Source organism: Thamnophis sirtalis, unplaced genomic scaffold (genome assembly GCF_051295495.1).
Source record: "Thamnophis sirtalis isolate CommonGarterSnake01/CBP01778 unplaced genomic scaffold, rThaSir2_p1.2 scaffold_5, whole genome shotgun sequence".
NCBI classification, from domain to species: Eukaryota; Metazoa; Chordata; class Lepidosauria; order Squamata; family Natricidae; genus Thamnophis; species Thamnophis sirtalis.
Window position 1 is genome coordinate 131,879,030 of NW_028261385.1, and position 144,179 is coordinate 132,023,208.

A 144,179-nucleotide genomic window follows, 5' to 3' on the forward strand; every position below is an offset into this window, starting at 1 on the left:
GAGCAGAACCTCCCCGCCGAGGTGGCGCAGTGGTTAGGGTGCAGTACTGCAGGCCACTTCAGCTGACTGTTATCTGCAGTTCAGCGGTTCTAATCTCACCGGCTCAAGGTTGACTCAGCCTTCCATCCTTCCGAGGTGGGTGAAATGAGGACCCGGACTGTGGGGGCGATATGCTGACTCTGTAAACCGCTTAGAGAGGGCTGAAAGCCCTATGAAGCGGTATATAAGTCTAACTGCTATTGCTACTGCTATTGCTATTCACCCCACTGATAAAGTTCTATCACTCACTTTTCCACCTTCAGCCTTAGCCATGTTGTATTAGGGAGAGAAGAAGTGAATATTTGTACTGCCGCAGTAAAATCCACCAATTACTTTCCGCAACACATTTCACCACCACCACTGTCCTGCCTTGTTACTAAAGCAGAGATTTCAGCAGGCTGCTGAAATAGAGCATGTTAGGCAGGCAGAGTGTTGTACCTCCTCACCGATTGAAGAAAAACAACTGGCCAGATATTCTCTCAGAATCCAGTGCTAATCTCCATTGAAGTTTTGACCAAGATTTCAAGTTAAAAACCGTCTGTTTTGCACACAGAAAGTTCTGGGTTGCATTCTTGCCTTTCCGAGTGGGCCTGGGAAAAACTCTAGCCTGAAGACTCCCTGCCCTTCAGCAAAACAATATTGGGCTCAATGAGCCATGAATCTGATTCATTACAAAGCAATGTTCTAGGTCAGGGCTGCCAAACTCCCAGCCTGCAGGAGTTTGGCATCCCACAGATGCGTCATGTGTTGGCCACGCCCATGCCCAGTTTAGCGAAGAGGGGAGAGTCCTAATATGTCACGTGATGCCACCATGACGATGGGAGTTCGACACCCATGTTCTAGTTTCTCATTCTAGAACATTAGGATTCTTTTCTTTACAAGGGATAGGTAATCAGCCATATTAAGAAAAGGTAATATTATGAGAAACATAGCCAATACATTGACAATACATTGGTTCTTCCTGTCTTGGAAAGTAACAATAAGCAGGAAGGCTGAGCTTTCTTTTTTTCTTCTTTTTCGTAACTTTGTTGACTATGTCTAGTATTTCCTCAAATAGAAAAGTGGATATAAATTAAACAAACACATTTTTTTAATCTACACATTCAAAAGATTGCCCTGATATAATCCGGCAGTACATGCTAAGCCCAGAAACATTTTATATTGCAATTTTATCTCTTCTGCACAAAAATTGTCTGCAGATTCTCAAATAACAAGAACCAGTCTTGTGAGAATCTGGGAGCTTCGGACCCTACAGTAGTAAATGGTCAAACACAATCTTTTTGGTATGGTTTGTCATTTCTCACTGGTTTGTATTGTCACCAACATTCGAAGGTCACATCCACAGCACATCGTGGTTCATACTGGTTTATTACAGCTGATGGTTAAATTTCCTGGGATTTTGCCAGCCAGTTTATAGTTAACCTGGAACCAGTGGTGGGTTGCCAATTTTTTTACTACTGGTTCAGGCACACTCCCGCACGCGCTTGTGTGCGTGTGTGATGCTTTTGCGTAGAAGCGTCTGGGCAGGTGGGCGGAGCCTACCGCCGCCGCTACTACCGGTTCGTCCGATCCTGGCCAAACCGGGAGCAACCCAGCTCTGGCTGGAACCATGAAACCTGGTACACCAACCAGCTTGGTGGCTACCACTGCAGCATGTAGCAGCAATGGAGCCATCTATGTTAATGAAGTCTAGAGGCATTGGGGATTTTTTTTCCCCAGAGAGCTGGTTGCTAAATATTTACCAACACACCAATGCCTATAGGCATCTGCAAGATGCCATCATCCCACAGATATTTCAAAGTGGCAGAAAATGCTTGATACACTATCCTAAAGTTCAGGTCGTCCCTGACTTATAACAGTTCATTCAAAGTTACAATGGCATTGAAAAAAGTGAGTTATGACCATTTTTCAAACTTGAGACCATTGCAGCATTCCCGGGGTTTGGAATCTGGATGTTTTGCAAACTGACTCATATTTATGACGGTTGCAGTGTCCTGGGATCATGTGATTCCCCCTTCTGCGACCTTCTAACAAGCAAAGTCAATGAGGAAGCCAGATTCACTTAACAATCATGTTCCTAACTTAACAACTGCCATGATTCACTTAACAAATGTGGCAATAAAGACTGTAAAATGGGGCAAAATCCACTCAATAAATGTCTCATAACATAGATTTTGGGCCCAATTGTGGTCGTAAATTGAGGACTATCTCTACTGATAAGTTTTGATTAATCTCTGCCAAAATGGTAACTTCAATGTTTTTCCTAGGTCTGGCCTTAGAAAGCATCAATACTACAGGCTCATCATACTGGGTTCACTTCATCATCAGGAGAATCCGAGATCTTGCATTTTGTTGACAAACCCCCAGTGCAAGGAGTCAGTTGTATCTTGTGATATTATCGCTGAAGGCTAAGATTATGCAGACGATGCTTTGCTTGAATCTGAGGCAAGTTTATCTCTACCTCTTTCCTTAAACCCATGAACTGTCAAAAATATATATTTACTATGTATAGTTTTTTTTCCGGCAAGAATCTACAAATACTTCTTTTATGCGCAATAAAGCTGACAAGGCAGCTTTGCTAGGAGCTCAGGCAGGCTCTCTACTAACAAGGTCTGTCATAGAAAAAAGGGCACAGAAATGCTTGGGCAACTCCAGCACAGCCCAGAGGACTTCTGTGGTCACACCTGACAGAATGAGCCAGAGCCATGGGGCTCAAAGTGTTAGATTAAAGCAGGGGAACGTTAACACAGCACAGGTGAGCAGAGAGAGTCCTTGGACTTTAGGCGGTTCCTGATCATTCTGGCAAATCCATAGAAGCTTTCAGACCTCAAGCTCTAAATTGATGCCGGAATTGCCAATGCCATTGACTTTAGCAAAAGATTGACATTCTGCCCAGAGCATGCCAGTTCTAACGGCACAAGTTTGACCTATGACAGTGTTTTGCTTGGGCTTCTTTCCATCTTTCATCTATGAAAAGATCCTGTTGAGATCAGCACATGGACTGCTGGTGAGACAGGCCCAGATTGGGGACAAGACTGCTGAGATAACAGAAGGCAATCAGGAGTTGAGCAGCAAAATCCAGATAAGGAGGACCCAAGGACATTTGACACATGCAGCATTAAAATCACAGTAGCCGTAACCATTTTCAGAACGTTTGTCTTGTTCTGTGGACGTCCCTCTGGAACGATCTCCCCACTGAGATCCGGACCCTTACCACACTTCCGGCTTTCCGCAAAGCTACTAAGACCTGGCTGTTCCGGCAGGCCTGGGGCAGTTAAATCTTTCAGCCCAAGCCGAGGTTACGACTGTTGTGTGTTTTTAAACCGTTTGTCTTTTTATTTTTATTTTGTACCCCCTTCCCTTTCTGATTGTTAGCCGCCCTGAGTCTCTCGGGAATAGGGCGGCATACAAACTGAATAAAATCTAAATCTAAAATCTGTGGTTTTTTCTCTCTTGCATGCATTTATCCAGACATTCTCCTTACCCACACTTACCTCAATAGGCCTAATCCTGAACTTGCCAAAATCGCTGCTGGAATGTGTACATTGTCACATTTGGAGCAATCTAACATAGACTTCACCAAGAAAGTTTACCATTCCTAAACTAGTCTAAAGCCGGTTTGGTGCAATAATTAAGGCATTGAGCTAAAAACCAGAAAACAGAATAACGGAACAACAGTTAGAACCTTGGAGATCTTCCAGTCCAACCCCCTGCTCAGGCAGGAAACCCTGTACCATTTCAGACAAATGGTTATCCAATCTCTTCTTAAAAACTTCCAGTGTTGGGAGCATTCACAACTTTTGGAGGCAAATCATCCCACTGATTGTTTTCATTATCAGGAAATTTCTCCTTAGGTTGCTTCTCTCCTTGATTAGTTTCCATCCATTGCTTCTTGTTCTGCTTTCAGGTGCTTTGGAGAATAGGTTGAAATTTGGAGAGGTTTGGAGAAACTATGCATTCTAGTCCCACCCAGGGCACAAAGCCAGCTGGGTGGCCTTAGGCCAGTCACTTTATCTCAGCCCTAGGAAGGAGGCAATGGCAAATCACTTCCAAACTCTTATCAAGAAAACTACAGAGATTTGCCCAGGCTGCTGCCATGCGACTGCACTGACCTGAAGGCTGGAAAAAAGTGGTTTAGTATATTGTATATCGCATATAGTATATATACATCTGAGTATGTTTAGCTTGAGATCCAACTATCTCAAGAAAACCGACATAGTTAGGTATCCCAATGTGGGAAATCCCAATAATTTTGTTACAGTTCTCCTAAATTTGATAAAAATCTTACTAGTGACAAATACTTTCTCACTTACTGACCAAATGTTCGTTTTGAAATAATCAAATGTGTTCCCTTCATAAGGGAGAAAGGAAGCAGATACCAAAAAGAGCTGATCCATTTTTGAAGCCTTCTTCCTCTTCTATCTTACAAGGAATGTCTGTCCTGATAAATTGGGGGTAATGAAACCTGAATCAGGAGGATGAAGTATACTAAAATGTTGAATAATTGTTATAGTCTTAGAGGTTAGAAGTGCTAATGGGATCCATTGCAGAGATGGTATTGTATTTTCTAGCTTGCTTGCACACAGCATGTCTGGGCATGCACAGAATCTTCTATGCATGTGTGGAAGGTCCTTGATGACACCAGGGTGGGTGGGCAAAGCCTCGCATCGCTGCCCCTACCGGTTCACCCAAACAGGCAGCATACCACCTCTGATCCAGTGGATAAAAGGCTTGGCACTTTAATTTATGAGACATAAATCAAAAAGATCCTTCTCAGAAAGACAGCATGTATTTCTGAATTAATCCCAAATTGAGGTGAGAGGAATTCTTTAAACCATATATAGTTTTGCAGGCTCTCTCCAACTAAAGCTGCAATTTCAGCAGCAACTTTTAAAAATCTTGCTAAATATAATTAGCAGCCTAGCCAAAAGATGCAGCACAGTATGGCTTGGCAGCATTTGTGTCAGCATGAAAGCTAGCATAGGTCTGTTTCATGTCAGGTTCCTTTGGTTGCATGTAGATCTCTCCTTATTTAACACTCCCTTCCAGCTGTGCTTGGCTAGGCTCATTAGTACTCTCTAAAGGACATTTTATTATACTGACACTTCAGAACCAACTCCTTTATTTCATGTTTATTCACTCTCTCCCTCCCCCTTTTTGAATAAATCATCAAGAATCAGTCCATTGTGTGCCGTTCAAATGAATGCTGCATCTAGATACTTTCTATAGCTAGGAAAGTTATGCCACAGGAAAAGCTCTTAGGAAAACCCAGAAATTCCAGGAAGCAGGATGAATAAATAAATAGTCAGCCCTTACTTGAGCTATATGTAATAGAATGTCAAATACAAATATGATAGACTAACTGAATATCCGTGTTCCATTATGAAGGGCTTGATAAATCGACACTTACAGCTTGAAAATTAATGAGTAGTTATAATTGGCCTATCCTATCCCCTACTCTCCCTCAGCTTTGCCCCACAGAAATGTCTCCTATCCTATCCCCTTCTCTCTCTCAGCCTTGCCCCACAGAAACCCCCCTTATCCTATTTCCTTCTTTCCCTCAGCCTTGCCCCACAGAATCCTCCCCTATCCTATCACCTTCTCTCCCTCAGCCTTGCCCCACAGAAATGTCTCCTATCCTATCCCTTCTCCCCCTCAGCCTTGCCCCACAGAAATGTCTCCTATCCTATCCCCTTCTCTCCCTCAGCCTTGCCCCACAGAATCCTCCCCTATCCTATCACCTTCTCTCTCTCAGCCTTGCCCCACAGAAACCCCCCTTATCCTATTTCCTTCTTTCCCTCAGCCTTGCCCCACAGAATCCTCCCTTATCCTATCCCCTTCTTTCCCTCAGCCTTGCCCCACAGAATCCTCCCCTATCCTATCACCTTCTCTCCCTCAGCCTTGCCCCACAGAAACCTCCCTTATCCTATCCCTTTCTTTCCCTCAGCCTTGCCCCACAGATTCCTCCCCTATCCTATCCCCTTCTCTCCTATCTTATCCCCTTTGCTCCCTCAGGCTCCTCTCCAAACTCCCAGGCAGCAGGCTGGATGAGTCACGTGCTGGCCTTGCCCACATCCAAGTTTTCAGGTTGTGAGGGGGAGTAGAATGTCTAACTCCTTAGCATCAGAGCATGTTGATAATAATATAAGAAATACTAATGATCTAATGGTCATTTTGAAAAATCCTTTCTAAGCGAGCGCCTAGAAGCCAAGAGGAACATACGTGCCAAATTTCAAGTTTGTAGACTTTACGGTTCTGGAGATTTCGTGATGCAGTATGAGTGTTTTTTGCTTTTATATATATATATAGATATAATATTAGAATGAGCCCAAAGGCTTATCTATTGCTACATTCTATTTCGACAATAATCAAACAAGCATCCATGGGAACCAGTGGTGGGTTTCAAAAAATGTTCGAACCTACTCTGTGGGTGTGGCCTCCTTTGTGGGAGTGGCTTGCCACCCATGTGACCGGATGGGAGTGGCTGGCCGCCCATGTGACCGTATATGAAGATGCCGACGACACTTGTCAGAACCACCTTAAATTACCTCTCACACAGCACTGGCATGCATAAGAATATGAGGTAAACTTGTTTTTTAAAAGGCATCTTTGGTTTGCGTTAAAACAACTTCAACACACGCAATGTTCTGATTGCACCACAAACGCAGTAGTCATCCTTACCTTTCACAGAGGCACTGAGTTTTATAAATATGAGCATGATAGTGTGGAATAATCATATTCAAGGACCAGTGGTGGGTTTCAAAAAATTTTGGAACCTCTTCTGTAGGTGTGGCCTGCTTTCCGGGTCCACTAGTGGAACCTCTTCTAACCAGTTCGGTAGATTTAATGAACCGGTTCTACTGAATAGGTGCAAACTGGTAGGAACCCACCTCATATGGGAACCCCAAAAATACTAGGCTTCCGAAGAGGATCTGTAGTGAGTTAGACATCCCTGAGAGCAGCTCCATGAACAGGGTAACATTGTGGTGAAAACAGTGGCCAGGATACAGATTCTCGCTGTCAAAAGTTGCTCCAAAACAAGGAGAAATAGAGGATGATCTACTTGCAGTCTGTGTGGCTGCTCCTCACGAGGAGACCACAGGAATTGAATTTCTTGTGGTGAATTGTGAGTTGATTCTGCTTTAGAACCAAGGGGTAATCAACCTGCCCAAAACTATTGTGTAGCCTGTTTGGATCCATGGGTGGCAAAAATCTCACTTTTTAAAATACCTTTGTACTGTATATAATTAATTGACAATTGGAAGGAAGAAGAAAAATACTCAGTGTGTTGCCTTCTTTTTGGGATTAACGAGAAAAACAAAATTAACAAGAGAAAAAAAATTAAAGGATTTTAATTTAAAAACAAAAAGCTTAACTTACAGCTTATAATTTTTGTACTAACGTCTTACAAAACATAAAGAAATAACAGGAAGGAAGGAAGGAAGGAAGGAGGGAGGGAAGGGGGGAGGGGGAGGGAGACAAAAGTGAAGAAAGAAAGAACCCAGAAGAAAAAACTAGGAACAGGTTTCCAATCTTTTTGTAGAAAATATAAGTACTGTACATTTTCAAATGCTCTATTTTTCTACTATCCTCTTGTGAATAACTAAGATTCAATGAAGTTTTAAATGAATAAGATGGACTGTAATTTTAGAAAAGAGAAAAAAAATCTGGCAAAAATGCCTCGTGAAAATAGTAACATTAATTAGACAGATTGGACCTTTGTGGGAATGTTGATTGTTTATTATTAAGGAAAATAGATCATAGATGGATTTTATAAAATAAAAAAGATAAGGGTAATATTAGCTAGACTGTGTGATTGTGACTACAGAGACCCATTTGGGACTAAATATAGAGAAAAACAAAACAGAAAAATGGAGAAGTTTGCTTTGTAATTTCATTCGAGTAGTATTTGACATATTTTCACTTTGCCATACTGGTAACCACAAATAAAGGAGCCAAAATAGGAGAAGGAAGAAAAGGTTCATTAAAACAATCTACATGACTTTACGTCAGATTTAGTGCAGAAAAAGGTTTGAGGAATTTGGAAGAAAGATGATGGCAACAGTTGCCAATGGGAAATGGAAGAAATATTTGCAAGGATAAAAAGGATATGAAAAAGTAGTTAAGAAGACTGAAGAAACTATAGGAGAATTGGATGAAGACATAACACAAATTACTGACAAAGTGAGAAGTTTGGAAACAAACTATAAATAGAGAGATGGAAAAAGATCTGGATAACTTGACACTACTGGACTTGAAAGATAAAGAATTTAAAGATTTAGAGCAGGGGTGTCAAACTTGATTTCATTGAAGGCCGCATCAGGGTTGTGTTTGATCTCCGGGGGGGGTGGCTGGGTTGGGGGTGGCCAGCTTGACATCACTCATGTCGGGGGAGGCGCCTCTGGTGGCCCGAGCACTCTGCCAGGGAAAGCAGGCTCCTGAGCTCTGTTTTCAGCTGGAACAGCCTCCTGCAACCCTCTGCCAACGAAAACAAAGCTCAGGAGGCTACATGCAGCCCTCGTGAGCGCCATTTTCTCTGGCAGAGGCACCACGGGGCAGCCCCTCAGGCCAGATCTAACCACCCCATGGGGCGGATCTGGCTTATGGGTCTTGAGTTTGACCCCCCTGATTTAGAGCAATTCCAGAAAACCATGGGGAAGATACCAGAGAAATGAGTTTTAAATCCCTTGGATTGGGATGAACCTGACCCTGAGTCAGAGATTGATAAGGTTTATATAGTATCAATACATGATTTGCAAAATTAAGAAATGTTCCAAGGAATGTGCTTGGGCATTTTGGCAGGAAGAAAACCGGAGACCAATTCTTACAGTAGCAGTTTAATACTAAATTGAGGATTGCTAATACAGATATAAATGTACTTAAAGAAGTCTCTATTAGACTATTATGCAAGAGGGAAAAAATGTTTATATGGAGGAAGTGGAGATTACAGACACATTTAAACTAAAACTATGTTAATAACATCTGGAGCTTCATCTCCTACTTACTAATATTTGTTTCAGATCCTCAGGTTCAGCTTTTGCAAATACCAGCTCAGAGTAAGCTATGCATATCTTACATAGTGTAAAAAATGTAAAAAAATAAATCATTCATCTTCTCTGCAGTTTCTAAAATTTCATTGAGGTCTCAGATCATTGTCACCAGTGCATCCCTTTCTAGCCATTTTCTTGTTTGTAATATGTATATAATATTTCATTATTTGTCATTCTTGTTAATAGCATACTCCTCATTTCTAGCACCCTTTACTACATTCCCTCCTTTCATATTTTTTTCTTAAAGGTGTGTTTCTTTTTCCTTAAAAGTGTGTCCTTTGGTGTTTTCTTTTCATTTGGAAACAATTTCTTCAAGGAAACTTTGTTTTTTCCACCTCTATTAGATTCTTTGACAGTATTTGTTAACAATGGTGGTGACCTCTTGGACTTTTCAGATACACAATATATATTTTAGTTGAGGAGATTTTTTTATCGTAGCTTTAAAAAACATTCTGGAGATGTGATCCTCTTGGCTTTCCAATTTTCCATTTTCTGTTATGCCACTTTTTTTTAAAGAATTTCCTCTCTCTAAATAAAATCTGACTGTTGGCCTTTGTAGGCAATTTTCCTCGTATATATAAATTAAAGCTGATAGCATTATAGTCATTGTTCCTTTCTGATTTAATAACACCTGTCATGCTAGATCTCTTTTTTCACTTGGGATTAATCCAGAATCACATCCCCTGTGGCCACTTACGATATACAGAAATTTAACTCTTCGTCATGATATGCAAATTTAGCTACTGTATAGGAGGCTAATTGAAGCCATCCATTTTTATAATATTTTCTCCCTGATTTGATTCTTCGTCTAAAGATCCAACTAACCCTCTGGGTGGTATATTCACAATAGCTTATTTTCTTTATGCTACCAAATAAAATTTAAAAAACCCAAAACCGTTCATAGGCATAGCTCTTATTCTTAATAGTAGTGGAAGCTGGGAGATGGAACCCCATTTTTAAGCGCTCTATAAAAATTCTGCACTATCTCTAAGGATTTTCTCCCGTTGCAAATGTTGGTCCCTATTCCCCAATATGCCCACACATGCTCAGCAGGTGGCAGCACCTGGTCATCCTTGAGTTTGAAAGTTAAGTAGAATCAGGTCTGTTCCCCAGACTATCAGAAGACATCAGGGTTACAGGATAGACTGAATAGTTTTTTTTTAAAAAAAAAAAAAACTGGAAGAAAATGGCAAAACGCCTTTGTACTGTTTTATGACCTCACCAGGTCTGATCTAAAGATTTTACTTTTTTATTTCTACACATATATCTTCCGAGCAGGGCAATGATGATATACAAATCTGAGGGAGGGGCTTGAAACAGGGTCTCAGGCCCCCAAGCTTCATTGCCCCATTTCTCTGGTACATCTGATATACTAATTTCTCTGCTAACTCTTCAAGTCTTGCTCACCATCTAGGACTCTGCATCATCAGCCTTACATTATCAAAATCCCACTGATTGATCAAATCCAATATTTTCTCCTCAGAGCCATGTTTCAGTCTGAGTAATCCAAAAACCTGGTCCAATCCAGAACTATCATGAAACTGATTAGCAATCTTGGCAACTTCTGGCACCTCAATTGCCAGAATTCTTATCAATAGTCATGTCAGCTATTTAAATCTAGGATTTCAAATTTACACATCTGGAAATCGCAAAGATTGGGAAACAATAGATTATTGGGTTGGGGGGGTGGGTTGTAACTAAAGGTTTACCAGGCATAATGAGAATTTTGTTTTTTCTCATTGCAGAAAAAGGGAAATGTTCTAATAAAACCAAATGGTTTAATAGTAATTATTAGAATACTGGTCTTTTCCGTTTCAGTCTTAGCAAGAAGAATACTTTTCCCCTTCGTTCTATATAATTTAGAGCTTTTATACTTTATAAAAGGAATATTTCTTTCTCTGCAGTCCTATATATTCCTGTACTTATGATGCTTCTGAAAAAAAATATTCTACTATTGCTACTATGGCATTCATGGAATATTTTGATGTGAGAGGTTTTAGCAGGAGTGCTGCATTTGTCCAAAATTAAATTTCTGTTTCTATCAGCAACCATGCCCCCAACATATAAAAAATGCATTTCCTCATCAACCCTGGCAGAACAAGGCAGAATTATATGTGACAGTGATTGAAATTGACATTCGGAGTCAGAATCTTGATCTCTGTCCTCAAAATATCTACAACCATTGCTAGGGGTCAAGCTGAAAGAATTGCACCCTCCCCATGATACTCTAAGATCCTTTAATGATTATTTTCCAAAATATAAGAAAAGTGAATACATGAAGTCTTGTTAGATTTCGGAGGTGAGATTTATAGCCCATTGGGATAATGATGTTATAAACAAAACAATTTGCACTTAAGGATTTACAATCATCCATGGGAAATACCAGTAAAAAAACAACATGTAAATCTCAGTGCCGATGCTAAAGAGGCTTTGTCTGCTTAGGCTGAAATGGGATTAACTGCAGAAGCCAATGGGTTCCCTTGATGTGTTTGAGCTAACTCACTCATACATGTGCCACATATTTATTTCCTACCCAAATGAAAAATGTGAACTAAATATCATCCAGCAGCCTCAACAAATATTCAACAGTCGGTCTCAGCGTGTTTGTGGTGCTTTTGGCACAAATGAAACTTATCAGGCAGCAAGCAGTAGAGAGCATATCCTTCATCTGGTTGATGTTAAATCCTTGAGGGAGGGGAGTAAATCAATCTCTCAATTTCCTCTAGTTTAGGTGTAATAAAACCTCTAAATTGCCTAGCAGAATCTCACAAAGAAATTGCTTTAAGCCAGATTAGTCAGTCTGTTGATAGACCCCAATTCACATGCTGAGATGAAGGCTTGAAGCTCTCTTCTCATGCCTACTTGGTATGCCATAGACATCCAGAACTATTTTACAATAATGTAGCTGTTGCTTTGGCCTTGCTCGGGCTTTCTTGTGCATACAGGTAATCCTCGCTTAGTGACCATTCAAAGTTACAACTGGAAGAAAGTGACATGATTGTTGTTCACACTTATGACCATTGTAGCATCCCCTTGGTCACATGATTTACATTCGGCTGCTTGACAACTGTCTCACATGTATGACAGTTTGCAGTGTCTCAAAGTTGCGTGATCCCCTTTTGCAAACTTCTGGAGAGCAAAATCAATGGGGAAGCCAGATTCATTTAACAACCGGTTTCACTAACTTAACAACTGCAGTGATTCACTTAAACAAACGGTGGCAAGAAAAGTGATAAAATGGGGCAAAACTCACTTAACAAATTTTTCACTTAGCAACATAAATTTTGAGCTCAGTTGTGATCGTTAGTTGGGGACTAGCTGTACTTGAATGTAAGGAGCATGGCACATGATATCTTCATCTATCAGAGAACTAGGAGTTCTTAGTTGCATGTCACCTGCTGATCTCATCCCACTCCATCCCTCTACTATATCACCTTACCCTAACATCTCCCACTAGTTTCACAGCAACTGCTAGTGCTTTCATTCCTGCTTACTACCATCCCTGGACTTCTGTTGCTTTCCTTACCTTAAAATGATGCTCATCCTCCCTTCCACTTTTTATAGGTCAGTGTATATTCTCCCCTTATTTGAGAGATTGCCAGGGAGGGCAGACAATTTTTATGTAGGCTTTCTCCTCCAGCACTCAAACCCAGCTACTACGTGTGCAGTGGCAAAACTCTGTGTTGCTGCAATGTCCACAAGAAAAAAATTGGTTACAGAATTATAGCTATCAACTTGTGCCAATTTTTTGGAGATATCACTAACCATTTTTGGAAAATTATATTTACTCACATACTTATCGGCTCTCCGCTCAGGTAAACTAGGGAGTGACCCTAACAGTTTGAGAACATGCATTTTCTTAACAGGGATGTTATTATCCACTTTTAATGTCAATACTATTTTTTATTATATTGTAAAACAGTGATGTCTATTGCTGGTCTATGACCGTGATAAAGGTATTTTCTATTCTTCACTTCCACTTTTAAGAGAAAATGTCTACGGGGAAACAAGCTAGCTATGTCATTTTACTTTCAGTGCTGGGACAAGAAATAACTCTGGATGGTTGTTATTTAACAAACATCAGGTGAGGAGATGCTCAGTTCATTAATTGCCTAGTCCCAATTGCAGCCTTACAAAATTGCTTTCCATTTTAAAGCTTCACAGACTGAATAGGAATTCCTTAACCTGTAACTACGGTAGTGAGCACAGGGACATTATCATCAACATCAAAGGAAATTGAATCAGTGCAAGAAAACCTAAAGTGGTAGGCACAATGGCCCCTAACTAAATTAATTTCTTAGTTTACAAGGGTGTCAAATGGGCGGCCCATGGGCCAGAAGTGTCACGCACAGGCCACACCCACCTTCGCTCCACAAAGGGAAAAAGCTTCATGAAATTTCACGTGACGCCAACGTGCCGCTGTGAGTTTGACACCCATGTCTTAGTATCTAAAGATGTGCTAGATAAGAATTGTTTGGCAGGCTTACTTGAAGGCTCACCTGAGAAGGGCTGCCTTTCCTTGCTTTCTTTTTAAACTATTAAAAATAGTAGGAGAGCTTGCCATGAGCAGATTGGCCTTATTCCCAAAGTGGACAACTTTCAAATTAGGAATACACACAAGATCACTAGGAACAAAATGGAAGAATTGTTGCAGAATATGTGGTCTCTCTCCTGAGCTCACGTGGGTGTTGGGTGCTATCACTCAGGAAAATATATTACATGAGACAGGGTAATTTAAATGCACAGCGGCACGTGTAGAAATAATGTATAATTTAAATAATGACAGAGGTCACCATACTATAACCAGTCGACCGTCATGCATCATAGGAATTTCAGGAGCCTGGTGTGCCTTCTTCCTCTTTTTAGAGTGCTATGTCTTTAATCAGATTAGAGCATAACAATCCTCCAAACAGAAATGTCCTCTGTAAAATGCAAATGGCCATCCCTTACCTTTTCAAAATGGCAAATCAAACTGAAAACCAAGCAGTGTTGTCCTGTTTCCAATATGTGGATGGACAAGCATACCTCCACCAATGCCATGGATAACTGCAGAGTGAAAAACCTGCCATCAGATGCATTTAAGAACAAATCTAAAAGGGCACCAACCTAAACAATAAAGCCCCCTATCCCCAATTCTATACATCTTCTAGCATTATAAGATCAGGCACAAGTACATTAAGGTAGCAGTTAGACTTATATACCGCTTCATAGGGCTTTCAGCCCTCTCTAAGCGGTTTACAGAGTCAGCATATCGCCCCCACAGTCTGGGTCCTCATTTCACCCACCTCGGAAGGATGGAAGGCTGAGTCAACCTTGAGCCAGTGAGATTAGAACCACTGAACTGCAGATAACAGTCAGCTGAAGTGGCCTGCAGTACTGCACCCTAACCACTGCGCCACCTCGGCTCTTCAGGTGGCCAGATTTTAACATTGGTAAAGCGGGACACCATTGACCGGGGGGGAGGGTGTTTCTTGATTAAAAAATTTTTTTTAAATCGGAACTTTTTTAAAACGCCGCGGGATGCGGGACAAATTGTTAAAAATCGGGACTGTTCCGCCAAAAGTGGGACATCTGGTCACCTTAAAGTACATGCCACTGCCAAACAGAAAGGTAGATGCTTCCCGCATCAAAATTAGGAGTGTCTTTAGAAAGAGACATCTGTGTGAAGTTTCGGGTTCTCCTTTAAAATACAGAAACCTATCTGTCAGGGTTCCAAATAGCACCCAAAAGTAAATCAGAGTCCAAGGCAAAGTATTGCTCAAAGTTCCAATTTATTAAGAGAGCCATATTGGCACATCTGGGAAAACCCGAATCTGAAAGCTTCCCACTTTTCCCCACCCAATTGAAAGTTTACGATCTTGCCCCACACCCACTAGCCCATCACATGGTCCAATCTTCCACTGCCATGCTGGCAGTTCCACCCATCCAGTTCTGGTCAGGTGCCAAGGTGCAGAGACAAAGGATGACCTTGGCTTTTTAGAAAGGAATTTTGTTATGGCTACATAGCATCTAACACCGTACAATCCCCCTTCCCATTTTCCCACAATAGAAAAGCCATAGTAGAATAATAGAAAGTGTGGCAGGCCAAAGATCCAAAAGGAATATAGTTGCAGGCCTGACGCTATCATTCACAAACAGGAATGAAAGGAGAGTAACCAAAAATGAATTTCTGAGGCTGGAATATTCCCAGCTTCTGGAAATAAGGAAAGGAATTTGATCTATAAAGCAATTATTAACAAGATATTTGAACTTCTGATTCTTTGCAGCAACATAGGTCTGCCTCTGGGCTTTCTATTCTATTCTTACCAGGAATATCTACTCTATTGAATTAATAAATATCTATGGCCCTAGAGCCTCTTTAGCTTTCTTGCAACCAACATCCAGCCTTATCCTTAGACAAGGTAAGCAACCATCTCAAATGCCAAGTTCTGAATGTGACACATGGTCTCTGCTCGCATGCTAGGAAAAGTGCATCACTAGCAGTAGACTTATATTAGCCTAGATTGGGGACTCAAAATTCAGAAATGTAGGTTGTGTTCAGTAATTACGGAGATCCCATTACGTTATTGCTCCTCCTTTGTCAACTGGCAGAATGGAATTTTGAACAAAACAACAATATATATCCATTCATATAAATTCAATTATGGATACACATATCCCCTTCATTTGGGTGGGAGGGGAGTGATGATATGTTCTCACTTTTTTGGAAGAGTGTAACCAACCACCCTAGGATTGTCATAAACTCCATCTTTCAAGAAGCTCTTCAAATGAGAAGATCCTAATTTACAGTTCAGTGTTTTGTACCAGCTATTTTGTAGCTAGTAATGCTACCAGCCTCTGTGAGTTTCTTTCACCAAGCCAACTGTTGTGGGTTAGATACTGAAAGCATCCCAAATCCATGATTGCTTTGCCTATATAAAAAGTGATGCGTTGTGTGAATTATTACATTAAAATATGTTTATATATTCTCGTCCTTCCAGCACTCAGAACTGATGAATGAATCATTTTTTCATTACCCTTCATGTTATTCCATTCACCTCTTGCAAGGCTTCGTATCATAATCTGAAAGGTACACACTAGGTTTAGAAAGAGAGCCAGACTTAATCCAAAGCTAGTATCCAATTGTCTAAACCAGATGCCCTCTTTCAACCTCTTTCTATCATTCCCAATCAGACCACCTAAATCAGTGATGGTGAACCTTTTAGACACTGAGTGCCCAAACTGTGCCCGTGCATGCCCAAACTGAAATGTGAGAGCCCCCCCCCCGAATGCACACATGCACGCACAGACATGCACAAACTCAGACATGTGTGCATGTGTGGATATGCGTGAGCATGCACAAACGCAGGCATGCACGGGAGTGCGCATGCACAGACATGGGGTTGTTTGCAGGGAAACAGAAGCTCTTGAAAGAAATGCCATGGAGATCTGACCTGGGGTGACAGTGCGTGTGCCAGCAGAGACGGCTCTGAGTGCCACCTCTGGCACATGCGCCATCGGTTCACTATCATAGTTGTGGGACGAGAAGTTGCAGTCCACCTCTGCAGCCAGCTTGGAGCTGAAGACACTGTATTAGTCTTTTTTTCTTAATGAACATCTGGAAACAGGCTGCCTGCCTAGTTTTGTGCCTCCAAGGCAAACAATACCAGCCTGGGCAATTTTATTTCCCAGTTTCAAGGAGTCTGAGAATGCTGAAAGACTGAAGCTCATGGGCTATTTAAAGTCTGAAAAGTAAGTTATGCCAAGCTGGTGATTCACAGTGGAAAATTATTTTTCCCAGACTGTCTTTCACCTTCATGATTCTGGACTAGGCGGGGCTGGCTGAACCTCTGAAAGAAAGTGAATTCTGAAATGCACAAGCATAGCGAATAATAAAGGCTGAGGTTATCTCACTGTTTGGGGGTCAATGACTCATTCAGAGAAAAAATATACTTCTTCAGCTATATGCCTGCGGAATGGTGGGGGTTGTTGGGGGGATTTTTTTTCTCCCTTAAGGTTATAATAATTTATTATAAGACAGTGCAAATCAGAGGTGAAAGTTAACAACTTTTGTGGTCTCCCCTGGGCCTTTTTTTTGGTTAGCTTGAGAGTGTCTTTTCACCTCTGTTCATTACACTGTTTATTTTAGGATGGACCCATTGAACTACAGTAATCCAGACAGCTCATTAGCTTAATTCATGCATGTTTGGCTGACACATCATTGCAAAATATTAGCCCTCTCCCTTTCCTCCTCAGGACCATGCTGATTTTCAATGAAAATACATAATAATCAGAATATACTAGCCCTCCCAAATGTGATTGTGTTTTATTAGAATGTGTTCCCCATAGCAGCTAGATCTGACCCCAGGCCACGGACTGGTATCATTCCACGGCTCATTGGAAACCAGGTTGTACAAGTAGTGGGTATGTGTGTGAAACTTCATTTGCACATGAGCGGGATTAGGTTGCACACAACAAACCAACCTCTCCCCCCTGCCACCGTTGCCAATCCATAAAGCCAGAAAGGTTTGGGACCACTGGGCTAGAGTTCCAAATTAGCAGTAGCAAAAATGGGTTTCCAAACCTACCCAACTCAAGTCATTGACTCACCTCACACAACACGGTAGCACCTCAATTCTAATTAACAAATCGTAATTACCGTGTTCCCATAACATACAATGTGGATGGATGGGTGGATGGATGGGTGGGTGGGTGGATGAATGGATGGATGGATGGATGGATGGATGGATGGATGGATGGATGGATGGATGGATGGATGGATGGATAGATGGATGGATGGACGGTTAACAAAATAACAGAGTTGGAAGGGGGCTGAGAAGTCTTCTAGACCAACCACCTGGTCAAGCAGGAAACCCTGTGCCATTTCAGACAAAACATTGTCCGATCTCTTATTTAAAAACTCCAATGTTGGAACACCCACAACTTCTGGAAGCAAGTCATTCCTTTGATTAATTGTTCTGTCAAGAAATTTCTCCTTAGTTCTAGGTTACTTCTCTCCTTGACCAGTTTCCATCCATTGCTTCTTGTTCTGCCTTCAGGTGCTTTGGAGAATAGCTTGACCCCCCTCTTCTTTGTGGCAGCCCCTGAGATATTGGGACCCTGCTAGCATGTCTCCCCTAGTCCTTCTTTTCATTAGACTAGATATACTCAATTCCAGCAACTGTTCTTTATGTTTTAACCTCCAGTCTCCTAATCATTTTTGTTACCACAGGTATCGTTATATGGAGGATGGATGGATGGATGGATGGATGGATGGATGGATGGATGGATGGATGGATGGACGGATGGAACAGACAGACTGAATCAGCCTTGCTCAGACAACCTGGGTGGGGGGCACTGTCAAAATTTGTTCTGGATGTGTCATTTTGCCTATGCAATCTCCCAGTGGTGGTTGCTGTATTTGGTTTAAAAAGAGATTGAAATAAATTGTGTTTTTGCTCAATCCAAATGCCAATGAAATCCTCAACTTTATTAATGGGGATGTCATACTCATCTAGGGGACACGGTAGCTCAGTGGTTAAGAAGCTGAGCTTGTTGATCAAAAGGTCGGCAGTTCAGCGGTTCGAATCCCTAGTACTGCATAATGGAGTGAGCTCCCGTTACTTGTCCCAGCTTCTGCCAACCTAGCAGTTCGAAAGCACATTAATGCAAGTAGAAAAATAGGAACCACCTTTGGTGGGAAGGTAACAGCATTCCGTGCGCCTTTGACGTTTAGTCATGCCTGCCACATGATCATAGATTCGTCTTTGGACAGCGCTGGCTCTTCAGCTTTGAAATGGAAATGAGCACTGCCCCCTAAAGTCAAGAATGACTAGTACGCATTTACCTTTACCATACACATGTGTCCATTGTTTTAGGCTGGCCCAGAATCAAAAACTTAGAGGCGAATGTGAGTTCTAGTCCTGCCTTAGGCATGAAAGCCATCTTGTTGACCTTGGACTAGCCTCTTGCTGTCAGCCCAACTCACCTCACAGGGTTGCTAAGGGGAAAAAATAGGAGACAAGAGTGTAATTTACATATGCCATCTTTTATGTATTTAAAAGGTGTGAAAATATATACAGTAAAACCGTATTAAAAGTATATTTTAAAAGTTATATGTTAAAAAAAAGATGGGATAAAAAAAAATGTTTCAGAGCCATTGGCTTTGTCTGCCACCCCACCTCTCCCCTTTGCAAATAATTTCCAACTCCAGCTGGGAGGTTATTCCCCTCCTTTGTCTTCAGGTATCAAAAGCTAATGTGGGCCTGAAACTTGCTGCGGGCACTTAGAGCCAATTATTGCTCTGTCAAAGCTACCCAGTAGCTGTGCTCTGAGAAGGTGAGCCAATAAGCTGTCAGGTTTTCAGTTTCAAACTTGCCAGACCCCCCGAGTTTACTCCCACCTCTTCCAAACTATAAAAGGAAGGAAGGATAGAAGGAAACCTTCAGTTCACCGTGTGCTATTCTAGCAAACGGCGTGGCGTCCTGCCTCAGCAAATCCCAATAGCAAGTCAGTAAAGCTGTGTTTTGACAGGGTTTTTCTCTAAGCCAAGGTGAGCACTGGATAGTCTATCTCAGTGTTTCTCAACTTTGGTCACTTGAAGATGTGGCTGGCTGGGGAATTCTGGGATTTGAAGTCCAGACATCTTCAAGTGGCCAAGGTTGAGAAACGCTGGTCTATCTAATGCAAAACACACACACACACACACACACACACACACACACGAGCCTTCTGGGTAGTTGAAGTGTGAGAAGGAAAAAAATCTTTATCACAGAGTGGCAAGGAAGCTGAATTTCCAGGGCTTTGCAGAGAATTAGAATTACAATTTGGAATTAGGGTTATTTATTGGCCAAGTGTGATTAGACACACAAGCAAGGGTGGATTCGCCTGGGTTCGGGAGAACCTGTAGTTAATTGTTGAGGACTCGGAAAGTCCTCGACATACAACCTGGCAGCTAGCAACAGGCCAGGCAGCGCCCTGATTGGCTAGGGTGCTAGCCGCTAGGGGTGCCCTGATTGGCTAGGGCGCAGCGTCATCGGTTGCTAGACGCCGAAAGCGCACCCATTGGTTATCCCTGCTTGACAGTTTGTTTAAATAGCTGTCAAGCAGGGGATGGTGCTGAATCACCTGTAAATAGTTCTGTAAAATAAACCTCTTGTTCCTGGCAGTCCTGGCTCTCGTCTTGTCTTTCCGCCGATCCTCAAAACTAATGTTATGGCCGATTTGCAGAACCTCCAAATCCCACCTCTCGCTGGCCCGGCCCACCCCTCCCAGGTGTCTCCACACGGCCCATTTTGGAAGTGAGATGCAGGAACTGCATGAATGCTCAAGGAGGGGGTAAAACTGGTCTCTGGAAGTTCCAGAAGGCAGGAAATGGGCCAATTTCTGGCCTCCGGAGAGCCTCCGGAGGCTGGGGGAAGCAGTTTTCGTCCTCCCAGAGGCTTGAGGAAAGCCTCTGAAGCCTGGGGAAGGCTAAAATGGCCCTCCAGCCGTGGTGCAGGACATCAACTAGGCCATGCCTACCTAGCAACCAGGCAGAGAACCCGTTGCTGACATTTTTGAAGCCCAGCCTGCACACAAGGAATTTGTCTCCAGTGCATAAGCTCTCTGTGTACATATAACAATAGCGATAGATCATTATCATAGTCATTGTAAAAATACATTCATCATAAAACATTACATATAACACTTAGTGATAGTCATGAACACTAAATAAGCAATCAACGTAAATCATACTGGGAAACTAAGTAAACAATATAAATCGTAAGATACAAGCAACCAAGTTATAGTCATAAGAAGATACAGAGACAGGGAATAGGAAAGATGAGAAGATCTTTATCGGGGTTTTGCTGTCAAGCACATTTGTACATTAGCAAAGGCACGGTCATTTCAGTCTGTGGTAAGGCTCAATGATTGTATTGCCAGAACAAGCTAAACCACAAACTAGTCTTATTTTTAGCTTAGATGAACGTGTTGTTGTGTGAACCAACGGTAGTCTAATAATTCTGTCTCTTGTTCTACTTCATGGAGTTGTGGGTTGCTCAATGCATGGCTAATTGGAATTTTAATGACACCCACCACCACCTTGCTGGAGGAATTTGCTCTATATTTTTATTGCAGGGTGTCCCCTCTCTTATTTGTGGCTATACAGGTAGTCCTAAACTTATAACAATTCATTAAGTGGCCATTCAAAATTACAACAGCACTGAAAAAAGTGACCTACGACCATTTTTCACACGTACAACAACGGTGGGCTCCGGTTGCCGGTGCAACCAGTACGGTGCAACGTGGCCCAGCGTCCACCACATGAACGCGTGCAGCAGGCGCGCAGCGTGCGCATGCGTCCTTACCTCTGGTGATGCTCCGCGATGCCTCCATGACGCTCCAGCTGCTTGGTGGAGCATTGCGCCAGCACCGTACGCTCCATGCATGTGCGCGGAAGTGCCGAAGAGGTCAAATACCGGTAAGGAGCTCCGGCGGGTTAGTGGGCCCTCCGGAGCACCATACCAGAATGGTACCCAGTGCTCTCGGCAGGCACCGGTACGCCTGTACCGGTGCGTACCGGTCGTAACGTACCACTGACGCATAACTGCTACAAGCATCCCCATAGTGACATGATCAAAGTTTGGCTTCTTGGCAACTGGTTCATATTTATGACGGCCAGAGTGTCCCGGGATCATAAGAGCCACCTTTGTGATCCTTCTGACATGCGAAGTCAATGGGGAAGACAGATTCAGTTTGCAACCGTGTTACTAATTTAACAACTGCAGTGATTCACTTAACAACTATGGCAAGAAAGGTGGCAAAATGGGGCAAAACTCACATGACAAATGTCTCACTTAGCAACATATGTTTGGGCTTCATTATGGTCATAAGTTGAGGACAACCTGTATTTGGAGACTTCTTAGGCTTTGAGATAAAGGTTGAATTGACCCTAAATTCCCTGCATCTGCTGACATTAGAGGCAGAGCACTGTTTAAGTCGGTGGTGGTAAAAAAATCAGGAGACTAGCAGCATCTTTTTCAACTAACAGGTTTTATTAAAAGGCATAAGGTTTTGTGAACTGCCGCTCACTTTGTGTTGTGCAAATCATTTTATGCCTTATGTTTGTGCTTTTTAATAACATTTGTTAATTGGAAAAGGTGCTACCAGATTCCTTCTGATTTTTTGCCAGCACCTGCTGAGTATTCTTCGAAAGCATCTGCACAATAATAATAATAATAAAGTTCCAGGAAAAAGGAAATAAAGGACAGAAATGTATTTCCGTAGCATATTGGATCCATTCTAACATGTCTTGTAAAAGAAAAGGAACTGAAAATCAGGTACCAACCTGCTGCAGCAACTACTGAAAACAAAGTAATTTTGCTAAGAAAAGCCAAAGAGAGGTTTGTGTCCCCTGTGCAGGGGGTTGGACTAAATGACCGCTAAGATGCCCTCCAAGTCTGTATTTCTATCAACATCACCATATGGGACTGTAGGGGTAGATGTAGAAAGGACCCACATGGAAAGGAAATATACGCCAAGGAGCCTTTGTATGCTACACAAAATCCACAAGACATCATAGTAAATCATGAGCTCCAGTGGAAAGGACAGCAAATATGTAATAGGCTATCTCCAAGCACCCCAAAAAACAAAGGTTTGAGATTCATAGCTATACATAATAGAACACTGCTGTTTTAACACATAAAGGGCTCAAAAGGATATGGGATGCAACCAGGGGTGGGCTGCAGAAATTTTATCAAGGGGTTCTCTGCCCGGTTGCTGGGTGGGAGTGGCATGGTGAATGTGGCCTACTCGACCTCCTGCACCATGGTGGAGGGGGGCATTTTTGCCCTCCCAGGGCTCTGCGGGCTTTTTTCGAGCCTTCAGGAGGGCAAAAACGGCCTCCCCAGGCTCCAGAAGCCCTCTGGAGGCCCTCCCGAACTTCCTGAAGGCCCATTTTTTGCCCTCTCTGAGCCTCCATGGACCCTCTGCACTTACCTGCATCCAAAACGAGCCACGTGGGGACTCCTGGGAGGGATGGGCAAAGCCAGCCAGGAGTGGGATTTGGGGTACTCCGAACTGAATCTGAGCTAGAAGTTCTCCCAAACCTCCAGCAGCCAACCCCTGGCAACACTTGAAGAGTTAATTCTGAGGTAAGTAACCCTTAATCTGTGGAGCATTTGCAGATCCCAGTCACTCTCCTGCCGCTGCTCCGGCCCTCTGGAACGAGCTCCCCGTGGAGATTCGAACCCTCACCACCCTCCAGGCCTTCTGCAAAGCCCTTAAAACCTGGCTGTTCTGACAGGCCTGGGGCTAATGAGCTTGTCCCCTCTCGAATGGTATGATTGTTGTGTGCTTTTAAATTGTGGTACTGTTTTGTTTTGTGCTTTTTTCTTTCCCTTATTTGTACCCCCCCTTGACTTGGATTGTAAGCCGCCCTGAGTCCCCTCCGGGGAAAAGGGCGGCATAGAAATATAATCAATCAATCAATCAATCAAACCTCTAGGGTGTCCACAAAATTTACCACAAAAACGCTGTGGCATTTTTAGACCGGGTAAAGGAGGCACACAAAGGCTTCAGTAACAACAGCTCTTTATTGCAAGTCAGGTAAACATCCGGCTGTGTACGGGTCGGACAGCATCCCCTTTTAAAGGGATCTGTCAGACCTCTTGACCAATGAAATTCGACCTCTGTTCCCACCGGAACAGAGGACCTTGGTGGAAACCTCTATCAGTGAGGGGGGGATATCTAACAGGCATAGTCACAGTTCTCGTTCTTTGGAAGATTGTGCACTTCTGAGAAAGCTTTCTAGTCAGTGGAGATATATACAAACAGTGAAAAACAGCAGATGGAGGAAGACATACTTCCTGATCCAGGATATAAAATAACTTTTCACAAAGGAATGGGATAGAAAAGCAAGTGGGGATACTTAACCCTCAGTCACCAATCTCTTTACTTCTTTCCGGCTTTATACCAGACATGGTTAGAAAACACCCTCACAACTCTCTTAGCTTCACATCCCAGAGCAGATGCAAGGAGGTTATGCAAGTAGCTTTATTATGGAAAATTAGGAAACCATTTGTAAAAATGAGATCCGCATATGATAGCACACAGGAAATAAGCCTATCACTTCCAACCAAGATTTAAATTTTGTGCAGGTTTTAACTGGGGAACAGCTGTACTCCACATTTCCAAGCACCGGATGTGTTAAATCAATTGCACCAGTGGAATATGGCTCCCGCCATAATTTTTTGGGTAGGATTTTTTTTCATTATATGATTATCTCTTTGTAAGGAATGGCTGGCCCAGAAAGCAATTGCCTCAACTGCTGAATCACTGTACTTCATGAGATAGAAACACAACTACAACTTCTTGTTCCAATGGGCCTTGTGAATAAGTGGTAATAGTATAGACTGCAGATGACACCTTTGCGCCAGTGAGCAATGTTGTGGATGTACTACTGGGATACAAGCCTAAATATGATGGTTGCCAAGAAGGTGGTCTATGGGAACAGCCGAAAGGTGGAGACCCCATAGCTATGCTAACGTTTCACAAAGTGAAGAAGAAAGAGTCCAAGGAAGAATATATCCCAGACTTGTGGCTCTGTATAAATCAGGAAAATAAAGTCTTACTTGATAATAACCACTGCTTGGCCCAAATACTCTCAATCCTCAATTAATTTTAAAGCTGCTTGCTCTAGCCTGTCGGGGCATCCTTTAACTTTTCCTTAGTGTATTTTCTTATGAAAAGAAATCTTATGATGGGCTTCTTTTTAATGTTTAGACCTGACCAAGTCAGATCTCCATTTTCATCTCTGCTTCAGTGACTTAACGAGCAAAAGTTTGCTGTATTCAGGACTCTAGCTCCATTACTCTGTTTATCCTGTCTATAGTAATGTCAATTGACAGAACAAGGAATCAGATGATTCTTAAAACTATAGAAAACAAAAAACAGAATGAGAGTTTTTGAGCCATGCAAACAACAGATGCATGGTAGGCAAATTAGATCCTTTAGGTATAGATTAGTAGCACATGCTTTAGCTCATACTATTATAGACTAGGTTATATTGGATCAAGATGCTTCTCCATAATTACCTGGGACTGCTAAATTAACTTCTGGGCTTACACAGCACACTGGGGGGAAATTCAGTAGATTACAATATGATTGGCTATGTTGTTGCTCAATATGTCACTGAGTTGTCAGAGGCCTTTGAATAAACTATCAAGACTAAGCCTGGGAAATGAAGATTTTCCCTTTACAGATGGTTTTGCAACTTCTGCTTTTAGCTGACTCCTCCTTGAAGTAACAGTTTCATTCTCAAGCAAGCTGTCATCTTAAGGAATTCTTTTTCCCCATGCTCATCCCGAATCTTTGTGATTTAAAATCAGGTCATTAAATCTGGTAGCAGACATTATCCTCATTCTCTACTATGGACTAACTCTTCCTACAGTTGAAAAGCAGGCCCACTTACCTTCCGTGAGCAAGCAGATGTTCCGAGATATTGGAGGATACAGACTAGGCAGGTTTCATCTGGAATTCAATTATGTCTGTTCAGGTTTGGCAGCTGATCTCCTCTCACTGGGACCTCAAGGTCTTAAAATCTACCTTGAACTCACTCTTTATCAGCCACTTCAGCTATAGTAGGAATAGCTATTTTAAAAAAATACTCCAAGGTGACCTGGAGTGTTCCCTAAAGCATCCATTCACAACATCATGGAAATGATGGCCTACTGATGGAGGAGGAGGCCCAAATGTGCAGGTTGCACAGCTTAGTAAGACATCTAAAGTGTTCCAACTGTAAAGGAAAATAATCCTTCTCTTTCACACATCTATCAGAGTTCTACTCTTTGTCCATCATTTTAAATCAGGGGAAAATGTGGTTCCTGGATGAATAATTTGATTCTTTATAATAAGGTTACTCTCAATCATGCATACCATCCCACCTCAGGCATATCCAATTTATTAAATTCACTATGATGGAGTATTTTCAACCTGACATAATCACCGCTACAACAAAAGCATTGGATTCTGGGTTTCCTTGTCTCACTTCTGTCATCCAACTCATATTGGTAGTAGCTTACTCATAGTTAACCCGATGAATGATTGAGCTTATCATAATGATCAAAGGCTTGGAGACTAAACCATATGAAGAACATCTGCAAATTTGGGGTCTGGCTAGTCTAAAGGAAAGAATTAGGGGTGACATGATAGCAGTATTCCAGTGTTTGAGGGGCTGCCACAAAGAAGAGGGGGTCAAATTATTATCCAAAGCACTAGCGGGCAAGACAAGAAACAATGGTTGGAAACTAATCAAAGGGAGAAGCAATCTGGAATTAAGGAGAAACTTCCTAACAGTGCGGACAATTAACCAATGGAATAGCTTGCCTTCAGAAATCATGGGTGCTCCTTCACTGGAGGCTTTTAAGAAGAGACTAGACAGTCACTTAACTGAAATGGTTTATGTTCTCCAGCTTGAGCAGGGGGCTGGACTAGAAGACCTCCAAGGTCCCTTCCAGATCTATGCTATATTCTATTCTGTGCTATTCTATTCTATTTAATTCTATGCTATGCTATGCTATGCTATGCTATGCTATGCTATGCTATGCTATGCTATGCTATGCTATGCTATGCTATGCTATGCTATGCTATGCTATGCTATGCTATGCTATGCTATGCTATGATACTCTGGATGCCAAAGTCTCTCATTTCACATTACTCCATTCTTACCTTTATTGTTACAGATTTATGAAAAGTAAAGAAGGGATTCAAAAACATGGCTGTTCATAATTCCACAACTCCACTTAAAATCATTAATCCAACATTACTCTATAAGGAACTGCTTCTGATGTTTATTTTTAGGTCACTGCTGTTTGTAATAGCACAGCAGGGTGTTACATTTTTCTTGAATTAGGCAACATCTGATCTGACACTAGAAGCAGAAGTATTGGGACATTTCTGAAATACCCATTAGCAATTTCATCGTGAGATTCTAAGGCAAACCTGGTTTTTGGCAACTGTTTTGCTGAATGCAAATGCTCTTCCTTCCTGTCTCCCATGGAAAGGGGGCGGATGAAATGATATTTGTGGAATTAGAATTCACTTTGTTTGGAATAATAAGGTAGTCCACCTTGAATGATGATGGTTCAGATAGCTGAAGTTCTCTATGCCCTTTCACCTGGACCAGGTGCTTACACAGCATATAGTATTAAATAATAAATTAACCACATACAGGTAGTCCTTGAGTTCAGTTAGTGTTCAAAGTTACAATGGCACTGAAAAAAAATGATCTATGACCATTTTTCACACTGATGACATTCCAGCATCCCAATGGTCACATATCAAAATTTGGGCACTTGGCAACTAGTTCATATTTATGATGGTTGCAGTGTCCCAGGATTGTGTGATCAACTTCTGACATGCAAAGTCAATGGGGAAGCCAGATTCACTTAATAACCATGTTATTAACTTAACAACTGCAGCGATTCACTCAACAACTGGGCAAAGAAAGGTCGTAAAATGGGGCAAAATTCACTTAACGATTGTCTCACTTAGGCACATAATCAATTGTGGTTGGAAGTCAAGAACTACCTGTGGTAATGAAATACATATGGTTAGGGTCCAATCTGGGTCAGTCACCAGGACCAGAGGTTTTGTCTTCCAAGCTGAGCTGGAGACCAGCATGAGTCAGAAATATCAGAAGACAAAACCTCTGGTCCCTGTGATTGACCCAGATTGGATCCTGCAACATTATCCTGGGACACGTGTATTTGCCTTCATTCATACATATGGTTAGTTTTTTTCCACCAGCTTTTATTGATAATTACTTATGTGAACATGTGTACGTAGGGTTTCAGTTACATGAGAAGAATGGAATACAGAACAGAATAACAGAGTCGGGGTGGGGCTCTTCTTAAAGGCTTCTAGTGCAACTCCCACCTTCACACCCCCCCCCACTGCCAGTCCATAAAGCCAGAAAGGTTTGGGACCACTGGGCTAGATTTCCAAATTAGCAGTAGCAAAAATGGGATTCAAAAATCTACCAAACTATGAAAATCATTGACTGAAGTCACACAACATGATAACACCTCAATTCTAATTAACAAATCATAATTACTGTGTTCATATAACATACAATGTGGATGGATGGATGGATGGATGGGTGGGTGGGTGGATAACAAAATAACAGAGTTGGAAGGGGCCTGAGAAGTCTTCTAGTCCACCGGCCCAAGCAGGAAACCCTGTGCCATTTCAGACAAACGGTTGTCCAATCTCTTCTTTAAAAACTCCAGTGTTGAGGCACCGGCAACTTCTGGAGGCAAGTTGTTCCACTGATTAATTGTTCTGTCAGGAAATTTCTCCTTAGTTTTAAGTTGTTTCTCTCCTTGATTAGTTTCCACCCATTGCTTCTTGTCCTGCCCTCAGGTGCTTTGGAGAATAGCTTGACTCCCTCTTCTTTGTGGCAACCCCTGAGATATTGGAACACTGCTATCATGTCTCCCCTAGTCCTTCTTTTCATTAAACTACACATACCCAGTTCCTGCAACCGTTCTTCATGTTTTAGCCTCCAGTCCAATAATCATCTTTGTTGCTCTTCTCTGCACTCTTTCTAGTGTCTCAACATCTTTTCTACATCGTGGCAACCAAAACTGGATGAAATATTCCCGGTGTGGCATTATAAAGTGGTAAAAGTGTTTATGTAGCCTAGAACTGTGTTGGCTTTTTTGGCAGTTGCTGCATGCTGCTGGCTCATATTTAAATGGTTGTCCACTAGGACTCCAAGATCCCTCTCACAGTTACTAGTATTGAGGGAGGTACCAGATATACTGTACCTGTGCATTTTGTTTTTCTTGCCTAAATGTAGAACCTTACTCTTTTCACCATTGAATTTCATTTTATTAGATAATGCCCAATGTTCAAGTCTGTCAAGATCCTTCTGTATCTTAAGCCTGTCTTCCAGAGTGTTGGCTATTCCTGCTAGCTTGGTGTTGTCTGCAAATTTGATGGGTTCCCTACCCATCCCGTCATCCAAATCTTTAATGAATACCTTTCTATCCACAATATGATCCATTATCAGCACTGCATTCACCATTCTGCTGAGTGTATCCAACTCCTCTGGCGTGAGCAAGATGGCAACAGTGCTGTACCTGACACTCTACCACAAAAACAGTTCCAATAAATTCAAAATCCTTTAGCCACGTAATTGAGCCATACAACTGCACTCTAAATAATTTAATGAAAGCTGTTCAAGATTTACTGAGAGATATTGAGAATATGTTACTAATCAAAAATAAAAGTGACCATATTTCTGAATGCAGCTGACACTAAAGATATTAATGGTTTATTGCAAGCTGGAAAGCCAAAGCTATTAAAATCTGTCATCTCTATAACTCCCGTTAAACAATTCTGATTGTGAAGAGATAAATGAACAGTCTACACAATCTTAATAACTTGCTTCTCAGCCAAGTAGAGAGAGCACAGAATGACTTCATTGCTCTTTTGACTCTTGAATGAAACTGGCGCTCAAAATCCCACAGAGGTGAATATAAATCAGCTTGCAAAAGGGAAGCTTCTAGACAGCCAGTTTTTAAAGATCCAAGCATCAAGGTGGGACTCAACCCTATCTGATGAAGCTGCTGGCAATGGTTACATATATACAATACAAATAACTTTTTATTAGAATACTAGTTTAGAATGAAATGCTAGCTGTAGTCTTATTTGGAACTCCTGAACATGGTACATATACCAAGTCACAATCTTTACACGTATCTGCTTTGGAGATTTAACTTCAAAAATCCATCCGGTGAAAAATCATGCGGAAAGTCAGGAAATCTTTAGACTTTACATTGACAATTTATTAACAGATTCATTGACACTACAGATTTGCAAGATGGTGTGAATGCTGACTTTATTATACAGGAAATTTTCAAAGGACTGGTAACCTTAGTCAATGTTGTGAGAGGCCCTTTTCAGTCATACTTTGAGCCCTCCAGGTAGTGTCTGTGGGTAGTGATTGTTTTTGCTAGTTAAGAAGTCATGTCCGACCCATTGCAACCTCATGGACAATGTTCCTCCAGGCCTTCCTATCCTCTACCATCCCCTGGAGTCCATTTAAGCTCACGCCTACTGCTTCAGTGACTCCATCCAGCCACCTCATTCTCTGTCATCCCCTTCTTCTTTTGCCCTCAATCTTTCCCAGCATTAGGCTCTTCTCCAGTGAGTCCTTCCTTGTCATTAGGTGGCCAAAGTATTTGAGTTCCATCTTCAGAATTTGGCCTTCTAAAGAGCAGTCAGGGTTGATCTCCTCTAGGACTGACCAGTTTGATCACTTTGCAGTCCAAAGGACTCGCAGGAGGTAGGTGGGTAGTGGTAGCTCGGCATATAATCCTCTTCATACTCTCTGGTTATTTTGTTTAGTCATACATTTTTTATTTAATTAAGAAATGCATTTAAACAAACGTGCTAGCTGTCAGCAGTCTCATTTTCATTTCCATACAAAATCCACAAATATTACACGATTCCTGTTTAGCTGTATTTTGAACAATGGACAATGAGAGAGAGAAGGGGGGGGGGTATTGTATATATCAGCAAGTTGATTCTATGTGATATGTGTGTTTTGGCTAGAATTGTATGCACAGGCTGTGACATTTGCATTGTGTTTATTTAGACTACATATGTATGTAGATTTCTTTGAACATCATCAGGCTGCCATCCATAAAATTGCAATTCGATTTCTGGGAATTGGCCTTATACCCCTTGTCTTAAAGCAGGGGGGGGGGAGAAACCACATCAATAAAATGTTGAATAATAAACAAGAGCAAATCAAAACCACACAGAGGTGAACGAAAAAAAATGGTTTTGTCAAACAATGTACATCATCAGTCTACATCTTGTGAAATGATTATTGGAAAAGAAAGCTGAAATGAAAAGGATGATTCTGGACTTAAAGTTTGGTCGTGTACTTATGATTTTTTTTAGTTACCTTGTATTTATTAATAAATTATATAGGGGCATCCAACAGTAGGGCTCTGGGCAGTGTGCAGCAGAAAAGGAAAACAATAAACCAATTCCCCAAACTTTGTTACCATTCAATATGAACAATATAAAAGTGCAAAATGTAGAACATCATATAGCAATCAAGCAACAGAGCAGATTAACCACAAGTCTTAATGGCTTTCCTGAAAGTGAGCAGAGTTGGGGCCTGTTGAGTGTCAGGGGGGAGATGGCTGCAGAAAACAGGAGCAACCCCAGAAAAAAGCACATCTCCAAAGCTCCAGAAGATGATTTAAAAGAAAGAACTTGGAGCAGCCTCCATGTGGGGGTGTCTGGGGCAGGCAGATGTTCTTGGGGGAAGGCAGTCCTTCAAGTAACCCAATCCAATGGCATGTAGGGTCTTAAAGGTAATAAGCAACACCTTGAATCACACCTGGAAACTCATTCTGCTAGTCTAAAGAAAAGAAGAATTAGGGGTCACATAATAGCAGTATTCCAGTATTTGATGGCAGGGCAAAAAAATAATGGTTGGAAACTAATCAAAGAGAGAAGCAAGCTGGAATTAAGGAGAACTTCCTAATAGTGCAGACAATTAAACAATGGAACAGCTTGCTGCCAGAAATCATGGGCACCCCAATTCCATCAGTAGAGGTTTTTAAGAAGAGACTGGAATGATATAGGTCAGCGATGGCAAACCTTTTTTGGCTCGCGTGCCAAAAGTGGGTTGTGCGTGGGCATGCCGCACCCATAATGCAATGCATGACCCCCAGCGCACATGTGCGCATGACAAGCGCTCACATTTTTGCGTGCTTTTTTCATCCTCCCTGGGCTCCAGAGGATTTATAGGTGCCTGGGGAGGATGAAAAGAGCCTCCCCACACCCCCAGAGCACCCTCCCTCCCAGAGGCTTCAGGAGCTTCCCCAAAACCTCCGGAGCACAAAAAACCAGCCCTTTGGGCAAACCGGAAATTTGAGAATAGACTTCCGGTTTGCTAGTAGGGTTTCCGGTTTGCTTGTAGGGTCGTTTTTTGTCCTCCAGAGCCTTCAGAGAAGCTGACAGGGCAACGCCTCGCATGCCTTGACAAATGGCTCCGTGTGCTACCTGTGGCACGTGTGCCATAGGTTCGCCATCCCGAATATAGGTTCTCCAGTGCAGCTCATAGAAGAGAGGCTCCTAGGAGCCACTCCTTAAAGTCATTTTCATAGTGAACTGAAAGCTCTAAGCCAGTTTTAAAATGCTTTGGTGCATGGGCAACTGCTGCTCCAGATAAATGCTTGAGGGCAGTCTGCCTGCCGAGAAATGAAACTCCTCGCCACTTGTCAGCACCTCAAAGTAGCCCAGACAAGAAGCACACCCAGGGGGGCCTAGCCCTATCTTTACTGAACAGGTTATATTTTAAAAAATATTGCAAGACTGAAAGTACATCTCTCCCCTTCTTGTGTTTATAATCCAAGAAAATGGGAGGTGGTGTTCCTTCTGACATGCTTTCCCTACCCCCATTCTTTCTGCAGGTTCAGCTGCTTCTTATCTGACCAGGGTGTAGTCTACTGCTCTTTCTTTTGTCTCCCAAGGTCATTCCCACAGATCATTACACCACTGACATGTTTAGGTTAACCTTTACACTCTGAAGTATAACCCACCCGCCAGGGGTGGGTTTCAACCGGTTCGCGGCGGTCCCTGCGAACCGGTTGGTCGCCGAACCCGGAAGTAAGTAACTTCCGGGAACGGCGAAGGGCCCCCCTGCGCCCGCGCGCGCCCCCGCGCGCGCTCCTTACCCAGTTTTGATGAATTCTGCGCTTCCACGCATGCGCAGGATGCATACAGCGCCTGCGCGATCCTCCAGGAGCAGCTGGAGCATCGCACAGACGCTAGTACGCATGCGTGCGAGGACGCTGCACGCATGCGCGAGGACGCCGCCGGCCTCGTTCCAACCGAACCGGTTGGAACGGGGCGAGAAACCCACCCCTGCCACCCACTATTGCTCTCACCACTGTTTGCATATCAGGGATGACAAAAATAGATCCTCAAACCTTTTAGTAATCGGTGCTAGGGCTTAGCTTTTGGCTGAATGAAGGTTGCAGTGGAGCTGCAGTGATGCCAAATGGTTGGAGCCCTTTCACACACATAGGTGGCGTCAGAATTATTGGGAGTGAAGGTGGAGGAAAAGCTTGAAAAAGGAGGCTCTGATGCCACAGACAACAGATATTATAAATGTTGATAGCTGTAATCCAAAGGTGTGGCCTATGTAAAAACCAACAACCTGTGATTACATTATCAAATAATAAGCAAAAATCTACAATTGCAGGTAGTCCTTGACTTACGACAGTTCATTTAGTGACCATTCAAAGTTACAACAGCACTGAAAAAGTGACTTATGACCATTTTTCACACTGACAACCATTGCAGCATCTTCATGGGTCATGCGATCAAAATTCCGACACTTAGCAACGGACTCATATTTATGACAGTTGCAGTACGCTGGGATCACTTTTTGTGACCTTCTGACAAGCAAAGTCAATGGGGAAACCAAATTCACGTAACAACTCAGTTACTAACTTAACAGCCAGTGATTCACTTAACAACCATGGCAAGGAAGGTCATAAAATGGGGCAAAATTACTTAACAAACGTTTCACTTAACAACACAAATGTTGGACTCAATTGAGGTCGTAAGTCGAGGACTACCTGTGTATGTATTTATCCATTGGATTAAAGCTGGCTTGTCTTCATACAGCCTACTATATAATGGACGATGATCTATTACAAAATTTTGGGGTTGCTGTTTTTCTTATTTTTTGCTTCGTTGCCTTGCTTGGTAAGTAATGCCAACAGCAAAACTTACTGGAAAGTGAGATTTATGCCTGTAAAGGTTTGTATTCACCAGTCATCTGTTATATAGTACTGTAAAAGCCTTCAGAGGGGGTGATAGTACACAGGCAGTAAACTGTTAACTGGAACACACACAAAAAAAAGTTAGCTCTAAAAATAATTGGACATCTCAGTGTGATCTTAAAACACAGGCGTCTGATATCAATCTTCCGAATGTAAGACACCGGAGTGCAAACTAAGCAAAGAACGAATTATTAAAAAGGGAGCGGAGGGATTACTTTTCTAATCAAGACACGGAGTCAATTTGGACTTCTTTATTTTCGCCATATCTCTGCCTCATTAAGAATGATCATGCCCGGGAGAGCTTTGTTCACAATTTAATCTCCACTTTGTTGCTTACGGTTTGCTTGTTTATTCCTTTGTTTTGCACCAAGGTTCCCAATTACGCCTTCTTGGTTCTTGAGCAGCAGTCCTAGAAAATTCCAGCGCAGCTATGTTTACGTGTCCGGGGAGCATGAGAAATCAATAATGTATTTATCCTTACCATCTCCCAGGTGTAATATTTATAAAGCCTTGGGGAGAAATTCATTTCGAGAGAGTTAAAGGGTCCAGTCAGTGCAGTCTTACTGGATACGGTGTTAGCTTTTGCCTGAAGATGAGAGATGCAGGATTTACTGGGATTTTTCTGAAACCGCAAAAGAATTTGTTGAAGCAAAGAGAAATTATTGTTAACATTTTCCTTAATATTTGGAGGAAGACATGTAGATTTTATATTTTAATATGGCTGTTTTAAAATCAGAAATGAGGAGGTGATAAGCCACCTGGGAAAGCAAAGGGAAACCATCAAAGCCATTAAAAAGCAAGAGAGAGAAGATTTCGGACATGTGATGCGACACCCAAAAAATATGGCATACTTCACTTAATCCTCCAAGGAAAAACCGAAGGCAAACGAGGTCCAGGCAGAAGAAGAACGTCATGGGTTCAAAACCTAAGGGACTGATTTGGACAAAACTCAGCAGCACTTTTTCATGCGGCTGTTGCCAAAAATAGGATGGCCAACATGATCGTCAATGTCCAATCACGGGATATGGCACAAGAAGAAGAAGTTGAAGTTTCAAAATGACCTGGATGATCATATTTTCTGATTGTGATAATATGGAGAATTGCAAAAAAAAATTCAAGAGAGTTTTCATCTGGATAAGCTAGTACTGTGAAAAATTTTAACACCATATATTTTCTTGGCCTTCTATATACCTCCCCCTTCCTTTTTTCCTCTCTTTTCATTGAAGTTTGGAGCAAATTAAAAGATTGATTTTGCAAAATCATCATCATTAGGTTATAATTACAAAGTGTGAATTTTATTTTTATCTTTAAAAACTTTTCAAGACTCTTTACTACTGTGCTAATTTTTCAGCCAATACCATGGTATTTCTTGCAATTTTAAACACCAATAATTTAATTAATTTAATTTTGCTATAAATCTACCAGCCTAATAAAAAAAACAAATTAATGGGTTACACCAATTTAATTAGTAAAAGCTGTTGGTTCATGTTTTCAATTTCTTCAAGAGCTGACTAACTCAATGGATACTGAAACCAAAGTATACACAAAATTGATTAGAAACCCTTAATGGAATATAGAAAAAGTTATGAATAATATAATGCGATTTAAATAGGCCTCATACAAACTATTAATATTTTTCTGGCCAATTCTTGATTATTTGCCAAAACAGATTGAAAAGGAACTTTATATCAAAAATAGATGCCATGTTCATCCAATTCAAATTCAATAACTCTTCTTGTATTTTTAAACACTTTAAAAAAAAACCAGTTGTACTTATTAACAGAATTTTGTCCAAAACTGAAGTAGTTCTTTTAATTTTAAATCACATGGGTGAACACTATTCTTCAAACATTCTGAATGTGATTGATTGGTAAGATCTTCTTTGCTAAGGAGGCGATTCCACACAATTGGAACAAAATCAATAAACTTGTGAACGATCATTTTACAAATCAACAAAAATAATTTCCTATCAATACAGGTAGTCCTCGACTTACGACCACAATTGAATCCAAAATGTATGTTAAGTGGGAATTTGTTAAGTGAGTTTTGCCCCATTTTGCGACATTTCTTGCCACCGTTGTTAAGTGAATCACTGCAGTTGATAAGTTGGTAACCTGGTTGTTAAGTGAATCTGGCTTCCCCATTGATTTTGCTTGTCAGAAGTTTGTAAAAGATGATCACATGACCTTGAGACATAGCAACCATCATAAATATGAACCAGTTGCCAAGCATCTGAATGTTGATCCCATTATCATGGGGATGCTGCAAACTGTGAAATATTGTCATAAGTCACTTTTTTCAGTGCCGTTGTAACTTTGAATGGTCACTAAATGAACTGTTGTAAGTCGGGGGCTACATGGAATCTAGTCTCTAAACCTATAAAATTCTCGACCCATTCCTTGAATGGATGATGTTTATCAATGCATTTAAAAGATGGGTTATTAAGAAATGGCAAGGAAGAATTAGAAGCCAGAATGTGATGCTATGCTATGTAGAACTCTGGAATACATCCAAAGCTTGGAATGAGACCGCTGGGTTCACTGTGGTGAGATCCAACCTGCAATCTACTGCAGGGATACAGTGCTTCAGTTAAAAAATATAATTCTGTGTTGATTAGTTTTCCTTTCCCTTATAATGTATGAATGCATTCATTAAATATATGCTGTGAATTAGCTTTCCTAACTGTTACTCACATCAGTAGCTGCTTATGGTGGGCTGAGCAAACAAGAGCATAATTATGACATCACAATGGTGATAACATACTTAAACACCTGAAGATTACAGGGCTCAGGGAAGAAAAAACAACAGAACTGTTGATTTTGGTGGCAGGCTGTTGTCATTGTGTAGTCTAAGCAGAGCCTCACTCATATCAACCATGACTGGCAATAAAACTAATCCATTCCAGGAGAGTGAAATGTTAAAAGAATTTCTCAGCATTTCTGAAATGAAGACATCATGCGAGATTTAACTCACTAGAAATATGATCAGTTATGACTCCCATCATCTGAGCATAATAGTCACGCGATGTACCTAGAATGAGAATTATTTTATAGAAAATTATAATGGACATTTCTTAAGTTGCAGAATAGTAATCAGCAGGGTGAATTTTGGACACTATTTTATTTCTTTAAATGATGCTTCTTGCTGAGGCAATCTGTACAGAGAACCAAATAATTTTACATTGTGTGATTACCCAGGAATTACTCTAGGATATTTTTTAAAATAAGAAGTCCACTTTTACACTAAAGTTCTATATTATATACAATGATCTTCTAGTTGATTAAGTGGTATCTTCAAGCTGGGATATTAATCAATGTGCATTGCATAATCACATTTTAGCAGTATATGCATTCAAGCATATGTTCAAATATGTATCCTAGGCACATACTTAACTGAAGCACCTGTTAAAATAAGCACATAGAACATTTACTATAGGAAAGTTAATTGTCATTCATGTAATTGTTAAAAAGATTGGCACCAAAATGCAACCTTGTTTTACCGTGTTTGGATTGGTTTTGGGAAGGAAAGCCATAATAAACACGCATGGCATTGTTCTCGTGAATTATCATTATTAAAGCTATTAAACACTACTTGATAAAGGATGTAGTCAGTTTTTCCCATAAACCATTTTTTAGAATCAACTAAAAATGGCCTTCAAATCTATGAGGGCAGCATGCAGGTTTTCTTTTGGATGGAAAGTATATCTCTTGGCTTGGCACTAGAGAACTAGACAGCAATCTGAAGATGATCTAATTTATCTGAAATTAGCTTGTTCAGGCCCAAAGACGTTGTCTTGTCTCATTCAAGTGCATCAGTTTAATATGGAGTTGTTTAACATGTAAGTATTTATAATGCTCAGCAAACTAATTGGACAAGACTGTTAAAATATTCATGACTGGGAGAGGCATGGGAACAAGGTCAGCCAATAAATAGGCATAGCAACTAAGTCAGCCAATGGGAGCTTTTGAGTCTGTGCAAAGAATTGAAACAGAAACTTAAGCAGTCTGCTGCTCCAAGAAGTAAACAAGCAGTCTGTTTGGGCTTGTCTGCTAAAATGAAACCAACTGCTTGTGTTTGCCTGTAACTCTCCTGCCTTGTACTTGGAAGAACCACCTGTTGGTATTGCACAACAGAATTCATCTATTCTGATGTATATAAAGAAGTGAATGAATCCTGCTGAATCAGTTATCTGTGTGTTTTCTGGATTTGATTTTTCTGCAACAAACTCTGACAGAGACTTTCTTGGATTATTTTATAATTTTTTTAAAATAAAATGAATTATAGACTGGTTTTATCTTTGGTAACCCCATCCACTTCAGTCTGAAGTGGCTTTTTTTAAAATCAAACCTTAACTGCAACTCCCCAACAGTTGTAACTCCCCAAGAGTTCTCCTTCTTGGAGTTTAAATCCCATAATTTCCAATCATGCTGTCTGTCTTATAGGAATTAAGTTTAATAGGTTTGAGGTTCTTCGGGTGCAAAGGTTGTTTTAAATTTACCAAGCATACACAGGCTGGTAAGATGATGCAAGATGCTATGACAATAAAAATACTGAAGGAGATTTTTTAAAAATTTAATCAGAAAATAGTAGCCACAGTATCAACAGTGTCTTTTCCAGCAAATTACAAGGTCATTGGAATTCTATGTGTGGATGAGAGCATCTAGGAAGTAACATGTGCATTGCCTGGGACAGCAAATTAGCCAGTCACATCAGACTGCTGGGAGCTATTGGAAAATCTTATCATACCAACAGCCTCTGAATGTAACACTATTTTTTTCCCCTATCCATGAAGATTTTTATATAAATGCAACTACGGTTGCAGCACCAAGCCGGTGGTACAAGTCACTTCCAGACTGTTTCCCTCTCCTTCATTAACCAATAGGCTTGTTTCAGTGTTGTTTTATGCAGACAGTGAAATCATATTTTCTGTGTCTTTATTAGGTCTCAAAAAACGTCTTAGGGGTCTTGTCTTTTTCTGTATGGAAAATGGGCCTGACTTTAATCAAGAGAAAACAAAAATAATCGTCTTTCAAAGCATCATCATGAAAGGTAGCATTAGCATCAACTAGGTCAAAGTCTTGAAATATCTTGGGGTCTCTTTTTATGCCTCTACATCCTGGAAATAACAGATAAAGACAGTGCTCACAAAGGCTCAATGGCTTTCAAATGCTGTCTTGTGTTTTGTGACTCAGAATGGCAATAAAGACGTTTCGGCAGCTATTAAGATATGTAGGACAAAGGTTCTAAGCTACCTAATCTCTAACACTCTCTTTGAAACTGTTGAAATCAAATTTTCTAAGAAATTTGCAAGATCTATCCTGCTGCTTTTCTATGTTAGAGACCAGAGGGATTTCAATTCAAATATACAGGTTGCCTTGTTACCTAAAATACTGGCTTGAATTTTGAGACATTTTTTATCTCCCTGATTTTCTATGGTACTTTTATGATTAAAGGGAATAAATTTAGATAGAAGACTGTGGCTTTTTTAGGGTCAGTTCCTTGTGTGGAGCTGATACAGCCTTTAAAAAAAAATCCTGAAAGACCTAACACATGAGTTTACCACTTCAGCTTACTAGGTAAAAACTTCTCAGTTGCTCCTTATCTTGCCAATTATCTTATGCCTAAAACATTGAGGAACCTTCATTCTGGCTAGATAATATGCTGCCATTAGCACAATCAGAAGGTAGATTCAGCAGTTGCTCATTGCCAGATTATCTTTATCTACGTCCAATAGTGAAAATTGAATCTGTTGACCATATACTTCTGTTGTATTATTTATTTATCTTGGGCTAGGGACTTAATTAAGCCACTTTTATCTAAATACTGCAGTAATTTAAATGACAAACACTGTTGTCTTCCTGCTCACACTATGAGTTCCAGTTGCAAAAGTTTGCCCAAATTTGAAAGATTGTTTAGATTGGCACAGTAACTCATTGCATTTAACTTGTTTATCTATTTTATGCAGTATAGTAACAAATAATATGCCAGTATATTATTGACTATTTATGAAATGTAGTCCATGCCAATGATTTTTGAGACTTCTGACTGTACTAATAAGTTTCATTCAGTCTACATTTATCTAGCTATTGAGGACACAATTATTATCTAACTACTGTATATTTTTACCTGATCATTTTCAACTATATGGTCGCACCAATTTTCCTTTACTGGTACGTGCTAATTTTTACCGATATTCTAGTGTTATGTCACAGTTTATAATCAGTTTGTGCAATCTTCCTGCACAAGCTGAATATATGATCTACTGTTTCTAATGCTTCTTTGCAGAATTTGCCCTTTGAATCAGTTGATTTTTCCATTCTAGCCTTGTTGCATTAGTTTGGATAGCTTGCTCTTGCGCAGTCAAACTCAACCCTTCAGTTTCTTTTTTTTAATGTTCCAATTGTAAGCCACTGCCAGGTTTTATCTTTATACACTTTCCACTCGACCTTTAGCAGAAATTGACATGTAATATTTTCATGACAGCATTCTGTTCTTGTTTTTATTACATTCTTTTGATATTCATTTTTTGCTTCTTGTACCTTTAGTAAGTTACATTAAAAATACTGAAGGAGATTTTTGAAAAATGGACTCATAAAATAGTAGCCACAATATCAACAATGTCCATTCCAGTGCACTACAAGGTCACTGGAATTCTACATGTGGGTGAGGGCATCTAGGAAGTAATATGTGCATTGCCTGGAACTTCTGAGTCAACAAATTAGCCAGTCACACCAGAGAGGATTACTGGGAGCTGCCGAAAATCTTATCGTACCATCAGCCTCTGAGTGTAGCTCTACTTGTTTTTCCTAGCCATGAGGTGTTTTATATAAATGCAGCTGGGGCATCAGCAGGCATATTGTGTGCCTTCATCCATTATGTAAGACACATATTGTCAGTGGAAAGGTCTTAGGGGACTGCATAGACCTTCCACACACTAAAATAGTGAATTTGACATGAGTTTAGAAGTACAGCAGCCAACTTTAAAATAACTAAACCAGGCATATCCAATCTGCATCCCATGGGGCCACATGCAAACCTAGACAGTTAGTGAAATAGTTCCACAAGATAATAAAAAAAAATTAAAAAGAAAGTTTGTTATATATACTAACTGCATTATATATTTTATATGCAACCCAAGCAAATTCCTCTTCACTCAATGTTTGGCCCAACCAAGCCAAAGGCTGGACATACATGTACTATGTTCATGGATAGGAGGAGAATGCAAGAAGCATAAATTACAGGATGGTAAATAGAAGCTGAACACTATCAAAGTCATGCCGGCCATACCAAACAAATCCAAACATTTTGCCATTAAGACATTCTTGTGAAGTTTCAAGGGGGGAAAAACTGTAAATGCAGTGTTCTCCCAAGGCCATAGTATTACAGAAGCAATAAACAAGATGTGATGGTAAGCCATTGTGAGCTATGGTAGAGTAGGTCTATTAGCAGAAGCACCAGAGTGTCTATACACTGGCAGATGGCTTTTCTTAGCACCTGAGCTCTTTTTTTCTACCTACGGTAATTCCAATTATTTATTCAATTACTTCAATTAAACAATTGAATAATTGTATGGGTGACATGATGCAAATAAAGCATCAACCTCTAGCATTAACTTTGTCTCTACCAAGTGTCAGGCCTGCATTTACATTCCTTTTAGAATTTTGGCCTGCCACACTTTCTCTTATTTCATTATGCTGTTTCTTTAAGTATAGTCAATGGGAGGGGGGATTAGAAGGAGTAGGATTTTGGAATGTATTGTTTTTCATTCTTTGCTAGAAGCCAAGGTCATCCTTTGTCTCCACACCAGTACACCTGACCAGAAGAAGCTGGGCATGGACGCCAGCGTGGAAGAAGGAGATTGGACCATGTGATGGATTGTGGGTGTGGGGACATGATGATGAACTTTTTAACTGGGTGGGATTCTGATGTAACTTCCAGAGTTGGGATCCCACAGCTATGTGCCAACATGCCTGCTTTATTAAATTGGAACTTTAAGCATAGTTTTGCCTTCGATTCTGATTTGAGTCTACATGGTATTTGGAACGCTGACACCAAAGCTTCTAGGGATGATACAGACCACATGTATTTTATATTTTTATTTTACAATATAAAAATGATGGATGGATACAACTCAACACTTTGGAAGTGTATCCACCTGCCCATAAAAATGACAAATAAGTAAAATGTATCCTTAGTTAGTTACTTCTATGTATTATATTTACTAGTAAGAAAAGTTATTGTGAATTTATTGGAAATTTACTGGAAAGGAAACCAACCTTGAATCTCAGGCAATTTCCTTCCCCTTCAAAACTGGAAGGTTAAACAGTAAAAGTGCATCTATCACATTTCCAGCAATTCTAAAATTACCATTTGTCTTAAAGGAAGACTGCAGTGTTGGAGAAAACCCATTCTAGTAAATTCAGAGGCTGCTCTCTTATATGGTAATATATGATATCATCTCTAAAATAGTACTTGATTCTTAAAGATAACATATGGAAGACAATAAGACTTTTTTGTAAACCCATCGTACATCTGGAGATACCAAGTTTCCTGATCTTATACAGGAGTTCCATTAACACTAAAATCATTAACATATTTATATTTATTAAAGTGAATATAGACAGACTTCATATTACGTCCAAAATTCCTGTTGCTAAGCAAGTTAAGTGTTTTGCCCCGTTTTACATTTTTTGCCATGGGTTGTTAAGTGAAACTGCAGTTGTTAAGTGAATCATGCTGTCATTAAGTTTCCCCCATTGACTTTGCTTCTCAGAAGCTGGCTAGGAAGATTACAAATGGTGATCAGATGATCCTGGGACTATGCAACTGTCATAAATACATGCCAGTTACCAAGTACCTAAATTTTGATCACGTGACCATGGGGATACTGCAACAGTTGTTAAGTGTGAAAACCGATCATCGGTCACTTTTTTAGTATCTTGTATCTTTGGTCACTAAATGAATAGTTGTAAATCAAGAACTACCTGTAGTGCTTCCCAGAATGGGATGAAGACTATATACTCAAATTTCTTTAGCATAAGGTAAATACATCCCTACAGTTAGTTGAATAAATCCTTTCAAAATTTGTATTCTATAAAATTTTCTTGGCTAACTTCTTCTAGATCCAGGTGTGGTATAAGGTAATTTCAAGCATCATATTTTGATACTGAGATTATTAAAAAATGTGGCTGGATAGTCCTTTTAATTAGATGTATATCCTTCCTTTCATTCTGTAACTAGTGGAAATGTACTTAACACTCCCTTCAACCAAACCTATGAGTGGCCTAAAGTTAGCTTTAGGTGAGCTGCCATAGGTGAGAGTGTACTAGAACTGGGATATTATCCCACATTTGAACCATATTAGCTGTGCTTTTAGGAAGAAAATATGCAACTCAAGAGTAAAGCCAGCTGCAACGATAGGGCCAAATGATGTTCAGCTGGGAAGTTAATCAACTAATTTGTAGGCATCTTCTGAACCCATCGTTCAAAACTACGTTTTTCAATCTCAACAACTTTTAAGATATGAGAACTTCAACTCCCTGAATTCCTTAGCCAACAAGACCACAGCAACTGGTCTAAACTGTCTTGGCCCAGCAGATAGAGTGAAGCTGCCCATTCCTAGAATCACTTTTATTGCCAGAATTAACACTAGAAATAAGTCCCAAAGGTGCTTTTTTCAAGAGGCAACTGGACTTTTGGTCCAGTTTCTGCCCCACAACTAGAAAGTCCAGCTGCCTCTTGAAAAAAGCACCTTTGGGCTAACCATGACTTGGATGACTGAGAATCTCCATAGACAAATTAGAAAGAAGTCAGAATGGTTTCTTCAAAATCCTCCCCTGCACACTTACAACAATGAGAATATTAAAATCAACCTAATCCAATTAAAACCCCTCCAGAGATGTTCCTGGCTGGTATCACCAACATCTCTTAAGGAAGGAAAAAGGTGGGAGTTGAGATTTGAATATGCCTAAAGAATTTTAGATTGCAAAAAAAAAACTGACTAATACCAGCAAGCATTCATCCAGGTCCATGGGTGCTACCTGAAGAATGCACTGAGTGCCAGAAGGATCTGGAGAGTTTGTTGAAGAGCAGAAAGAACCCATGTTTCGGTCAAAATAAATACAGCTTATCTGACAGTAAAACTGGCTGAGCTGGCATTGTTTTCTGCTCCGCTGGCAATCACGCTTAGCCAGTGCACTCAAGTTGTATTTTATTGTTGATTTTTTTTTTGGCCCAACTTTGTGCTGCCTTAAGTTCTTTCTTTAAAAAGAACAGCGAGGTGTAAGCATTCTCGATAAATAATTTTTATCCAGGGTGTTTCTCGAAAAATAGTCCTGTGCTGTTGTAGCAAAAAAATAAAATAAAATTTAAAAAAAGAGCGAGCTTAAAGGCCAACAAAGTTATTAGGGCATCTCTCTTTGGTAAAGTTTCCCTTCACCAGTTGCGATCCAATGGAGTATTTCTTACCATTCTGCAAAACTCTACTTGACTTGGAGTTGTTTGTTTGTTTGTTTGTTTTACTAAGAGCGCGCTTAAAAATCAACTCTTCCGAAGTCTAGTAGGCTTCCAAGGAAGACTTACTCTTTCCGCAAAATGCCTTTCCCGTAGTCGTGACGTCGCTTGCACCGGATTTCGTGCCGCTTTTTTTCCCCTCCCCACAAAAGAGGTGCAGGCGCTCCCAGTCCGTATATGGAAAAGGAGGCGCACACACACTCTTCCCTCCCCTCATGCCCATAAAAAGGTGTGTTAAAAGTCGGGAATCTTCGGAAGAGGGCTTCCCCTGTGTGGCCGCGGCGAGCGCCAGCTCGGTCTGAAACTCTCACCTGAAACTCTCTCGCCCTGATTCACTCACTTCCTCCACGCCTCCCTCCCTCCCTCCCCTCCCCGTCCGCTCTCGCTCGCTCGCTCCCTCTCTGCCTGTGCCTGCTGCCGTTCCGAGGCGGGGGGTGCTTGGAAGAGCCGTCCGCTGTTGGAAAGAGCCGGGAAGCAACGCGGCCGAGGGCGGTGCTGGGACGAGCCGGCCCAGGAGCAGAGGGTGGTGCCGAGAAGAGCCGGGGCTAAACGGCAGGGGGAGGTGCCCGGAAGAGTCCCGTTTCCTCCTCGCCTCCCGTGCGGACTTTCGGGGCTGAGTTTAGGACGGGGCGCGGCGGAGGCGGCAGCAGCAGCAGCACCACCAACACCAGCCAGGCCCGGGCTCAAGCGAGGCGGCCGCACCTTTAAACCGACCGCTGCGAGAGACAAAGCGCGGGGCCTGTTGGAGGCGGGGGGGGGAGAGAAAAGCCAGCGCTCATCGCCGTCGCCACAGCGGAGGGGGGAAAAAACAACAGCCGCCGCAGGTAAACTTTCGAGGTGGTGGTGGTGGAGGCGGTTGGAGATGCGGCGTTGGCGCGTCGCTTTGTCCGGCTTGGGCCTTCCGAGTTGGAAAGTTTTAGAAGTGGCTGCCCTCAAAACGGCGGGACTGAGGGCGGCCTGGGCTCCCTTCTCTGACTTATCCTCCCTTCCCCATAAAAGCTAGGGAGAGGGTGAAAGAGACCCGGAACTGCCCGGAGGGGAGACTACTCTTGATTCTAGTTCCTTTCACCTCCTGCGCCAACGGCCTCCTTCCCCCCCCCTTCAAACCCTCCCCCCCCCCCCGGGGCGGTGTCCCCATTCCAGTTCTCTCCCGAAGGGAGGAAAGGCAGGCGGAGCAAGGAAGTCGGGTTTTCTTTTCCCCCCCAAGTTTCTTCAGGAGGCTCTGTGACTTGAGAGCCTGCCGTGTAAAGAAAAGTTTCTCGCGGGTTTCATGCTGCCTGTGGGGGGGGGGGGTCGTATCTCTCTCTCTCTCCCCCGCCCCGACTTGGGGTGTTTTTGCTGTGACGTGCAATGGACCTTTATCCCATAAGGCAGTGGTCTCCAACCTTGGCAATCTTAAGCCTGAAGGACTTCAACTCCCAGAATTCCCCAGCCAGCTTAGCTGGCTGGGGAATTCTGGGAGTTGAAGTCCTTCAGGCTTAAGATTGCCAAGGTTGGAGACCACTGCCATAAGGAAACAGGACGCGAGTTTTATAAAAAGGAGAAAAAAAATGGGGAGGAGGGTGGAGAAAGGCTCCCTTTTTCCCGTCATCCGTCGGCGTGAGAAGTTGCTGGCAGCTGAAGATAGGAAGCCCCGCGTTGCCTCGTTCCCCAATGGATGTAAAAGCTCTTTTGTGGGACTTTCGAAAACGGGGGTTAAAAAAGCGACGAAAGTGCTAGCTAAGCAGTGATTAGATTCACAGTCGTCTAAGCCGGTTTTAACTACAGTATGCGATTTTTTTTTTAAAGATTGTCAAAAGAGAAGCAGGTTTCAGAAAACTGCTGTCTTCAATCTTTCTGGCTACATCCCGTGTTGATATATAAAGGCCTGCGGAAGACAGCTTATGAAACAATCGCTGTAAATCTTTAGGGATAAATAGCATTTTTTAAAGCTACTGCTTTAAACTATTAGCCTGCCATATTCTTTTAAATTGGGCTTCTGTTATGTATTATCCAAAAATTCCAAGTTTCATAAATCTGTTCTGATGGGTTTTTTTTAATTCAAATCTGCTTCTTGAATGGCCAGGATAGTTCTGTTATTTTCCTATAAGCTTCCTTTCCTATAAGTAGCATTAATCATAAACAGATGAATATTATGGAAAGTAACTATTATATATGTGTGTGTTGTATTTTTGCTGATAAATACAAAAGGCAACAGTAAAAACTTGGGTTTCTGTCGTGATGGACTCTTGTGATGAGCAGACTTGGTATTAAACTACCTGGAGTTGAGTAGTGACATGAAAAATTCATAGCTTGTATTGTGGTATCAATGTTTATTATGGTTCAAATAGTAAAAATATTTCAATAATTCTGGTGTATTATTGAATATAGTAAGCACATTTTATATGGATGTTATAAAATATTTTACATGGGGCTGTTGGCTCAGTAAATTGAAATTTAAAGAATGCAGGAATAGCCATGTACAGTTTGTGTGATAGGCAATCCTGCCACTTTACAGCTTCTGTATCACTGGAATATTACTTTCAAAAGCAGCAGGATGTGTTTGTATTGGTGATATTGTGAAAGAGGTTTCCACAATGTCCACTCACAAGAACTGTAAGAATGTATCTGAAGACATCAGGAAGTGTGCTTGATTAAAAAATGATTTTACCTTTGAAGCAATTCAGCATAGTTTCTGCAATACCATTAAGATTACTCAGGTGTTAATGAAATAAGGGATTTACTGTGTGTGTGTGTGTGTGTGCTTCTGGGATACATCTGTAACTTGGTATCCAAACATTTTTCACCACCTGTTGCTTTTCCATTTTTAATTATTTTGTAGAATGTAAAATATCATTCATTTCTTCCAGCTGTACGTTTTACACAGACATCTATTAACTAGTAGAGACATTGCTATGAAATGCATCAGATTTTTGTTTATATAACTACTTATTTGTCCTAATGTAATATTTCTTCCCTCCATTGGTCATCTCTGACTCTTTTTCCACATGGTGTATATTTAGTATGCTTTCTTCTTTTAAGAAGCCTCTGTCTCTGTTACTAGCAAAGAGAGAAGCCCAACTTTGAACAGTTGCTTTTGGAATCCATCTTAGATATGAATGTTTGGTTAGACTAGAGCATAATCAAACTGCCCTTTGCTGCATACATCTGAAACATATGCATGGTAAAAGTCCACAATTTGGACCTAAATGCTAAGTTGTGTGAGGCAAGAAACAGAATACAATCCCATATACAAGGCAAAGATGAATTTTGAAAATTAAACAGTCCCAATGAATACATTAATTTAGATTCTTACATTAGATTTTTTTCTCTGTTTGTATTGGTAGTTATAAAGTAATGTTGGAAACTCTTCAATTAAAATGTAATAAAGTTTCTTATCAGTAATCTGTGACATGCAAGTTGTTCGAGATTTTAAAGTGAAAACTATCGGAAATGAAGTATTCTAGATTGTGATTTAATATGACAGATTAGAGGTAGGGAATGCTTTTCCAACCTGTTTACTTTTAGAAGATAATGTGGTGTCAAGAATAAAAATCTTACTAGGTATTCACCTGAACTGAAAATTCATATTCTGATATGACATAGCCAAATATATGGGTATATTGGAACACACACTACATGGTGTTGCACTTGAAGGCCATCGAGAAGTTTTGATTGATCCAGAATGAATGCTTTGATGTGTCCATGTGACTCTGAGCTGCAATGATTATCAAGTTGCTTCTAGATAAAATTCAAAGTGCTGGTTATGACCTACAGTGCCCTACATGATGGTCATTTAAGGGATCACTTATGCCCCTTGTGTTCCCAGCTGTTTTGAGCTGACAGATTCCAGGTTCCTTTGAGTAAGCAATATCTCTCAATGCCTGACTTGTGGAATGAGGTTACCCCATAACACCCAGATGGGTCCCACCCTGTTGTCTTTACGGGGGGGGGCAAACAGATCTTGACATTCTCCCAGGCCTTGGAATGGGGACTGTTGGATATTGGATATTGGTAGGTTGTTGTGGAGTATCTTGAGATTGATTACAATAACAGAATTTTGCAAGTCTGATTGTTTTTCTCCTCCCCCTTATTTGTCAATGAATTCTGGAAGTGGCTGCCTGAACTACTTGTTCTGGACCTAAAATTGTTTCAGCCCCTTTTTTCATAGGCAACACATCTTGAATATCTGAGTCAAGGTCACTTCTTTATTTATAATTGTGGGGCACTCAGAATTGTTTGGAGTTGGGGATACCAAATCATATAAAATTATTGTAAGTAATAATAAATATTCATAAATGGTAAGACTGGCATATTTTTCTAGCACTGGGGCATGTCTTCTTGATTAGCCTTGTGTTTAAAAGCGGGTTGCGTAGAGAGTTTGATAGTATCTCTTCAGTCCATATTTGTGCAATTGCTTTAGAGGGGTTAGTTAAGAAAATAGCAAAAACCTTCTTAACCTATATACTACTTTCATGACTCTAAAGAAAGAGTAACTTTAAACCTCCACTTTAAAATCTCTTTGGGGCTTTGTTTCCATTTGTTAAACAAATTATGAGCTTTGAAATTTGGGAGTATATTGTGGGTGATATAAGTCTTCTGTAAGAAGCTTACGTCTTCACAAAATGGTTGCAATGAAGGTATGAACAGTTACTGAGATCCCAATTAATAAAGGGCAAATAATTATAGTGTTCTGGCATGTTCTTTACCCTTCCCCAATGGTTTTGTGGGGAAATGGGCACATTTAGCATTAAGCCGTAGATGTTCACTGTTTTTATTTTCCAATATTGTTTGTGGGCCACAGAATATTTTTGGGTGAAATAATGACAGCTAAAAGTTGTCACTTTGCTTTGTAACATCCCCGTTTAAAATTAAAAATCTGAAGAGTTTTAAAGTTGTAGAAGCTAGAAGATCCATAGGAAATGTTCATCAATATATCATTTGCCTTGGGCACTGTTTTGAGTTTTGTGTGTGCATAAATTTTTTATATATGTATAAGATTGATTTATGAGCAAACAGCACTTTTTCATACATGTGCCCCTTCTTCTGTGATTGATTCCTTTTGGATATGGAAACAATTTCCCCCTTAAGTTGCAAGATATTCTTTGTCAGAGATATGGACTCATACTGTATTTCCATAGGAGATTTTCTTAAGGGAATGCTTAGGTATTGTAAGATAAAAGACTTGGCACAGAATTCTAGAGATGCTTACTGCAATAATTATACCAGAAGGTGCCATTCTAAATATGTTACAGCAATGTGTGCTTCAAGTAGAAAGTAATATATCACACCAATTTGTCCTGGCTTGCATTGAGGGTAGGTTCTTACTAGCTTTCTCTTCAGCACTGAGAAAAAAGTTCTGAATATACTGTAGCTAGTTTTGATATGTGTCCCTAATATTAAATTGTCACTAAATGCTCTTGAAATTCTTACATATTTCCAAGTTTTCATATGGTATTTAGGATAACTTCCTTTGGACATTAGTAGAGCTATCACTATCTTGATAATTTACCTTCTTTCAAAAGTAGTCTGAGATTTTCAACATTTACATCAGAGCAAATGAAAAAAAAAACCAAGTAATGAAAGTGCTATCATATGATCCAGACAAAAATCATAAGTAAAGTCTTGATTCAGGATGTTCCTACAGATAAGATACACTTTCTTTCAGGCGTAACACATCCTTTTTCCATTGCCTTGTGACTATGGAAATATTCACTAATTGATTCATCCAGTGTTGGTTTAATGTGAGTGCTTAAAATAAAACAGTATTAAAGAACACGGTTCTATTTATTGTGATTGTTTGCCCCATACTAAGTCCCTGTGGAGTAAGTGTTGTGTAATCAAAAGTTCTCTGGATAGGAGGATTAATGGCTATTATATAATCTGCCAGACAAGTATAGTATAGTACTTTCATTAATGATGCAGTCATTTAATTGTCATTTAGGCTGCTTGCCAAAACTACTACGTTATCTCTTGCTGTATCTAGAGTGGAAGTGCCAGGAAAAAAAAACAAGGGTAAAGTTTTTGAATGGACCAATGACATCACCGTATTGCTATTTCTGCTCAACAATTGCATACATTTTAGACAGATGTCACAGACATGTTTCATTGAAATCTATGAAGTACAGATTTGCTGGTATGTTTTCATGTATTTAAATTAAACTACAATTTAAACTAAACTGCCTAATGCAAGGTGGCTGGATGAGAAGATATAGACTGAAAAAAATGAAAGGGAAAGAATGGTGTAGAAGAGGTGAGGGAAACAAAAGAGCAGAACAGCCATTGAGGACAGCAATACAAAAAGAAAATAGGGAACTTTCAAAAGTTTCCAAGGAATGAAATTAACCAGTGTTATTGGAAAGCTCGGTGTGATACAGAATGTGTAACTATAATATGACATTGGCTTGACAAAAAAAGCAGCAACATGTATCTTGAGTAGTTTAAAAACAGTTCATTCATCCTGTTGGGTTGGGGAGTATGGTCAGTTTTCATATTGCAGTTCCTCCACCTACATCCATCTACATGGAAAATTGTCCTGATCCTAAATATATTAAATAGTGCGACAGAAAACTTAGAATTGATTCCTCCACCCCAGTTGAAGGGTTTGGCTTTGCTGCACATTGAGGAAATCTTTACCATTTAGAAACTTTGCTGAAAACAACTAAATGATACTTTGATTATAATTGAAATAAAATTGTTTCAAATTGGTTAGTTTGTCCACAGTATCATTTTGTGGTTCTAAGCTGCAGCTACTTTTGGAAAGGGGGGGGGTATCAATTTTGACTCCTGGTGGCTGCATGCACAAGTTCCTGACATTTTCTTGGCAAGATTTGGGGAAAGGTTTGCCATTGTCTTCTTCCTAGGGCTGAGAGTATGTGACTGGCCCAGCATCACTCAGCTGGCCTGATACTTAAAATGGAACTAAATCTCAGAGTCTCTTGATTTCTAGCCTGGTGCTTAACCACTGCACCAAACTCGCTCTCATTTTTTAATTACATATATTCAAATTATAATTTATTTAAATTGCTCTTTTAAAAAGCATAGTAACTTAAAACCCATGGAGATATAAAGGATAGTTACCTGTCTCCATTTTACGTTTTCAAGATCCTAGGTGGATTTTAGTTATTAAGTTAATGATATTCTACAGTGAAATTGATATGACAGCTATTTTATGATTGTCCTTACACTTGAACACATTGCAGTAATTAAGTTTTGTTTAGAAGTCTCTCTTCTTGTTTTACTTTGCAAGTTTCTAGTTGCAAGGTATCTAATGAGATCTACAGTCAGATCATTATGTGGAAAGCAATACAGATGTGCAAAAATACTAAGTTTCAAAATGCTCCAATTCAAGGATGAATTGCTGCTTTTAGCAAAACACAGTTTTGGTCATTCAGGAAGTGTTTTTGGGTTTCAAAAAGCTGTTTTTCAAGCATGTCTCTTGTTTCACAGACAAAACATTTCTAGAATGCTTGAGAATCCATTCCATATTTACCTAAGCTATTCTGCATCAAAACACAGTGTTTTGTGTTCAAATAGAGTATTTTAAATTTAGAAGATTTTGTACAATTCTATACAGGTAGCCCTTGACTTATGACAATTCATTCAGCAACCATTGAAAATACAGCCCGTTTCCAAAGTTGCAGTTATTGCAACACCTTTATAGTTAAGTGATCACAATTTAGGCCCTTACGAGTGGCCTTGGGGATGTTTCAACTGCCCCACTTGCCTATCTTTCCCTCTTCATCCTGCCTGGCTGGGTTCCTTGGACCCATTTTCCACTTGGTTGGGTCCCCACAGGCCTTGGGGGTGCTTCCCACCCCACTGGATCCCACAACCTTGGGCCTCCTCCCTCGCTCCACTTACCTCTTCCGAAGAGTGCCTTTCCAAAAGAGCATCCATACAATAGGATGCACAGCCTTCCATTGGGGAAGTTGGCAACATTCTTGTGATGTTTATAGTTAAGAATGATGAAAGGTGGCCTTTGCAGGAAGGCCGTGCATTGTATCGTCTGGGTGCTGTTCTGGAAATATGATCTTTGGAAGAGATAAGTGGGCGAAGGCATGTTAGAGTGGGAAGGAAACTCAAGGCTATGGGACCCAGCAGGGTGGGAAGCTGTGCCTTTGGGTGTGGGAGGCCCAGTTCAGGCCATGTATCAGCTAGGATGGTGCAGTGCAGACCTAGACTTGCACCAGGCCTCCCAGGACCTCCCCCACTCCCTCAGGCATCCCATGCTGCACTTAATGACCACAAAAGGAGGTGGATTGTAGTCATTAAGCAAAGTGATCACATGGGTGCCTTGCTTAACAGCAGCAACTTATGACAAATTCTGAGTTCAATTATGGTCAAAGGTTGCAGACTACGTATAGAGCAAAATAATAGGATATATTTAAACAAAGACATTTTCTATAGAATTGCCTCTAGATCCCCCAAAAATCGGTTCTAAATGTACATAGCTAACATGCTTCCATTTTATGAGGAGATAGTTAAAATAAATGTTTAGTAAGAAGACTCAACATTGATAACTTGCTTGCGATACACAAAATACCTTACATTTGAATAAATTTCTAGATCTGTGAATTAGAGAGGGAAATAATCCTTGCAAAAAGCACAGTTGTCTTGCCACACTTCACCATGTACTTCTATTGTAGTTTTGTTAGATGGAAACAATGGTTATTAAAAATGAGTAGTACTATTTTGGCTACAACGACAGTAATTGAACCTTAGCATTTTTATGAAGGTCCAAGGAAATCTTTGGTTAGAACTAAATTAGTATTTGCCTTTGTTTGGTATAACTTAATATGGAGTACACAGTGCTCCCACTTCTTATTTCCCCTACAACAGTAACCCTATAAGGTTGGGTGTGTGTGTAGTAATGCAGTATACTATATATAGCATTATGCCAGCAGAATATAAAGATGCAGCTAGAATAATGCTGTTGTGTTTTTTTATTGCAAACTCATGAAATAGTTGGAATGGACAGTGCATCTAGTTCTTCTACTCTACAGTTAGAATCATTTCTTTTATAAGGCACTTAACTGGCAGAGTATTCTTTTTTTTAAAAAAGTAATTGATTTAAAAGAAAACTATAGGAAGGGAAAGAAGAAGAAAAATATGGGATAAAACTAGGTTCCTTTTTAAAGCTTAATCTAAAGCAAGGGTTCCGGGATGGCATACAAAATCCTAGATATATTAACATCAAAATTAATTTTCTTAACTAACCAAATTTAACCATGTAATCTTGAGCTGTTTTCAGTTAATGTTATGTTTGGTGCATTGTGCAAGATTGCATGATGGCACTCAAAAAGGTTCCTCCCTGGGGTAAAAGGTCAAGAAAGAAAGTCCAACTACTAATCTAAATCTCATTTTGATTTGCTTTTCCAAATAACTCTAATGATACATGTAAATGGCTCTATTTTGGGTCAGAGTTTAGTCTGAATTTAGTTTTGAATAACCTCCATTGATTGCAGTGAGTTTGCTGCATAGACATTTGTGTTCTGCAGAGAATTGAAATGATTTAATACTTTTCTTTTCCAGAAATGACTACCATTAATACAGGAAATGTTAATTTCAAATGGGATCCCAAAAGCCTGGAAATAAGGACACTGGCGGTTGAAAGACTGCTTGAACCTCTTGTTACCCAGGTAACAAAAATTCTATGTGGCATATCCTTTGCTTTTTATTAATGTTCTGGATCTGCAGTTTTACATTGAAGAACCGATAGATTAATTGCACTGTGTTGCTAGTCAGTTGGGGTCTACATTATGGATGCAATTGGAATTTTTTCTGTTCATAGCTCTTTTTTGCCTTTATAAAACCATATCAACGTAGAAAATACCAGAATTTTTTCTTTTAAAAAACTTTAAAGCTGAAATATAACCGCATCTTTTATGAAGTAAACATAGAAAATCCCAAAATGTTGGTCTTAAAGATGGGGAGATGATGTTAACCACCCTACATATTAAAACAAGTTGGGTAGACTGATGAATTTAAAAAAAATCACTCCCACTACTATGTTTTCTTTTAAAAATGAATTTAAGATTAAAATAGCATCCAGAATTAATAGAAACTTTAACAAAAACATTTAAAGCTGAATCACTGGCATATTTTTTAAAAAGGTTAGACCAAACATCATTGCCTTTTTGTCCTTAATCTAATAGGAAATTAACTATGCTTAAATCTCATTTAAATTATTGGAACTTAAATGGCCCAGAGCTAGCCCAAATGATTTCAGTAATATTTAATTGCAATCAAATATGACCTAAAATAATTTTTAAGTTTACGTTGCAAAGTTATATATATATACATATTTCTCCTTTCTGTTCAAAACATCCCTTTTTCTTATGGTATTTTATGGTAGCTATAGTTGTTTTGATATTTCTGCCAAACTGAGTAACTCCTGATAGAATCCAGGTGTCAAAAGATGACCATACCTAACTTTACACCTAATATTAACTCTAAATCAAGTTATAAATTCTGAATCAGAAAATTTTGAAATGGGTAATCATTTAATTTACTTAAAACCAGAAATACCACAGAGGTGGAACAGTGCAAGTGAACCTGAAGTCACAATGTCTGAAATTATATTTAATGGCCATTGTAATTGTAAAAGGCCATGTAATGTGTCATGGATTTAATGCTAAAAGGTAAGTGTTGACATGCCATTAACAATTAAACTGAATAGTAAGACAATCCTTTGAGAATTAAACAATACAAGAATAGGTATGAAGATAGAAAAGTAAAGAAATAAAGTTGTTTCTAAACCACATTTCTGTACTTCCACTTCTCATTTCACCTTTTAGAATGCTATAGGTTCAACTTAATAAGTTAATCCTTGATTGAAGGTTTCACAAGTATTCCCCCCAAAATTTCACACATTTCTGATTTATAGTTATATGAAACTCAACCAGGATGTATAAATGTTTCGAATGTTTCCAGATTTTTAATCTGAGTGCCAAAAAAGCCCCCTTTAGCTGAAGTTTGTTTACTTAAATATAGAGCGTGTTAATTGACTTATCTTGTTCAAGCAATGAAATAATTCAGTTGGAATTGCATTCATGGGGAATTTCTGCCCTATTAAATAATTAAAACTTCTCAGTTGAAAAATGGATCATATTATGCTGTTTTCAGGTTACAACATTGGTCAATACTAGCAACAAAGGTCCTTCCAACAAAAAAAGAGGCCGGTCTAAAAAGGCGCATGTTTTAGCTGCATCAGTCGAGCAAGCAACAGAGAACTTTTTGGAAAAGGGGGACAAAATTGCAAAGGAGAGCCAGTTTCTTAAAGAAGAACTTGTAGCTGCTGTGGAAGATGTTCGCAAACAAGGTATACTTTTGATGAAATTGTAACTCTTCTGATTGTCCACATTTTTAAATTAGTTCCTAGGAATTACCAATTTAAAAAAGAAAGAGTTTGCTGTCACTATGTGCATATATTTAAACACCGGTTTGGGGATAAGCTCAGCTTTTAATGTGTGTCAGCATGTTTTATGTAATTTTACTATTTTTACTTGTGTATATACAGGGCCTCAAAGAAATGTATATAGTTATTCCACTCTCAGCTTAATCTCACAAGATTCCTGTGAGAAGGGCTGGACAGAGAAATATTGAATGACCTTTAGTCAGCCATTAAATTTGTGGAATTAAATGTTGTCTTTATTGACTGATGTGTATGAAAGTACAGCTTCCAACAACATTTTTTTGTAAAATCGAAAATGGTTGCATTATTTCCCCGAGATGGTTTTGTTGTTTTTTGCTTCCACAAAGCTTGGCATAAAATTGGATGATTTTAAATTGTCTTTAACTTAAGTGATTGTATTGATATCTTCTACTACTGAAAAAAAATCCAAAACAATATTTTCTTTTCTCCCGACCCCATTTTTAAAATGTTAATAGAGCCTGCTATCATCTGACAAAAAGCTATCATTTTAATGGGGCTATGAAAACCATTTAAAACAAGAGGCTTGAGAACCCACAGTGGTACACACGGAGCACCTTTTTTGCATAATTAAAAGAGGCACATCATTTTCCAGGCTTGTGCAGCTGCTTCAAAAATCTCCCAGGTGTCTCCACATTAGCATGCATGCAATTTTGCTTCATTTTTCCCAGCAAAGCAAAGTAGTTGTTTATCCACGTGTATGTCAACAAAACCAGGAACAGTTTCCAATTCCATTTCTGAAAAGATAGTGTGTATTAACAGTTCAAAAAGCAGTGCTCTGTAAATGTATTCCAAGTCACCTTGTTCAAGATTTGCCCAGACCAAAATTTGAATATTATTTAGCAATTGCTGTCAATATTTTACATTATTCCCATTTTTGTAACTTGATTAGGCTTCAAGGTGTACATTATTTGAACTTGAAAGGTATTTGAAATCCAGCATAGAGACCAAGGTCAGTGCTTCCATAATGAAGCCATGCCTTTTCCTGGGCTTGCATGATATTGCTGAGTACAATCAGACAACGATGTGGCTTTTTTAAAAAGCCAGTAACACAGTTTACTCTTCTTTCCAGCTTCAGGTTGAATATTTGCACGTTCTATTAAGGCCATTGAATTCTATATAAGCAGCAAACCCTTAATCTTGCAATACTTGCCTAAGTGCCTAAGTGTTTTGGAAGAGAATGTGATTAAAATTATAGTGATAGATGTTTTAATGAGAAGTATCCATGCTGTTTTGGTTTTGGCTGGATTGGGTCTATTTTCCTAATCGTCATAAAAAAATGAAGCCTTACAGCTGCTTTCTGTGTATTTAGGAGATTTGATGAAGAGTGCTTCTGGAGAATTTGCTGATGACCCCTGTTCTTCTGTGAAACGGGGGAATATGGTGAGGGCAGCTCGGGCCCTCTTGTCAGCAGTTACCCGGCTGCTCATTTTGGCTGATATGGCGGATGTCTACAGACTACTTGTACAACTTAAAGTTGTAAGTCTTGAGTATATTGTTCACTATTTTAATGGCATCATAATAAAAGGAATTCAGAATAATTGTTTCTAACTTGCAGGAAGATGGGTTAATAGAGCAAAAGCTTCTCTTTTATACCCTGATTTGGAGTTTTTAAGAAATGTTGGATTATTGTGGAAACAATATTCTGGTCTAAATGGAACATTTCTGTAAAATAAAAGATCCATTCCTATATTGTTACATGTTGGTTGACAGATTTGCCATCAGTTGAACAAATTCTGCTTTACTTCTTTACCCCAGGCAGTTCTTTAATTTAATTTGGATCTGTATGTGTTCATGGCCTTTTAACATAAATTGCTATTGCTAAATTCAATATAAAACATTAATAGCTTATTGAAATCTGATATTCTCAGACATAATAATTTTCTTCTTGTTTTGCTAGCATGTCTGATTTTATTGATTTGCTTGGGGTTGGGGGTTAGACCATATTTCTCTTGCTTAAGTATAGTGAATTATAAATAACTGCTTTTGTAGAATTTATACTAAACTATATATATTGGGAATAATTTAAATTGATTTCATTTCCTAGGTGGAAGAAGGCATTCTAAAACTAAGAAATGCTGGAACTGAACAAGATTTAGGAATACAATATAAAGCTCTTAAAGCAGAAGTGGATAAGCTTAATATAATGGCAGGCAAGAGACAACAGGTATAGTAATTTTAGGATTATATACTTTTATAAAATATGATTGTTATAATACAGAAACGGCTATAATAGAAATGTCAAAAGATAACATTGACCATTGTGTAAAGAGGATGTATAAATTGTGATGTAATTACAGGAGCTTTTGTTTTTAAAGAAAGCCAAAGCTGCCACATGGGAAGAGAAAAGCTATATCTACACCTTGATGGAAACCAGCCATATTAAAGGGGTAAAAGCTAGGAGACAAAATATATTTTTGACAGCTTGTAAGTAATATTGCTGAAAGAGGCATGTCATAATAAGTTGGAAAATGTTGCACGAATCCATCCAATTTTGTGTAACTACTCATGTAAAATCACTTTATTATCAAAGAAGAGTTTCTTTGCAATAGAAATCTGCATTTTATTGGCTCCTGACTGCAACATGAGCCGTGGTGGCGCAGTGGTTAGAGTGCGTACTGCAGGCCACTTCAGCTAACTGCTATCTGCAGTTCAGCGGTTCAAATCTCACCGGCTCAAGGTTGACTCAGCCTTCCATCCTTCCGAGGTGGGTGAAATGAGGATCCAGACTGTGGGGGCAATATGCTGACTCTGTAAACCGCTTAGAGAGGGCTGAAAGCCCTATGAAGCGGTATATAAGTCTAACTGCTATTGCTAACATTGCTGCCTAGCTCTTTCTTTTCTATATTATGCTGTTCATGTAATCTAAGACATGTAAGGTGTCATTATCTTTAGTTTGATCCTTTTTCAGAAGGAAAAATTCAAAGTGGCTCCAATTTACTGCAAACTCAATCAGAAAATATATTTCAGTATCACTGTTTCTAACTCCTGTCCTAACGAACTGGCTGGATGTGGAGAAGATCTTTAGTCACTGCCTCAGATTTGCTGGTCTCCTTAACAGGGTTGTTTATTTATTTATAGATCAAACTTCTTAACCAAATATCTCTCTCATAGAGATTAGTAGAACAGAGTTGTTACTTGATCTGCAATTCCTTCTCTGGAAAAGGTTAAAATCAAGCAGCCCATTTTTCTCAAAAGCTACAGAACAAGAATCCTATCTATGCAACTGTTACTAATTACATAATTAATCCGTTGAATAACTTGTTCCAATTGTTTTTTAACAAAAAGTGAATATGTGGGCAGGTATCTTAGAATGGGAGAGACTGGTGAGTAAACTGGTATAAAGAGATGAGAATGATGTTGTGAGATACTGTTGCCTATTTAGTACACGTTAATAGATAACAGTATTAAGCTTTGGCTTATATTTTTTTTCTGCAATTCAGATGGAAAATTTACAGTAGCTTCAGTTATAAAATGAACATTTGAGGCTTCATTTGCAAGCATTATTGTGCTCCAGAAATATGTAATTTCCTGATGCATCCTGATATGGGCTACCCTACATTTCTTAATTGAAATAGATAAGGCAGAGGTCTCCAATTCCCGGGTTGAGGACTGGCGCCGGGCCATGGCATGCCAGCAACTGGGCCACACAAACAAGCGAAGCCCCATCCATAGGATGATGCAGGCAGCATGCAAAACCATGCCCCCTCTGGTCCACAGAAGAAACTTTCTCCATGGAACCAGACCCTAGTGCCCAAAAGATTTGAGGGCCGCTGAGATAATAAATGGACAATATGTTCCTTTCCAGGTGCTGTGGGATTGCATCAGCCCGTCTCCATTGGCTATTGGGATTTATACTTGGAATATCACATCTAGTCATTGCTGACAGAAAAACTAAATTCCCCCCCAAAATTTTATGCCTAAATAAAATGTTACTGTTTCTGCAGGAACTGAAAGACATTGGTCATCGTGACCAGATGGCTGCAGCCAGAGGAATTCTTCAGAAAAACATCCCTATTCTTTATACCGCTTCTCAAGCTTGCCTCCAGCATCCGGATGTAGCTGCCTACAAAGCCAATAGGGACTTGATCTACAAGCAGTTGCAGCAGGCAGTCACAGGAATCTCTAACGCTGCCCAAGCGACAGCTTCTGAAGATTCTGTCCAGCACCCGAGTGGGGGCGGAGAGTTGGCTGATGCACTTAATAACTTTGATGTAAGTTTTAAGTTTGTACCATAAATAGGTTTTGCACTATATTTCTGGAACGGTATGATTGACAGTTTCTGATTTGCAACCTTGACATAAGGGGGATCATTATTCCATGATTGTAAAAACTAATAAAAGTAGTGTCTTTCAAAATACAGTGGGACCTGACGTATTTGCAGGAATGCAAATTGGGGATTATTAAATTAGGTATAACCAATGCCTAATTTAATAATGCCCAGCTCAAACCAACTCTAGCAATTTAGAAATGAAAATTGCTTGTAACTATTTTATAACAGCACTAAAGTTCTTCTCATTGAAAAACCAGGATTTTGTATCAATTTATTTAAAATTTCAATTTTCCAGTTTTTTCGACAAAGTGATATGGGCTTCCAGTTTAGAGGCTAGGCTTTCAGATTTTCCTGAATTCAGACAGGCTCTCAAATAACCAGAAATAAGGTCGTTTGTGCTTTCTCAACACAGTTTCAGTTTACTCTGTGTTTAAGTTGAACTATTTTTGAATGACACATCGGATAGTCATATCTGGTTGAGAGCCACTTCTCCTAGTCAACCATATGCATCTCTCTGCAGCCTCTGCAAGGTACTTTTCCTAGCTAAATTGATCTTCCATTATCCAGTTTTCCCAGCTTCCCTTTTTTTTTCCCTGAGCAGTTGAGCTCAGACTGACCACTTGGAATGAGATCAAGGCTACTGTATCTTTTGATAGCTATATAGAAGATAGAATCTGAGGAACTACAGCTGATACAACAAATTAATTAGTACAGTCTCTTAAAATTCCCTTTTAATATTTCAAATAGGCCACTTCTAGCTACGTTGTCCAAAGTGCGGACAAAATAAATTCACTCTCAGATATGTAAAATTTTATAGAATATACAAAAAATATTGCCATGAGATGAGGTTTTACTGAGCAGTGTTTCATTCTTGCAGTAAAATGGCATCACTAATGTTGAGCCATTAAAAAGATCAACAGATAAAAGATAATGGCATAATTAGTGTAATTAAAATATTTGGAGCTGCTGATACCAAATTAAAAAAAACCTTAGCCCACAGGAGAATTTTTAAGAAAAATAAAATGCTGCTGATTTTTTAAAATAATAAACCTGGTTAATGAATATTACTTTAGTATTAAAGAATAACAGTATACAGCATCAATTGAAAAACTGGAAAACTGACAAACCATAAAATTGAAGTCAATTATCTAATAATATAAATGAAGTCACTAATACAATCTTAAATTCATAGAAATGTTTTGTTGCATACTTTTTAAAAGAAAATAATACTTGAAGGTAAGAAAACAAGTAAAATCCAACTGTCGACATAGAGGTCTGTAGACTGAACTTTAGCTTTAGCCAGTGTTACACTGGGTTAATTCTGGGTAGTATATTGATCTAAACCTTGCACTTATTAAACAGACATTTTAATAAGTCTTCATCAAAATAGCAGCATGTCACTTTATTAAAACTTATAAACCATTTTTTTTTCTTAACAGAAACAAATTATTGTAGATCCTTTGAAGTTCAGTGAAGAGCGTTTTAGGCCATCCTTAGAAGAGCGTTTGGAGAGCATCATTAGTGGTGCAGCCCTAATGGCTGACTCATCGTGCACACGTGATGACCGACGGGAACGCATAGTGGCCGAGTGTAATGCAGTGCGACAAGCCTTGCAAGATCTGCTTTCAGAATACATGGGAAATGTAAGTAGCAAGTATATTTGCAAACATTTCCTTTTCTTTGGGATTTGGGAGAACAATAATACAATGTGATTTGAATTAGAAAATGTGTACAGATTCTCGCAACAGTAAAATTTGGCCATTAAAATCGCAATTGTCCTGTGATGGTCTTCTGCTATTTTGCATAATTTTATTCAAAGATTTTTTAAAAAAAAAATGAAGTTAAAAACTAATATAAACTAATACAAAGTAAGGGGGAAGAAAAAAAAGAAATAAAAGAGAATGTTATAACTGCTGAAGCTTCTTGGATGAGAATTGAAATGTTTTAGTCTTCTTCCTCAAATTAAAAAACAACCCAGTTGCCTTTTGAAAAGGAAAAAAGCACCTTTGAGACAACTATGACCTGGATTACTGAGAATCTCCATAGATGTTTAAATCAAAGAGAAAGCTAAAAGTACCAAAAGAAAAAAACAAGGAAATACCTCCCAATCTTCTTTCCAACAGTTATAAGTAGAGTTATAGAGTTTCCTTTTACTTTATGGTTACAACATAACTCTCTTCTTTCTATAATCTATCCCGTCTAATCATCAAACCCATAAATCATAAGTTAATTTTTCTGTTTCATGCAAAAAAAAATCTATAAGGAGTTTTCAGGTCAGCTATAAACATAGATAATTGTCTTTTGTCTGATCAAGGAAGTCAATTTGGCCATCTCGGCACAATCCATCATCTTTACCAACCATTCCTCATTGTGAGTAATGCCAATTTTTTCCTTTGTGCATGTAATAATCTCACTGCAGTTATTACGTACAAAAACAAAGTTCCACCACTTTTTTTCAAACCGTTTGTCTATCAATCCCCCCAAAGAAATGCCTCTGGTCTCAATTGTAAATTAATTTTCAAAATCCTCTGAATCAGTGTATTATTTTTTTTTATTAATTTTTGAAATTGACTTGATAAAATTAGAATAGTAGAGAGTTTCAAAGGCTTGGGTTTTTTTCCCCTCATTTAGAATTGATTCTGTATTAAAAGAGTGAGAGAAATAGTTCTTGAATTTTGCAGGATTCTGGCAGAGGAATGTTAAAAATACATAAGATGTGTAAATTGAAATAATGTCTTGCGTATGAAAACCATGTTACAGTTAGTTAAAACAATACACCTACATGTCTACATGTCTATAACTCTGCCAGTAATATTAATTTTTAACAGGATGTTTTTTGTGCTTAAGTAGAAAATGTAAAGATAAAGGTTTCTCTTGTCCAGTTGTGTCCAACTCTAGGGGGCAGTGCTCATCTCCTTTTCTTAGCCCCGTTACAAGTGTACAACTGTATTGAATAGAGCAAGGCTGAACAACCTATGGGAAAGGATGCAGACTCCAAAGACACTTTTGGGGAACTGTGGAAGATTCTGCCATCACATTTTAGCATTAGATTGTTAAAGAATAATGTTATTACTTCCTGCTGATTTTTGTCAAACAATGGAAAAAAAAAAGATATATTAAACTTCAAGTATTCTTAGCATTGCTATCAAATTTTAAAATAACCCAGAAAATGGGTTGTTGGATAAAAATGTTAAATCTACCCCTTTGTAGATTGCACAGTCTCCTTCATCCAATAGTGAAATTCAGTGAAATTAAATGTTTAACTATTTAAATGTTTCACCTATGTAAAAATAGCTAAACAATAACATCTCCCACACTCTGTGGATTAGAGACTACAAGGTGAAATTCCTGAGTTACAATCCAGCCTCCAAAAGTCTTGGGAAAAGCCTTCAGGGATGTTCTTAGCAGCTTGAGTGCTCAAAATAATTTATGATGAGCTTATCAAAATTCTCTAAACGAATTATATCTGGAAATACATTTGGAGTATAATCAGAATTGTAATATCTATTGGCAGGTACTAGGTTAAAAAAAACCTTACTTCAGGTAGACTGAACAACTGCTCTAGATGACTTAGCATGGCTGTGTTTGTAAAGCACAGGATTGATGTGTTATAATTAACTATAATGTGATACAATCAACTAATTTCCAGTCTGTCCTAATAAAGGAACTCTTTCTATTTTAATGGAAGGTAGAAAAGGGAGACAAGCTTTGGAAAAGTAAGAGATAAAGATAGAAAATCTATATTTTTGGCAAAGAAAAAAATAGGCTTTTTTTTAAATTGAGGAAATGTGAAGAGGTTGGTAATACGGAAAAAGCCCAAGAGAAGATTGTAGCAAGTATTATAATGTATTCCTTTGGTTCTTTTGTTACAAAAACATCTAAATTTACTCATAATCACTAAACTAATTCATTCTTTTACAATTCCCCCCTTTTTTCCTAACCTTTCCATTATTTTTCCTTCTCAGATAAAATAATGAGCTTTTAAAACAAATCTTTGAATAAAATCATGGCTTGTTTTTGGCTTCTTTCCTTAATATATTAAGAGAGCAATAAGACAAAGCCCCTGGTTTGGACAACAGATTTGAAACTACAGATGGAGGGTCATATTGCTTGGTCAATTACACCTGCTTGCTGGAGGCACCAGAATGCATACATTAGAGCAGCTGACATCATCAGAGGCTTTATGTATTGGGAGAGTTGAAAAAACATGGCATTTGACCTTTAAAAAAGACTCTGAATCATTTCTTCATAATTGACAAAATAGGTTTTAATGATTAGAATCCATGTTTCCCTCTATAAAAATAAATATACATTTAAAAAGCTGACATCTTAAAACTTTAGCTAAGGTTGTTGAATGTATTCATATCTCTCTTGATATTCTAGATCAGGGCTGTCAAATTTGCGGGCCACGGGCTGGATGCATCACGCACTGGCTATGCCCATGCCCGGTTTAGCGAAGGGGGGGGGGAAGTCACAACATGTCACATGACACCACTGTGATGATGCAAGTTCGACACCCCTGTTCTAGATGCCTCCTGAAAATCCACCTAGGCTTGAGTATCTTCAGAGAGCATTCCTGTAGTGACTTCCAACAGAGTGTGAAAATTATCACCATATTTACAACAGATACTTCAGCTTTGTCCCTAGATTTTGGGAAATACTTAAGGAAAATGAAGCCTATAACATTGAGAAATTGAGTGCAGTTTTCTTGATTTCCTTTGGTAATACCTGCCCTAAATATGAAAGCATCCTTAAAGATAGCCAAGTTTTCAATATATTTCTCTCTTCATTTTAGATTTTAAATACAAAATATTTAGTTTGTATAAACATTTTTTTGGAAACCTACAGTCAGCACATACGTATTTTATAGTAGCCAGGGATCTGAAGAACTCTTAAGTTATGCTTTAAGATTGAGGAGTCCAGTTTGACTTTTCATTTCAACCATATTTTTTCGTATTTCAGTGAAACTATTTTGTGGACTTACTTTAAAAAGTAGCTTACAATAGTAAGGAAAGGATGATTGAGAAAGCGTGTTTAGATCCTGGACAATGAATCTATAGTAATTTATAAAGCCATCCATTTTGTTGTCAGTTGTGCAGTTGTACTTAAAATGCTTAGAAAAAAATAGTTACTTTAATTAAATAGAACTTAAGCATATTTTGGAACATTTGGAAATCCAAATAATTTGATTTAGCTGCCACAAACACTGTACATACGATGATTCAAACCAATTCTACGCTAAAGGGAAAAAATAGCCCTTTAATCCATTTGTACCCACATTTAAGAGGTATATTTGAGTTCTAAGTAGCTTTGCACCATTTTCAAAACTGCATCCAAACTAAAGCCCCAGCCACCCTCATTGTCCTTTGTTGCCCAGAAGATGGTGGGAAGGACTTTACTGTCAATATACTGGTCTATGTATTAAGGCAGTACATACTTTCTGAAACAGAATCTGCTCCATTCAGAAATCAGTGGCTTCAGTTAATCAGTTTCAGTACTGTCGTACTTTACACAGAAAATAGAACATATCTAGAGACTTAAAATTGAAATAAAAACAGTATTGAACAGGATATAATATATAATGTATGTGAGAAAGTTGTTAGGAGACGGGATGCTCTGAGGACTCTTGCCTTGGACAGGGGGCTGGACTAGAAGATCTCCAAGGTCCCTTCCAACTCTATGACTCTATGGAATTTATTTGAAACCCAATACATATTTGATAAGTTACTCTTAGTTATAAGATGTAGAATTATGTGGCAAGATCTCAGTATATGGAACACTGATTACAGTATTGCAACTTTTAACAGGGGTGTAGCTCTATCAAATACGAAAGTTAAGGTTTAGTACCATAGGCATGTTGTGTTTGCCACCTGACAGTACTGTGAGAAGATGTAACACTTTTGGTTTTGGTTTTAATTTAATTAAAAACTTATCTTTATTTAAGAAAACATACCAACATTATTTTAACCTAGCTTATTTAATAACGCATCATTAAGATGAACTATGTGAAAAAAGGAGCAAAAAGTTTCAGTATCTGCAATTCTTTAGATCAGTAGGAATTTTTTCATAGTGGAAAATAATGTTTAGTTTCCAAGTTGGACTACTCTGCTGAGTTTTTCTACCAGTGCATTAAACTTGCACTGCAGACCCCAGGATTCTTCTCTTAACCATAGAGCTTGTGTCATTAACTGGACCAATCTTTTTTTCTCAGACTCTTATTACGAGTTATTATGGGGCACAAATTGTTGGGGAAGGATTTATATACCATTTTGAGCTTTCAGAAAAGGTGAAAGATGAATATGTAATTTTTTTTAAAAATCACATATGTCAGGAACTATTTCTGATTAACAAGGCATCTGTCTCTTCTGCTTTTTTTTCTCTGTTAGAAGAATCAAAAATATGTAGTGGCTGATAAAGTAGGAAATGGTTTCCAGCATTAATAAGAGTTTAATCATTGAGAAGACAGTGAAAGGTCAAAGGCATTTTAAGCTTCAATTGATAATTATCACATAATCACAGGTCTGTGACTAAAAAGCTGTTTGATTATTTTCATCTAATTTCCATGTATTTTGGTGTGCTGAAAACAAATAAAATATTGAAAAAACTCCTAGACGTCATGATTTGCCACACCGTGCAAAATTGTCTTCAAATTTATCAATTTTTTTTTAATTTTTGGTATTTTTTTATATTATGGGTTTTTAACCAAATTTAAAGTCCAAATTACTATTAATTAATTCACATAAGTGCATTTAAGATATAAAATGCCAAAAAAAACCTTTAAGGGTTTGTCCGAGTTACGTAAAAAAATATAGCACTGTAAATCTGATGGTCAGCAATATATACATAAGCTAAGCAAGTTTTAAGTCTGTGCTTCTAATGGTAGAAGGGGTTAATCTTTCCTGAAGAATCCAAGGAGGGAGACACAGGGCAGATAGCAGCATCTCCGGTCAGAGCAGGGGGCATGGCCAGCACTGTGATGTCTCGTGTACAGACACAGAGCTGCTCTCTCCTGCATGCCACACTTGTGCACGAATCATCATCAGGTTCTTGGTTCACATTTTTTCATCGCAATTCATGTTAGCTTATCATTCTTCAATCATTATGTTATGGCTCCGTGAAAGTGTATTAATTCGCCAGACAGTTTCTGTTTCATCTGTGGTGAATGTACAGTGTTGAATCAACAGCAGAATATTACGGACTTTGTAAAAAAAAGTATACTTTGCATACTTTGGACTAAAAATTGGAGATCAAGATAATGTTTGGGTGCCTCATAAAGTGTGCAAATGGTGTATTGAGGACCTCCAAAACTAGTTCAAGGGTAAGAAAAAATCTTCCCGTTATGGGATTCCTATGGTATGGCCAGAGCAAAAGAACCATAGTGATGACTGTTACTTTTGTTCATGCGATGTGAAAGAGTTTAATTCCAAATGGAAGCATTCCATTTCATACCCCAGTCTTCACTCAAAAATTCGTCCCATCCCCCATGGCACAGATATACCAGTACCCAAGCCCCCTGCTACCTTGGAAGAGATACCTGAACCAGATGACGAATCAAGTTCTGACTTTGAAGATGATACAAGACCAAAATTGTTTTCTCAAGAGGAGATGAATGATTTGGTAAGAGACTTGAACCTTCCCAAAGATGCCATTGAGTTACTCGGATCAAGGCTGAAAAGCAGGAATTTATTGTTGCCAGGAGTGTCATCTTCATTGTTCAGACATCGTGAAAAGGAGTTCGTTCCTTACTTCAGGCCCAGGAAGACAAGTTGGTTTATTGCATCGATGTCGAAGTTCTGATGGGTCAATTTAAAATCCAATATAATTCAGAGCAATGGCGTCTTTTTATAGATTCTTCAAAAAGAAGTCTCAAAGCAGTTTTACTCCACAACTGTTTTTACGCTTCCGTACCTGTAGGTCATTCTGTACACTTGAAGGAAACCTACGAGAACTTGATATTGGATCTTCATAAACTTAAATATGAAGACCATGGTTGGCAAGTGTGTGGGGACTTGAAGATCTTGTGCATGTTGTTCAGGCAACAAGCTGGGTATACCAAATACCCTTGTTTTCTGTGTCTATGGGACAGTCGAGACCAACAAAATCACTGGACCAAGAAGAGTTGGCAGCCAAGGGTCCTAACAGTCGGTGAAAAAAAATGTCTTCGGAGAAACTTTGGTACCTTCCCATAAAGTTCTTCTACCACCTCTCCACATAAAATTGCAATTCATAAAATCACTTCCAAGAGATGGAGAATGCTTCAAATACTTGGTCACCAAGTTTCCATGCCTGTCGGACGCAAAATTGAAGGAAGGTGTGTTCGTCGGACCAGACATTAGAAGGCTTATAGTTGATCAAGAGTTTGTCAATACCATGACGGATCCTCAAAAAGAAGGGTAGATTGCATTTAAAGAAGTCATATAACAATTTTTAGGCAATAACAAAGATCCTCACTACAAAAAGATTGTTGGAAGAATGCTGAAAGCATTTCAAGCTTTAGGTTGCCTGATGAGTTTGAAAGTGCATTTCCTTCAGTCCCACCTTGACAACTTTCTTGAAAATTTGGGAGCTGTGAGTGGGGAACAAGGTGAATGATTCCACCAAGACATTAAAGAGATGGAAAGGAGCTACCAGGGAAAATGGAGCATTACAGTGATGGCAGACTACTGTTGGATGCTTCAGAGAGACATTCCAGATGCTACTCACAAGCGTAAATGCACCAAGAGGAGCCTCACAAGGAAGAAGAATCAAGTTTAGTATGTGTAGGTGAGCTCATTTCAGTTCAGTTCAAAAAAGGATTTTCATGAAAATATTGTAATAAAACTTTAATTTTATAAGTCTATTTCCATTTATTTTGAGGTATTGCCTTATTTAACATAGTTATCTAAATTGTCAGGAAATGTGATGTCCTACGACAAAATGGAGGTCATTTTCGGATTCGGTGCACCAAAAAACATAAAAGATTACGTGGAATAACCAAAACAGCTCTCGAAAAAATTTTTTTGCAGACCTATGAATGGGCTTGTCTATCAGGAAATTAGGCCATTCAAATATCATTACATTTCAAAATGTATCTAAAAAACAAATTATTGTCCTCATTTTATGAAAAGAAAATTACACATTGCTTTTGCCTAATTTCTCTTAGCCTAATTCCAGAGAATATAACCAAAATAATTGAAGGACATCTTAGAATAGAAGTTAATATTACTGTTATTTTTCAACCTCTAAGCCAAAAAAAAAAAAGTTAAGATAGCACCTAGAAGTTGCAGTTCTGCCTCTTGTAATCAGACCAGGCTATCTAGTTAATTGGCGGGGGGTGGGGGGAGAAATTGCTTCATTCAAATAATATGGAATAATTCATGTAACATCCTGATCTTATTTAATGTGAGATATAATAGCATTACTACTACAATGTATATGCTGAGCAGCATTAATAATAGCCAAGTATTCAAATGTGTCTTTAATCCAAAAATATTTTTTCTGCCTTGAAAAGAATGAAAAACTGCTCTTCTGAAATATATTGCAGATTTTAGGCTTTTGAAAAGTGAAGAGCAGTACAAGAAAAAGGGAGAATTAAATATTTCCTTTTAAACAAATAGCTATGCTTATTAGAAAACACTGGATAATTTTTGTTGCAAGATTGGTGTTGTGCTTTTATAACAAAAGCCTCTAAGGTCAGGTTGACTGAATTTCAGCAATTATGATAATTAAAAGCCACTTATGCATTGAGATTAAATATTAGAATATATGTCTGTCTCAGACGTTATTCTCAATTTTAGATTGAAAACCCTAGATAAGCATCTCTAATGTATATTAGAGACTCCCCATATATTAACAAAAATAATTTCCTTCTTAATTCAAATGCGGTAATTAGTTCTTATTGCTTATTGTGGACTTGTGTTAAACTGCACATTTCTCTTAGGGACATAGATTCTTGAGTAGGAATGGGCTTAAGAACTACATATATTGCATGTTTTTGTCTCTCTTAAGTCGCTTAAATGAATGAAATAATTTAAAATACAAAAACTTGTTCTTACAAGATAGAATCTGAGACTTCGTGATCTGTTTACCATTCTGATCCCTTTACAAAATGTTTTTTTCTTGAACTTTTTTTATCAGTGCTTTCTGTGTAAGTCTTTGAATGGCCTCCGAGCAATTTGAGACTGATGTTTTTCCTTTCATGGACTGCTAAGTCTCAGAAACTTAGAAACTTAAACATGGAGCAGTTTATACTACATATCCTTATTTAAGCACCTGGACTAGAAATTAAATTTGCTATGAGCCTTACCTTGCTGACTGCACATAAATTGACAGAGGAACTGAAGATTGATTTTGTTGTACAAGTGATCAATTTGACTATGTTGGAAAATCTGGTGTTTGATATAAAAAAGATTTTTCACATGTATTCTGGAAGGTCATCTCTCAGATTCTACTCTGTCAATGTAGTGATTTCAGTAAAATCATGTTGAATAACAGGTAATTAATATGAGAAAATTCATAACATGGGATTATCAAATTAATCTCTTTACATTCCCTTACGTCCAATTCAGAGGTGCCAAAAAGTCTGCTGAAATTTTTTTCTTCATCTTATGAAACAGCCTAGGAAATTGCAGTAATCTTAGCACATAAAACTGAAAGTTATGCCCAACATGGGTTCCTCATAAATAATTTTCAGATAAAAACATGAAGAATATGAAAATTTGTGAAAGTATTTGATTTAATGATGCTGAGCCCATTCAAATTTAATAATATATTCTTGGAAATTTAAAAAAGGGAGTCCTCTACAATTTGTCAACCTTATGAAAAATCTTGAGGGTTGTGATACGGAAGTTTTCTATAACAAAACAAGGTCTATTTGATATTGATATCATGATACTGTGACATTGATAATACCAAAACACGAGGGCATCGTATTTGTATCTTAGAAGCAAAACAATATGCTCATTCCAAAAAGAGATTTTCCTATAACCTGTATTATAAGGAAAGATATAAGCATACTTATAATCAAGAAAGAAAATGAAATTCAGAGTTTCTTATTTTGAAAGGGCACCAAGAAAGAGTCAGCTTCTAGTTTTATAATGTATAGATTTTTTTAATGTTTTTGTACACTGCACTTACTGCATTATGAAGTCCCCACCACCACCATCGAAAATGCACTTGGAATATTGCTAGTAGAAACCATTAGAATTTTCTATTAATATTTCCAACATTTAAAAATTTGAGGGGGAAGCTAGAATGATAACTGAAATAGAAGTATAGTATATATCTCTGAAATCGATGGTGCAGATATGACCATTATTTGCTTTTCATTTAGATGACATGATTTGTATTATATTATATGATGTCTCAATAAGATCCCCCACTAAATATGCCCTGCAATATTAAATTAATATGAATTTATAGTACAATTTATTGTACTAAGCTTTTAGCCAGGTAAAAGCTTATAAAGTTCAATCTTTGTATTGGATCTTGGACTGGAAGGTGATATTGAACATAATTAACCATCACAACTTGTTCTTCCCATAGTAGCAGAGAACATTTAATTCAGGAACTTGCTTGCAGGAACCTTTGCTGTCTGAAATAATGGAAATAATTTATATGTTCAAGGACTGATTGAACAGTGCTAAGATAAGTGATGGCTCCATTATTTATTTTCCTTCTGGGACTATTGTAACCATCACTTGAAATATCAACTATAGAAGCTGAAGTAATTCAAGACGGCATTCTGTTAAGGACTGCTAAAGAAAAATGGCAAAATCTGTATTTCAGCTTTGGTTGAAGCATTTGGGAGAAATACGATGCTTTGGGCTGGGTGTGATCAATAGCCTCATAATTTAACACCAGTTTAGAATTAATTCATACAGGTTTGCATGTCACCTAAAATTTTATTTAATGATTCAGCATTTGGATATTTGCCAAGGATATATCATGCTCATCTTCCCATGAATAAGTAATAATCAAATGGGGGCACTGAAAATTGTGTTTAAATTGCTATCGGGTGACGTTAATATTTTGCCTATGACTTTTGCATATATTTAAACTCTTTATTTGAAGACCCTGTCAGTGTAAAAATACATATTGCGACTGGTCAGAGTCTTAAATAATACTTGCTGCATTACTGAATGTGAAATCAGTAGCGGTTAGTTTTGTCACACTAGAAAAATGTAGAGTAGAGAAATCCAATTAACATAATTAGAACCAAACTGGTCTACACCTGATATATTTTGGTAATTATATAACTGTACCATGCAGCCTACATGACTGATATTATAGAATTAATGCATAATATTGTCCTGCACTTTCTCTTTAGATTAAAATAGTAGGCATGATAATATGAGATACTAGCTAAGGGGCTAAAATTTGTATTCTCAAATCTTGTATGACTATGAAAATTGTATTATACTGTATAGGTGTTTTTCAAGTAGTTCAGAAGGAAAAGAGAACAGATTGACATAGGAGAAAATAAATCTCTTAGCTGCTGGTAATTTCTGCAGCATCTCCTGACTTAGGTGAAGTGCCCTGAAGAGAAGGGATAGTAATAACAAAGGGTTTTGACCAATTAGTAAGCCAGTTATTGCAACTTCATATAGTAGCTAAGTAATGCTGATGAAATAATGTTGGGCTGTATTCTGATGGAGTATCTTATGAGTTACAAATTTCATTAAGATGCTGTGAAAAAATGTTCTTTTAGAATGTAAATATTAACATAATTGTTACTCAGTTGCCTTCTAAATCTTTGCAGTTTATACATCTCATTTCACCTTCAAACCAATTTGCTTACACACAATGGATTCTTGTTAAATTAGTAATGGAAATAGAGACCAAAACATAGGCAGTTCTCAGTTTGATAAGTGGAACATAAATTCTTAATAGATATTATGTTTCAATGCAGATAAAATCTAGTTACCAGATGCATAGAATATGCTGTATATGGCTGAAAGACAATGGCTTATCATGTAGAGGATTTGTAGATTTTATCTACTTTTTACTAATAGTTTGGTTTAATAGAGCTTTAAGTAATACAATCCAATATACTGAGCTAAAGTAATGCCGATTAAAAAACGTGAAAGTACTGGATTTGATGCATTGGCTTTAAAGTCTGAAATTTCCATCCTTTCCACCCTGTTCAAACCTTTACAATATTTATTCAAGGATGTTTATATAGCACAAGCATCAGATAAATGATGATTTGTTTGAAAACCTTGCACCATAGTACAATATACAATATTATATACTGATTTAAAGAATCCAAGCATCAATATTTCTTTTCCCCACTAACAAATGTCATTGTTGAACTTGGCATGATGGTTAGATCTACATATGTACATTTTCTTCAAAATATTATACCTTTGATTATGTGTTCATGATTTGAGAGTTGTACTAAATAATTTCTTAATTGTATTACATTTAAACTACACAAATGTGTAGTAAAGTAAGTTTCATAAACACTAAATCTAGAATTTTTAAGATCCAAGAATTTATTATTTGCTTTCCAGAGAAATTTTGTCCTATTTTAAATGACATTATAATCTTTCTCCACAAAAAATAGCAATCTGAGTTTTAAAAGTTCTTACTCTTTCCACAAGTGTAATTAAATTAATTAATTATATTGTAATCAGTAGAGCCCTCTCCTTGAATATTGGATTGGTGTTTCAATTATCCAGTGTTGGAATTAACAGTGGTAATTGAGAGTTCACTCTGAGAGAATAATTCGATGCCAGAGGAATAGTAATGAATATATAAAATAGTGTTCCGGTATTAAGTAGTCAGTTAGACATGTTGAAGAAAAGAAAGAGGGCTTTTTTGCTTAAAAAAATCCTTAGTGTTCATTTCTTTATATGTTGCTCCTTGGTATGAAATGTATCCCATTAAAGTCAGGACAGATTTCACAAAAGTTGAAGCTCATGTAATATTTGGAAACCACACTAAATGCTACTGAATAGCTGTAGCAGATTAATATTCTGAAGTAATGAATGTGATCTTTATTCAGAAGTGGCAGTAGCTATATTCTGAAATTGCAACACATTTAAAATTCTGAATTCTTACTATGAAGTTAAAATAGTACTAAAATTCCATGCTGTAGTAGACTGGAAAATCTCTTTTCTGCACCTTTGATCACAAGACAGAACAAGGAAATTATCTTTTTGTGTGTGTTTTTTTGGCTAGTATGTACTTCATGAAACACTGAACTGGCTGAAATGTTGGTAAAATTTTGTAATTACAATGCATCATTTGGTAAAATATTCCCCCCACCCTTAAGTCCATTAAATAGATACCCAACAATATTTTCATCCAAATTATTTTTCTAAATTATATCTGGAGTCTTGGGAGTAAAAAAATAAAAAAATACACATATAATTACATAACATGAAACAATATACATATTTTGGGCTGAGCATATTTAGATTCCAAACATCAGGAATGCAAATGTAATGCCAACACTGTTATTTAAACACTGAAAATATTGTGGGTTTATTTAAAAAAAAACACCCTGAAATACTACTGCATCACTCAAAACAAGTTGCTTAGAAAAATCTAGGCTTTCTCAGTATTTGAGTTTTTTAAAAATGTATCAGATCCCTGCAATTTAAAATAAGTTTATCTCCTTTGTGTTCTTTGATTACCTGTAGATATTACACTTCACATTCTTTATAGGGTAACTGCTGACATTTGCATTGTCCATAGCCATTAATGATGATGAAAGGTCCTTCATGGGCAGGTTCATATTCATTATATGGTCCTTGGTCTGACATATTTGACATATGCAGCCGTGTTTGAGATCGTAGTTGCCTGTGGCTTTGAATCATTGAACACTGCCTAATTTTTCTTAATGTGGGAGGACAGCACTTCCTGGAGATGAACACTACAAAAATGATAAAAAAGAAAGAAAATAATAAAGCCATTGTTCCTGTAATTACCTGCTGGGTGAAGATGACATTGTTTGGTTCAGGGATCTGCTCTTCTGTGGTAAAGGGTATGCCTGTGGTGGTTGAAATTTCTTTATCTCCCACATGGAAATTTGAGGAGCTTATTCGCTTTGTATATTCAGTTGTTGGAGCTCTGTGAGTTGTAGCAATGGGTGTAACAACAGTTGATAAATTCCAGCAAAGCTGAAAACCATAAACTGCATCCAGAATATCCTCTCCCTGGGTATGGTTTGGGGTATGACAAAGGATGGAGTATTCCCACCGACCTTGGAAGCCACTGAGCCATGTAGCTAGTGCACATATTTTGGGGCTGCATTCCCAGGGGTTGCTGGAGAGACCCACAGTCGTTAGGGTTTTAAGTGAATATAAAACCTTGGACTCCAGAGTGGTTAGTTTGTTGTTATCCATTAGGAGAATTTTAAGATTAGGCATTATTTCAAAAACTGTCGTATCGATGGCTTTGATATCATTTCCAGACAAATCTAGCTTTTCTAAAGTGCTCCAGGTCCATTCCATCCCGCAGGTCAGGTTGCTAATTTTATTCCCCTGTAAGAAGAGCATGTGCAGGTTGCTTAGCCGAAGGAAGTGAGCAAAGTTAATCTTGGTCAGCTGGTTGTGCTCTAGGTGAAGCTCCCTTAGTTTGGTTAATCCTGCAAATCCATTGCGCGCCAAACTTCGCAAGCGATTTGTGCTCAGATCCAAAAAATCCAAACTACGACAATCTGAAAACAGGCGGACTGGAATAGTCCTCAGAGAATTGGAACGTAAACTCAGGGTTTGCAGTTTACGAAGGCCATACAACAATTCAGGATTCAAAGCAGATAATTGATTGAAAGAGAGATCCAAATGTTGCAGGTTAAGCAGCTGGCTGAAAGTTGTGTTTGGTAAATAAGATATTTTGTTTGAACTTAAAATTAATTCCTTGAGTTTATATAGTCCTTGAAAAGCATCTTCTCTTACTGTATCAATTTGATTATGGTCTAAATGAAGCCAGGTAAGTTGACTGAAGCTTGCAAACTGATCCCCTTCAAGTTCCGTAATGAAATTGTGCCTCAATGACAAACCTAGACAGCCCTTGTCAGTGGTGTTTGGCACTGAGTGAAACCCCTGAGAGTCACAGTAAAAGAGCAGCTTCTCACAACGGCATTTTGGTGGACAAGCCGTGCCCAAGGCAGGCAGCATTTTAAAAACAATACTCATTGCATATACTGCTGCCAGCATAGGAGCCCCTAATGGCCACTTGAAATGTAAGCCTGCAGAATATAATTCAGGGAAACAACAAAATAGGATATTCTTATCAGATGTATGCTTAGAACAAGAGGAGAAAGATTGCTGCAAATAATGGCATGCATTAAAATGTTTTGGAGCTTTAATTCTTATTTTAAAAAAAATTCTTGGTAGAGATATATCTAAGTTACTGAAATTAATGATAAGCAGTTTCCCAGTCTTAAAAAAAGTACTGCTTCCTAAACGTACATTTCAAAAGCTAGATTAACTGCCCATTATAAAACAAGTCAAATAATGCAAACTTACCCATTCTTTTGAGTACGTTGGAGGTTGCATTCAGTCGTAGTTTTAGACTCAACACCGTGAGTCTGTAAAAAGCTCTAACGTTGACAGCTTTTAAATCATTTGCTCTCTCTACTCTTCTTTGATTTTGTAGTAAATAAAAAGGCTTCACATCCCATTTCCAATATATTCCTTTGAATTCATGACCTTGATTTCCAGTAGCAGATCTGTTAATTCCTGAATCAGTGCTGAGTTGATTGGCAGGTTTTCTTAAACTGGACAGCTGCTTAATTGCAAACGCTTTCCACAGCTATGGCTTTTTTACTCTTAACTTGTTGATGGCAGATGGGTAGCTTATCACGGAGAGAAGCCTCTGTAGTCGCTTGAATGCATTTGCTGAAAAGCTTTCAGGGCTAAGGTACAGAACGCATTTGCTTATGTGCTGCTACCACACAACTGTATATAGGCTGACGTCACCCTGTGACGTTCCTTTTTGTTTGGGTTTTCCAGAAGCTTTTGCAGTTTAAGGCACTATAGTGCAAACTCTCAATTGTGAGATTAGACTACCACTAAGAGGAAAAAAAGTAAGAATTCTTCAGCTGATATCCAGGAGATAGGAATGATTTTGCAAGAGTCTGTCTGGTAGATTACATGCTTATTACTACAATCTTAAACTGTACAGGTTTTGATTTTTGTGATTTAATCTTTGTGTTGGTATTCTGTATGAAAACTGTAAAAATGGTACATAAGAGCATTACACACACACACACAGACACACACACACACACACACACTCCCCAAAACAACTTAACAGGAAAAACTTGCACATGATATAGCACTTTAAAAATTGGTAGCATTCATTTATAAAGTTTTTTTAAGGGAATATATTTATAAATGCATCGCTTATATTAAAAAGATAAGATTTTAAAAATTGTAAAATTGTGTGTAAAAATCAATTGCACTGGGCTTTGATGATTCTTTATCTGGGTAGTTCAGACAGAATTTAGAAACATGTATACATGCTCAATACATATGTTGATCCCATTCTAAATGACTTGAGTCCCTGAAAATGTACAGGACATTACCATCTTTAATTATTAAATATGTAGCTCTTTTACTTCTTAAATTGAACTGAGGAGTGAGCCAGAGGTGGTAGTATTTAACTGCATGCTTGGCTTTGCAGTTATCAGTTCAAATAATGTGAATAACCTAGTAAATATTTTATTTGGAAATGGTAATATAGTTTTATCCATATTTGGCAACATTAAAACATAATTCTCCATTATTGTCCAGAATTAATGCTAATAGGACCTAACCTCACACTTTATATTTTGAATATGATTCTGTCACTGCTGTAATTTTTTAACTTGTAAAGTAACCTGTAATTGTTTTATGTTGGTGTGTGAGTGTATGCATATGTATGTATATATGCATATATGCATCCATGCATGCATGATGTTAAAACCATATTTATGATTTAGCAGTGTAAGTAACTATGCTATTTTTTCTACACCTATTTTTCTCACGGAAATTACTTCCTTTTCACCTAACACTTGCAGAATTCTTGATCACATATTTATGGCAGATAGTATATCAAGAATTTTCAATTACTGTTTTTAGAATTTTGAATATGCAGTACTTTTCAGAAAAAAATTACTATTAAATCTGAATCTTTAGATTTGGCTGGTGGGGTGGGGGAAGTTTTTACCAGATCTCATTAGCCAAGCCAAAAACTGTGCTTGTCTATCCACAGTTGCAATGATGGAAGCTGTTCAACAGCAACCAAGGAAGCACACAAAGTCCAAAGGGGCTCTGACTATTTAACATCTACATGAAGCGACTGGGCGAGATCATCCGCCGGCACGGGATTAAATACCACCAGTATGCGGACGATACTCAGCTGTATCTGTCCGCCCCGTGCCAACTCAGTGAAGCGGTGGAAGTGATGTGCCAGTGCCTGGAAGCTGTTAGGGTCTGGATGGGAGTGAACAAACTCGCACTCAATCCTGACAAGACTGAATGGCTGTGGATGTTGCCCCCTAAGGACAGTCCATCTAGTCCGTCCTTAATCCTGGGGGGAGAAAACTTGCCCGCCTCAGAGAGGGTTCGCAATTTGGGGGTCCTCCTGGACCCGCAGCTGACCTTGGAACACCATTTGTCGGCTGTGACCAGGGGGGCCTTTGCCCAGGTTCACCTGGTGCACCAGTTGCAGCCCTATTTGGACCAGGAGGCACTTCAGACAGTCACTCATGCCCTCGTCATCTCAAGACTGGATTACTGTAACGTGCTCTACTTGGGGCTGCCCCTGAAAAGTGTTCGGAGACTGCAACTAGTCCAGAATGCAGCCGTGCAAGCGATACTGGGTGTGCCAAGGTACACCCACGTCACACCTATCCTTCGCGAGCTGCACTGGCTGCCCATTGGTTTCCGAACATGATTCAAGGTGCTGGTTATTACCTTTAAAGCCCTACATGGCCTAGGACCTGGGTACCTACGAGACCGTCTCCTGCCACATACCTCCCTTAGACCAATAAGATCACACAGGATGGGCCTTCTCCGGGTGCCTTCAGCAGGACAATGCCGGCTGGCGGTGCCTAGGAGTAGGGCCTTCTCTGTTGCCGCTCCGGCCATATGGAATGAGCTGCCCCCAGAGATCCGGGCCATCCCCGCTCTCATGGCCTTTCGCAAAGCCATTAAAACCTGGCTTTTCCGGCAGGCCTTCTGATTGGTGTTTGTTGCGTTCTTTTTTAACTTTGTGTGTCCTATTGTTTTTAAGTTCTTTTAATTTCTTTTTTATTCTGTAAGCCGCCCGGAGTCCTTCGGGATTGGGCGCCATAGAAACATAATCAATTCAATTCAATTCTGACTTGAAGTAGTGATTGGTAGTTAGCAGACCTGACAAAACAAGAGAGTACCTCCTTTCTTGAAAAAAGGTGGAGTTTGAGCTGGTCTCTATCTGAAGAAGTCAGTTCCTATTCTATATCAAAAAGGGGGATGTGGACCTTTTATGTCTGGTTCTGTCATAAAGAAACTTCCAAGAGGCTTCACTTTGCAACTTCCAAATCAGATCCAACATTCTGCTGAACTTTTTGATTGGGAAGGAAAATGTGTTCACAGAGGTGTGGTTTTGAAATTGAAGATGCCAGACTTCCAAAATACCTACTGAAAGGCAGCTCCATGCTGTGCATGGCTATCTTAAAGTACTAAACTCGCCACTATCTTACCTAAGTCCTTTTTATTTTATATGGAACTCATATTTTTAAATCGTGCATAGTCATTTCCAGATATTTGAGATACACATAAGGAAGAGACCCTAAATTTTAGACAATATCCAAGAAATAAAAAGATGAAAAAAACTATGAGCATGCTCAGTTATTATATTTAATGCATACATTTTTACTATATCAGACTTAAGTATACCATCTTCTGCTGAATCCGGTCCTGGAGGGTTTTTCCCCTTCCAAAGGATCTATGACATATTTCTAGTCTGGTTTACAGATACTTGCCAGAAACCACAATCTTAAAAGGATAAAAGCTAAAACTGAATGAATCACTAGTTGTATGTAAATTAAGGCACTTCAATTTTTTTTATTGATTCTCTCTGTGTATGCGCACACAAAGTATTCCTTTTGCATAAAGATGCAAGTGCATGCACACATCTTCATTCCAGCTGAACAGCAAAAAGAAAAGAAAAGCGGAATGGAGAAAGGGTATGAAAAAGGGATAGTCATATTTGGAATGAAAAAAGAAAAAGGGAACAAACTGGAGGAGAGGGGACAAGATAACTGAAAAAAGAAAACTATTGGCCCTCCATTTGTAAAAAATGAGTATCTCCAAGCCAGAAGACAATAAGTAGTTATTACCCTTTCTGCCACACAGAGCTGTATAGTGTCTGTGTGTGAGAGAGAGAAAGAGACTGGGGGGAGGGAGGGAGAGAGAGAATATGGGACAAAAGTGTCTATCCTTTTTAAATAGTGTCTACAGTACTATTTATGAAAGAAAAACTCATCTTCGCTTTAATTAAGGGAATCATTTTTAAATAAAGATAGTAATAGAAAGTCATTTATTTTCCTCCCAGTTTTGCTGTCTTTTTATGTAATTGAATTGAACAGTTTAGATTATTGAGAGTATATTTGATGATGTGGAAATCTCTCATAATTTTTTCTTGCAGTTTCCTGATGCCCTTATGATAGTGGAGTAGGCCATTTGGCTGCTGTTAGTTAACTGGTCAGATCTTAGAAGAGTTAAAGGAAGGCAAAAGTAGAAATAACTATGCCATGTATTTGCAAAGGCAACAAAAGAAGGGAAAATCTTAAAGTGAAGTTTAAAGAGAAATACTTCAACAAAATGATAGTAATGAATAACTAAAGAAAATGAGGTTAATATTGCATATAGCTAGCATTTGTAGGCCTGGGAATTCAGATTATAAATGATTTGCAAGATAAAAGCCAAGTCATTTCGCTTCCAATTTTAAACAATAGACATTAGAATTCCAAGAAACTTTGTCCAAAATGGATAGTACTGTAGTTTCTCTTAGGTAAAATCATATGTACGAGCAGAAGAATTATTATATATTGATACAGTGGTGGGTTGCAGGCGGTACTCCCTGGTACAGGCATACCGGAGCCTGCCCAGAGCACCGGGTACCATTCTGGTATGTTGCTCCGGAGGGCCCGCCTACCCGCACTCCTTACCTGTCTTTAAAGTTTTCGGTGCTTCCACGCACACGTATAGCACCTTCGTGACGCTCCACCGAGCAGCAGGAGCGTCGCAGAGGCATCGCAAGATGGTAAGATACATGCGTGTTTGTGTGGAGGACACTGGGCCCTGTTGCAACCAGTATGGTTGCAACGGGATCCAGGACCCACCACTGCATTGATAGTATATTCAAAAGGAACATGCGTAAAAACAGAAATGGTTCCTCCATTTGTATGTTCATTTGTTTATTATATTTCTAGACTACCCACCTGGCACTGTGCACATCATTAAAATATATATTATAAGTCAATGTCATACAATAAAAACATCTTACTATATAATGATATAAGTTTAAATCTTAGCTCAAACATAGTTCCACTTCTACTACTAGTCTAAACTTTCACTTATAATACATGAATTATTGTATTATAAATAAAGAGGTGTATAGACTTTTTGGAAGCAGATCATTGGTTTGAATCCAGCTATTGGAATTTGTCTTCATTTTATGAGATTCAATTCTTTCAAAGGACAATTTATTGTTTGTGACACATAGTCAATAACTCTTAAGCAGAAAAACATGGAGTCAGCTAGAGTATGCCTATTTCGGAAACCCTGGGTTAGAAATACAGTAATGTAGTTTGCCTTAGATTAAAAACCAAGCTTGCTTATCATAGGATATCCAGGCAATCTAGCATTCAGATTGATGAGGGTTAAGTTTGAATTTCTAAGGGGGATCCCTTTATAAAATGTTTGCACAATGTATCATGGCAGCATAATTCTATTCCTTGTTGCCTGTCATAGCTGCAGCTTCCCAATCCCATTATCCATAGGAATTGGAAATACCTGTAAAGGGTATGACAAAACAGACTTGATACCAAACCTACAACTTTGTACTTGCATTGCATGTAATTTCTTTGCCACATGCATGTTTTCGTTTTAACATAATCTGGTTTGGCTAGAGTTACTGTACTTAACATATTATTCTTTGCATCTTCTGTTGTAGCGGAATGTTTTATTTCCTGGAAAATGTTGCTATCCATGTTAGTTTATTTTTATCCTGCCTTTTTACTTACAAGCTCTCAGATACTAATGTTTGTCATGTTTTCTTTTGAAAATATTTTAAATAAAAATAACCAGCCTTATATCCTAGCATAGGCATAGCCTGCTTGCTTAGTTAGTGAAATTCAACAGATGTTTTTCTAGTACAATACTGCCACCTGTACAAAAAGGGGCCTTGTGTTTTACTAGTACTAAATGTTTTTCTTGAGAAATATGATATTTCACTTGACTTTTTGCACTGATGTATGTGGACACAGAATCTTAGGTTCATGCAAGTCCTTCTCTACACTGTCATAATGTAACAAAGGTTGTCATGTTATAGACCGATGCCAAATTTGTAAACCTGACACATGAGCTGTTGGCCACAAGGAGCTTAAGGAATAACGGGGGACAGAAACAGTTGCTAAATTAAGTAAAAGCAGTGATGACTCGTTTTCTGTAAGAGATGACCACTTCTAAACAGGTGGAACCAATCAGAAAAAGATCCCCAAGGGCTATTTAATCAAGCAAGATTATCAGTTTTCCTGGGAGTTAGAACAATCTGTCCATGTAATTAAGAGGTTCAGCTTCATTCAGGTTTCTTTTAATTCAACTAATTTTGCATCTGGATTCATATATTGTTCTAAGTTATGCCTTGTTTAACTACGGTTTATTGAATAGCCCATAATGGTTAATTGTGCTGAAACTAAACAACCATGTTATGTCAGAGTGAAATGTACAAGCCACCTTTAGTATCAGGCACAAATAACCAGAATCATATGTGGGTAGTCTCAAACAGAGGTTTTGTTGTTAGTCACCTATCTTACAAGAATCTCACCTGACTTGATTGCATTTTCTCTTCGGATCGGTCAAAAGGCTTCAGGGATTATTATTATTTTTTTGGTGGGAGGGGCGCGGTGGAGGAATTCTAAGCTTAGCCTCTTCTTAACATCTCCCTCTATGTTACTGGTGAGTCCACTACACCTAGCAAATCTAGAAATCTACAGGAACTAAATGTGCAGTTCTAAGCATACTCAACAAAAATTGTTGAACGTAATTGTATACTTTGTACCATTATGTGCACACCCCGCAGCAGTGATTTTACACATTATCTGTGCTAAATATATAAATAAAATAAATATAACAAAGCATTATTGCTTTATTCTGAAGATACTTAAAAAATGACATCTCCCTAAAGTGTATCTTCTAAGATGTGTTATAATAGGAAAAATTATAGTTTCAACTACATTAAAGGATTGTGTCTGAGAATTAATCTCTTCCATGGGTCCTATACATAGTTGTGCATATTTTAAAGTGTTGAAATTTGTCCATCATATGCATTAGGCAAATAGGACATCTTCAAGGACTCATCATGACTAATGACAACATTTCTTTTCACTAATAAACCAGACTCATTCTTTAGTCTGAATCTAACCATGATACTGTTCCACAAATTGACTATATAGCAGCTTCCTGGGTGTGGTGCAAAATGAATACAGTAAAGCAATTGACTCAGACAGCTGGTTAGGAACATTGTTACAATCCATTCTTAATAAACCTATAAAGTGCAATTAAGGAAGCCAAATATAAAATCCAAACTATGTGCAATATCAGATATATGATACAAATTGTGTATTCTAGTTTCTAGATCTGTCCAGAAACACTTCCTATACACTACTGTTTTGATATACAAGACCTCTGCTGATTTCAGTTTGCCATTGATGCTGAATGTGTGGAAAAGTCAATGGAATTTAGACTTGAGCTATTGTATAATTAAAATAATTTAATGCTGCTTTATTTGATTTTCTAGGCTGGACGCAAAGAAAGAAGCGATGCCCTCAACTCGGCAATAGACAAAATGACAAAAAAGACGAGGGATTTGCGTAGACAGGTATAGTATTAAATATGTATTAAATGCTCATGTAGTCTGCTATTTACATAGCATATCATTTAATCTAGCAATTTTTTTCCAGATCTGTCAATTATAGACAACTAAATGCTTGGATTGTATTAAAACTGGGCAAGCTAACCTTAAGTTTAAAGCAGTGATTCCCAAACTTGGCAACTTTAAGACTTGTGGACTTCAACTCCCAGAGTTCTCCAGCCAGAAGAGCTAGCTGGAGAATTCTGGGAGTTGAAGTCCACAAGTCTTAAAGTTGCCAAGTTTGGGAACCACTGGTCTAGAGTATGATGCTTTCTTCATTCTATCACATTCATGAGTATAATATTTTTTTTCCTCTTCCTCTCAGCCCAGTGACAGGATCCAATTGGGAAAGCCAATGCTGCCAATAAATCTGGACCTTCCCTGTACACCCCAGACATATTAGCCATAAGCTGGACAGGAGAACCTAGGACTTTTCTCCACAACTGTTAGCAGCAGTCCTTATGTGGATTATTGTGAGATGAGAGTATAGCAATAGTACTTAGACTTATATACCACTTCCCAGTGCTTTTACAGCCCTTTCTAAGCAGTTTTACAGAGTCAGCATATTGCTCCCAACAGTCTGGGTCCTCATTTTACCCACCTTGGAAGGATGGAAGGCTGAGTCAACCTTCCATCAAGTCAAGTCATTAGACGCTTTCTTTCCTCACCTCAGAAAACATTAATGCACAACTATCAAGGAAATGGTCATCTAGAATAGAAACTCTTTAGTGATATCAGATGTGTATAATACAGATCACTAGGCAGTGAATGGCTAGACATTCTTGGTCACTTGTTCAGCCGTGGACAGATGCATTAGGGATTAGTATAGATTACCATTCCCTACTATAACAGTGAATGAACTCTCTTTTACAAAAAAAAAAAAAAACATTAGTTTTTTTTTAAATCATTAGAGTCATTAGTTAAAGCAGTTTTATATCTTTGTCCTTGATCACACCAAAACAGAAGCTGGACCTGTGTTTTGACCTAGGTCTATTCTGAAAGTCATTAAGCAAGTAATTTTTTGACATTTCAAAAACAAAATCCTACCTACATTGAAATAATTCTTCACAATGAAAGGCCACATATGTTTAATAGAAGGATCACTGGTAAAATGAAGAAAATGCAGGATCTGCATTTAGTAATGCAGAAGTTGAAAATAGAATTTTACCTTGTTCAACAACTTAATTTTGTTTTGATTTCTCTCCTTAGCTCCGTAAAGCAGTTATGGACCATGTTTCAGATTCTTTTCTGGAAACAAATGTGCCACTCCTTGTTTTGATTGAAGCTGCTAAAAATGGGAATGAGAAAGAAGTTAAAGAATATGCACAGGTTTTCCGTGAACATGCCAACAAGCTGATTGAGGTACTGTGATAATTAAATCTGGATGCCACACGGGCATTGTGGGAAATAGATTATGCCTTCTTTGAAGTATTATTTTATCCTGAACCCCTTTGCAAAATTCTTTCATTAAATTATCTCAAGTTTATTTCTATGCTGTGGAAAGAATTTTGAAATACATTATCTGAAGCACTGAGAAAAATATGTAGTTTATATAGGGCGCAGCTAAAAAGACAGTTATGAATATTTATAATAGAATAGTTATCTCTCTCTTAAAGTGTAAGCACTCATGTAATTTCAGTATAGGGTTTTAAAGTAAATAACAACTCTGAACAAATCTATGAATTTAGAAATGACTGCAGAGTGTTCAAAACAGCTTAAGATGATGAAAAAATTGTTAATTCATCATTTCTCAAATAAGCAAACATGCATGAAGATTATGAGCTTGACTTGTTTATCTTAGCCCAAAAGTTTAAAGATGACAGTAACTGAAAATCCAGTCCTTGAGAAAAGTCATTTACTGTAAGTGTTCTATAAGCAACATAAAAGTTTTTTTCACTCTAGCTTTTTTTACAAAGGATAGCCAATAAACTATGAGTTACATCTTTACAAATATCAACCTGATGGGTTTAGAATACTTAATGCTCTAGTAGCCCTTTTTGACAATTAATTTTTATAGCCCATTGGGAATAGAATGTATTATACCTTGGAAATATAATCCTACCCCCCCCCCAATCCAAACAAAAACCCCAAATCCACTTGCTTACTGAAATAGCTAAGCATAATACATTTTCTTAGACTTAAAATGTATTTGCACTTCACCCTAATTCATTATTCCTTTGTAGTTGTTAATTAATTTCAAAGCAAAACGTAAAGACTTTATCTGTACTTGGACTGGATCACATTCTAGATTACCCAACACATTAGCTCAAATTGACACAAAATATTTTAGACAAAAGCACTTATACTTATCCATTCGTTACTATTTTATCTGGGAAGATGAAAGTAAATAGAAAACTTGTTCATCAGACTATTGGTAGCAGCAATAGTCAGCCTGAGGCCATCCATGCCTCTTAAAATGTAATGGACAGATTCTGAGAGGATAATTACAAATTTAACAAAAAGCATTATTAGAGAATTATATTGAAATTTAATTTGCCTTGTCTGCACTATAAGAAGCATTTCCCTATTCCAAGTTATTAATTATTTCTGGATTAGGCGAGTTCTCATAAAAGTACATATCTCTCTCTTCCCGACCATGAAAAAATGTTTTAGTCGTTGATTTCTATAAATGTTCCTTCCTAGTTCATAAAACAGTGCATGACAGGATAGACAAAATGCAGACTGATGGCAAATGACTTTCTTATTTACTTTTACGAGAACCTTAAAATCCATCAGTCAGTGCTTGACAGAAAACACAAAATTAGACTTTAGTATTTGAGCCCAGAAACTTATTTTTAGTACCGGAGATTAAGGAAAATAGAGTCTTTTCATGTACAGAAATCTCTTCTTAATCCCCTACCTCAGTTTTCTTCATCTTAGCAATATGATTTATGACAGATCGGAAATAAGTAGATTAATAATAAATTCTTCGTGATTTAGTAAATCCTGTTCTACCTTTTGCCTTCCTTTGGTGCATGCTTTGGTTCTTTATCTTATTTACATATTTGTATCAAGGGACAAAACAACCATATCTTCATGAAGTTTATCATCCCAAAACTGAACGATATATAATGCTTAGGAAGGTGAAAAACTTTCAACTAAAGGATGAATGGAAATAGACAAGTGCACAGACAGAGTGGCAGCCGCTTTTAAAAAAACATAGCTAGAGGGAGATTCAGCTCCCACCAGAGGAACAGGTATCTGGTGCTGCCAAGCCAATAAAATCAATCTTTGCTGTTTTCATTATCACTTCCATATTAAAATGTGACATTACTTACAGTACTGTGGTCTTAGGTGCACTTATTTTTTTTTATTGAAGTGTTGACCATCAGTCATAAACAATGCTTTATCTATAGTTTGTAGGCAAACCAGTATCACTTCTTGGACTTTCATGTGACTTTGATCACATGAAATATTAATGCTGTATTTCCTGAGCAAATGCTTGTTGTCAGGTTCTTCACTATTCTGATGAACTCCACTGGATGGAACCATATTTTGGTGGTGCTTATTCTGGAAGCCTTTCAGTCAGAGCTCAGAAGAGCAAACCTGCCAAAAATGTATACCTCCGCTGAAAGGAGCAAGTTTCCATCACCTTAGTTTCAGACTCCAAAGTAGAATGCATACATACATAAAACATGTGTATGTGTGTGTATGTGTTCCAGCATAGCTCTGGAATGCCTCAAGCAGTTTCAACCAAACTTGGTACACAGATGACTTACTCTTTGGAAACAAATACTGTGGGGGTAAGACACCCCTAAAACCCTTCGGGAGGGGAGGTTGTTCTGTTAAGATACAGCCTGCTGTGCCTTAAAATGGCTTCGGTACTGCCGTAAAATGGCTTCTGTTGTACAGCTCAGTGGAGTTGTCATGGTAACAGCTTCACAGTACTCCACAAGTGGGCCCCCTCTGGTAAGTAGGAAAAATCCAACATTAGAAATTATGTTTGGTCCGGACATTTTCCCCCTATAAATAACGCCGGGTTATCAGCTAGTAGTGAATAAAAATGTAAAACTTTCTAGACATTTCAAAGTAACAAACTGTATTTTCTCCTATTCTTTTTTTTCAAGGAGGAAGGATGTGGGCTGGAATCGGGAGACGTGTAATATCTTTTCAGATTAGGAAGTTAGTTTGCTCCTTTTTCAAAACCTGTGAATCTGGAGGAGCTGTGAATGATGCTTTGAAAAGAGAAGCCTGATAATTAGCTGGAGCCTGGGAGAAGCTGGTGGCTTTAACTCTTAGAACCCTAAAACAAGGCTTTTCTTTCCAGTCTTTCTTGGTCCAGTTAACTCTTCCTTTCCTCCATCCAGTTTTCTCTCTCCCACTTGTCTTTGTACTGTGTGTACAATTATAAAAATAGCAATAGAATAAAATGTAGGGAACTCCTATCACTTTTATGTTTGTTTTTATAAAATAAAACAACTTCCCAACCCATATAGGGGAGATACCGTATTTTTCGGAGTATAAGACGCACCTTAGTTTTTGGAGAGGAAAATGGGGGGGGGGATTTCTGCCTGCCAGGTATTCATCTGGCTAGCATCCTTCAGCACAGCTTCAACTTCATTTAATTCGCTGGTTGTGAGCGAGCAAGCGCACACGCGCTTTGGGGCTGAAAAGCAGTTTCTACAGCACAGCTGATCATCACAGGGAAGTGCAATTAGTAAAGCAGGCAAAGCACGGAAGAGCTAAGAGAAGGCAGCAGCTGTTCCAGGTTGCCATTTTGGGCTCCGCGCCTCGTGTTTTCAGCTTCCAAATGCTCTGATTGCCGCCCAAAAACGTGATGTGCAGAGGTAGCAATCAGTGGTGATGTGCTCTGGTGATCCCAGCATCCTTCACCTGGTCTCAAACGGAGTGTTTGGAGGCTGAAAATGTGAGGCGTGGAGCCCAAAAATGCAAGCCATTGTCTGTGGCAATCTCTGCAGCCAGGAACACGACACATGGAGGCCAAAGGGTGGGCAAGGCTACATTCGGAGTATAAGACGCACCCAAATTTTCAGCCTCTTTTGTGGGGAAGGGGGAAAGTGCTGCTTATACTCCCAAAAATATGGTATAAAGAAAGCAGCCATCCATGATCCCAATGCATTTGTGTCTCTTTGAGCATGGTTTTAAAAAGAACTAGTGAATTATGTTTCTAGACAAGTCAAAGCTAAAAGTTAGTAATGGAGAGGAAAGGGGGAGTTTTTTCCTAGCATTTTCTAATTTTTTGTTAATGGTTACCTCATTCTGTTGGAGAGGTGTTAAAGGGTCCTTGGTGCTCTCAGAGCTTGCTTGTTTTCTTGGAGACATTTCATTACCCTAACTAGATAACATCATCATTGCGGATGTTACCTATTTAGGGCAATGAAACGTCTGCAAGAAAACAAGCAAGCTCAGAAAGCAGCGAGGACCCCTCATTTCAACCCTGAGCTACAAATATTCTCCTTTATTGAGAGCTGTTAAGTTTATATATTCATATTTATGGGTACACAAATAATATAGCAAGCAAAGAAATCTATGACCCTTATACTGCATCATAGTTGGGCTCATGCACAAATAAAAATTCAGTAGATATAAATATATAACTGCTGCATAGCACACTTGTTTTAAAGAAAGCCTGATTTATTAATAACCAATGAATCTGTCAACATGAGGCATAACTGATCTCTGTAAAATATTCCTTGTGGAATCATGGAGAAAAAAAAACACCTATATCCAGGGATCATAGCAAAAATATAAATATTAAGAAATAATTATATTTGATGTGTGCGAAGCATATTTACCAAATAATTTTTAGCATCGAGCTTCATAAAATATCTCAGTTTGAATGTGAAACTGTTGCTTTTTTAATACAAACACTTTTTTATGTTTTAGAATATTCACTTATTTGATTTTGGCAACACTTGACTCCAAACTGACTCTGACCAGTTCAAAATGTGACAAACAAGATAACACAGTGTAAATAAATGCTAAAAACAATTAATTTTGTGTGATTTTCCTCTCGGTTTGAAGTATTTTTCCTATCCCTAGAGATAGTTGAACTGCAAGAAATACTACCAAAATGTAGAAAGGCTCCTGTTACTTCATTTCCGTGGCACTAAATATTCCCTCTAATTAAAACATATTAAAATGAATTTTAATTGCTTGTCTTGTTATTGTGGAGAGAGAGGAGAGAGAGAGAAAATCTTCAATAAAGGCCATCTGCCAATAAAAGGTATATAGTTCAGGATTGAACTATGGAGTCCTTGATGCTCTCTTCTGTTGGGTGTTTGCTTGCACATGTTTTATTACCTAACTAGCTAACATCATTAGTGTGAATGAGTATAGGGCAGTGATGGCTAACCTTTTTGCCATCGCTGCCAAAAGCGGGGGGGGGGTTATGTGGGCATGCCCACACCCATAATTTATGCGTGCAACCTCCCCTTACATGCGTGTGCAACCCCCCGTGCATGCACACACAACCCTCTCCCCGCTTTTGGCACACAATGGACTCGTTTTTCGCCTTCCCCAGGCTCCAGAGGCTTTCTAGGAGCATGGGGAGGGTGAAAATGGCCTCTCCCGCCCCTCCGGAGGACAAAAAACAGCCCAACACACAAACCGAAAGTTCGGGAACAGACTTCCAGGTTGCCCGTAGGGGCATTTTTCTCCTTCCAGAGGCTTCAAGGAAGCCGCCTGAAGCCTCCAGAGGGAGAAAAATGACTCAATGGGCAACCCGGAAGTTCGTTCCCGAACTTCCAGTTTGTGCGTTGGGTTGTTTTTGCGTTGGGTTGTTTTTCGCCCTCCAGAGGCTTCAGGGAAGCTCCGGAGGGTGAAAAACAGCCAAAAATGAAGGCCAAAATCAGCTGGAGCCGACAGGGTAATGCTTCATGTTCCCTAACAAATGGCTACACTTGCCACCTGTGGCACGCATGCCATAGGTTCGCCATCATGGGTATAGGGTTTCCTCTTTGTTTATATATAGTAGCTAGTCCTGCCAGTATTGGTGGGTTGTGGCTTTATACTTGGTAGTTTCTTGATTAGGTTATTGTTCTCTGTGTGATTGTCTGACATTAATTCCTGCTTATCTAATGTTGTCTAAGAAGAATGAATGCCAGGCAAAGAAGAAAAATGGTTAGAATGTTTCCGTCTTAATTTTTATTGTCTCTGATGAATGGTGTGTAAATCTGGTTTATTTCTATGTGCCTATTGATGGCTGATACCAAGCTTCCCTAGTGTTTTGGAATTAAGTTTGGTGTAGGGTGTTCAGTTTTCTACTTGAAACTATGGTTGAATGTGTCCATGTAGAGTGATATTAAAGAGTTTTCATTGTATTTTCTGATTACTAATTGGTACTCATGGTATATATGTTAATTTGATAATGGAGCACATGGTTTGTATGAATTTTTTTCAGATAAGATTGTATTTGCCCTTGTTTCCTCTGCTGATAGATCCATCTGGTTTACTAGTCAGCTTTAACTTCTTGGGAATTACTGCTAAAATGGAGGGAAAAGATTGCCAATTCCCAGAGGGATAGAAACACTGTTCTTGTCTTTTTGCGCCACTGTTGTACATTTCGATGCACAAATGAAGACTTTCAGCAGCAGGCTGTCATATACTTGTCAGTTAATACATATAAATATTATAGAATGCCCTATAACCGTGATGGAGAACTTATGGCATGCATGCCATAGGTGGCATGCATAGCCATTTGTTACGGAATGCGAGGCGTTAGCTGCCCAACTGAATTTTAGCTTCATTTTTGGCTGTTTGTCATGAGGCTTCCCTGAAGCCTCTGGAGGGAGAAAAACGGCCCTACTGGCAACCCGGAAGTCTGTTCCCAAACTTTCGGTTTGTGTGAAGCCTCCGGAGGGCCTCGGGTGGGGGTGGGGACACTGGAGGCTGTTTTTGCCCTCCCCAGGCTCCTAAAAAGTCTCGGGTCTGGGGAAGGCAAAAAACGGGTCCATCGTGTGCCAAAAGGGGGGGAGGACAGGGGTCATGTGTGCATGCATGGGGGCTGCACATGCATGCACGCATAGAATTTTGGGTGTGGGCATGCCCGCACACAACCCCCCTGCGCTCCCCTCAGAAAGGTTAGCCATCACTGCCCTATGAGAGCATGCGCCAAAATATAAAATGCTTTTACTTAAAAAAAGTAACACAAGTTTGTGTGACCTTTTACTACCATGCCAGAAAGCAAATGGAAAGACTTGTCCCTACACAACAGCACAAGTCTTCACGCAATTCTCTAGAAACAGCTGGTTGTGGTATTTTTCTGCACCAATTGGCAGCAGTGAATTCTCTTCTGCATTGAGGTTGGATGCCTATGAACTGCTTGCACACGAAGAGAAAATGATCATGTACCACGTTCCTCTGAGAAGTTAAATGGTTAGCCGCAATCATAGGTAGAATTCTCCATGTATTTTTACCTCATGAGGTCAGTGGAATTCTAGCAGGTGGGTCATTGCAGGTTCTTCACATTCCTCTCTCAGAGCCTTCCGCTCCACCTTCCCACATTTGTCAGCACTCCATAGCCCAACAGTGCTTCCTCCCTCATTCCCTCTCTGTATTTATCACTAGTCAGCTGTTTCACAAAAAGGCTTCAGCAGCAGATTTGTTTAGTGAACTTCACAAAAGTAGCAACATAAGTTGTGTAGTTCAGAAAACTATAAAGAGTGAGCAGGTCTTAAATATAATAAATGACTGAGTTCACCTGTGCTGTAGTGTGCTAAGTTGGATTGTGATCTTGCATAAGCAGCCAAAAAAAAGTGCAAATAGGACATAAGTGATAAGTGTTAATCTTGTTATGTTATAAAAAAACTTTAAGTGTGCCTAAATTCGATGATTATTTACATATTTAAAAGTTGGTTTTCATTTGTATAGTAGGCAAAATTAAGTTCATTGAATCTGTTCAGTTAAACTAGTCCTCATTGCCAAATTTACATGGATAATTGTAAAGGATTTTATTAGATTCTTATGAAAAAATTACAGGACACCAGTCTTACAATGTTATGAATATATGTTTGCATTTTAAAATTTCCCTGTATGTTATTATTAGCTACCCTGAAGACCATTTTAGTGGAAAGATGGGATATAAATTTAATCAATGTGTTCTTTTTACCAGGTTGCCAACTTGGCCTGTTCTATCTCAAATAATGAAGAAGGTGTGAAATTGGTTCATATGTCAGCAAGTCAGCTTGAAGTACTGTGTCCTCAGGTAAATTGCAACCTTGATACATTATTTTCATGTTCCAATTTTATATTAGAGCTGTGGAACATAAGTACCTTTAGAAAAATCTAATGTATTGTCTGATAGAACAATTTTGTTGGTAGGTTGATTTTTAGATAGAACACAGAAGCTCACTCAAGTAGCTATAAAAAAACCATACATTTATCAGCCGTATTCAAGAATCTGGATGCTTTTAGAAGTAATTTATTAAAAAGTGTAAAACATTTAATTTAATACCATGTTCCCCCGAAAATACAACCTGTCCTGAAACTAAGGCCTTGCCACATTTTTCCATAGGCAAAAATATAAGCCCCCCTGAAAATAAGCCCCCTGGACAACCCCCCCCCTCTAGCCGGGCAGAGCACCGCTCACCGACCTAGCAGTATCCCGAAGGCACTAAGCCGCGGAAGCTGGGGGGGGAGAAAGGCGCTCGCGTTGCTTGCCACCTTCGGGATACCACTAGGTTGGGGAGTGGTGTCCTGCCTGGCCAGAGGGGGGAAGTTGCCGGGTGGCTGCACCCTTGCGAGCGGGCTCCCGAAGAGTCAGACACAACCTCAGGGGTGAAGCAGCCATGAGGTGACCATGCTCACGAGCAGCTGCCCGGCAAACCCCTCCTCTACTGCCGCCGCACTTCGAGCATAACTTCTTCTCCGGTTTCCAATTCTTCCAGAAACAGCCACTCTAGGAGTGTGCTCTATGGTTGTGGGCCCTATGGCAGCCAGCCCACAACCATAGAGCACACTTCCAGAGCTGCTGTTGCTGGAAGAATTGGAAGCTGAGTTCCAAAGTTTGGAAGCTGGAGAAGAAGTTATGCTCGAAGCGCAACGGCGAAACCGGCAGCGGCGCCCTGGCCCTGCAGGGAGAGCTGGGCCGGGGCATGGTGAGGCTGGAAGGCATGCAAGTTGGGGGCGGAACAGGCGCTCGCGCATCCACCCTCTCCAGCCAGGCAGAGCTCCATGCACTGACCTAGGGGGTATCCCGAATGTGCCAAGCCGCGGGAGCTGGGGAGCGGGCAAAGCACCACGTGGTTTGGTGCCTTAGGGATACCTGCTAGGTCAGTGAATGGCACTCTGCCCGGCTGGAGAGGAGGTTTGCCGGGCGGCTGTTCGTGAGCATGGTCACCTCATGATTGCTTCACCCCCAAGGCTTTGCCCGGCTCTTCAGGAGCAGTTGCCCGGCAACCCCAAAACAATAAGCCCTCCCCTGATAATAAGGCCCAAGCCATATTTTGTGGGTCAAAAGAAATTAAGACCTTGTCTTATTTTCGGGAAAACATGGTAGCATGCCAGATCCAGCAGGGATTATATAGTTTTGAACACTGCAACATAGGGGAAAGCTACCTAAAGCTCTTCTCAAGCTAATTGTATTCAACCCACTATTAGAGATGACATCACTCATTAAATCTCTCTATGCTTTTCTTGAAGCTTACTACTAAAGAAAGAGAAAATGATATTATTAAAATAAGAAATGTATCATGGAAAACAAATGTGTACAAGTCCTTGGTTTTGGTCCTGCCCAAAACTTGATTTATTCCTAACAGTTCAACCCTATAGAAATGAAGCCCCTGGCAGAAAACACTGTCTTGCCTGAAGGAATGACTCTTGAGTATTACCATAATGTATACTTCTTGAGATGGCCTTTGAAGGGCATTCAGAAACCTCAGCTAGTTAGGGTATTGTAGTTCCCCAATTAATGGGATTTATAGTAGGAAGTATACAGTCATGGCAAGCCAATTTTATTCCCTGCCAAGCACAAATCACTTACACTGATAGCCAGTTACAGCTTCTATCACTTGGAACTTCTATCACTTGACTGCATTCTATTCAAGGACCAAATCCTAATGCCTCTGGGTAAAAATCTTCACCAGTCTACCCACTACAGTACAACCAACACAACCTGTGAAAAAGATAATGGTAGTGTACATCAAAAACATCTCAAAAACAACCAATAGATTACTACCAACACAGCACACACATTATGGGGAATCACTGCCCTCCAGGGAGAATAAAGAGACATAATAGTTTAGAGACATGACGCCACCGTGACAACACAAGTTTGACACCTCTGCCCTAGGAGAACGGCTTTTGCTGGTTGATTTGTCAGTTTCATAGAAAACTAGGCATGTTGTGAAAATTGGTAAGTCAACAACTGTGACCATTTTGCTTTGCAGGTAATTAATGCAGCATTGGCTTTGGCTGCCAAGCCACAAAGTAAACTGGCTCAAGAAAACATGGACTTATTTAAAGAGCTGTGGGAAAAGCAAGTACGTGTGTTAACAGATGCTGTGGATGACATCACTTCCATTGATGATTTTCTAGCAGTATCAGGTAATAGTTATACATCAGCTTAAATTTATTTTTTTGAAGTTGAACAAATTTTATAAATGTTGAAGATTGCCTCAAGGAATCCTGTAAATATTCCTATTAATATAGTACTTCTGAAGGGAGTCCCAAAAAATGAAAATAGTGCAGAATGTAAGACTGCTAATGGGCATACAGTGTTTGTATTATATTGTGCCTGCCCTGAAATATTTGAGGCAGTTGATTTCTGGGCAGAATTTAAGCTAGTAGTATTTGGACTTTAAACCCATAAAAGGTCTTGTCATCATCCTTCTTTTTTATGAGCCTTATTTTCCTTATTTTCAGAATCACTCTTGTAGTACAATATGGGAGAAATTTACTTTGTGTGACTCTTAAACTGTGAAATGCATTCCTTCAGGAATTATGGATAGTCTCCATTCTCTTTGTCTTTAGAAAAGGAGGGTTAAGGCATAGCATGTTTCAAGTTACACTGTTTTTAGTTAAATACTTTTTGTAATTGTGTTTATTGTGTATCCTGGAAGTTTTCTGGAGCGAGGGACAGGAAGCTCCAGTGGATGGTATTGACACGCCCATTTGGCCACGAGACTGGGATGAAGCTGAAGACACGCCTCTGTGCTCCACCCTTCCTTCTCCACTTCATCTCAGTCTGGCTAAAGAACGAGTCATATTTTTAACTTCTCCTGCAATTTCTATCTCTACTGGAACCTCCTTGCCTCTGCAGCCACCGTACCTAGCTCTCTGCTCTAGACTGTAAGAAGCTCTACGTGGTTTTCCTTTCTAACCACCAGGGAGTGTTACTTTGTATCCCTGGGATCGGAGAGAGTGCTGAGGTCGCGGCAGCCATTTCCGGCTTTGCCAAGCATGTGGCGCCAATCCCTGGGGGTTTTTATGCGATCGGGAGGCTAGAGGCTAGGGATTCCCAGCCCAGAGCCCCCCCCCCATCGCACCAATCTACTGGAAACGGCTTCGGCGGCTGGATTCGAGCTGCGGAGAGCATGGAGCGCTGGGAAGAGCGCGAAGATGCTTTTTTTTTTCTTTCTTTTTTTGAACTGAGAGCATGCAAAGTGACCCGGGCTGAGGCAAGCCTTGGCAGCAACCCCCAGACACACCGTTCTCGGTGCTGAGGCAGGGTCTGCCTAGAAGGGGAGAAAGCAGCATTCTTTCAGTTTGTTTTCTCATTAACTGTTACAGCGGAAGAGAGGGAGAGCCAGGAGGCTGCACAAGGAGGATTAGTTTTTTCTTTATTTCCCTTACTCCCCCACGTGGCCCCCATGCTACCCTGGGGAGAGACCTTCAACCAGGCAGTGACCCACTGCTTCGGCCAGGGCCCTTAAGGCTGCAAACCCCCGCCCCTCTCGTGCCACCCAGAGGGACGAACTGAGGAGGCACAAGGCTCTCTCAAAGACTTTTCCAGGGCTGAAAAACTGAGAGCCTTGCAAGGTAGGCTTAATGCTTCTCCCCCCTGTTCCAGATCCCCATTGGGGGGTAAGTTCCAGCCTGAACTCCCTCCAGATTCCCCACAGAGATTTGGGGGAGAAAGGTCTCCTTCTCTCCCCTTTCCCTGGAGGACCAGGGTTTGGACTTAGAAGATTCCTGTGCCCACGTGTATCCTAGGGAAGATCAGGCCCTGCCCAAGTCCAGTCTAGCTCCCCAAGCTGGGGTAGCTCAGGAACCAGAGAATTCCGGCTGGGATTTTCTGGATGTAGATGATCTACCAAGGGGACTGCAAAATCTCGTTGAAAGAGCAATTGCTTCTGGAATTGCGCATGGATTGCAGCAGCAGACTGCTCAGTTCTTAGCACCAGATCAAGGTGGGAATCCTAGGGCCAGCTCATCCCAGGCTCGGCCTCCATCCAATCCCATGAGCCGCCCTATCTCTTCTTCCCTCATTAGTGAAGGTTCAGTAACAGGGGACAGACTCCAGAGAGATCCTGACCTGTGTGAGGATGAGGAGGATGACAAACCAGAACTCCGTCATTTACTGGACTATTCCCCCCCAAATTTATTCCGGTCTCCTCTACGAAAAGTGTGTGCTACTGCACTGGTAGAATAGGAGGGGGGCATAGCTGGAGCTAGGGAGGGGGCCAAGGAAGGCTCCTCCGATGGGCCTGCAGCAAAAAATAGCAGTAGACTTATATACCGCTTCATAGGGCTTTCAGCCCTCTCTAAGCGGTTTACAGAGAGTCAGCATATTGCCCCAACAATCTGGGTCCTCATTTTACCCACCTCGGAAGGATGGAAGGCTGAGTCAACCCTGAGCCGGTGAGATTTGAACCGCTGAACTGCTGATCTAGCAGTAGCCTGCAGTGCTGCATTTAACCACTGCGCCACCTTGGCTCTTGACTAGCCCGGGGCCCAGTCTTTTCTGAACCCAAGGTGGTGAAGGAGGAGATTCCTGCCCCTCACCTCTTCCTGGAAGTCGTCAAGAAGCAATAGGAAAAGCCCACTGCCTTCCCAAACCCTGGCAGTGTTTTATAACATTGAGCCAGATTTTTCCCAAGCATTACAGTTACCAGCCGTGGACCCACCTGTGATGGCCCTGGCGTCGCCTGCATCCCTAGTGGCCAAGGACGTCGCAGACAACCTTAAGGCAGATGACAGGAAGGCGGAGGTGACCTTGAGGAAAACATTCCAGTCAGCGGCCTGGGCCATTAAGGCAGCAGCATCGGCTTCATTCTTCAATCGCACAGTGATCCTGTGGATGGAGAAGATCCAGGAACGCATTCCTCCAGAGGATGTGCGACTGCATCGGAATTTGAACAAGTTGGTAGCAGTGGCGCAGTTTTCAGCTGATGCCACACTAAACGTGATGAAGTTTGCTTCCAGGGCTATGGCGTCATCTGTGATCTCCCGTTGCCTCCTCCGGCTCAGGGGGTGGCAGGCGGACAGTAAGTCCAAATGGCAGCTGGCATCAGCCTACTACACAGGGGGCTCCCTCTTCAGAGCAGCCCTGGAACCGCTCCTCGTGGAGGACAAAAACAAGAAAAAAGTATTACCCACCTCGGCGAAGAAGGCAGAACAAAGGTCAACCCCGTTTTACCGCAAACTCTCGTACCGGCCCCCGGAACTGGAGGCTCAGCAGAGCAGGTACTCTTTTCCCAGGTCAGAGAGGTCATCTGACCGCAACTTCAGTAGGACAGATCCCGCTTCCAGCCTCAGAGTAAGCAGCCCTTTCGAGGGCGAGGTGGGCGTCCCTACCGCCGGGGCAAATAGGTCGAACCCGACCCCACCCATTGGCGGTCGCCTGGCTCTCTTCTCTGAGGCCTGGGCAAGAATTTCCTCTGACGCCTGGGTAATCGGCACTGTGTCACATGGGCTTCGGCTAGAGTTCGAAGTAGTGGTGGCAGCCTACCTAAGGGGCTTTCCCATTAGGCTCCATTGCTACCTGGATGACGTCCTCGTCCGGGGGTCATCCCCAGGTCAGACGAGGGCGGAACTCTGGCAGGTCGTGGACACGCTTCAGGGGCTGGGGTTCTCCGTCAACTTCGAAACAAATTCCCTCACCCCGTCAACTCGAATTCTCCATTTAGGGGCGGTCATAGACTCCCGTGCAGGAAAGGTTTTTCTCTCCCCGGACTGCAGGGCCAGCTTGGTTAAGATGATTAAGCAGGTCCGTAGGGACCGTTAAGTTCCCATAGCCTTTCTATCCAGCTTGTTGAGAAAACTCATATCCTGCATCGAGGTAGTACCGTGGGCACGGTTGCACGTCAGGACTCTGCAGTGGCGACTCCTACTGTTCCAGAGAGCCAACACCAGCAGCTCACCAGCCAAGGTCAAGGCCACCCCTCAGGTACAGATTTATTTACCTGAAGCGGACAGCCTCCTTCCGGAGCTCAGAAGCACTCTTCCTATTTTTCCAATCGTCGTCTCTGGGTAGGAGAGTAACGCCTTCCACCATTAGCTGGTGGATCCGCTTAGCCATATCCCTAGCATACGAATCCCAGAGGCTGCCGGTGCCGGCCGGCATCACTGCACACTCGAGGAGCGCTGCCACCTTGGCGGCTTGGGCCTCCCAGGCCCCCATAGAGGACATTTGCAGAGCGGCTACATGGGCATCCCCATCGCCATTTATCCGACATTACAGGTTGGACACGTTCGCATCTGCTGATGCAGCGTTTGGACGCAGGGTGCTACAGCAGGTTATTGCAAAGCATGAGTTCCCCGCCCATGGGACTTAGCTTTGGTAGGTCCCACTGGAGCCTCCTGTCCCTCACTCCAGAAAATGGCAGTTGGTCTTACCTGAACTGCTATTTTCAGGGCTTGGACAGGAGGCTCCAGTTCCCGCCCTAGGTAGTATGATAGCTGGGGTGGTGGGAGTTCTCCTTTGTGCCTTGTTTTCAGGTCTGAGGGGAGCTCACTTTGATGAAGTGGAGAAGGAAGGGTGGAGTACAGAGGCGTGTCTTCAGCTTCATCCCAGTCTCATGGCCAAATGGGTGTGTCAATACCATCCACTGGAGCCTCCTGTCCAAGCCCTGAAAATAGCAGTTCAGATAAGACCAAGTGCCATTTCATTGATTTATCTGCTTGTAAAATATTTTTTTAACAGGTTAATGCTTTGAGCCTATTGTTTCAGATAAATGAAGCACATAAAAGAGAAAGTTAAAAGTTTCTTGAATATAAATAATAGCTATGGGTATCTCTACCTTCATCCCACTGAAACAAAGCCTCTTACAAGGGACCATTAAAAAAAGAAGAATCTTTCAAATCAAGCAAAATGAAGTAAAGTTTACATTTTCTTCAGGGAGCATTTTTTTTTCATCTGTTCTGAAACTAGCAGTAGTCTGCCTTATCCAGAAAAAAACAATTCTGAATCAAACAGGACACCTATCATTCTCATCCAGGGCCAAATTATTTGCCGGACTCTTTGCCGCCAATTATTTCTTTTCACCACCAGATCTAAGAGGGTAGCCATATTCCTGGTTTCTTTTATTAAACAATGCCTCTCATGAGACCAAGAAGATGTGCCTTCTCTATTGTGGGGCCTGCCCTATGGAATAGACACACACACACACACCAAGATTCTGATAGTCCTGACTTTGTTGGCCTTTAGTAAGACATTAAAGGCCTAACTTTTCTTTCAAGTATTGGGGTCAGAGGAGCCCTGTTGGTTAATGTTTAATGTGGATTTTTTAAATAACTGGCATATTGAATATTAATTGTTACTGTAATTGTTTGAAATTGTTTTTGTTTTGTTTTATTACTGTTAGTCGGCCAGAGTTGCTATAATGAGATGGGTGACCGTATAATTTGTTTTAATAAATATTCAATATTTCTGTCCAGAATGAGACTTCTAAGGCATAATGCAATGGTGACCAATTACTTGTGATGTATTGTGGAATTTTTAAAAGCCCCCATTTGTGAAATTACCACATTTTTGTATTTGTTAGATGCCACATTTTTAAGTACTTTTGAGTCACTGACAACAACTTTTGAGCATTTTGCAATAACAAACCTTAGGTGATTAGGAAAATACATACTAAACTGACAATGGCATTCATTAAAAAGGATTTTGGGATGTTTTCCCCCAGTTTTATTACAAATTTCAACTAAAACAACTGTCAGATTAGGCATGGCCATCTAGCATAATAATATGTACCCTTTTGCTGGCAGTCCCACCCACATCATCTACAAATGGTACTGTTTATATCCTATAATTTTAGTGCAATGTAATCCATCATGGGTGGATTATCTCATGATCAGTTTTTGGTGAATTGCTAAAACAGATTTAAAGAGAACTCTGGCACAAAGAATTTTTGTGGGGTTCTTAGAGTTCAAATCCCAAATTATTCTATTAGAGTTTTAAGATTATCAAAATAATTGTTTTATTTAATATAGAAGCTGTATTTTGCATTAACATCATTCCATAGTTATACATCATTCCATAGTTGAGACCAGCTGCAGACATTAATCCATGGACAGTAGACTAATCATACATAGAAATACTGCCAAATTTGGGGCATCTGATGTGCCAAACCTAGCAGATAACTTAGCTAGAATGCTAGTGAAAGTTTGCAGCTGGCCAAAGAGCTGGTTACATAACAAACATTATTTCATTATACCAAAATTTGACATCTGCACAGCCACTTGGAATGGACACACTGAACACCATGTTGGCAAGAAGGAATTCATTGCTTGAGATTATTACATTGCATGTCATAATGTGATTATATCTGAATTGCACTGAATTAGAGACCAAAATCAATAAAACTGACAAAAAAAACTTAAAACAGGTATTAACAAATAACTCCATGTTAATATTTTGGTTAGCAGTTGGAGAAACATTTCCAAATGGAAAGGAAGGGGGAGAAAACATCGTTAAAGCGTATTTCTGTAGTGTTTTTGTTCTATAGTTTTTTTATCAGTCTTTTGTTTTATATCTTTATCTAAAACTCTATTAAAAACTTTATTTTTTATCTTTATTCCTTTAACACATTTTTCTTTATCTTTTCTCTTTATATTGTTTGATGTTTATATTTTTTAAATTTGAAAACATTCATCAATAAAACTTATTTTAAAAAAGCTTAATATAAAAAACGTAAAATTTGCCACCAGCTAATGTCAGGGCATAAAGCAGACTGGAACTCCATGACCCTAGAACTGGAAGTGGCCTCACAAAAACACAAGTACCATGTGTTTGTTTCCCCTCTCAGATATCAACAGGGAAAGACTAAATCAACTAGGCAGATGAGATATTGTAAGATCTTCAAAGAATTAATTTCCAGGATGTGGGTTTTTTTTCAACAACTGTGCAATTGTAAAGAACTGCTGAGACCACCAGTAAAATCCAGTACTCATTCAAACACTAGAAAAATCAGACCTTGAATGCAGAGCCCACAATAGATGAAGTAAAAGTGGCAATAAAACTACTGAGAAATGGTAAAAGAGTTGGAATGGTTGAAGTCCTGGCTGAGGCACTCTGACTCAGTGACTGCATTGACTGTTACGGCCCATTTGGCACTCAGAAGAGTTCTCCATTGCATGGAAAGGACACGTACATCACTACTTTGATGAAAGATGACAGCTCTAGTACCAAAGCTACTGGTATATAAGCCTTCTATCAATCATTGGAAAGGTCTTCATGAGGATGATTCAATTTACTTCCAGAGGCAGCAGGAACAGATAACTAAGGAACAGCACCCCATTTCCACCCAACCCAAGGATGTTGTGACCACATTTTCATCAACTAATGGAAGAGAGAATTTGATGTGACAAACTGTCACTGCATTTCTTGACTTTCAAGCAACCTTCAACAGTGTATACTGACCAACTTTAAAGAAAAGTACATGAATAACATAGCAAAAGATATATATAAAAGAAGCACAATACTATGATACACATAGGATGGAAATATGTAGTCAAGTTTGTAAAGTATGAGAAATTCAAGAAGTTATATGTAAGTTATAGGTTACATTTTGAAATACATTGATTCATAAGAGAGGAATAGGTATTCTACATATTAATCTCTAGACCAGAGTTCCCCAACCTTTCTGGGTTGGTGGCCCAGAGGAGGGAAGGGGGGAGAAAGGGATGGTTTTGTGGGAGAGGTGGTGCATATACATGTGAGTGGGGCCGTGAGCACCTGTGACAAAGCTGGCACAAGTGGGGTCAAGAGCATCCATGAGAATCCTGAACAGTTTTCCAGTACAGGTGAGTGGCATCAAAACCTGCTAATTTTTGTGAGGGATCAGATACATTTTTTCGTAATCTACACAAGAAAACTTATAGCAGTTCCAGCAACCTGTATAACTTTCAGTAGAATTCTTAATTTAATTGGCATCAGGCAAGCTTGTGCGATATTACCCCTGCCGTTCGATGTCATAGTTGATACTATAATGAGGAAAAGATTTTGATAGGCAAGTAATAGAGTACAGCTAAACCACTACAGGTAGTCCTAAACTTACGACCATAATTGAATCCAACATTTATGTTGCTAAGTGAGAAATTTGTTAAAGTGAGATTTGCCCCATTTTACAGTTTTTCTTGTTGCGTTTGTTAAGTGAATCACTGCAGTTGTTAAGTTAGTAACATGGTTGTTAAGTGAAGCTGGCTTCCCCATTGACTTCGCTTGTCAGAAGGTCGCAAAAGAGGATCACATGATCCTGGGACATTGGAACCATCATAAATATGAAACACTTGTCAAGCATCCAAATGTAATGGGGATGCTGCAGTGGAAGTGCATAAGTGTGAAAATGATCATAAGTCATAACTTCAGACAATTACTAAACAAACTTGTCAGTCAAGGACTTCCTGTATTTAATCAATTTCATATTTGCTGATCATAATGCCATTTTTGCAGGCAGCATTACACAAGCCATTGCCATCTGGCATGACATTACAAGCACTGTTCATTCCTACAGTGTCAATATCAGTGCAACAGATATTTTGATAACTGATGGGTCACCGTTTGCTATTTGTCCCAGTAAAGCCTACATAGAGTAAGTGAACCACTAGAAATATCGCAAATCACCGGGGGGAAGAACAGAAAACAGCACTTTCAGCTACATCTCTTGTTAAGGCACTTTAGTACCTGTGGAGGAAATGAAACATTTCTCTGAAAACCAGGATGCAAAACTTCTTGGCATTAGCCCTGCCAATTTTGCTATATGGATTTGGGCCATGGACGCCATTAAAATCAAAACTGAATAAGGTTGATTTTTTTTTAATGTGTCTACAGTAAATACTGGGAATGTTTTTACACAGCCATCTCAAGAATGATATCATCAGAAAGTGGCCTGCATAAAACCCAACATCAGCACCAAAGATAATATGGACAAAACATGCTAAAGATAATCTGAAAAACTTGAGTTTCAACCTAAATAACACAGCCTCAATTGGAAGCATGGAGAAAACCAGTATAAAACATCTCATCTGCTATCCAGCAGGACCCACAACAATGTACTGGCTCCAAGGACACTCTCTTAAATGAATAAAGAACAGCAACTGATAGGAGACATTTGAAGATTTTTCTGTAGTTCAAATTCAACGTGCACACGTCTGTTTGCTGATCTGACTGAGACCTCTTGCATAGTATACATTTCAATAATAAGAATATGCTTACCGTCTGTATTTGGTATGTTACTTATCTGCCCTTGTCCCTTTGCAAGCAACAACAGCACTAGATCTTTGTGCATTAGAATTGCAGAGATTTGAATCATTTGACCAGCAAGCTTCAACATTATCATTTTATTTTCCTTCATATAATTCCTTGTATAATTAAGTAAAAAAAAATTAAGTTCTTTTCAGCAGACTTATGAAAGGAAAGAGTTGCTCTAATTAACTGTTCTTTCATATTATGGACTTGTAATTTGTATTCCTCACTCAGCGTCCTTCATAGGTTTTGGTTCACATCTGGTATGTTAGTTTGTTTTTACAAAACTGTATTGCTAAAAGTAAGTTCTGAAGCTTTTGCAGTGTGATTTAATACATAAATTGCGCCAAAGTTTTTACACCTGTGTTTTGTATACACAGCACAGGTAAATACCAGAAGCTTATAAATACAGCATTGCTACGTTCTTTAAGACTGAATAGGAATTTTGCATTCTGCCAGATATACCAATATGTCCATGTCACAACTAAATTGTTTTCAATTGCTCGATCTCTGTAATTCTAGTAATTCTGTTGGGCACCTTCAGATTTTCTTCATCATGTTGCATGATTTACATAAAGTTGTTTGGATTGTTTAACTGGGTAGAACATTTTGAATGTGAAATGTTTTATTCATAATGATAATTATTACTATCTTCCTATTCTATGTTTCTATGCCTCTTCTGTGCAATTCCAGTAGTTTTCTATACAAATTATTAAAATAAAAATACTATAAAATATAGGGAGGTGAACAAGATAGGATGGGAAAAAAGATGTACGAGTATTCAGCCAATTTTTACACCTGAGATACCTGGGTATTTCTTCCAGGAAAGGGGGTAATAGTAGAGGCCTTTAGAATTGGGTGAGTGGGGAAAGAGAGAAAAAAAATTCACGATGCTAGTACTACGATAAACTCTTCTGATAAACGACTTTATTTGTTGTGTTTTGTTATTCAATGTAGGCTATGCCCAACTCCAGACTATTATGGGTAGTTCACAATAAAAACAAACAGGTCTGGGAAAACAGCCAGGTTTTTAAGGCTTTAAAGGATGCCATCAGGGTGGGAACATACGGCTCTCTGGGGGAATCTCACTTAAGAAGGCAAGTGGTGGGACACTTCTTAGAACCCAATAGTCGACACTGTTTAATTGAAGAGACCCTGTCTCTTCTTACTGGCCAGGCAATGGCATGAAGATAGACGATCCCTCAATTAGCCAGATTGTTGACCAATTAGGACTTGGTGAATTATAACCAGCACTTTAATTGCACCCGGAAGGCTGGAGGACATACCAGTAAGCGCTTATCACTGCCTTTGTTGCAGCTTTCCAAAGCATTTAAAGCTTCCAGGTGGTCTTCACAGGCAACCCCAAATAGAGCATACTGATGTCACCAACTCCCCAAACTTGTGGATGAACTCACTTAACAGGTTCATACAGATATTAAACATAAATAAAGTGTTATGGTTGGTTGCTACTACCATTTTGTTAGAATTGATACTATTTTACCATGGAAATGGTTTTTTTTACAATTTATCGAAAAATCCATTTTTATGCGTTCAGGAAAATCTTGCCTTTATTTCACTGGTTAAATCGCTGGGGCTATTTTATTTTGTTATTTAAGTAACAAAAGTCATATAAACATAAAGTGTTTTTTAACCACATACATTTAAGCATCAAATTGCACCTACATCTGAGAAATGGTGTATAGAATCTTAAGTTAGGCGCAGTGGTTAAATGCAGCACTGCAGGCTACTGCTAGATCAGCAGTTCAGCGGTTCAAATCTCACCGGCTCAGGGTTGACTCAGCCTTCCATCCTTCCGAGGTGGGTAAAATGAGGACCCAGATTGTTGGGGGCAATATGCTGACTCTCTGTAAACTGCTTAGAGAGGCCTGAAAGGCCTATGAAGCGGTATATAAGTCTACTGCTATTGCTATTGCTATTATTCTTGAAGGCTTTAGTAAGCTTTCGGCCTTAAAGGTGTAGGGGGAACTATACTGTTAGGAACTGCTTAGGAACTATACTGTTTAGGAAGAGCCGAGGTGGCGCAGTGGTTAGGGTGCAGTACTGAAGGCCACTTCAGCTGACTGTTATCTGCAGTTCGGTGGTTCTAATCTCACCGGCTCAAGGTTGACTCAGCCTTCCATCCTTCCGAGGTGGGTGAAATGAGGACCCAGACTGTGGGGGCGATATGCTGACTCTGTAAACCGCTTAGAGAGGGCTGAAAGCCCTATGAAGCGGTATATAAATCTAACTGCTATTGCTATTGCTTTGGAATAGAGTGAATATGGATAGAATATAGATAAAACAATGGTCTTTTCTTACAATTCTTTTCTCTATTCATGTCAGAAAGTAGCTATTAAAACAATAGTTAACAGATTGCTTTTTTTTCTACTTGTCATCTAAAGCAGTGTTTTTCAACCTTTTTTGTGCAAAGGCACACTTTTTTCATGAAAAAAATCACGAGGCACACCACCATTAGAAAATATTTTTAAAAAATTAACTCTGTGCCTATATTGACTATATATAAAGTGTTTTTCCCACGGCACACCTTACACTATGTCACGGCACACTAGTGTGCCACGGCACAATGGTTGAAAAACACTGATCTAAAGCAAGGTATCCTGGTGAAGGAATGGGGAGAAAAGTCTCAATAATCTTAATAAAAACATGTTACTTTAAAGGAATATTGTGCTTATGTCCTGTGCTAGTTTATAACTGTTGCCGCATTCACCAGCCTTTCTCCTCTTTTCCTCTTCTACCATAATAGATATTTTACGTATTGCTCAACATCTGGAGCTGAGCAAGTAGTAGTTCCTGCTGTATTGATTTTCCTTTTTTTTTCCTGCATTGCCCAGTGTTATATTTGATGTCATCATCTACCCTTTCATTAGCCACGTGTAGGTTAAGAAAAGCTCCCTTTTTAAGAAGCTTGATATGCCAAGAGTTTTATTTTGTGAAGATATTAGAGAAGCTTTACAAGAATTAGAATTTTTAAAGAGGAGCCTCCCATTCCCCAAAGAAAAAGAACTTTGGATATTGTGTTTACACCTTGTAACTCTGCAAACTTCTAAGGGAGCAGGGAGAGGTCACTATTAGGTAATCTAATGGCTTCCTCTACTTGTTGGTCAGTAGCTGGAATCTGTGGCACTATAAGACTATACATACAGCCTCTGACTAGACTCTGCTTGTGGATCTTTTTTTTTTTTTTTTTTTTTTTGGAATATATTTATGCCATCCTAAACTTAGATTGTCCTAATTTTCAATAAAAGAAATGAGAGATTTCTTTATTAGCAGGAATATTTTAACCTGTGTGCTTCATGCTAACTTTGTATTTCAAATATACATAGCAATTTCTTCTTAACTTACTGGTGCTGATTTATACATTATCAGGTAACAAATGCAATTTTCCCATTTCTTTTTTTTAACCACCAGAAAATCATATTCTAGAAGATGTAAATAAATGTGTCATTGCCCTTCAAGAAAAAGATGTTGATGGTTTAGATCGCACTGCTGGTGCAATCCGTGGTCGTGCAGCAAGAGTAATTCATGTTGTCACTTCTGAAATGGATAATTATGAACCCGGGGTGTATACAGAAAAGGTTTTAGATGCAACAAAACTGCTGTCAAACACAGGTAAAGTAAACAATATAATCATGCTTTTAATTTGATAGTCTTGATGAAACTATCAGCCAGGACAACATGCTCCTCACTTCTTTCTGCAGCCCCTTGGTAGGTGTATAAGTATAGTCTAATAGTTAAGGAAGCCACTGTTATAAAATACCAATTACTTGTTTTAAGATAGAGGCAGAAATAGACAGACTAATGCCATGGAGTCCAGGCAGTGGTTAGAATGAAGTATTGCAGGTTGATTCTGCCCATTTCCAGGAGTTCGATTCTGATCAGTTCAAGGTTGACTCAGCTTTCCGTCCTTCCGAAGTGGGTAAAATGAGGACCCGGATTGTTGGGGACAATATGCTGACATTGTAAATTGCTCAAAGTGTGCTATAAATCACTATGGAGTGGTATATAAGTTCTTAAGTGCTATTTCTGTAGGGCAGTGTTTCTCAAGCATGGTTCTTATGCTTGAGAAACATGGTTCTGGCTGGGGAATTCTTAGGAACTGAAACTAAAGTTGCTGAGGTTGAGAAACATTCCTTAGAGGTATACTTGATAGTGCATGTCCTAAAATAGATATATATACTTTAAAAGAAGCTCCTCTTAAAAATGAAAAAGAAAAATCCGACCAAATATTGACTTTTAGTATTTGCATTCTCATCCTATAAATTACTTATACAATGTAAAGCAGGAGAGAGAGAGAGAGAGATTTCTCATGTTATGTCTTATTTTTTACTACCAGCATAAACATAAAATATTTCTCTGCTCACGATGCTCTTCCAATAATACATATGAATTAAAACTGCTCCTTAGTATCATGTTGTATAATTTTTCTACCTCCCTAATTCATTTTTTCTATTTGTTCTGTAGTTATGCCACGTTTTACCGAACAAGTAGAAGCTGCGGTAGAAGCATTAAGTTCTGACCCTGCTCAGCCAATGGATGAAAATGAATTTATTGATGCTTCACGACTAGTATATGATGGAATTCGTGACATCAGAAAAGCAGTGCTGATGATCAGAGTGAGTGAATTTTAGCTTTCTTGAAATAGCATTCCCTTTTCAAAATAAGTTTTATTAATAATTTAAGACATACCCTAAATTCTCTGTAAATTCACGCACGCATATAGTGCATATCATAGCAGCTTAATAACTTGAGCATCTCCAGAAACTACTGTCTGCAGCTAAACATTTTATATTTTGAAAAATTGCTGTCTGTATTCCACTCATTACCTATGTATATATTGGTGTACAGTTCTTTATTCACTTTGTATATAAAGTGATTGACTTTGATCACTTTCCATTCTTCTAATCTCAATAATAAATTCAGTAATTTCAAATTATATTGTATGCAGTTGAGAAAAAAAGTGGAGACTACCAAAGTCGGGATGTTTCAAATGACTTGGTGCCTGGTATCCCACTTGGACAGGACATGGGTCCAGGCACCTCTCCCCCACATAGAAGAGAAGGATGGTATAAAGCTAAGCTACTTCAGTTTTTTTGGTCTGTTAGTACTCTAGTCACAATTTAATTTATGGCTTGGCATACATTCTCCCCAAATCTTTATTTGTTGTATCTCAGCTGTTCCCTTTTCCAATGTAAACGATTTTAACACATGCATTTAGGTTGTATTTAGAACAAGGCTTCCATTGTATAGTATTTATGTTAGGCAGATGTCATATTTCGGAATGGGAAAGCCAATAACTAAAGGTGTTCCATTGTTTGAAGCTTGGGAGGATTTCAAAGAGCAAAACTGTTGCCATTTTACCTCTTAAAAACTCTATTCATATCTCAAAATTGGGGCTACTTTGGTTCCTGGCTCCATTCACTTTTAGAATGTAACAGGCAACATGTCATTCAAGGCCCAAGAATACCGCAGACTGAAAAAGTTCAATGTTTCTGTATTGTACCAGACCATAGACAAACTTCTTTTTATGTGATGTGTAACCCAGCTGTTACAGGTTTGTAAGACATGTTTTTATACGTTACTTGATGTGATTCATGAATCCAAGTTGTCCTTGCCCTTGTTTTGAGTGTTCAGTGATGTTTGAAAAAGTTGCTCTTATTTAACTACATTTAGAATTTCATCTATTTATGGAGCTTTATCTGTATCTGAATGGTTCTGTTTTATAATGCTATTATAATGCTCGTTTGACTGCATAAATGGCTGACATAACAAGTTAGAAGTGTCAGAGATAGTAGGCTCATTGCAAAGTTTTCCTCTTTGCATTGGGAAAAAAAATCTCAGCAAAGGAGAATGTATAAGGACTAAGGCTAGGATTCTCTTATGATTCGGAAATCATATTCAAAATCTATCTGCTTTTGATGGAGATGAGGCAGCAAAAAAATTAAAAATGAATAAATTATGAGAGGCAAATGCCTTTTTTCTTAGGTGTTTGTTAAGAGACCTAATTAGTAGCAGCTACGCATTTTGTCTAAAATACAAATTGGATGTATTTTCAAAGCAAGCCCCTAAATGAAGTACCATAAATACTTGTATAATGCCATTAGGGATTAGTCACTTTGAAAATAAAGAATAGATATGCACAAAGCAATTTATTCAAATGAGATGAAGCTAAAAGAGAATTTATTTCCCCCACCCTGTTTCCCATTGCTATCTGTACATAGCTTCTACACTGTAATACTATCAACATTCCCACTATCAGGAGCTAGTACACATTCTAATTATGGTAAACCAGGAAACAGATTTTCTAGGAGAAAGAAATCAGCAGAAACACCTACTATAAAATAAGTAGAACCTGCAGATTTCTGAAGCTACAGAAAAGTAATATATCCTTTTAAACAGATTGCTGTGGTTTAATCTAGCATAGTATTGAGTTATTTTACACAGTGCCTACGAAAATTGCATTAAATAAAGTGTTACAAATACAGCAATATAGGAAGCTACTAATAGTTTTTTTATGTCTGTTTGCTCAAGCTCAAGAAAAATAATATAGCAAATGTAAGTAGGCAGTATAAAATGAGAATTACTTTTTTTTAAGTGTTTGTCTAACCATTTTATCAAACTGTCTCCCACTTGTGCTAGATAAACATGTACAAAATGTACGTGATTTTTGGTATTGTTAATTATTCATCTGTCTTAAAAATAAGCAGTTTGACAAGTTTTAAATTCAGTGTATTCCAAAACCATGGAAACATTTGCTCCCCTAAATTACTCTTAAGTTTGATTTGGGCTTAAACTATGTTTGCAGACACCTGAAGAACTTGATGATTCTGACTTTGAGACAGAAGACTTTGATGTCAGAAGCCGAACAAGTGTTCAAACTGAAGATGATCAACTTATTCATGGTCATAGTGCAAGAGTAAGTGATATCTATTTAATTAACTGCTTTAATCTCATTGGATAGAGCCCAAGTACCAGGCCACATTAAAATCAAGATACCATGATTTCTGTCATTCCCAGTATATCTGTTTATATAGCATTATTTGATTGTTTATCTTATTGCTCCGGGGTTATCTTCTTCCTCTATTTGTGTTCTTTTGCTCTAGATAAAAATCACACAACTGTGGCATCATCTAATCTGATTTCTGCATTCCCAATCCTTGATTTAAACTTAAGCCTAGCCATGGAAAAAGGAATATTCCTTCAAACTGGATTTTTTTAAAAACAATTCTATTGAGAAAAATTAATTCCAATATAACATGTTGCCATTTGATACCATTATATTTTTATCTTCTACACACACACAAACACACACACAAACACACACACACCTACTTTAGTCTTAATGATAGCAATTTTGTTCTCCACTTGCATGAGAGTGTCCTTGTAGATTATAGTTACAAGGATAAAACTGCGTGGAATTGTTAAGATTTCCCATTCCTTTGTATGTTTTCTTTTTTTAAAAAAAACCTTCTGAATCCAATCTAATTTCTTCTGTGCTTAACAGTGAAAGAGAAACTCATGTTGCATTTGCTATGTTAAGCATCGCTAAATTCCTTAGACAATAGAGTTCAGAAGGAACCTCAAAGTAATAGTTCACTTTTTCGAGCATTTCCACTGTTCACGCTACTTGAAAGTTCAAGTGAGGGTGGTTGCTTGCCAACAGTTACATTTATGAAGAGATGGTCTTCCAAGCAAGTGTCTTTGTTATTTCACAAAGCACAATGCTTTTTTTAAATTTTCCTGTTGTAAATTTGCTCTCACTTACTGCAATAGCCTTACATTTAGTGTGTAGGCTATATGAACTTGGCTGCCTCAAAATGTATCTCGGGTAATTTAAAGAGATGAATCAAATAATCATGATCTGATAATTACACTGTAGCCTGGTTTTTTGTCTTTCCCTCCAATTTTGCATATATTTGGAGGATTTGAATAAGATTTGATCCTTGATTAGCACTTACAATCTGGCTTTCAAAAATATGTCAGTTTTCTGTCTGAAAACTTTTTATTTTTCATCCCCTGTAGCAATTTCAAATGTATGCATCCATACAATGTAAAAATGGAGAAGAAAACATAAATTTCCTATGTTACCAATTTTTTTCTACGGGGTGCTTAAAAAGTCATCTTTCACCAGTAGATCTTTCCATGTAGCGGAGATTAAAAAATAATGTTCCTGGACATCCTTTGGATATACAGTACTTTGACTCTTAATTAGGTTGGCTAGTGAAAATATCTGAATAGCCAGTTATTGTAAAGCATTTTATATATAGAATAATTCTTCATTCCAGGCCATCATGGCTCAACTCCCTCAAGAACAAAAAGCCAAAATTGCTGAACAAGTTGCCAGCTTCCAAGAAGAAAAGAGTAAATTGGATGCTGAAGTATCCAAATGGGATGACAGCAGTAATGATATTATTGTTCTGGCAAAACAAATGTGCATGATTATGATGGAGATGACAGACTTCACCAGGTAAGCATTCTGTATAAGTAGGCTTTTCAAGGGCAACCTTCTTTCCTTTTCCTTGCATCTCAGCTAGTTTGCTTTGGCAGTATCCACTACAGTCGGGCATATGCCTGAAACAGTCTCAGACACCTTGTGAAATGATCTTATTTATTCTCTCTTATCTCTCATTCTGAAGAGATTTCTAAATGAGAGCAGGGTCATTAATATGAATACGATACCAAGCCTCCTCTTTTTCATTTAATCTTAACTGTTCCAGTGTTGGGTCATAGACTGAAGGAGAACCAGTTAAAGTTGCAAGTCAAATCTAGGCAAGGTAGAGGTCCTAAGATTGGGTAATGCAGGTCGGTCAAACTGGTGGCCCACGGGCCGGATGCATCATGCACAGGCCATGTCCACCCTGGCTCCACAAAGGCAAAAAATATCGTGATACATCACAATATGTCACATGATGCAATCGAGTTTGACATCCGTGGGGTTGTTTGACCTACCCATTCTCCCCTGAAGGAGGAGTGGTAAAGTTTGTTGAATAAGACTGCATTGCTTATATTTAATGGTATTTTTATAACTTTGTCTTTTGTTATAGATTAATGGATAGACCTGAGATATATTCTAGGGATGTCCTTGGATTTAGGCCTCTTTCCTATGATTGTGACTTTGAATACCAAACAGAACCTGCCATAGAATCAAATCATTTAGGAATGCTTTGATAAGGGAAATTTTGATGAGGCAATGCTAAAGGAAGTCCTACCCAAGTCTCTAATCTCAAGGGGCAATGCAAGATCATCTTTTTTTTAAAAACAACAACAACCCAAGAACAAGCTATGATTACTTTGCTCTGTAAAACTAGTTTGGCTTGTTAAGTTCACCATAATGAAATAAACTATGGCCAAGCTTAATTATTTGTTTCATAAGATATTAAGTAGTTCTCACTTAATGACCACAATTGAGCCGGGGATTTTGGTGGTAAGTCATTGCAGTTGTTAATCATGTCACCACATGACCAGACTCAATTTTACAACTGTTTTTACAATGGTTATAAAATGAATCACCATGTCATTAAGGAAATCCATTCTCACAAATGAGCAATTTTTTTGCCAGAAATTGGGGGGGTGGGGTGTCACAGGATACAGCAATCAGTCATAAGTGCCCAAAATACAATCAATCAATCAATCAGAATAGAGCTGGAAGGGACTTGGAAGTCTTCTAGTGCAGCCCCCTCCTCAAGCAGGAGACCCTATACTATTTCAGATAAGTAGCTGTCCAGTCTCTGCTTAAAAACCTCCAGTGATGAAGCACCCACAACATCTGTTCCATTGGTTGAATGCTCTCACTGTTAGGAAGTTTCTCCTTAATTCAGGTTGCTTCTCGATTAGTTGCCATCTATTGCTTCTTGTCGCCTTCTGATGCTTTGGAAAATAAGTTGATCCCCTCCTCTTTGTGGCAGCCTCTCAAATATTGGAATACTGTTATCATGTTCCCCCTAGTCGGTCTTTCTCTAGACCAGCCAAACCAAAATCCTGCAACCATTCTTCATATGTTTTAGTCTCTGGGCCTTTAATCACCTGAGTTGCTCTTCTTTGCACTTTTTCCAAAGTTTCAATATTGTTTTTGTAATGTGGTGACCAAAACTGGATGCAGTATCCCAGGTGTGGCCTTATTAAGGCTTTATAAAGTGGTACTAATACTTCACATGATTTTGATTCTGTGCCTCTGTTTATACAGCCAAGGATTATATTAGCTTTTTTGGCTACTACCGCACACTGCTGATTCATGTTTAAAGTGATCATCCACTAGGACTCCAAGGTCCCTCAAAGTTATTGTTTTTGAGCCAGGTTTTGCATAATCTGTACTTATACCTTTGGGTTTTTTTCTAAAATATAGGCTTTTCTCCACATTAAATTTCATTTTGTTGCATATGGCCATTGTTCAAGTCTATCAAGATCTTTTTGGATCCTGAGCGTGACTTCTGGGGTATTGGCTATTCCTGCCAGCTTAGAGTTCCCCTTCTATTCCCTCATCTAAGTCATTTATGAAGATATTGAAGGGTACTGGGTCTAAGACGGAACCTTGTGGTACCCCATTGCTACTTTCCTACATGTAAATGTTAAGGACTACTCATTGAGTATGGTTTGTCAGCCAATTACAAATCCATCTGGTGGTAATGCTGTCTATCCCACATTGTTCTAGCTTACCAAGAAATACGTTGTGGTCTACTTTGTCAAATGCCTTGCTGAAATCTAAATATACTATGTCCACAGCATTTTGCTAGTCTACTAATTTAATAACGTGACCCAGGAGTACAGCAGTCATAACTTTGTGGGTGGTTCATAAGTCACTTTTTGGGGGGAGTCGATCATAACTTCAAACAATCATTAAGCGAGGACTACCATACGAGTCTTGTGAATCCTATATCGTGGGAAATAATTTGCAAGCAAATATGTGCCCTTGATTCAAGAAGACAAATATTCTGTTCTCCTTTGCAGAGGTAAAGGACCTCTAAAAAATACATCTGATGTAATCAGTGCAGCAAAGAAAATTGCAGAAGCCGGGTCAAGAATGGATAAACTAGGACGGACAATTGCTGATCATGTAAGCCTTAATTGATTTTTTTTATAAGTCTTCTACTCACTTTTAATTTTTCAATAGATTTATAAACTCAGGTGTCACTGTTTTGTTTTATGGAGTCTTCCTAAGAATCTTAATTCTGTACCCTTCTCTACTGAGAAGCTTTCTTCATTGCTTGCTCCCAATATTAATGAATTTGTATTCTATACTGATACCTTATTTTTCAAATAATTGCTGCAAATAAAAACTTACTTAAAGCTTCCAGATGTGTGGAATGAATACAAAAAGCATGAATGCAAAAAGAATACTCTGTCATATACAGAGTTTTACATTTACACCTACTTAATTCAAGGCACTATCATATACATTATAAAAAATTAATCTTGTTTTTTTTTAATGCCACTAGGTATTTTATTTATTATTTCCGAACGCAGACTATATTGTAGAAAAATCTAGTGTGAGACAAGTTGAAAAAAGGACAGGGATTCTCAGTCCACTTCATTTTTCTGTGACTGCCACTCTGTAGGGAAAAGATAATGCATGTATATTGTCTTTGCCAGGAGATCAAACATGGTGGTGTTTACATTTTTGGCAATATAATAGATAAAAGGATATTAACCCTACCTTGGCTTTTTAATATTTATCTGGGATTTTCTCTCTGCATTCTAGAACATTTCTTCGTAAATATCTGACAGTTTCATTAAATATACAAAATGGACTATTGTTACCTGAATCTTTTAAGGATAAAGATGGATGGACATTAAATTCCATTTATTGTAATATGTCCTATTTGGGTTTGCCTTTGAAGATTACTTGGAAACTACAACTGGTCCAGAAAGAAATGCAAATGAAATGCAACTGGGCAATAATGGATGTGCCTTGATATACTCACACATCACTAATGCCCCTCAAGCTTAACTTGTTTCTAATCTGTTTTTTAGGTTCATACCATAGGGGCTGATTATCTAGAGACTGCCTATCCAGTAGTTTCTGTCCATCCTGTGAGATAGGGCACAGAGGGTATACTTCCAGTCCCCTCAAGCAAACATGCCATCTGTTGGGACCTGAGGATTATGTCTTCTCTGTTGTGATGCCTTTCTCCGGGATCAGCATCCCCACAGAGATCCATATGGTTCCCCTTGTGATGTTTTTTTTTAAAAAAATCACTGAAAACCTGTCCAGGGGGGTCAGGCAAGCTTAAGCTCTTCCAGAATTGTATTTGGAATTTTATAGTAGTAAGCATTCCTTACTCCATATCTCTGACGCAGTTCTATTCAGAACAAGGCTTAACAATAAATACAATGACCAAAATACTGACTTGTATTTCAATGCATTTGGAGTGCATTGCAAAACTCTCCGAAAAGAATCAAGTATCTATTCTTTTTCTGTGCACAGTGCCCAGATTCTGCTTGCAAACAGGACCTGCTAGCCTATCTGCAGCGTATTGCTTTATACTGTCACCAGCTGAACATCTGTAGCAAAGTGAAGGCAGAAGTTCAAAACCTCGGAGGAGAACTTGTGGTGTCTGGGGTACGTACATGTGCTAATGTTTGCTTTGTGTCTTTTCTAGAATCAGTTCTTAAACTCTTCTTTTGCTTCAGTTGTGAAATTCTAAATGTAGAATGTAAAGCTGTTCTTTCAGCATCTTCAAGACCCCTCGAGATTTTTCTCCCAGGATTGGAGACATCTATACTATCTTTTTCCTTCAGAAAGATTGTATGGTCCAAACTGTGGTTTAAACAATCCAGTGAATAGGTTTAGGTTTATAAGATTTATACAATTCATTATGGTGAAAATGGCTTTGTTGAATAATGGCAAACTGAAAGGAGGGAGGGAGGAATGAGAGAATGCCAATACAATCAAATATACTATACACCAAATTAATACTACCAAATATCTGAGCCATCTTTGGCAAGAATATTGCCACCAAGCAGAGACTTGCTACCTTTACAGTAGAGAGGCAATTTGTTGTAATGGTTAAGGCTTCGGGCTAAAAACCAGGAGACGGTAAATTCTAGTTCTGCCTTAAGTGCAAAGCCAGCTAGGTGACCTTGGGCCAGTCACTTTCTTTCAACTCTAGGAAAGAAGCAATGGCAAACCATTCTGGAAAACAAAACTTGGCAAGAAAACTCCTGGAACTTGTCTAAGCAGTCCTTGAGAATCAGGCACAATTGAACAGAAGGGGAGGAAAAAAGCTTTACAAAAAGCCTTCTCTGCAGTTTTATAATGACTATAAAATGCCAGTTTAACTTTGAGCTCTTCTGCAACAGAAATTTTTCTTGGAGCTAAAACCAGTAATATAGAATTTAATAAATACCGAAAAAGCAATGTAAGTGTCCCCTTTCACACAGTGGATAGGTAAACAGTGATGGGTTGTGCTCCTGTTGCCTTCCCATTAAATCATTTTCAAACTATTTAGAAAACCAGAAGAATTGAATCTTACCAAAAAGAAGTCATATGCATTATATAATTTATTTCAGTAAGTTCTTCTCTTAATGAGAAAGAAAAATACAACGAATACCAGGCTGTGCTATGCTGACTGAAAACAATTAGTCGTAATGGATTCGAACATCTGTTTTATAAAAAGAATTTTATTTTAAAAAAATCTTTTTTATAAAACAGATAATTTACTGGTTTTAGTTATATATATTGCAAAAAAATAAAGGGCAGCTTTTAATCAGTTAATTTCCAGATTGTTCATTTTGAAAGAACCTTAAGTCAGTTAAAAGACCCAACAGTCGATAGATAGCTGCACTTCTGTAATTTTTTGCCCATAGGATTATGTTTTAATTGTTTCAGCCTTTTTACATTCTCAACTAATTGTTCAACTTATAAGTTGCCGTTTGTAGGAATTTGTGTGTGTTTTTGACAATGAACCTGTTGCCAAAATTTTGGATGTTTTTGTGGATTTATATATTGATGCCGAAAGCCTTTGTCTAAGATAAGCACAGCAGGCATAATAATGGCTATTGAAGCTAAACCATTAGACACAATAATGCCCTTGTTCCTTTTTGTGCCAGCGATTCCATAAAATATAGTATTTTTCCATTGCTTAGCTTTTGAAAGCAAAGACCCATCAAAATTTGTGACTTAGCACAAGCATCTGCTGTTCAAATAACAAACTCAAATTTTGCCATCATTTAAATCTTAGACACTGGTAATTTTTTTTCTCTTTTAAGTCCAAGTATCTGGATGTTTTTCTCCATTCCCTTCCTAGTTTGTACTCAAGGATAAAGGCACCCTTGGATTCAAAAAGAATCTTCTTAGTAAAGGAACCTGAACCACAGATTCCTCTTAGCGTTTGTTCTGAGGTTCATAAACTTGGAAATCTTGCATCGCTGATATATTTGAACCCTATCCTTAAACTTTGTATAGCAAACTGTGTTTCCGGCACTGTCTGAGACTAAAGCTATTCTCTTCTGTGGATTTGTTTGTTAAGGTGGATAGTGCCATGTCACTGATCCAGGCTGCCAAGAACCTGATGAATGCTGTGGTACAAACTGTGAAGGCCTCCTACGTGGCCTCCACTAAATACCAGAAGTCTCAAGGGATGGCTTCTCTGAACCTTCCTGCTGTGTCTTGGAAAATGAAAGCTCCCGAGAAGAAGCCTCTAGTCAAGCGAGAGAAACAAGATGAGACCCAGACCAAAATCAAGCGAGCTTCCCAGAAGAAACATGTCAACCCAGTGCAAGCACTCAGTGAATTCAAAGCCATGGAGAACATTTAATTTGTCATTTCAGTTTTCCTTCCATCCTTCCTTCCTTCCTTCCTTTCAGAATTTATGCCTTCTGGATTATGTTAAAGTTTATTTACTTAATATTATGATAAAATCATTTAGATTAAAAAGAAATCAACAGATTTAGGAAGCACTACAGTTCAACTTTCAATCTGCAAGCACGGTAATGTTAGTATGAAAATGCTGTCTAGAAATGCTTCTGTGATATTTCTAGCTCCTGTTTTGCATAAAATAAGCCCTGCTTTAAATCTGTTTTATAACCAAAGATAAATTCACAGTAACAATCATCCTTCGCATAGCCGGATCATGTCATTCTATCAGGGGAAAATTGAGCCCTCTCAGTGTGAACGGGAATCAAACGTGGGTTTTCTTAAGAGTATATATATGCTGGGTGAATAAAGATAAACTTTGCTATGCTTAATAATTGGGAAAGTGGAAGCTCTAATTGCTACTTAGAACACTGACAACAATAGAAAATGAATTTGAAGAAGTAATATACTGTAGCATTCTTTCTAATTTAAATAGGTATTGACTTTTTTCCAGCCTGAACACATTGATGCATTTATTCTAAGTAACTCTTGAGGGGAACACACATTAGGGGTATAGATAATAGTGAGTGACAAGTTGTAGCCAAACCAGCATTTCCAAGATAGTTTTCCTTGGCTTTTGGGAACTGAAGAAGTTATTATAAAAGGAACTTGATGGGCATTGTGCGATGTATTAGAACACAGAAAATTTTTTACTTATTTTTGGGACGTGACAATGTCAATGCTTGGTTACAGATTACTGATTATTTTTTGCCACAAGACTAATAAAAAATTCTTGTTACCAGTGGGTGCTGTAAATGTTGCCTGTTTTCCCTCGGCATTCAAATGCAAATCCATCACTGTGTTCTTGTAATAATTGCTAGTCATTTTCCTTTAAGCTTAAAAAGAAACTTAGCAAATAATGTTTATTCAGGCTGCACCCTAGGTATGAATTGTCCTAATGGGAGCTTCATGGCATAATTTTGCTGTTTTAAATTTTTTATGAATTTCTGTTTTTATATCTTTTCCAATAAAGTATAAAAACCAGTTGTACTAGTCAGAGTTTTCTTCAACAGTTGATAAAATAAGTTTAATTCTATAGTGTAATGACTAATTGGAGTTAACTTTTAAAAGGCAATAATGGATGACTCATGCCTAATTTTCTTAAATGGTTTTGTTGAAAGTCAACAAGAGGCCCTGCACAACAGTGCACAACAGGCAAAATTGATCTGCTCTTTTGTAACTTTCAGTAGAAAAAAAAGACACTCAAGAGTTAATCAGCTGGAGTCATGGCCTTATTTGTTCCAAAGAGTTAGCAATTTCAGGTCCTTTAAATTAAAGGCATTTTATGTTACATGGGGGAACCCGTTTTATCTGTTTTGATTTATTTGGGCAATCCGTCAGCTTGCATACTGCAGTTGTGTGATCCCCAAAATGTTATTGGTAATTGAACTGTTAAAAGAAAAGTGGGATACAAAATTACAATTAATAATTCTAGGGGTTAATTACAGAATAATAAAAAAGATGAATTTTAGCACTTTGGGGGAAAGTAACATGTGAAAGAGCCTGATAACTTAAGAATTCCATTTTTAACTTCTTTCAGATCCAAATAGTGTTCATTTAAACATGCTTTTTACCATTCATCAGAAGATTACATTTAGAGAAGACAATACCTCTAGTATCAGTATGCTGTATATATACTCTTAGTTGTATATGGGCAATAATTCATTGACCTGCAAAGTAGTTGGCTTGGAGGTTCTAGAATTGCATCAAATAATATGAGAGTGCTTAGGCTTTGGTTTTGTTTTTGACATAATGGATAAAGTGTGCCCAAACTGACAAAAACGGGACCCTGACTGATAGCAGGAAATGATAAATGTGATTCTGGCACATTAAGGCTAGTAACTTAGTCAAGTTTAATAAAAGCTTTTTGTGAAAGCTTCAATTAACTTGGTTGAAAATCAAATTTGTGGGCCCACTTGTGGCTGACACTTGTCGCATAGGATGAGTAAATGTTAAAGACCCTGAATAAATGAATCAATCAATCTAATGAAAAGTGCATATGTGGAACTCAGGAAAGGGAAAGAGATAATAGTAATATAAAAGAAAATACAAATGAATAAGATAGAACTGAAGGGCAATGATCTGATGCAGTATTCAAGGAAATGAAGATGTAGATTCAATGTCAAAATGAAACTGAATGTTTGAAGTGCACATGAAAGTGGCTGGTGATAAGTCACATGTTACAATCCAGAGAATTATAACAAAAGAACCAGGAACTGGTTTTGAAGGAACATTGTGAATGAATGAAACGTGGGTGACATAAAAGAATGAGTGAGAATTGAGAAGGGAATTCAGAAAAAATGATTCAGCCACTAGAAGACCACTGCACAAAGCTACTTTAAAAAGATAACAGGTTGAGAATACACATTTGGCCATAATGCTATTTATGTACCTATGATGAATGAATCAGAGCATGAATGATGTAGTTTATTATGATGAAATATAAAAATAAGGAAAAAATGCCAGGTAAATTAGAGCCAAGAAATATGGAAGAACAAAGCAAATGGATCAATACACTTCAAACAATTAGAGCATGGATTGTCTAATTTGGTAATCAATACTGGAGAAATTGGGAGAAGACAGAAAAACAGAATAGCAAATTATCTCAAATCATCTTCCTGGGAAATACTAGAACATTCAAAAGACAAAGAAGAATTTTCATCCTGAAATAAAAGATTTTAACGCTGGCATCCATCCATGTTCCGAATACAGATAAGGAATAATTATATGAAAGTTTCTCTCAGATGTTAATAGGAATTGCAGAGCAGAAAGGAATTATTGTAGGAGATGTGAATGGTGTGCAAGATCCAAATTTAAACAAATCATCCCAATTGGTGGGTAGAATGGGCAGCTCCCAAAAAAGGTTTTTCAGTATATGGATATATTATCTTTGGTCAATGCTTGGAGATTAGAACCTTAATCAGAATAGAACTGGAGGGGACCTTGGAGATCTTCTAGTGGCTAGTCCAACCCCCTGCTCAAGCCGGAGACCCTACACTAGATAAGTGACTGTCCACTTAACAACCGTCTCAGTAACAGAAATGTTGGCCTCAATTGTGGTTGTAAGTTGAGGGCTACCTGTGTATGTATGTGTGCGCATGCGCACACATGCACACATACATACAAGTTGAAAAGTGGCAAAAACAATACATCAAATACATAACAAATGACCTTCGACTTATTTCGGTACAAAAACAATATGACAATAAAACAACTTCTCTCTAAAGAATATTACCAATAATTAAAATATTATAGAATACTACCTTACAATTTTCATAAAAAATATTCTTCTCTATACTGTACTTATTGTCAAATATGAATAACCATACAAATATTAATCCACAATATTTATCTGGTCAAATCAAATCTAAGCCTCAAAATCCAAACTTATAAGATGATTTTTCTCCTTGTCTTGTAAGAAATCTAACAATGGTTTTCCAGCTCGCCAGAAATTTAATCAAATCATGGTCTCTAATCAAGAATGCCAATTTTGCCACCATGACTAGCTCCAATGGTTTCAAAGTCCAAACTTCGATTGCATGTATATGGCCCTCTTTCACTCTAGGTACTTTTGGCAACCTAGGAGATGATGGCTAATAAAGTCCCATGTTTTCTTTCACCCTGTTTATCTGCTATTTCTAAAATAAACATTTCAGGTTTCAATTCTACATCCATTTTCAAAATATTGTGAACCAAGATACTGTAGGTATCTGACTCCAAAATGTCTTAGCCTTTTTGCCTGCCCCCCAAAAGTGGTAAAATTCCATCAAATTGATTACGTTTCCAACATTTGTTTGAGACTCCCTTATATGTCTTTTTTGCAATTTATCAGGAGTTGAATACCATCAATAAAATACATCATTTTATTAAAACATTCTTTCCAATTATACAGGTAAAGGTTCCCCTCGCACACATGTGCTAGTCATTCCCGACTCTAGGGGGCGGTGCTTATCTCCGTTTCAAAGCCAGCGCTGTCTGAAGGCGTCTCCATGGTCATGTGGCTGGCATGACTAAATGCTGAAGGCGGCAGGAACACTGTTACCTTCCCACCAAAGGTGGTTTCTATTTTTCTACTTGCAATTTTTACATGCTTTTGAACTGCTAGGTTGGCAGAAGCTGGGACAAGTAACGGGAGCTCACTCTGTTGCTCTGCACTAGGGATTTGAACCACCAAATTGCCAACCTTTCTGATCGACAAGCTCAGCGTCTTAGCCACTGAGCCCCCACGTTTCAATTATAGTTCAAATCTCAAACCCTGTCCACATATTTTCCCATTGATTCAGGCATAATAGAACCAATTTTTAGCCTATTTAGCCATACAATCTCTAACATATGACTATTTACGATGAAAATTCAATAACACTTTATAAGCTTTTGCAAAAAGATGTTCATCGTTAGTACATATTTCTCTTTCATACCTCATTTTCTTGCCTGTTTGACAAAAAAATTGACTGATTTCTTTTAATCTAGTTTAAATCTTTCAGACAATTGCATGTGTGTAAATCACAGGGGGGAAGTATAACCCTTGTCCTCCAATTCTTCTTTTGATTTAAGCCTAAAAGCCATATCATCACGATCCAATGAATCAACATAAGTCGTCTAAGGTTGTCTGGTTATCATTTTCCTGCTAAAAAAAAGCTTCTTGGGGTGAAAAGTCCAACTAAATACGGTCGTGGCACGACAAAACCGCGCTCCACTAAAGCGCGCCCGATTAAACCGTGTCGCTGACATCATCAGCAGCGCGACAACAGCGACCGCGGAGAAAAAAAGGCGCTTTAAAAAGCGCTTTGAAAGCAAGCCGATTCAAGTTAAGGTAAGGGTTAGGTTAGGGTTAGGGTTAGGGTTAGGGTTAGGGTTAGGTTAAGGGTTAGGTTTAGGGTTAGGTTAAGGGTTAGGTTTAGGGTTAGGGTTAGGTTTAGGTTTAGGGGTTAATTTTAGCTTTAGCGTTTACAGCGTGCTTTTTTTGTCGCGCTGTGATGACGTCAGCTACGCGGTTTCGTCGAGCGCGCTTTAGTCAAACGCGGTTTTGTGGTGGAACCGAATACGGTATCTGAATGCGTTCTAACAGATAGTACAATAGTCATCCGTATTGCTGTGAAGGTTTCTGTAGAATGTGGGTTGAAATGTGTACAAGCCATTGATAAATTGTTTGATTATGTTTAAGCAGCTTTACTAAGTATATGCTAAAGACGATTTGACATATTTCCTCTGCCTCTTTGGTGCTAAGCCAAAGGTTATCCTTTTAAAACTGCATGTCTAAATTAGGGTGTTGGTCAAGCCATTGAAAATGGTTCTGTCCCTTGTGCCTGGTGGGGCTTCAGAGTTAATGATGTGGGGAAAAATTGAAAGGCTTCACAAAAGAGAAATGCATGCACGGCTTCAGAATGAAAAAGGCAGATGGGATAGCTAAAATTACCCGAGCTTATAAGAGGAAAGGCAACAAAGAGCATGCACAGCACACTTTAAGCCAGGGTTCTGGATGAAATGCAACTGGGCAGTGAATCAGTGGCCGGGAAGTTCCCCTCCTGGCAGTAAATCAGTGTCTCAAAAGATGCTCTTAAATAAAGACCTTTTCATGTCTCTGAGTTCAGTAAGTGAAGAAAAGTGATAGCTAGGCCGAGGTCAGCCGGAATATAATAATAAGAGAGGAATGCTTCAGTCTGGTTTTGATGCTTTAGCTCTCTGCTCTATTGAGAAAAGCAGCTTTAAATATTTTTGCCAGGGAGAGGAAATCGACACACAGAAAGGATTGCCGTGCTTTCTTCTACTGCACAGCAGAATTGTTCTTGAATCTGGACATCTCAACTACATGCTTGTTAGTTTATGCTTGTCAAATTATTTTTGCAATTGGCTCAACAACCCAACATAACCAACTGTCCTGAGCTGAGGTAGATAACTGGATTCCTAGCAGTGGTGGGTTTCAAAAATTGTTCGAACCTACTCTGTGGGTGTGGCCTCCTTTGTGGGAGTGGCTTGCCGCCCATGTGATCGGATGGGAGTGGCTTGCCGCCCATGTGACCGGATATGAAGATGCCGACGACACTTGTCAGAACCACCTTAAATTACCTCACACACAGCACTGGCTGGAGTTGAAGTCCAGACATCTTCAAGTTGCCAAGGTTGAGAAACACTGTACTAAATAGACTTTCCCCTCTCTTTGACAGGCTCCTTATCTTTGAATTATTTGGGAAACAAGTAAAAATTTGTGGCCTTTCCCATGCTGGGAATAGCTGTGCCTCTTGAATTTGACCAGAGACCAAGAATGCAATTCTGAATTCAAATATTTCTTCATGAAAAAGCCACTTTTAAACATATGTGAGAGAAGATTAAACATGCTACAACAGTACCTTGATACTCAATTGCTTTGAAACTCATTGAATTTGAATTTTCAACGCATTTTGTTGGGAAAATTTTGGCCCAGTCCTCATCGTTTGTTTGGTACTCAACACACGAGCTAGAACTTACAATACAATACAATACAATACAATACAATACAATACAATACAATACAATACAATACAATACAATACAATACAATACAATACAATACAATACAATACAATACAATAGCAGAGTTGGAAAGGACCTTGGAGGTCTTCTAGTCCAACCCCCTGCCTAGGCAGGAAACCCTATACCGTTTCAGACAAATGGCTCTCCAACATCTTCTTAAAGACGTCCAGTGTTGGGGCATTCACAACTTGTTGATGTCGGCTGCCTTGCGACTCACTACAGGTAGTCCTTGACTTACAACACTTCATTTAACCATTCAAAGTTACAACATCACTGAAAAAGTGACTTATGACCATTTTTCACATTTACGACCGTTGTAGCATCCCCATGGTCACATAATTTACATTCGGATGCTTGACAACTGATTCACATTTAAGATGGTTGCAGTGTCCCAGAGTCATGTGATCGCCTTTTGTGACCTCCTGACAAGGAAAGTCAATGGGGAAGCCAGATTCATTTAACAACCAAGTTACCATTTTAACAGCTGCAGTGATTCACTTAACAAATGTGACAAGAAAAGTTGTAAAATGGGGCAAAACTCACTTAATACATTTCTCACTTAACAACATAAATTTTGGGCTCAATTGTGGTTGTAAGTTGAGGACTATTTGTACATTATTCCTTATGGGAAAAATTGTTTGGTATTCATTGATTTTGGTACTCATCGCACCTCCTGGAACCAATTAACAATGAATACCGAGGTACCACTGTATTTCATTACTGCTGGAAATCCATCTTTAGAAACCATAACTGTTCGAAGGCAGCTTTGTGACGTTTCAGGGAATTATATAGTGCAGAACATTTTGTTTTTGAAATAAATGCAAATTAGATGCTTCCTCTTTTTATATATAGCCGAGGTGGCGCAGTGGTTAGAGTGCAGTACTGCAGCCACTTCAGCTGACTGCTAACTGCAGTTCGGCGGTTCAGGGTTGACTCAGCCTTCCATCCTTCCGAGGTGGGTGAAATGAGGACCCAGACTGTAGGGGCAATATGATGACTCTGTAAACCACTTAGAGAGAGCTGAAAGCCCTATGAAGCGGTATATAAGTCTAACTGTTATTGCTATTGCTATTGCTATATTAACGGTTCCTAAGACCTAGACTCCAATGTGACTTGACTATCTCTTCCATTTTCTAGAGCAAATTTAAGAATTGAGGTCCATGAAACAAAAATTAGATAAAACATTTTGACAAAGAAGAAAGTATACTATATTGCTAGATTCAGTGGTGGGTTTCAAAAATTTTTAGAACCTCTTCTGTAGATGTAGCCTGCTTTGTGGGAGTGGCTTGCTGGACATGTAACCAGGTGGGAGTGGCTTGCCAGCAATGTGACCAAGTGGGAATGGCTTGGCAGTCATGTGACTGGGTGGGTGTGGTCAACTTGCAAAATGTGGTGAAACTCACTTAACAACGCTCTTGCTTACCAACCAAAATGTTGGTTCAGAAACTCTGGCATTTGAAGTCTTAAAGCTGTCAAGTTACAAGACCCTTGCACCCCTAACCCTTTGGGGGAAAAAAACCCAGGGGTGTTTAAACTTGACAGCTTTAAGACTTGTGGACTTCAACTCCCAGAATTCCTCCTCTCGCTCTTCATCTTGACGATGTGCGGACGGGCGGGGGGAGGGAGCCGGAACCGGTTTTAAACAGCACTGTAGATTTGTGGAACCTCTTCTATAGAAGAGGTTAGAATTGGCAGGAATCCACCCCTGGCTAGATTCCACCTATCTGGGAAGAGGGTGGGAGGTGTGTTGCCTGTTTTCTAGAAGCAGTCACATTTTATTTCATGTGAGTTCACATCCTTTCAAGACATCGTCCCACTTAGAGGCAAAGCCACGTCATCTGACAGCGAAAAGCTCTTCTATCATCCTGGTTGTGTTGAATTGTCATCCATCTAAACTGATGCATTTTTAAAAGAAATTGAAGCTCAATCAAGCTCATTATGTACAGTTCGCATCTCTTCTTGTAATCTCTTCCTTCATATCCTCCCTTCCTCTCCAAACTCATCTGCTCTATATCTCCTTCTAAGGTGGGCTTATGCCTCTCACTGTATTTGGTGGTCCATAGAGCTTGAACAGCTGCTAAATGGATGGATATAATGGGTGCTATCGCATAATCCGCCTTGCCTTATTAAGATTTGTCAATGAGCTGACTTAGATACTTTTTTTTGGAATATGAATTTTTATTATTCCACACAGGACCATATTTTATGCATGATCATTTCAAAAGCCAAGTCAAATGCTAATTGGCATGAATTTAGGCTGGCACAATCTGCTGGTTACCCAGGCCCTTCTCCATCTTCAGGGGAGATCCTCAGCTTCCACCAGGTTGTTGGGAAGTAAAGAACAGAGGAGCAGAATTAAAGCTTCAACCTGATTTTGGAGGGGGAATAAGCAATACCTCTTTATTATGAATGATTTGAATCTCCAGGGCTCTGACAGAGGACATCCTAAAGTTCTAAAGGAATTCACTGATGATCCCTTATGTATTCTCTTTGAGAGACCCTGAAGAGCAAAGTGATGTTTTAGATGCCTAGAAGAAAGCAAATGTTGTCCCTGTTTTCAAAAAAAAGGGAAAAGGAAGGTCCTGGATATTATAGAGCAGTGATGGATAACTTTTTTGTCATCACATGCCGAAAGCGTGCATGTGCACACCCACACCAATAATGCAATGCACACATGGCACACACACCCCCGTGCACCCCGCACCCCTGTGCATGTGTGTGTGGCCCCTCTGCTCTCCCCCTGCGCTCCTCCCGCCACCACCACCCCTCGCATGCACGCACAAACCCCAATACCCCCCCTCGTGCTCCATTTGGGGCCTAGCAGGTCTCCCTGAAGCCTCCTGGGACCAAAACCGCAGAACCGGTAGTAAAAAAAATTGAATATCACCACTGCCTTCAAGTTAATTTTGAATCCTGGCAGCAGTCTGGACAGAAGTTCACTAGTTTAATTGGCAAGATTTTTGGTGGCTTGGCATTGCCTCCTTCCTAGGGCTGAGAGAGAGTAGCTCAAGGTCAATCAGCTGGTCTTGTGCCTAAGGCAGGAGTTGAGTTGACAGTGATGAAAGAAATGTCCTTCTGGGTTCAGCTCCAAGTGGGGAAAAAGACACTGGAGACATGGAGGCTGCTTGGAAAGATGGTTTATTGTTGGACACGGCCACATGGCTTGAGCCCTGAACAGAAAAGGTGATCACATGCTTCAATGTTGGTGGAGAAGAAGAGAAGGGCTGAGGGAGGGGCTTGCTAGGCTTTTTATAACCTGTTCAGTCCCACCTCCCTGTTTCCTGTTCCTGTGTGAAAAATATATTCTGATTGGTTGTCAGACTCCCATGGGGCCATGCAGGGGCAACTCTCTAAGCTGCGTTTTGAATCCAGGTTTGGTTGAGTTCTCAGATGCCATGTGGTCAGTTGGGTAAACGGCCATTTAAAGCCATTATCATGCTTTAATCCCATCCCCCCTGCAGCTGAAGTGGAGAAGTCTTTATTATGTAAAGTGGAACGGCTTGGCCTTCTTAATGGCCCATTGATGAAGTGGGGAGGGGCAGGAAGCTGCAGGCAGCTATTCTGTCTTTTAAAACATGTTTCTTCCTTTTCACATCCAGAGAAATATTCTGCCTTTTCAATATTTCCTAGGATACTTCATTTTTCTGGGAGAGGGCTGGACGATAACTTCCTACAACAGCCTCTTGGTTTCTAGCCTGGTGCCTTAAGCCATTACACCAAGCTGACTCTCAGTTTCAATTTAGATAAAGGAAAGTAGGAAGTTGGAAAAACTAGAAAAACCCTCATGTGCCTCTGGATGACATATGAGATTGGCTCTCCAATCAAACTGAAGGCCAAAGATCCAGTTTCTGAAGCTTTTTTCATCTTTGAGGAACAAAAGGCTTATCTCTCCCCCCCCACCCCACCTCCATCTATCAAATACAATCACATTTAAGTGGTGTGCTCAGATAGCAGAAACAATTTAAAAATCCACAAAGGTGGCACTTTCTTTACTTTCATTTCTTTTTTTTAAAAAAAGATTAATGATTAGGAACAGAATCCATTAAATAATGGAAGAAATAAAAGAGAACAACTCTTCACATCTGTAGATTTTACAAACAATAGAGTCAGCACCTTAAATTACATCTTTTTTTTAAAATGCATATAATTCATTTGAAGCTTATGGTGCCTAGCCAGCTATTATGCCCGCCCCTTCTATGGTAGCTTCAGGTGATCAGGCCAAATAATGATCTACCCTACAAGAAGATTGGAAGGCCATTGTAGTGGGATTCAAAGTTGTACATGTCAAAATTTGGGCACATAGAGTGTTTATAAGCTTTCAAAAATTACATTGGTTCCCTTTTTAAAGCCACTAAGACGAGTGGTGTTTGTAGCATACTGGGGTTGTGAATTCCAGCAATTATATTTTATGAAGGAAGGTATGTTCATTACCTTGAGTTATAATAAAAATAATAAGCACACAAAATATAGTTTCCAGTTTATTGGTATTTGTATGCCGCCCACTCCCAGGGGACTCTGGGCGGCTTACAGACAATAAGGGATTAAAAATTAAAAATAGAAATATTAAAAATAGAAATATAATCATTTTAAAAATACACAACATATCATATATAGATTATAAGTGGATGGATGGGTGGATGGATGCAGTGGTGGGATTCAGCCAGTTCGCACCTATTCGTTGAGAACCGGTTGTTAACTTTCTAAGCAGTTCGGAGAACCGGTTGTTTGAAGAAATCTTATTTTTTTCCACTTTACAGGGCTAATCCTGTAAGGAAGGCAGGAAGAAAACATTCTGGTGTTGTTTCTAGCCTAACCTTTATTGCCCTGTTTACAGAAACTGCCTCTCAGGTTATCCCTTATTACATTGTAACAGCTAAGGCGAAGCGCCCATCGACGTGAGTGACCTTGAGTTGGCCACGCCTACCCAGTTACATGACCACCAGCCCTGCCTATCCAGCTGGTCTTTAGGGCAGAGAACCGGTTGTTAAATTATTTGAATCCCACCACTGGATGGATGGATGGATGGATGGATGGATGGATGGATGGATGGATTGATTAGAGATGGAGAGATAGAGAGATAGATGATAGATAGATGATAGATAGATAGATAGATAGATAGATAGATAGATAGATGATAGATAGATAGATAGATAGATAGATAGATAGATAGATAGATGATAGATAGATAGATAGATAGATAGATAGATAGATAGATAGATAGATAGATGATAAATAGATAGATAGGAGAGATAGGCATAGATAGATAGATAGATAGATAGATAGATAGATAGATAGATAGATAGATAGATAGATAGATGATAGATAGATAGATGATAGATGATAGATGATAGATGATAGATAGATGTTAGATAGATGATAGATAGATGATAGATAGATAGATAGATAGATAGATAGATAGATAGATAGATAGATAGATAGATAGATAGATAGATAGATGATAGGAGAGATAGGCATAGATAGATAGATAGATAGATAGATAGATAGATAGATAGATAGATAGATAGATAGATAGATAGATAGACAGACAGACAGACAGACAGACAGACAGACAGACAGACAGACAGACAGGCAGATGATAGATAGATAGATGATAGATGATAGATAGATAGATAGATAGATAGATAGATAGATAGATAGATAGATAGATAGATAGATAGATAGATAGATAGGAGAGAGAGGCAGAGAAAGAGTGAAAGAGATAAATAGGAGAGACAGAGAGAAATAGGCAGAGAGAGAGACAGACAGACAGACAGAGAGAGATAAAGTCTATCGTGGAGCACAATCAAATACAAGCAGCTTCTTTGAGAATGATTACAAATGAAATATACTCTCCATCTTTCTCCTTACAACCCCGGATTTTTTATTTTTTTTAAAGAGCAATACTACTCTATTGGAGCTGACTTTGCATTCATTGTCTCTTACAAATTTTCAGATCTTTTCTCTTTGTTGAATGGTGTATTCACCTAAAATAAACACCCACCCTCCTTCCTCAGCAGCTATCTCATCTCCGGGAGGACGTACACAGAGACTACACCCTTTCTTCCGCCATCTCACTTCTTCCTTTATCCCTTTCTATAGGACAGGAAAGCCACCTGGGGAGAGACTATACTGAAATACAAAAACGAAAAGGGGAACAGTATTATTCAATAAGAAAGCATTTGTACCACTTTTTAACGCCAGGTGATTCTCATTTCCTTGAGCTGGGGTTGGTAAACCAACCTAATTTCCCTAACAAATAAGAATAAATTACTTTTTAAGTTTTTTAAGAGTACACTAGTTTTTTTGCAGAAACACCAGGAGGTACACAACTGGAAGCTACCGTGTTTTCTAGGGCTATCTTCCTCAAAGGTGATGCTCTCTAAATATATAAACTTAAAACGCCCAGATTTTCTGAGAATTTGCAGTTTGGGGAAGACTGAGCTAGGATCTCAAGATGTATATATTAAAATGTGGGGTTTGTCTACGCTTGGAGTCCTTAGTCTCCAAATTTGGCCTATGGATTTGCTCTTTGCCTAACACAGTGTTTCTCAACCTTGGAGGCTTTAAATCCTGTGGACTTCAACTCCCAGAATCCCCCAGCCAGCACAGCTGGCTGGGGAATTCTGGGAGTTGAAGTCCACAGGACTTAAAGCCTCCAAGGTTGAGAAACACTGGCCTAACATTTTGCTGTGAAGAAAAAAAAATGATGGTTTATGTGGCTCATAAAAGCAAAGTAACCTGTTTTATTCCTTGCAACATTCCGATAAAGACATAACTTCTCTTAGTTTTTTATTAAATATTTCATCTCATCTCATTCAATGAAATTCAGGATAAATACTACTTAATTACTAAGTATGATTCTTGCTTTCTAATTGCCAAAGAATTGTGTTGATTTGATTTTTTATTATTTTTTGTCAAACCACTTCGCTTTGCCTAAGCGTCTCTTCATTATGGTGAGGTAAAAGCCAGTTGCTGCCCCGCATTAGGTAGCAAAAATCTTAAAGATGGTCCTGATTTACAGGTTTTTCAGATCCTGCCTGAATAAACTATGTGTCAGGCCTGGAGCCGGTTTCTTTTAGGATCCTCGGCCTGCCACACTCATATTCTATTCTCCTACGCTGTTTCATTAGTGGGGAATTGTGAGGGGGAATAGTAAGGAGTAGAATGTGATGTTGTCAAAATAAAATTCCTTTCTAGAAAGTAGGAGAAGAAGAAGTGTGGTGGAGAGGTAAGGGAAGAAGAATGAGGTAAGGGAAGGTGGGTAGAGGGGAGAGAAAAAGAAGAAGAGGAGGGAGGAAGAGAAAGAAAGAGAAGGAGAGAAGGCAGGAAGGAGAAACAAAAGGGTAGGAGTAGGGAAGAGATAAAGGAAAGAAGAAGGGGATGGAGACAAGGAAGGAAGGAAGTAGAGAAGGGAGGGAGGGAGAAAGGAAAAGAAAGAGAAAACAAGGTGGTTTCTTAGCAAGTGCGAAGGATGGTAAACAAAGCATTCTAAACTATACCTTATAACCTTCCAAATGGGATAATAATAATATAAGAATGGCAAAGAAAAAGAATAATTATGTGAATGTATATCTATAATCTGTATGTAAGAGAACAAATGACAGTAAAAATATATAGCATAATATAGGTAAATAATATCTGGTCATAAGTAGCTAAGTTTAAATAAATAAAGAAATGTACATACAAATGGATAACGAATAAGGAGATTATGAATGAAAGATAGAAATGTATAGTAGGGAAAACACTAACTGCAAAGAAACCAATTCGGAACTGCTGTATGATATAAGATGGAACTTATTGTGCCTATGTTGTTTTTAAGTTATGTGTTTGTTTTTGTTGATGTGTTTATGTGTTTAAAATAAAAAAAAATATCAAAAAAAATCCTTTCTAGAATACAAGGTCATCCTTTGTCTCTACATCTCTGCACCTGACCGGAACTGGATGGGTGGAACTGCCAGGATGGCAGTGGAAGATTGGACTGTGTGATGGATTTGTGGGTGTGGGGGCAAGATCTTGAACTTTCAACTGGGTGGGGGAAACCGGGAAGCTTTCAGGTTCAGGTTTTCCCACATGTGCCAACATGACTCTCTTAATAAATTGGAACTTTGAGCAATACTTTGCCTTGGACTCTGATTTACTTTTGGATATTATTTGGAACTCTGACACTATGGCCATATTAAGCTTCCTAAGTCAATAATTGTTTGGTGGCCCTGGAAAATGATCCTCCTTTCTGAAGTCCACATTTAAATATCTCTTGCTTTTTCTTAACAGAATCTCACTATTGTTATGACAATGGCTCCACACAAAGCTTGGTTTAAGGCTTATCTTTGTTGCACTTAAAGAAAATAACCTTTTTAAAATACACTTATAGCTATCCATGTTTAGAAACACAGAGAGAGGGGGGAGGGAGGGAGGGGAGAGAGACAGAGGGGGGAGGAGACTCAGAGAGAGAGGGAGGGAGGGAGGAGGGAGGAGACAGAGAGAAAGAGAGAAGGGGGGAGGGAGGAGAGAGACAGAGACAGGTCCATCTATTCCCAAATGGTAACAGGGGTGATATTTTCATGTATACATAATCAACTGCAATAATAAATTCCATCAAAGTGAATATGGCTCTATCATAGGCATGCAGAGATTGCTGTTTAAAATCCCTGAAAGTAACTTCTAACCCACCAAAGAATTTTTTGATGCTCTCACTATAAATCTCTAAACAGGGTTAGCGATCAGTTTCACATACATGTCCGCTTCATTAAATGTTGTTTCCTGGGGTTATTAGATGGTCAGGGAAAGCTGATTACCTGGCCTTCTTTTGTGATTTTAGAACACAGAACTTTGCAAAGTTGGTGAAGTTTTTTTAAAATGAAAGACAATTTGGTGTATTCTCTTGGAAAGAGGACTACAATAAAAGTTGAGTTTAATAGGTATCGTTCTAGTCTAGTGCCTTCAGATCCAATGGGCAAAGTTTGTTCAGATTTCAGCCCCAACTGAATAGACTAATGCCCATTAAATCAAGGTTTGATTGCAAATGATGCAAATTCAGGTTCAAATTCAATTAACATTCAGATTTAATGGAGTTGTCTCTTAAGTTTTCTCTGTAAATTAATATTCAATGAAGATCTAGATTTAACAGGCACTTCCCAAGTGTTCCATTAAATCACTCATGCTGTAGTCCTCTAATTTCTGTTGCTAAAGATGCTGCAGCTGCAAGGACCACATAAAATTGGCAGCTCTCTTTTCTCCTGGCATTTTTAAAGATTTCTTTATCCCCTGAAACATGCAACATTAGTCCTTGTTTATAAAGAACTCACTTTATCTGGAAACAAGAAGATCCTGTAACTTAAGCATTGTTGTTATACTTCAAATCCAATTATGTCATTTTGTTGATTATTTTACAGATTGCAGAAGCTACTTTCTTTATCTCAACAGATAAATGTTCAAATTGTCTTTCTTGGAACTTGATCTGAGATCGTAAAATTCTTTACAAATGCAAAGGTACATGAATATTAAATCTTGTCTATTCATATTCAGTTAATAGGCAAAGTTACTGTTGCCTTTTAAAATAATGTGACTGGAATTGGGTGCTTTTTCTTCTCAAGCTTGAATGGAGTTTGATTAAAAGACTATTGATAACATTGGCAACTTTAACTTCTTCATTTTTCCATGTTTCAGTATGATTCTCCCTTTCAAGGAGCCTACACAAAAACTCAGTGGTGGTTCCAGGAGTAAATGAATCATGTAAACAGTTCAGATAAAGTTTGCAATGTCCTGAGAAACTGACTAATTCTTTTTCAGTGGCATGGAAAAATTACTATGTTCTCCCCCGCCCCTCCCCATGCCCCAAATCAACAGCAAGCAAGAATGCAAGACATCCTAATCCAGGAGGAAGACTTTTGCCTATGGACTGATTCCAATACCATCCAGCTGGTATTATTTTTAACAAGAAGTCACTGCAATTTTCCAGGGAATAAAGCCAGTCTCCAGATTAGTCTATCAGATCTGGGAATCTGAACAGGGAGTACACCTCATTCTTAGTTCTCATTCCATCACATGTGGGGGGAAAAAACCTTGTACTTCTGTCTCTGATTCATCCAAGATGGCTCTTTCTATTTTCCCAAAGTCCTGCTCTTGAGACCATCCAGAGCATGTGAGAAAGGGATGGTGAGTTGAATTCTCTTCTATAGTCCTGACACTGAAATGCACTCCAAGGATATGATTCTCTTCCGTTGGTTTCAGAGTTTAAAAGTGGAACAGTGTAATAATCAGATACATCAATAGCTTTCAGTCAAAAGTGGGTTGCAGCCATTTTTTTGACACAACTGACATAACCTTGGTTAGACTGCAAAAATAAAATAAAGGAAAAGCTTTTCAACCTGGAACACGCACACCTCCTTTGCTTCCTAAAAAATGGTGAGTGTTTCTTTCACTGGGGAAAAAGTCTCTGCTGCTGCGGTAACTGAGAACATTCTCATGAAATGCGCCAATTCACTGTGGTCAACTCATTGTTATCAACTCACCACAGGACAACTCACTGTGGCCAACTCACTGCAGGACAACTTGCCGGACAAATTCAAAAGTTAAATTAATTTCAACGGAACCATGGCCAATAATAATAAAGTAAAGAAAGTCAATCCAGAAATAACGATTTTGACGAAAACGTGGTCGGCAATAATAAAAGTAACGAAATGAAACAATTAATACAGCATTGATTGAGTTGTCCCGTGGCGAATTGTCCCATGGGGAATTGTCCTCCAATGAATTGGCCATGGTGAGTTTTCCTAGACCACAACTCTCAAGTACAGCTTGATTCTTAATTATTAAGATGCGCTCTACATGGGGCAGCCCTTGAAGAGCATTCGGAGACTTCAGTTCGTCCAGAATGCAGCTGCGCGAGCGATCGTGGGTGCACCTCGGTACACCCACGTCACACCTATCCTCCGCGAGCTGCACTGGTTACCGATTGGTCTCCGGATACGCTTCAAGGTGCTAGTCGTTACTTATAAAGGCCTTCATGGTATTGGACCTGGGTACTTGAGAGACCGCCTGCTGCCAATTACCTCCCAAAGACCCATTAGATCACACAGGGCTGGCCTCCTCCGGGTTCCGTCTACCAGCCAATGTCATCTGGCTACTACCCAGGGGAGGGCCTTCTCTGTGGCAGCCCCGGCCCTTTGGAACGAACTCCCCGCAGAGATTCGGACCCTCACCTCTCTCCAGGCCTTCCGGAAAGCCGTTAAAACCTGGTTGTGTCGGCAGGCCTGGGGTTGATGAGTTCCCTTCCCCCCTCGACTCGTGTGGCTGTTGGTTATTTTTAAATGCCTTGTATTTGTAGTTTTTGTGTTTCCCTTTCCCTCCTTGGGTTTGTGCGCCGCCCTGAGTCCCCGCCGGGAATAGGGCGGCATATAAATAAAACGAAACCTAAACCTATTACAATCTTGTCTTTTTCGTGACAGCAGTACAAAAGGCATTTTCTACTGCTTCCTTCTGGAATGCATTTGTCCTAGAAGTCTGTAGAAATTCTCAGTCATCTAGATTATGGTGTCCCAAAGATGCTTTTTTTTCCAGGAGGCAACTGGACTTTCCGATTTTGAAGATGTTTCACTTCTCATCCAAGAAACCTCTTCAGGTCTGCTAGGATAGTGCGGAATGGAAGGATTTATATTATAACAAGAGAAGTCCAGTTGCCTACTTGAGAGACCGCCTACTGTCAATTACCTCCACTAGACCAATAAGATCCCACAGACTAGGCCTCCTCCGAATTCCATCAGCCGGCCAGTGTCGACTGGCGACTACCCGGAGGAGGGCCTTCTCTGTGGCTGCTCCGACCCTCTGGAACGAACTCCCCGTGGAGATTCGTACCCTCACCACCCTCCAGGCCTTTCGCATAGCCCTTAAAACCTGGCTGTTCCGACAGGCCTGGGGCTAAAGACTTGTAGCCCTCAATTCGAATGGTATGATTGTTGTGCTTTTTAATTGTGTATGGTCTTCATGTTTTGTAACTTTGTTTGTTTTTTCCCCTCCCTTGAGTTGTGAGCCGCCCTGAGTCCCTTCAGGGAAAAGGGCGGCATACAAATAAAGTATATATATATATATATATTTTAAAAAAAACACCTTTGGGACAACCATCACTTGGATGACTGAGAATCTCTACAGAAGTTTAGCCATACAATTTGAGATGAACACCCTTTGAATGGTATGGGAGTAGGAATGGATTTCCAGAGACAAACATTGCAGACTACAGGAATGAGGAGCACTACTCAGGTGACCCAGAGGACACAGATAAACCTCCAAGTGCTTCAACAACCCTCCAAAAGGTTGCAGATGACCAGTTGTCTGCAAGGAACATACATCCTTCCATTCCACACTGTCTTGTCAGAGCTGAAGAAGCTTCTTGGATGAGAAGCGAAATGTCTTCAAAAGAAAAAAAAAACCAGAAAGTCCAGTTGCCTCCTGAAAAAAGCACCTTTGGGACAACCATAACTTGGATGACTGAGAATTTCTACAGACTTCTAGGACAAATGCATTCCAGAAGGAAGCAGTAGAAAATGCTTTTTGTACTGCTGTCACGAAAAAGGCAAGATTGTAGTAATTAAGAATCAAGCTGTACTTGAGAGTTGTGGTCGAGGAAAACTTGCCATAGCCAAGTCACCATGGCCAAGTCATTGCACGACAATTCACCACAGGACAAGAAAGTCCAGTTGCCTCCTGAAAAAAACACCTTTGGGACAATCTGTCCTAGAAGCTTGTCACCAATCAAGTACAAATCAACTTTAACTTTTTCTGAGCTCCTGAGATGAGTCAGTTGACTGTATCTCACAACAGTCACTTGTGCCCTTGTGACCTCTAGACTGGAATACTGCAACGTGCTCTACATGGGGCTGCCCTTGAAGAGTATTCGGCAACTTCAGCTTGTCCAGAATGCAGCCGCGCGAGCGATCGTGGGTGCGCCTCGGTTCACCCACGTAACACCTATCCTCCGCGAGCTGCACTGGCTGCCTGTTGATCTCCGGGTATGCTTCAAGGTGCTAGTTGTCACCTACAAAGCCCTTCATGGTATTGGATCTGGGTACTTGAGAGACCGCCTACTGCCAATTACCTCCACTAGACCAATTAGATCCCACAGGTTAGGCCTCCTCCGAATTCCATCAGCCGGCCAGTGTCGACTGGTGACTACCCGGAGGAGGGCCTTCTCTGTGGCTGTTCCGACCCTCTGGAACGAACTCCCTGTGGAGATTCGTACCCTCACCACCCTCCAGGCCTTCCGCACAGCCCTTAAAACCTGGCTGTTCCGACAGGCCTGGGGCTAAAGACTCGCTGCCCCACTTCAAATGGTATGATTGTCGTGTTTTTTAACTATGTATGGTTTTATGTTTCTGTAACTTTGTTTGTTTTTCCCTTCCTTTGAGTTGTGAGCCTCCCTGAGTCCCTTCAGGGAAAAGGGCGGCATACAAATAAATTAAAATGAAATGAAATGAAATGAATGAAATATTGCCACCTGCTAAGGCATGCTCCTGTAACAGATTCTTTTTTTTTATTAAAAAGTTTTATTAAGTTTTACAATTGTATATCTTTCCCCTTCCCTCCCTCCCTCCTAATCCCACATCCCCTACCCCCTTCCCCCCCAACCTCCCAGAGCAAATACAGGGTATAAACATTTAACAATCATACACTAAAATAAACTAACTTTAGCATCGTACCTTCGCTTATACTTTAACTCCCCTTTTGTAAAGCTAACTTTAGATAAATTGTAACATTCCTTGTTCGTTCATTCATAAGCTAACTGAAATTTCTTAGTCCCATATTTATTTTGAATATAATCAGTCCATCTTCTCCATTCCAATTTGTATTTCTCATCTGAATGGTCCTTGAGGTATGCTGATATTTTAGCAATCTCTGCTAAGTTTGATACTTTTAACGTCCATTCTTGAATAGTAGGCAATTCTTCCTTCTTCTAGTACTGCGCCACCAACAATTTTGCTGCCGTTGTTAAATTCAGAATCAAATTAGTCTCTATAACTGTACAATCTGTAATTATACCTAACAAGAATAATTGAGGAGTAAACTTTGTCCTCTTTTTAAGAATATTTTGAGTAAACCACTATATTTTTATCCAAAATGCTTTGACTTTTTCACAAGTCCACCATATATGATAATACGTAGCATCAACACAATCACATCTCCAGCATTTAGGTTGTAAGTTCGGATACATACAAGCTAATTTTTTAGGATCTAAATGCCATCTATAAAACATCTTATAAAAATTCTCTCTCAGGTTTTGGGCTTGCGTAAATTTTACATATCTTTTCCCATGTTTCCATCATTATTGGTTCTTCAAAATTTTGTGCCCATTTTATCATACAGTCTTTAACCAGCTCTGTTTCAGAATCTGTTTCTATCAATATATTATATAACCTTTTTATATGCATTTGACTCTCGTCCCTAATTTGTCTGTAACAGATTCTTAATGTAGCTATCATTCTAAAAAGACTGTTTTCATGAGGAATATTTAATAAAACGTGTCAATTCCGTTGCTGATCGATCAAGAAAATGTTTAATTTTGGAGACAGTATGCCCTCTTTGGGGGTCGTGCTGACTTAAAACTGAAGGAAGAAGCTCTTGGCTTAAATTTCTGGCCAAAAAAAAATCTGTTTAAATTCCCCAAGAACAGAAGTAATCCCAGGGTCAAAGAATGTAGCCATCTGCTTTTGTATGATCTTTTTGACATGGCAGGGATAAAGAAGGATCTGCCTAATGCCAAGAAGCCTACGTGAGTCCTATACAACGAGCCTATCGTGCAGGGGAAGATATTCGCATCTCAGCTGCAAAAAAGAAGCCCCATCATTTTTACAGCATAAAGCAGGGCTGCCAAGCAGAAAAGGAATCTGAAAAATGTGAGGCTTGCAAGCAGCAGACCTGATAGGAAAAACCGCAATAAAAACAGAGATTCATGCTTGATGATGCTCATAAATGACTACAGTGACTCAGTTTTTGATAGAACACCTCCAGAGTGAGCTCAGAGGGATTGTGAGCCAGGGAACATCGGCAAAGAGATGGTGTTATAAACAGGACCTTTTCCTCTTGGAATATAGGCCCTGCATAATCAATGAGCCCCAGATCACCCAATATGTTCCCAGGGTGCTCACAATGCTGCTGTTAGTAATAGCAGTTAGACTTATATACCGCTTCATACGGCTTTCAGCACTCTCTAAGTGGTTTACAGAGTCAGCATATCGCCCCCAACAATCTGGGTCCTCATTTTACCCACCTCGGAAGGATGGAAGGCTGAGTCAACCCTGAGCCGGTGAGATATGAACAGCCGAACTGCTGTCAGCTGAAGTAGCCTGCAGTGCTGCATTTAACCACTGCGCCACCTCGGCTCTGTTTTTTTTTTTTTTTTTTTGCGTTGCCAATATGTTTAATGAAGTAACTTCATAACCGCCACCTTTATTTGCTCTAGGAATCCTCAAGAGCATTTCCGAGAAGGAGAAAATCCTGTTGTGATTTTAGAGGTGGGCTGTCGTTTCCGATTGGTTTAAAAATCTCATAAGATTGCTCTTGGTTTTTATTGCGCCATATTTATTGCTAATATGGCACTGAGCCATGGTGGCGCAGTGGTTAGAGTGCGGTACTGCAGGCTACTTCTGCTGACTGCTGGCTGCCTGCAATTTGGCAGTTCAAATCTCACCAGGCTTAAGGTTGACTCAGCCCTCCATCCTTCCGAGGTGGATAAAATGAGGACCCAGATTGTTGGGGACAATAGGCTGACTCTGTAAACCGCTTAGAGCGGGCTGTAAAGCACTGCAAAGCGGTATATAAGACTAAGTGCTATTGCTATTGAAAGGAAGGAGACCAGAGGTGAGATTCACTTACCTTCCCTACCGGTTCACAAATGTGAGCGTGCACTCACATCTGCCTATCCCACGTTCGTGGGAAAGACTCAACAGGTGGGTAAAGGTGCCAAATCCAGTCTAAACATCTGGGTGACTATGCAACCAACCATAATAATTTATAAATTTATATACCACCTGACACCCAGCAGATCTCTGCTTGCTTTCTACCTTTAAAATGCTAAAGACTAATGGGATTCGTTTGCATGCGGCAACATTAGGAGGCCTTCTAAATTTCTAAAATTATGCCTCTGGACTTCACCCAAAAGTGACCTTATATTTATACACTGGTTGGGATCTGAAAGATTCAGGAGAGAAAACCAGTTGGTTCTGTTTTCAGCCATACATTCGTGTCGTGCAGGTGAATGCATAATTTACTATACGCTTTCAGGCGTATAAAACTATGATTTGGAATACGCGAGGTGCACCTCTGAGCATGTCCCAGCAATATAAAAATGTCACTCTGCAACCTCGTGCAGATTTGTGCGCAAAGAGAGAGAAAGTCATTCCTCATGTGGGTATACACATTTTATTTTTGCCACCTGCCATTGGATGATATGCAGCTTTGTTTTCCCATTACCACCAAGACCGTTTAAATATCGCTCCAGTGCCTATGTGTGCTATGGCATCACGGGGAGGAGGAAGAGGGAGGGGGCATCGCTGGTACAGAGAAGCCATTGGAGAAGTTCAAGCCTCTATAAATAGCCTTTGGCCTGGAGCTGGCTTTGTGCTACCAAGGCAAAAGGCACAACACTACAGCTCTGTCCCCTCTTTGCATTTGAATAAGGCTGCATTTTAAGCACCTTGTGGTTCTCTGAAATTCAAGCAGGCCAGATAGTGAGGGAAAGAATACTCCAAATATGTATACTGTTTCTCTTTAATTTCACTGTAAAAATAGGACAAGCTGAATATATTGACATATAGTAGAAATACACCAAAGGGAGGAGTAGCGGGATAGAAGAAAGAGGGGTAGAGAGGGTGGGAGAGAGGATTGGAGGGAGGGTGAGAAGGAAGGGAGGGAGTGTACCGGGAGAGAGGAGTGGTAGAGGGGGAGGGGAAGTAGAGTAGAGGGGAATGATGAAGATGGAAAGTTGGAGGGGGGCGGAAGAAAGAGGTGTATGGAGGGTCGAAGAGGTATATTGGGTTTCTATTTTGGGGGGTATTGTTGACAAGAGGAATTGCTGTGTTTATTGTTTAATGTTGTATGGCCCCGGTTATGCACAGTATGTATGTGACTGTATGAAAATGAAAAATGGAAAATAAAAACACATTTTACGGAAAGAAAAAAAAGAATACTCCAAATACATCAGCACATTACAGCTTCAACCATTTTGAAAAGGAAAGTTAAACTTACCTTTATGAAGACAAAAGTGAAGCCCACATCTCGGTGGGCAGCGGTGCCATTCTCCCCTGTCTACTCAGATGGCTCCAGCCCCTGCTGCAACTTGTCCCAGAAAACCTGCCATTCCTTATCAGTCATAATTTGCAGTGAGTAGGTTGCCCTTCACATCTGACACACACACACTCCACCTTTTCCTTAAGGTGGCAAACCTGGCCAGAGCCAGAACCTTGCTGCGTAGAAACTGCAGTAGACCCCTCAATTATATTTTCCAGGGTGAAAATTACCCTTTTAACAAGCAAAGTTCTTGGTGTTATGCTGAAGGTGCTGGCCTAGGAACCAGGAGAATTCTAGGCCTTCCTTGGGCACAGAAATCGCTGGATGGCTTTGGGCCAGTCATTCTCTCTCATCCCAACTCCCCTCAAGGGATTGTGGTTGTGGGGAAAATAGGGGAGAGTATTAGATATATTCACCTCCTTAACTTACAAAAGGTGGAATAAAATAATAATAATGAAATAATACTAAAATAATAAAAGGAAGCAATGGTAGCATCAGTAGAAATAGATGCCTTGGATACAATCCCAAAACATCTGGAGCACCACTAGAACCCAATTGGCATTGACCAAAATCATCACCCGTCAATTGCAAAAAGCAGCTTTACTCAGAACAGCTTACATCTTGCAGTAACCCAATCAAAATCAATATCTGCCTTTATTAGGTCCTTGGGATGGAGACGGTTCACCGACAAAAGGGCGAATGACAACAGGGCGA

General features: G+C 39.2%; 2 protein-coding genes across 2 annotated transcripts; one reads left to right on the plus strand and one right to left on the minus strand.

Annotated features, from left to right (window-relative positions):
• The first annotated feature begins 45,035 nt into the window (after positions 1–45,035).
• Positions 45,036–120,662, plus strand: CTNNA1 (catenin alpha 1). The gene is made up of 18 exons (XM_014058590.2): positions 45,036–45,267; positions 53,957–54,063; positions 55,550–55,745; positions 57,169–57,335; positions 57,904–58,023; positions 59,804–60,070; positions 61,569–61,772; positions 84,109–84,189; positions 85,432–85,584; positions 93,296–93,388; positions 95,571–95,727; positions 108,239–108,439; positions 109,292–109,443; positions 111,633–111,743; positions 113,113–113,294; positions 115,772–115,877; positions 117,249–117,383; positions 119,293–120,662. The coding sequence occupies exons 2-18, from the start codon at positions 53,959–53,961 to the stop codon at positions 119,578–119,580; spliced, it is 2,718 nt and encodes a 905-aa protein (XP_013914065.1). The 5' UTR covers positions 45,036–45,267; positions 53,957–53,958; the 3' UTR covers positions 119,581–120,662.
• LRRTM2 (leucine rich repeat transmembrane neuronal 2) lies at positions 70,961–77,025 on the minus strand. The gene is made up of 2 exons (XM_014058248.2): positions 76,587–77,025; positions 70,961–76,306 (listed from the first exon to the last, which is right to left on the minus strand). Exons 1-2 carry the CDS (start codon positions 76,588–76,590, stop codon positions 74,760–74,762), a joined length of 1,551 nt encoding a protein of 516 aa, XP_013913723.2. The 5' UTR covers positions 76,591–77,025; the 3' UTR covers positions 70,961–74,759.
• Positions 120,663–144,179: the final 23,517 nt, after the last annotated feature.

Excerpts from the sequence above, each read along its gene's own strand:
- CTNNA1 (XM_014058590.2), top strand. The coding sequence starts at position 53,959 with ATGACTACCATTAATACAGGAAATGTTAATTTCAAATGGGATCCCAAA. Across the intron at positions 58,024-59,803 it reads TGGCAGGCAAGAGACAACAG|GAACTGAAAGACATTGGTCA; the intron begins GTATAGTAATTT and ends CTGTTTCTGCAG. Across the intron at positions 95,728-108,238 it reads TGATTTTCTAGCAGTATCAG|AAAATCATATTCTAGAAGAT; the intron begins GTAATAGTTATA and ends TTTAACCACCAG.